Source organism: Spea bombifrons, chromosome 1 (assembly GCF_027358695.1).
Source record: "Spea bombifrons isolate aSpeBom1 chromosome 1, aSpeBom1.2.pri, whole genome shotgun sequence".
In the NCBI taxonomy this organism is placed as follows: Eukaryota; Metazoa; Chordata; class Amphibia; order Anura; family Pelobatidae; genus Spea; species Spea bombifrons.
The window spans coordinates 36,349,118-36,493,296 of record NC_071087.1 but is presented as its reverse complement, the minus strand read 5'-3'; the positions used below and the strand labels follow the sequence as shown (position 1 = coordinate 36,493,296).

Sequence of the window (144,179 nt, the reverse complement as noted above, 5' to 3'; positions counted from 1 at the left end):
TGGCGACAGGGCAACAATGACACCTGTTGGCCATTTCAGATAATTCACAAATGATTTCATATTCGTGGCAGCTTAAACGTGGGAACTGTAACAAAACCGGGGTTATCATGCAGTCAGAATAAAGAGGGTTATATATAAAAGCAAAAGAGTGCAGTTGATAAGTCATATGTAAGGGATGGGGCTCATAATCTGTGGGGTGGGAATAAATGGAAGGTTCATAAAGTAACTCACTTTGTTTATTTACCCACCCACTAAATGAGTGCATGAAGTTAGGGAACACAGCATATTTTGATTCTTGATATTTTTGTGCCACTGGCATCTCTTTTGGTGCCAAGGGAAAGCCCTAAAAGCAGCTGCCCTAGTACGATTTGCATTGCTGACTTCATCTTCATCTTGACTGAAGTTATTTTAAATATGGGATTTAGTAAATAGCCAAGATGTCCTATTAATATTGATTCTGTATTTATGGCTTCTTGTGTATTTTTGAAAACAGTAGTTAGGGTCACCTTTCCAGGAGCCACCCAAAAAATACATGAACATTGACCAAAAGGGACGAAATAACTAGATTCCTAATTAATTCTTAACTTCAGAAATAGCAACTGGAGACTATTCCGTGACAAAGTTAGAAAAGATGCAATATAGTTGTGGAACGTTCTGAAGCTGTAATTTGTTCTCTCCAGCTGATACCTCTACTCTGTGTCGGAAATAAACACAATACTCACTTTTCACTAGCATGTTATATATTGTAAGCCTCCATATGGTATCCCCATTCACTCTAGGACTCTCATAAACAGGAAATTGTCTGCAGGTGTTTTTACCATTTACAAGCCAGATGTTTCCCTTTTTCTCCCTGATTGATCAAAGCGTTGGCAGAGTAAGCGGTTTTCCTGGATACTGGAATTCGGCTTCTTGCTTTGTGACACAGAACTTGCTCTTGGTAGTTTTTGTCTAAGTGGCCCTGAGGCCCTCAACCCCAGCTTGAGACCTTGACTCACCATCTAAGCAACCCAAAGTACATTTAAAACAATTCATGCAATTAGTTTATGAACCATTTGTAGCATATACCTGTACAATTCTTTAAAATCATTTTTTTGTGATTCCCTTCCTTTAGAAATGCTCCTTCAGATATCACTCCATTTAAACACATTCAGTCTAGTCTTTCTACCAGGACATAGCCAGTTAAAATGAGAAAAATGACAAAAAAAAACTTTCAAGCTTTTAAGACTATACCTGTATTTGGTTGCTACAGTGTTGATTTTATTGCTGAATGTCTTATCTTGAAGGATAATGTTTTGAGTTAAAATGTGTCTTCTATTTTATAATAATGTAGCCCATGGGAAAGCAGATTTTCTATTTTCTCTTACATGTATGATTCTTGAGCATGATTTTCATATGTATATCATATTTTCACTGCACTCTTTTTTTTCCATTTTAGCTGTTCGATTATTCAATCCAGAAATTTTTTTTTTTGTAGAAAACAAGGTATTGCCACCTAAACTGCCAGTAGGTGGCGCTCCTACCTTATAACATCCCTTAATAACTTTTATTACATACAGTGCCTTCCAAAAAAAAATATCAATGCTACTTGAAATCTATTAGGGGAAATTTGCTTTATGTTGGTTAATTTGTATTCAGAAAAAACAAAAATCGGTAATATGTTGCTTGCACGCATTCAAAGTATTTTTTTTCCCAAACTAGTGGGATCAGAAGTTCTCTGTGCCTGTCAGACCTCTCATTATTAGGAAAGGTAAGCAAACCCTACTGTTTCTCCATTTTAGCCAGAACTGGGACACAGTGTCCTGGGTGATTCATTTTGGAGAACTTGAGAAATAGTTGATCTATCTCATAGCCATATTTAAGATGGGAGAAAAAGAAAAGGCTGAAAGTCAACCTCATACAGAGAAAATGTTGCCCAGTGTTTGCATCGCATGAGTTGTGACGTACATCATGTGACGATGTGATGTGATATTTAAGTTACATCGTATGTGCTGTTTCAGACTTGAGTGGGATGATATCAGTGAATGGGAACTGGTGGTTTCACAAGTATCTTTGTTCCCAAGGAAGTAAGCATGAAAAGTGAGATTTCTATGGTAACCGATTCCTTTTTAGCCCAGTTGATAATCAATTAACTTACTTACAGCAATGCATTTTCCCTGAGTTTGTTTACATTGCACAACAGTGCTAATTCAACTATTTATTATTATTGTAATAATAATAATCATTAATAATCATTAAATATTAATATTAAATGTTGTGCCACTACTCAGCTATCCATCTTTCTCCACATACAAATCCCCAACAAATCCGTTTTAATGTCAGGTTGTAATGCAACAAAAAAGGAAAAATGCCAATTGGGGTGAATACTTTTGCAAGGCACTGTACTTCCTTGAGCCAATTTTACTGACATTATACCGTGATCAGCCCTTTAGGCCAAAAAATATTTGGTACCTACAGCGCACTGTTGAAAATGGCATTTGGCAACCTTGGATAGTAATTTTCTGTTCATTTTGAAACAGACAGCTTTCTGTGCGTTTGCTTTGCGGTGAGCAGAAACAAAAGTCAGGGTCAGACTTTAAGTAAAGTTGGTATATATTTGTCCTAACAGGTATTACCGTAAGTCCAGAACTACAGCTGAAAAGCCAATCAAGGTGAAAATTCTTCATACTCTCACTCGGGGTTGCCTGGTACCCTCAAGTAAAACAGTTCATACTGCAAATATTATTTACAAAGATATTTTTGATATGTAAGGGTTATCATCCCATCCTCTGTGTCTGTGGTACTGCAGGCTTTATTATCTAGTGCTTTTTAAATCGATCTTTGAAGATTAGCTTAGTTCTTCCTACATACATCAAGCCACAGGAGTATTTAATTAAGTAAACTACATACGTGGTTTGACATGTGATATATTCCTTTACTTGAATTAATTCCTAGTAAGAGGATGTTTAAAAGAATATCCCACAATTATAACATCTAAAGCAGCCTGATAACCTCCCCCCTATCTCCCGTCTGATCCCCATCAACCCCAGGTATTATTTATGCCGTAAAACCTCATTTTTGCACTACCTGGATCTCTTTGCATTACCTTACTGTTCTAATGTGTTGCGTCTCTATGATACGTTACAGACTAATGTATAAATGATTGTTGGTGCTTAGAAATGTATCCGATTTTAAGTCTAAGGAGTACTGTTTTTTCAATATTGAGTATTTGCCTGTATATACGTGGTGAAGCTGTTGGTGCTTGCACTACATTGCAGCACGCTTTGTATATGAAATAGGTGTTCCGTCTATGAATCAACTCAATTGAGTCTACTTTAGGTTGTAAGATATTAGGTCTTTTGTGGTAACGGGGATATCTACCTTGCCCCTATGAAAGCAAAGATGGGTACTTGCTGACAATATTTGCCTAAAATGGGATGATTTAGTAACAAGATGCATTGCTGTATAGTTTATTTAGTAGCAAATTCCAATCCATTTTCTTAGATTAGATTTCTTACTAATTAGAAATGGAATGGTCATCATATCTCCTTGTTATACTGTACAGTGATCTGCTGTATCCAATAGTCCTACTTATATAACCCTGTTTTTAAGCTGTTTAGACTACAGGGGTTATGTATAGAAAGTGATTATGGTGCAAAGTTTGAAAAGCAGTTTTATCACCCTAGTTACCAATGGAATGATCCAGTCAGCAGAGGATTTTCAATTGATTGCTCTGGTGACAACATCCCTGTTACAGCATTGTGCTACAATAACTTTTTAATACATAAGCGCCTTCGAGATCTCCATGCCACTCACTTCTCCACAAGACTATCACTACAATCAAGTCATACTCATCTAAGCAGTCTCTCACCTTCTCTCTCATTCTTCTGTAACCCACCGATTGGATTGTAAGCGCACTCTCATTTCCTTCTGTACCACTATTAACACTACTAACTTAATGTGTTAATGTTCAAATTTGTATATTGTCATATCCCATGTTATTGTAAATTACATTATTGCATTAGTGCTACAAAATCTGTCGGTGCAATATAAATACAGTGTAATAAGCTCCAATATGCCTTCCATATGTGTTTCTGGGTAGAGCTCTTCATCATTTGAATTTCCCATTTCCATAAATATGTGTACAATGAATTTAAACATATTAAAATAAACCGTTTATATAACTGTATTGTCAGACAGCCAAGACTGAAACATAAACATTTTGAAACTTATACTCAGAGGGCCCTGGATGCTGGATACTAATGAATGAAAATAAATGCTTGCCAAATCTCACCAGAGGTGAACTACAGGTATCTATTAAATAATTTCTACCTGAATCATTATTAAGCCTGGAATGTTCAAGAAAATGAACTCAAAGAAGGCGTAGCTGATTTTTTTTATAGTTTGGTTTCTGTGAGATTAATTTTTTTAGCAGAATTGTCATATTATATCCCTACAGCTAATGGCCTAGCACAAAATATTGGGACTCTCCTGCAAACTGTTGAGGTTGAATGGGTCTCTTCTTCATGGCTTTACCCTGCAATATGTAAAATAGCTGACTTTCAGATATCCCATACAATTATGAAGAATTATGTTTTATTTATACATTCTCCAGCACAACCCTCTCCCCAAACTATATACAATGTGTACCAATTTGACATGTGCAAATGGGCCACAAAATATTTGGACGCATTTTTGGGGTTCGTTCTTGGCCCATTTGTTTTTGGGCAGCGAATTACATTCCCTGCCCATTCCCTGGTGGCTGCATGTGGAAGGAAATTACACAATAAAACATTGAGCATCTTGGTAATTGGAACTCCACCACCACCAGAGCCCTGCCCTGTCCAAAATGATGCTGTACCAAGGTGGAGAAAACAAGAGCTTCCATCTACGCCCAGAAAAAAGACTGTAAACACTTTGGTTAGTCAAGGTGCATAGCCTTGCTGTTCGTGGTGTAAGTGGTTGTTAACAGAGCCGGCCTTAGGTGTTCTGGCGCCCTGTGCGGACTACTCCTCTGGCGCCCCCCCCATCCCAAAAAACCCCGCTTACCAATCCACACGCACACACTAATCCACACGCACACACTAATCCACACATATATACCAATCCACACATATATACCAATCCACACGTATACCAATCCACACGTATACCAATCCACACATATATACCAATCCACACATATATACCAATCCACACATATATACCAATCCACACATATATACCAATCCACACACATACACTAATCCACACATATACCAATCCACACATGTACCAATCCACACATGTACCAATCCACACATGTACCAATCCACACATATACACTAATCCACACATATATACCAATCCACATTTACCAATCCACACGTATACCAATCCACACGTATACCAATCCACACGTATACCAATCCACACACATATACTAATCCACACATATATACCAATCCACTCTCACTGAATGCTTTCCTACCTTTCCTCTTTTCTCCATACAGCTCCTTTTCCTTCTCTTCGCTCCTCTTCTTCAGTTCTTCTGTCTTCTTCCGGGTCAGAGGGCACGGACAGAGGTGGGCGCGGCTTCAGTGTTGTGCGCCGGGATCTGACAGCAAACCCCGGCGCACAGCAGCAGTTGCCGCCCGGATCACAAGGGAGCGGTATCGGAGGTCTTTAACAGACCTCCGGCTCCCTTGAGTGATTTTAAGCCGGGTTCAAGGGAGATCCTTGAACCGGCTTAAAATCACTCAAGGGAGCCGGAGGTCTGTTAAAGACCTCCGATACCGCTCCCTTGCGAGCCTGCTCTTCCAGCGGCGGACATTACTGTCCGTCTCTGGAGGGGTGCGGACCGCCCCCCCCCCGCTAGGTACGCTGCTGACGGCAGCGGTACGCTACGGTGGCCTCGGACCGCGCGGCGGCGGCGCCCCCTGGAGTGTGGCGCCCTGTGCGGTCGCACAGGTCGCACACCCCAAAGGCCGGCCCTGGTTGTTAAATAGGACTATGTCTCTCTTTTCAATGTCAGTCAAGCATATTTTGCCTACTGCACATCTGGATATGAGCACATTTGTGACAGAAATACTGCCTGACTCTCACAATAACTGTTAACTACAGCATTGAATGTTCAGGATACAGGAGATTCCCTTAACAATGTCCTCTTAACAAGGAATCCTGTGATTAATTGCTGGAAGTGAACCCAGTCCATTTAAAAATAAAATCACAGATTTACATGCAAGTATATTAAAAAGTGCTGTAAATTTGCATTTCAAGCCCCTTTACATTCACAGACAATTATATAGATTTTTTTTTGCAGCTATACTGAAGCCGAGACACTGCAAATCACTTTTTCTGTATTTTAATATGCAAGACATGTTTAGGATAGATATGACATGACCCAGTCATTTATGTCTCAGACATTTAGAAGAGACACAGACCTGGTCACATAAACTTGATAAGATAAACATGGCAGACTGTGCTGACTGCATAATATTAAAATAGGCTAAGTTAAAACAGGTGGTAATATGGTCTTTTTTTCTAGCAGGACATTACACATAATCTGGATTCTTATAACACTCCACTTATACCGGTGCAAAGATTATGCCCATTACCCAGCCCCAATGCTAAAAGGGAGGCTGCAGGGGCAATAACTTCTAACACTGGGAAAAAAAAGAAACACTAGATATTCAGTGATGTGTATTATTATCATTCTCAGTATTATTTGTATTCTAAAATAATTTGAGGCCTTGATGTAGTGGGTGCATTTAAATGCTTTGGGCAACGTACAGTGGGGGCAATATTCCCTCTAAACTGTGCCCATGTACGTCCGCACAGCATTTTTCTGAGCAGAGCACACTGGGGCCACTGGTTGGGGAGATCATGGATCTCTCCATAACCAGAAGAAATATTGGGGGCAGTCTTATCAGACAGACTTCATACTTCACTGGTCTCTTGCAATGCTGCCAGCAAATAATGCTAATATATGAAGTCATATCCTGGTATTCAGCCTCAGTTGTTGGCAGCATCAGAAGGGGAGATGCAGCCTCCAAAATGAATAAGAACTAAATGCTGACTAAATTAAGAGATTAGAGGAGATTAGGAGAAATAGGAGAGATAAAAGTGAAAGTGAGAGATATAGAAAAAGGGGATCAACGTGAGAGATAAAATGAAAGGAGGGGTGTTAGAAGGTTAGGAATATGGGAAAAGGGTGAGGTACAGAAAAAGATGAGGAGAATAATAATAGAAATGATGGTAAGATAAAAAGAACAAAGAGAGATACAAAGAAAGGTAAAGCAATATCCTATTAAAATTTTACTAGAATGCAATGTGTACATGCTAAAAGAAACAGTATACAAATATACTTCCAATGCATTTTAAAATAAATAAATAATGATGATGTAGGTAGGTGGAAAAACCAAAATCAAAACAAAACAATTTAGAAGATTGAGTTCACCCCTTAATGACAAAGCCCGTACATGTGTGGGCTCAAAATCCATTGTTTCCAATGGGTTTAGGGACCGCCCATTGTCCTTAAGGGGTTAAGGATGAGGTAATTGGTTTTTGGCCCCTTTTCCCCCCTTCTTCTCAGTTAGTGTTAGCTCCAATATTGCCTTTCATTCAGTGAGTAAAAGAGGTATTTTTCTTAGAAAAGCCACTTGATGTTATTGGCAGATATGTATTTACCTTACTCACTGTCCTAGAGCAGTGCACCCATCTACCCCCTTCTTAGTGCAAATGGGCCAGTTGTGGAGACCACGCAATGTGTGATCAGTCAGTGTGTATGCCTGTATGCAGTAGCCACGATAGACTGAGCTATTATGGGGCTGTAAACAGCAATCAGAGGGCTCCCAATATGCTATACAAGAGAAACCGCCACTGTACAGGGGAATCATACTGCCAATGTCACTAATGCCAATTGAGATCTCTGGGTTCATAAAAGACCCCAAAAGGGGTCCTGTAACTTTTTGTGGTTAGGGCAGTAAATACATTAAATATCTCACTACAAAACTCACAATATAAATCTAATTATACTTGGGCACAAGAACGTGCAGTTATGAACAGGAACATGGAACACTTTATTCTTCTCTGATTCAATAAAACATAGTGGATTGAATAAAAAGTATTCTAAAAATTATAAGACCTACTGATTACCAGTAATTATAATATGTAAAAAAGATTGATCTTCTGCTAGGACATCCTAATTCCTAGGTTTTTATCAGCAAAAAAACTAACAAACAAGAAATGGACTTTCTGCAATTATACAAAACTTCATACATTTGGTCATGTTGTTTAATATGAAGTAGTGATTTCAAACTGATCATATAGTCACGGTATCCATTGGGATTACCACATCAGACTCTTTATCAAATATTTTTACTGGCCAGCACATATAAAATTCTTCCCTACGGTATGTGGGATCTGTAAACTCACAGATGGGAATCATCAATTTTACATTCTACATAGCGCAGAGAGGCCCTGATGTTGTCACCCTGCTCTCCATCTTTTCATGCAGTCCCTATAGATCAATGAACACCAAGGCATGCATGGGAGGTGACGTGCTCCATTAACGCCAGGGTCTGGTGTTCATGGCTTTGAGTCAACAGAGAAAAAATCCATTGTTTTAGGTATTCGTATGTTACTAATTAACAATCAATGCTGGGATGATCTGTATTTTACACCACAGACTTTGTGTCATTTTAAATGTATTTTAGTTTTTATTATTATTATTTAGTGCCAAACTGCTGTAAAACATCTGGAGAAAACTATAAAATACTAAATGTAACATTTTAGTGCAATTGTTCTCTAATTAATGCAATGGGTCTATTTTCTCATAAAGCAATAATGGAGAGGTTTGCATAGCTTAGGTATCCAGATGGCTTCTTTAACCTGGGTCACTTAGCATAACTGCATTATGCAGGTCAGCACGGATTTTATTGCAATCCTGCAGTATAGATCTATTGTATAATAGGGGTTTTATGTACGGTTCAGTCAAAATGCACATGCTGCACTCTAATCGGTCCTTGTCCTGTCCAGCGTTGTAATTCCAATGAGAGAGCCCACTCATGTGCTCCCTGGCCCCTCCTGCTGCCCCTCTTGTCCTCCCACACCCTTCCTACCCCCTTTGCTCTAACTCAACACCTCCCAATCACCTGACCTTCCTCTTCTTGCTTCCTTTGCTCTGAACACTCCCTTTTTTTTACACTACCCGTCCTAAGCTGATAGGGTTGAATGATAGGGTTGAATGTAATGAGCGCCATTACATTCAAAGTAGATTTAAAAACCAAGTGATCGCCTTACTGCATCAAGGCTTGTGTGGCCTTCAGAAACTCCAAGTGGGACTCCTGCAGTCTGTATGCTGTAGCTCCAATGACAGAGCTGTTATGGGGCTGCAAAAAGCAATGAGAGGCCTCCCCTTATGATTCCCATTTTTGTATAAGGTAACCCACTACTGTACAGGGGAACCATACTGGCAATGTCACCAATGCCAATAGAGATCTCTGGGTTCATAAAAGACCCCAAAGGGAATGTCTAGATATCTGAGAGTTATAAGCGTAAAAAGCCTTCCACTATACAGTGGAACCTTATTGGTGACATCACCTGGGGCACGACAGAGCCCCCTATGGCAACTGTGAACAATGAGGCCATAAAATACATCAAAGGGATATCTAGATAGTGTGCTGTGCTCTCTGATATACAGCAGTGTAAAAAAAACTGAAATACTCTACTAGGGAGCCTTAGGATTGCTGTACAGTGGGACAATACAGGTGACACCAAGTCTTGGTGACATCAGAGGTGTTCCCCTGTACCAGCTAAGATCCCTGGTGTCAGACAGCGTGCACTGCACTAGTGTACAAAAAGTAAAAGAAAAAGTGCTACTGCATAATGTGTTTAGTGGGTGGTATGAAGGGGCCAATAAAAGAGGGAAGTGAGAGATAAAAAAAAAGGGAGTGGGTGAGACAGAACAAAGAGAGGGACAGAGAAGAGAAGGAGAAGAAAATAAGGAAGATAGTGATAGAGAAGAGAGAGAGGGAAGGAAAGAGTAAAAACATTACTGTAATAATAAAAACAACAAAACAAATACTTACAAGGACCATCACGTTAAAAGGAATATTCATAAAAAAATGACATGGTTGTTCTTATACAGTCAAAGTCGGGAAGCATACTAGATCTATTTTATCACATGGCGTGCTGTTTGTGCATGATTACCTTTTAACCCCTTCCTCTTCCTGGCAAAAAGGAGATATACTTGACATGTCAGATTGCAGATTTTAAGTAGAAACCACATCACATTCTAATTGTGTATATATATATATATATATATTTATATATATGTATGTAGTTGATCCCCCCCTTTTGCAGCTGTAACAGCTTGCACTCTTCTGGGAAAGCTTTCCGCAAGATTTTTGAGTGTTTCTGTTGGAATTTTCGCTCAGTAGAGTGTTTGTGAGGTCAGGCGCGGATGTTGGACAAGAAGGCCTGGTTGGCAATCTCTGTTCCAGTTCATCCCAAAGATATTCGATGGGGTCTTTGCGGGCCAGTAAAGTTCTTCCAAACCAAACTCATCCAGCCACGTCTGTATAGACCTTGTTTTGGGCAGGTAACATTTTCCTGGCACCCTCAAACCCTGACTTGCCCATCAAACTTCCAAACAGAAGCATGAATCAATGAATCATCACTCCACAGAACATGTTTCCACTGCTCCAGAGTCCAGTGGCAGTGTGTTTTACACCACTTGGTATTGTACTTGGTGATGTGAGGCTTGCATACAGCTGCTTGGTCATGGAAACCCATTCCATGAAGCTCCTGCTGTACAGTTTGTGTGCTGATATTAATGCCAGTAGAACCTTGGAACTTATGGAATAAGCAGAGCATTGGCAACTTCTATGCACCATGAGGCCCCACTCTGTGACTTTATGTGGTTTTCCTCTTCATGGTTACCTGTGACAATGGGTCTGATAGAAACACCAGAATTCAATAATTAAGAGGGATGTCCCAATACTTTTGTCCATTTAGTGTATGTTAAGTTTCTGATCATGAACTGCTTTGCTTGGAATACAAATATAAAATATATCAAATGTTTTGTTTTCTATTAATTGTTGCCAGAAACCAGACTGTCTGCTTTTTTTCATTTCACTTTTCATTGCCATCAAAGTTCTTGTTCCAGTGTTATGATTTGTTTCAGAAACACCATTTTCCTTGAATCAGTTTTCAGTATCCTACCCTGTCTGCTTATTTCACATTGTAGTTATGATTTGAATTATTATTTTCTGTGCCTATATAGTATGAATAACAGTCCTGAATTATCTGTATCTTAGTGAATATTTGTGGTATTGCTTATCATCTTCCTCAGTTACCATATACCAAGCTTGGGATGGGCGTTATGTTGCACCAGGCATTCAGCCAGAAAAAAATACTCTTTTGAACAAAGTTAAAGGTTATTCTGTTCACACGGTTTTCATTTCTTTCATTTGTAGTGCATGCTTTTTTTGTAAAGGAGCAAATAATAAAAAATAGACAGAAATAGTAAGTTAGGATTGCAAACTAAAGATCCTTCTTACAGGACACATAAGGAAATAGAAAGGGCTTGATTGCTGGTCTATGCCAGGCAAGCCAGTGGTATTTAAGTTGATAGGTCTGTCAGGCGTACATTGTTACAATGAACGGGTATTTTAAGGGGTACATGAGTGGGACTTATCTTTCTCTACGGTTGTTTGCAGAAGCTCCATGCCTCTAACCCCCCCCATCTGTGTTTAATTTCCTTGTTCATATGTGTTGACATCCACATGGCTATACACCTAAGCAGTCATCATAGTGTTTATCTGATCGACTTTTTATTATGTACAATATATCGCAAGGAAGAATGTAGGACTCGGCAAGTAGTTGCCTCTGTTTGTTGTCCCTCATTGTGGATCGCATATAGACTCAAACGTCAGCAACTAGTAATGTGTGTTTAGGTGTGTGTGTGTATATATATATATATATATATATATATATATATATATATATATATATATATAATATATATATATAAAAATATAAATATACCACTAAGTCTGTCAGGCAGTCCATTTTCCCCCCTAACAATGAGCAGGGAGCGTACCAAACAGTTGTTTTTAACTTTAGGTTCTACTTTTACTAAGGAATTCCTTAGATTCCTTGCCCTCTTTTACCCTATTCTTGTTTTTTCCTTGAAGATGTGTCCAATGGGTGATCAAGTTGCAAAATGTGAGTTTTGTAGAATAATACTGTGAATATACTTTGAGAAAAACTGAAAAAGTATTGACAAATGGAATTCTATTGTTACTTCTTATACTCGTGATACTTATACGGGTTTCCCCACGTAATTTGTTGTGCTAGCTCTGAATCTGATAGCATATGCAGATATTTTATAAGGGGGAAAACTGTTCATTTTGAATATTTTATGTATAGAAGTCCAAATAAAGTTTGAATGTAAGTGGTGTATATAGCATGACTTATTTTGTGTTTTCTCTAAGCACATTTTAAGATATTATTTACAGAAAACTGAAAAACATTAAAAAATAAAATTTGCACAATTGTTGGCTGAATAAAAAACATCTTTTTTTTACTGCAGTGAAAAATCTTTTGAAGTAAAACTTGGGCTGTTCTGCAAGTGATTATCTTTGTTAGTGTGAGGATATGCCATGATGGAAAGTGATGAATTGTCTGTCTAAATCATACAGTGTTGGCCTCCTGTTACTGAAATGCCACACTCTCAAATGCTAGTTTTAAGATAAGCGCAGCAATGTTTAGCCCCATTGGCCAAAGATTTCTATATCAGAAAAAACATGACTGCCATTTGACACTTTGGGTGTTCTGTCAACTCACACTGCCTAGACAGGCATTATTTGGCATTATTCACAGACTGAATGTTATGGCCAAACATGAACTGAAATTGTCTGAGTTCAGAAGTTTACAGCTCTCAAAAGAAGAAGAAAAAAATCTTTAACAATCCCAAGGTAAATAAAGAACTGTTTTGTTAGGAAAAGGGACATAAAGATATAAGTCTAGGCATAGCTTGGCCATCCAAAGACGTAGACCAATATTTTACAAGTGTTATTTTAAAGCCTCCAGTGGTTTAAATCCATGTGAAAGAGTTTAAGCAAAGTTCAACAGAGATAATTTACCAGTGTGGCTTACAGACCTGGGGTGTTTAGAATTTAATGTGATTAAGAACAGATAATGTAAATGCCTGTGTGTACTGTATTTATGTATGTATGTGTATATATCCAAATTTTTTACTATTTTTGCTTGTCACATTTAAAAGTTTCATCCAACAAATTTAATATAAGGTAAAGATAACATGAGTAAACAGAATTCAGCTTTTAAATGATAATTTCATTTATTTAATCAAAACGGATATCCCCAATGTGAAAAAGTAATTGCCCCCTAAACCTAATAACTGGTTGTACTACCCTTGTCGGCAACAAGGTTTGTTATAACTGGCAATGAGTCTTTTACATATCTGTGGAGACATTTTGGCCCGCTCTTCTTGACAGAACTGTTCTAATTCAGACAGATTGGAGGCCTTTGGAACATGAACTGCTTTTTTAAGGTCATGCCACAGCATCTAAATTGGATTCAAGTCAGGACTTTGACTAAGCCACTGCAACACATTCATTGTGTTTCTTTTGAGCTATTAAGAGGTTGACTTGCTTGTGTGCTTCAGATCAGAAATCATGGTTCCATCAATTACGGCAAGTTGGCCAGGTCCTGATGCAGCAAAGACCATCACACTACCACCACTGTATTTGACTGTTTGTTATTGTAAATTGATGTTCTCATTGTGGAATGGTGTGGTAGCTTTACCCCATATGTAGCAGGTCCCAGGTCTTCCAAAATGTTTCACTTTTTACTCATCAAGATGTTTTTTGTGAGACAAACTTTTGTGGGGTTTTTTTTGATTAGCAGTGGTTTATGCCTTGAAACTTCCCCATGGTTGCCATTTTTTTGCACGGTTCTTTTGTGACCTCTTGGATAAGTCATTGATGCGCTCTTGGAGGAATTTTGGTAGGCTGACCATTCCTGGGAAGGTTCACCTCTGTTCCAAGTTTTTTTCATTTGTAGGTAATGGCTCTCACTGTGGTCCTCTGGAGTCCCAGAGCCTTATAACTGGCTTTGCGACCCTTTCCAGACTGATAGATATTGATAGCTTTGTTTCTCATCTGTTCTTAAATTTATTTAGATGGCTGCATTATGTGCTGCTTTTTGAGACCTTTTAGCTTACTCCACTTTGCAAGACAGGTTCTATTTAATTTATGTTTACATTTGCCAGGGCTGGCATTAATCATGCCTGGGTAGGGTAAGAATTTTTTTCCTTATATACATGAAATCATCACTGAAAAACTGCATTTTATCTTTACATGAGTTATCTTTGCCTAATATTAAAATTAGTTTAATGATATGAAACATTTAAGTGTGACACATATTTAAAGATAGACGTCCTTTAGAGTACATGGTACAGAAGTACATTACAGATTATGCTCGGGTTTAGTGTTTTTATTGTCTAACACTTAAAGCAGCAGAATAAAAACGTTAAACTGCCGAAATAGCTCAGTTGAGAGAGTGTTAGAGTTATTTTGGCATTTCATTGTTTTTATTCTGCTGCTTAAAGTGCTCTCTGAGGTTGGGGTCTCTATTTCCCAACTTAACAGAGGTGCGTGGCCCAGAAAGCTGGTAAGCAACATTTTTTAATAAAAGGTATAAGAACCTTAAGATTTATATAATTTATAGATGAGAAGTAGACCCTAATCCCCAGAATGTTAAGGTCTTTATAATTTCAATGACACCATTCCATCCAGTCCATGTACGTTCTGTAATAGTTCTTTCCATGTATGATAAAATATGTTTGGTTTATTCCTGTTACATATTATATATATACATAATGGATTTTAGAATGATCAAATGGAAATTATGAAATACCATGGCTAAAAAACTATTATGATAAAGTTTGTTATTTTTTAAGTCACTAACAGCGTATGTGAACGTGAACAAAGGCTTCAATCAGATGGATGACTATTTACCTAATTACATCACAATTATAAGTTCTCCACAGTTTAGATCATAAGGTAATAACCAGGGCAGCTAAGCTCACTTGCATTGAAATCACATAAAAGGATTGGTTTCTATGTGTCTTTCAAAATAACATTACATCACATTAAATGAAGTGAAGTGTATTTTTTGAGACATACAAAGCATAACATTGTTCTGTTACTAAAAGCCTAATAGACATAGTTACACCACTTCTGCCTAGTGTGGTAATAGAATGGAACACCAGCTGCACAAATTCAGTCCAATGCAGTGGCAAACTCACATGCAAGCCAGAAGAAAAATAGCCACGGTGCAAGATAATGTTTCATATATTACATGGCCCTTCTGTTATATATGTAACTCTAAATAAGTCAACTGTGCAAAAAAGTTTTAAAATTCTGTTGTCATATTTCTCTTCTAAGGTGAGTGAGAACCAGCAAGTTACATCTCTACCAGGGAAGACATATTTACAATTATACCAGTGAATCCCCCAGGATGTCTCACCTATAGCAATGAGAGGCCATGAACGGACACACCTGGGTCAAAAGGCGAAGAGTGAATAAATAGCTGCTCAAAAGTCCAGTGACAGCTCTGACACCCAGAGGCACTGGACCAAACATGATTTCAGAATACTTAGTTATAAGCAAGACTGGCAAATATTTTAACCCCTTAAGGACCAGGCTGTTTTTTTATTTTTTCTACCATTGGGACCAAGACTGTTTTAACACTTTTGGTGTGCTTGTGTTTAGCTGTGTTTTTCTTCTCTCCCATTTACTGTACCCACACAAATTATATACTGTTTTTTCAACAAGAAGGGTTTTCTTCAGATACCATTTTGATCATATCATCTACAAAAGCTAATGAAAAAACATGCTAAATAGATTATTCTATTTGTCCTGAGTTTAGAAATACCTAATGTTTATTTTCCCTTTCTTTTGCAAGTTATAGGGCAATAAGTACAAGTAGTGTTTTGCTATTTCAAAACCATTTTTTCCAAATCTGGCCATTCTGCCCCCATGTGCAATTTGGGACAACTTTGATGACAACCAATGCAATTTACACCTTCAAACCATATATTTTTGAAAACTAGAGACCCCCAGGTATTTCAAATGCTGGTATTTTAACCCTTTCCATGCACACATTGTTTGGGAGGTTAAATGCCACAGTTGGGAAGCGTGCATTTTTCAATTTGGAACTTTAACATCTGGCCCTTTTGCCCCAAGTCCTATTTGGGACATCTTTGAAGCCAGCTAAATCAATTTACCCCATCAATTCATATTTCCCAGGGGATATTCAATGGTGGTACTTTAATTCTTTACATGCACTAATTCTACCACCAGCCTTTGTCAAAACATTATACTTTAGATATGAATTTACAGCCCTTGGTATGTGTAACTGTCAAATAACCTAAAAAAAGGACCTTTGTAAAACCATGATCATATTGTTAAACATTGTGCTGCAGACAGTGCATAAATATAGCATTGGCTAAGATGTCTAAAAAGTGCCCTACAATGCAAAATAGAATTTGTAAGTAGCCCTTACTACTTTATGGAAATGCTAATTAAACATGTTTAACACTTACTTAACATTTAGTATAGGACATTTGGAAGAGGTAATTTAGAATGAGAAAAAAATATAGACTTTTTATAGACTAAAAAGGCTCATTTAAAAAAGAAACAACGGTTTGTGCTAATATATGCCAAATCACTCTATAAAGAAATGGCACATTGTTAAGCAGTACAAATGCATGCAATTAAAAAATCTATACTTGTTTCTAACAGTCTTTTCTTGGAAAACACAAAACATTTTAATCTATTCAGTGTTATATTAAAGGTGACAATATTGTCATTTGGAAAGAGGAGCATGAGAATTTTTGTCCTTTTACCAAGAAAAAGTTGCACAATAGCTGTGGAATTCATTTTATGGCTAAGATTTGAGAAGATGAAGACTGGTAGAAATGTCTGCAGTTAATCCTTTTTTCAGCCTCCATCTCTACAATTTAATATAGATTAGCCACTTTTCTGCAACCCTACTTATTCACTACACGAAATAAACCTCTGTGGTTAAGTATTCAGAAGAACTGAATGTATCAAAACTACCTATAGGTTGTACTTTTGTCAGTTTTGTTTAGGATATATTTAGCTCAATACGCTGCTGTTACAGAGGCCCCTGCATTGCGCGTGTTTGTGTGTAAGTATGTTAATGTGTGTTTAAGCAAACATGTTAGTATTGGTGTAAGCGTGTTAATTTATGTGTGTGTGTACCTATGGTATTCTGTGTGTAAGTATGTTGGTAAATATTGGTTACTAGGAGGGTGGTGCAAGAGCCCAGGGAGAAACATTACTCTATAGCAGTTGGGGGCTCCTTGACAGCTGGGGACCTGAGATAAATGCCCCATTTGACTCATTGTTAATCTGTCCTTGCTGCATACTATGGCAAGGCCTGACCTAGAGCAGGGCTCTATGCAGGCCAGTCACAAAGTTGGAAGCATAGCATTGTACAAAATGTCTTGGTATACTCCAGACTATTTCAAATGCAATCAATGATGTTGAGCTTCTATGTAGTGAGGAGAGTTTTAAGAACTCTTCCACATTATCAATTCGTTATAAAGTGACTCCTCTGCCCCACTTGTAGGATAAGTCCAATGTGGTTTGCCCTTGATAATGGACAATGATATCAGGGAGCTAATGTAACTCTCTACTGAAAACAAGTTCAAATTAATGTCTGTAATTGCAGACAACCCCCCCCCCCAGTCAGACTATGTGTAGGTGAACACAAGTTCACCTATAAGGGGGTCAAGATGCTCCGATAGCCAGACATTTTAAGGGTGCAAGCCACTTGGTAAACCAATTACAGTTCCAAATGATTGACCATGCTCAGCCTCACCAGATGTGATGGTGGTGGTGATAGGGAAGGTACCCTGAAACAAAAGTAGTCTCCTTGGATATACAGACTAGACACTATACATCCCAGTGGCCTGAATGATAATTATGAATTTTTATTTGAACCACTTGGGTGGGGAACACTCTCTCCTGGTGATACTAGGACAGTGGATGTGCCCCTTACCCACACGTACCACCTTCCTTCTTTCCTTTTTGCAGAGTATCATGAGCACTTCCACTATTTATTTGACGCATTCAATTGGCTTCTACTACTTACGCCGTGTTGGGTTCTTTTCCCACATATCAAATGTTTTACTCTCCTGCAAACTCCCTCTTTAATGAAAAGACCTCAATGCCATCAAGAGTATCTGACTCATCAGCTAACCCGAATGTTAGTAAGGCATGCTACACTCAATATGGATCTTTTTTTTATTTTTATTTTTTTACAAGGAAAGCTAAGCCTAATACTTCTGACATTCAGATTAATTCACAGGTGTGCCCCTGTCTTAAAGATTGCTGATTGATTTCTTTATATTATAGTTTCATACATGGTGGCCTAGTTGGCAGAAGATTATAGTGGATCTCTGCAGCTTTTCTTCTTGGCAAATCCTAATGAAAATTATGCTGGCACAAGATCACAGTAAGGTAATAAGAGAATCTGCAAATTATTTGCATGTTGTTTTTGGCAATATCTGAATTGTATGGTATGGTTTGATTTACTCAGTCCAATAATACATTTGAGGGACATCAAAATAAAATCCTGTCCAATGCAATAAATAACAGAAAATAATCTCATTTCATGATCCTTGTTTCCTATCTCTTGGTATAATATATAGCCCAGCTAGTGTGATGGAAACATTTTAATTATCTTTTTCTACATCCCAATAAAGGAATAAAAGGTAAAGTATTACAGGACAGACTGGTAAGAGGCAATGTTTTTTCTCCCTACTGTGTCTAAAATAACCTCAACTGAGAATATGGAAAATAGTGACAGGCTGGTGACGCTGGTTGGTGGATATGCACATCCTGGTGGATCAAATTGTTTGAATTGTCTTGAGAAAGATAAGTGAAGATATGTTTAGATGAACATATTTTATTTTTTACATTGCCGTGTGTGTGTCATGTTTCCTATCTGTTTGTATACACGCACGAAAACAAAGATGCAGCGTGAAAGACGTAGTTGAGGTTCGAACACAGACACATACAAAAAAAGACGCCTTCTTTCTATTTAGAAAAAATACAAAACAGAACTTGAGTGAAGAAACAACACATTGTGTACTTAAAGGAATGTATACAATACCCATCACCCATTTTGAATACATCAAACGTAATCTCACCCTTAGATTTATGCCAATTTAAACAACAATAACAGCAGTTCAGAACTTCCTGTAGTTATTCATCATTGGCTGCAGCACACCTTGGAGGAATTCAAGCAAACTCCACTATGTAGAAATGCTTCAGGTCAGTGACAGTATACACTGTTCATTTCAAGTCCTGACACAACATGTTAACTTGGTTTAGGTCTGGACTTTGCCATTCCATAACTTTAATCATCTTGTTCTTTATCCATTCTGATGTAGGCCTTAATGTGTTAGTTCCAGCTGCCTGAGGTGCCCTATAGTCAGAGGTGTTGCCACTCATTGAGGTTTTACCAAAGCAGTCCCCAACAAAGAGTAAAGTCCCACATCCAGGTTTCAACTCTATATTTACCAGAAAATTATAGACCAGAAAGTGGAGGGCCCCTTAAAGATGCTGTGCCATTGTGGGGGTTGCATCTGTTTGGTGTAGTCCTTCATAGTGTAAATCAGCAAGTTGGGGAGATCTCCCTTGTAACCAGCCCACAGTTACATTTATACAATTATGGAAACTACTTATAGATTCAGTATGTTAATACATTTATGACTTTATGGTTACCTAATTCTCTAATTACCATGGGGCAAGCTGAGGCAGAGGACATGGCTAAAGTAATTTTCTCCTTTTTCCCATGTCCTATTTTTTACAGTTCCGGAAAACATAAACATTATTATTATTTATTGCTTTATAGAGTGCTATCGTTCTGCAGCGCTGTACAGTGGGTAAACATGACATAAGTAGTATATATAACAATTCCACTTAAGGAAATCCACACTACATCTCCATTGTTTATTGCACACTAAAATAATTCATATATATATATATATATATATATATATATATATATATATATATATATATATATATATATATATATATATATATATATATATATATATACACATATATATATATATATATATATATATATATATATATATATACCGTATTTGCTCGATTATAAGACGACCCTGATTATAAGACGACCCCCCAAAATCTGAATATTAACTTAGGAAAAAAAGAAAAAGCCTGAATATAAGACGACCCTAAAGGAAAAAAGTTTTACCAGTAAATGTTAATTCATGTAAACTATTTTTTTTAATAAAAGCTATGATTGAGAAAAATATTTTTTTTTTATTTTTATTTCTTGTATTTTCCAACCTGTCCCCCAGTTACGCACATCTGCCCCCAGGCTTGCCACACCAATATGGCACTGTGGCCCATGATATGCCTTTTAACCCTCTATATGCCACTGTGCCCCATGGTATGCCTTTTGACCCCCTATGTGCCACTCTGCCTCCAGAAATGCCTTATACCCCTATATCCCATTCTGGCATTTAGGGGGTTAAAATGCATATTATGGGGCAGAGTGGCATATAGGGAGGTATAAGGCATTCCAGGAGGCAGAGTGGCATTAAGGGAGTTAAAAGGCATTATATAGAGCACTCTGCCTCCAGAAATGCCTTATACCCCTATATGCCACTCTGGCATTTAGGGGGTTAAAAGGCATATTATGGGGCAGAGTGGCATATAGGGAGGTATAAGGCATTTCAGGAGGCAGAGTGCACTATTAAATGCCCCCTTAACGCCACTCTGCCTCCTGAAATGCCTTATACCTCCCTATATGCCACTCTGCCCCATAATATGCCTTTTAACCCCCTAAGTGCCAGAGTGGCATATAGGGGTGTAAGGCATTCCAGAAATGCCACACACACACACACACACACACTTACTTACCGGTGCTTCCAATTTCCTGCTGTATTGCCGGGGCAGCGGGTTGACGTCTCATTCCGCGGCAGCCGGAAGGAGGTGGAGTTGGCAGCGGGGGTTTGTATGCGTCCGTCGCAAATACCTTCCCCGGCTGTCAGAGATCAGGAACTCTGGAACTCTGATCTCTGACAGTCGGGGAAGGTATTTGCGACGGACGCATACAAACCCCCGCTGCCAACTTCACCTCCGGAAGCACCGGTAAGTGTGTGGTGGGGGGGGGGGGCGACGACAGGAGGATCCAGGTCCCCTGCAGCGGTGCGGGGGATCTGGATCTTAGTCTCCTAATCAGACCTCTATTTGAGGTCTGATTAGAAGACGACCCCGATTATAAGACGAGGGGTATTTTTCAGAGCATTTGCTCTGAAAAAAACCTCGTCTTATAATCGAGCAAATACGGTATATATATATATATCAAATAGTGATAAAAATAATAGTGATCAGGCGCTAAATATTTATATAATTAAATAATTATTATAAGAAAATTATGTAAATATATATAGGTGAATATATATAATGCTGCAAATACTAATAGGATAACCCCAAAATACCTATAATAGTAAATAAAATATAATAAAGTGTTGCGCCTGTAATTATGAAAGTGACAGTGAATTACTTATTACATCAATATAATGTGCAATATAAATAAACGAAAAATAATACTTATATTGATTTTCCAGTCTCCATTCGTTGTGTCAAAATATGTATCAATATATGGAAACAAAAAAGAAACAAAAAATCATAGTGCTTTCTGCAAATATATGTGAATCAAGTGTATCCTCTATATGGTGTTTCACTCACATGGAGATGAGCAATGAGTTTGCTCTGACTTGTATAACAAAGGAGTTTCAGCTCCGTTCCCGCCGAACAAGTTGTTTCAGGATGCCCTCTCCGAATCACTTCTTCGAGTATTATGCCGTCCACACAGCAGGAATACGGGTCAAATCAGTACGAGAAATAGAAAGGCAGGGAGGTGAGGTATAAATGTATATTTAATATTAAAAAAGTGCAGCATACTTACATTTAAAAAAACAATCTGTAGCGCGTCTGAGTCTCTCCGTTCCTTTTCAAGGCGAACGACTTTCAGATGTAGCGCGATGACGCAATCCAACACGCGTTCTCACAGTATTATTATTCCGCATTGTTATCTATGGCCTATTGTAAAATTGCTGATTGTTGTTGATTGGTTTAGGTAGCCTTTATTAGGATGGGTGAGGAGAAGGTCAATAACTTATAGGTGAAAGTTGATTTGATAATACTGGGTATGCAATTTTAACTTACATGAAGTGAACTTTTAAACTAAAGATCTCTGATAATATTACAATGATTGACAAGCCAAAAGCACAAGCTATAGGTAGGTTTAATAAATTATTTTTTCCTAAAAGCTGTTGACAGTTCGCCTTAAACATTTGATGGAGTCTACGGTGGCTTTAGTGGAATTTGATACTCATATCAGTGCACCAGCCTGATATATTTTATATATTATATGGCATTATCTGGTCCTTTGAACGCAAAGATATGTCAGTTTAGGTTGTTTGCCTAAGGCTTTAGTGCAACTCTGGGATTTCGGTGTAACCTAGATATGCACAGTAAAAGGAAGTGTCTTCATTCATTCAATGTTTAGTTAGAAACCTAAAACTACCCTCAGAGGTATTCCAAGCCCATTTTACAACTCACAATAATCAGCTCCTACAGCTTAGCTTTCTAATCATACTAAGAGGTTCAAGTATTCTGGGACAGAAAGGCTATGATGTGTGTAAGAATACTAGCATTCCACAGTCTAGTGTGTCAACAGATGTGTATACTTTTTTTCCTTTTACAAATTTACTTAAACATCAGTGTGCTTTATTTTCTTTTAGACTACAAAAGGTAGGTGAGATTACAGCCTAAGGACGTATTCCTATTCTAACCCACTTTCTAAACTAATTTTGTTTGTAAACACATCACGAAAGGGAGGCATCTCATCATCTCTAGCCAAGTCCTCTATAGGATGCTATTACACCTCCCTGCAACAGCCGAAACTAGAATTTATGTCTTTAATTTAAAAATGTATGCCTTCCCTTTAAATAAATAGCTTCCATTAAAGTAAAATTAAGTTGCACCTAAAATGAAAATAAAATGTTAGCATAACATTAATAGTAAGGGTCAATACATACAGATATTTAACTTTAGACCATCCAAAAAGTAACAAGAGCTAAGGTAACGTAATCAATTATATCCATTCTCACAAGGATACATCTGCTCAGTCATTAGTTATATCCACTAAAGGGGGTTTGCAAAGGAGCCTTCACTATACATTAAACATTTTTTGCTGCAGCTAGATGGCTGGCCCTATATAATTCATAGCTAAGTCAGCGACATTTCCAACTCTCCTTACCCAATGAACTGTGCATTATACAGGGCCAGATCAGCCATTTTTGCTGGAGACAATTGCCAGTGATGTCTCTTCATAATAAATAGTAAAGTGCAGGAGTTGAAACTGTAACTCTCCCGCTAACTCTTCTTTTAGTGAACAGACCCTGATGCCTGTAATGTAGCTCATAAACTGCTTGCTTTGTACCTTGAAGTAACATATGGCACCCACTTACAATCTATGGGTCTCTTATGACAGGAGTTAAGGGGGAAGACCTAGACAGACTTACCCATGGAACAATATGAGCATTGAATAGAAAAGATGGTCTTTTTATTCCCCAAACTTATTTAGTGATCAGTTCGTGCATGATATATTTTGTCAGGATGCAATAAATGACTAGTAACATGAGCAAAATAATGTGCTTTCTACTTAGCCTGTCTCCAGGGTAAATCAGCTCAGACATGGTCTTTGACCTTTCTGTTTGAAAGGTATGCTGGCTGCAGGTGAGTGATAGAAACAAAAACAAATTGGCCATTTACTAAAATCTTGTTTCATCTGATTTGAGAGAATTGTTAATCCTACTTATTGAATATGCTATCCTCTTTATAATAGGATTGTATGTGAGAAGGTGATTGGTTTATTTTTGTTTAAGATTCATAGTGCTTCAGTCTATTATGGCAGCTTTTGCATTATTTTATTCTTATTGTGTGGATTACATATGTATTCATATTATTATTTTAGGTATCAGTGATAAAGTATGCAATATTTAATGGATATGTGTGATTACTGTATTTAACGGATTGAGGTTATCACATTAAATGTATGAATAAGTGGACAGATAAGAGTTACACTGAACAGTGGACACTGTGGGAACTGCAATACCATCTTCCCTTGCAGGTAGCCCACCTAACATATTATCCTACACACTCTAATCCTCCCTATGACCCCCTACTTGTTTTACTCTTCTTCTGTTCACCCCTACTCCTTAAACACATTTCATCTCCATTTCCTCTTAACAACCAACCCACACTTTACAACTCTCTTTCCCTTCTGCCATCACCCCACCTCAACTCATATGCCCTTCTCTTCTTTCTTTAAACAGTTCCCACCACTAATCAGTCTTGGGTGAAGACAGTACATCCTCTCAAATCTAATGGTCCTCTCCCCTGCTGCACCTTTTAATGTCTGCCATCAATTCCCTTCATCTCCTTCTTGTTCTTTGAAGTACATTCTGTTCATTTCTTCTCCCCAATTGCCATACATGTTGCTGTGATCTATCGCTCTCCTGGTCCTACATCCCAATTCTTTGATCACTTTGCCACATAGCTCTCTCCCTTTCTTTCCTCCAGCATCCCTACACTAATCATGAGGGACTTCAATATACCTATTGATGGTCCTTCCTCACTTGATACTTCAAAACTTCTATCACTCTCCCCCTCTCTTGGTCTCTTACAATGGACCACCTACCCCATGCATTGTTATGGCCATCAACCTGACCTAGTGTTCTCCCACCTTTTGTTCAATATCTAATTTCTCCTACTCTCCCTTCTCTCTCGGACCACAGCCTGTTAAGATTCAACCTTGCCATACATCCCACATCTCCTTTACCTAAAAAAAAAACAACCCACAAACCTATTGAAACCTCTGTGGCCTTAATACTCTACAGCTTACTAACACACTTCTGCCACTTCTCTCAAGCATTTCTACCTCCTCCTGTGCTGATGTTGCCACAGCTCAATATAACCATACACTAGCTTCAGCCCTAGATATGGTTGCTCCTGTAACTGTGTGCTACACCCACACCATCCACCTCAGCCATGGCATTCCTTACAAACTCATTATCTGCCAAATATTCAGCACCTGTTTTAAAAACAAAATTGACACTGTCAAGCATATAGTCCCCCGCTCTTCGCAACAAGCCACCCTCAACTGCTTCAATCCAGTCACCTCTATTGAAGTTTTTGAGGTCCTCTCATCATTCCACCTCACCACCTGCCCTCTTAACCCAATACCTCACATCTACTACCATTCTTTTCTGATGTCCTTACCCCCATCCTATATATATCTTTAATCTCCCTCTCTTCTCTGTTTAGGCAGCGCTTAATACAATACATATATTGAAGGGGTATGACAAGACGAGAATTGACAGACTAAGACAAACCGATACATTAGGTGGAGAGAGCCCTGCTCGCAAGCTTACAATCTATATAAATAAATGTACTGAATAAAGTATACCGACTACACATAAATCTTAGCATTAACCAGAAGAAGCAGACTGATTTTCGAGAGTTATGTCAGATTCCTTTTATTGATAACCTAGTTCATTTTACAGACAACCTGGTGGCTTTTAAGGAAAACCAGGCAATACATGTATTGGAAGTACATCAATATCTTTCCCATAACCCAGATAGACCTCTTCAGCATGAACTCTCGTATTTTTATAGGTCTTTAGTGAGCAAGCTAGGGACTTATGTGACCTGGTACCTTTTATTTTAGAAAAACAGCCCTGAGGCCCAGTGGTAGTAAAGATTAGGAAGCAATTTAATTTTAGTTTTTAAAGTTTCCATACTTTTATGAAATCTTCGGTGACCTTTTTTAAAAAAAAAAAAAAAAAAAAATTATTGAAGCCTGTTGGTAATGTGATGGGTGCTGCTCATTTTAATCCCCGTGCCTTGTATTGATGCTTCTTTGGGTTCTATTGACCATTGGTTGTTTCTTTGCGCTTATTGTTTCCCTGACACATTTTCATTAATCTTAAGTACTCTTGAGCTTTTGAAGGCCATCCCAAGCCTTTAGCTCCTCTGTGGAATGTATCTACATTATCTTCATTCTCAGAAACCATAGGGATAACACAAGCTGTTTTGTCTTGTAGTGGTAAGTATGTATACTATATATTGTATTACAGCCTTTTGCTGCTAGATGTTCTTAAGGACTAAAAGGTCAATCCAATAGGTTTGCAAAGTGGTTTCCCTTTGTGTGTATTCACAAATACATGCCCCACTTGATTTGTTAGCACTTTGTCACAATACATTTCTTAGAAGATTAGTTTTGTCTGTTTATAACATTGCATTTGATGAATTCTCTCAGCTAGTATTTAGCTTTATTCATTTAGTAGACTAGCAAATATAAACATTTATTTCCTGTGGAATAACCCTCAGACTAACGATGACTAATGACTGTTCAAATGGGCAGTGTGTTTTATGATACATAATTATCATTGTCAACATTATAAATTACAGTAAACTTGTAATGGTACATGTCTGCTAGTCATATTTCAATACCTTTTCAGAAAAACCAATTACATTTAGGTTGTTATTAAAAAAAGTTACCATTGATTGATGTTACGCCTGGTCAAATATTAGGGGTCTATACCTACCAACTTTCAGTGTTCCAGCACAACACAACTTTGCCATATATACTATGCCTTGTTTACATTATTTGAGGTTGTAGGAACATCACGCCAAGATATACCATGTAATGCCCCATCTCCACCCCTTTACTACATCAGAAATTTAAAAATTTTGGCCAGCATTGGCCTGCCCTGCTAGGAAGAAAAGAAGCCATATCTAACATGTAGTCAGTCTGGGCCAGAATATGTTGCTGCCGATACTGTTAAATGTCCAAAGCCTGTCACAAATGAGTTCTATACAGACGACTGTAATGACCCACAGCGCTCAATTATGGAATTTCAGGAGTCACTGTGCAAGAGAAAATTTGGACAGGACCTGGTGCAGGGCGACTGCACTCACCGGGTGTTGAGCACCTAGGGTTGTGCAGCCACATACCAGCGCCCTGACATAGCAGCCGATGTAGTCCAGAACAAAACAAAGTGATATCCTGCAGGCACCCTGGAGCAGGCATGAGACATAGCAATAGAATCATGTGCAGGATGCTGCAGGCTGGGAGTATGGAAGCTAAGCAGAGTAACAGCTGAAACATAGCGAGCAAGGGGGAAGAGCAAGAGGGCAGGTAGCGAGGCAAGGAACACAGGGGATGGAGTAAGTAGCCGAGATCCTCAGACGCTTTTCCTTTAAGCAAGGATAGGAAATCTTAATGGGGAGAGGAGAGAGGAACCGAGATCCTCAGATGATTATGGGAAAGGAGGGCAAAGGTTCATAAGACAAACATGAATACACGAACTAGCCTAGGACTATGTAATAAAAATTGGAGATTCTGTCACATCATATGGCCATTGTATGCTTAGCCCACCACTACGCCAAAGTACTCCAATATTTGGTGGGTCCTAGCACTAAACCCTGCCTACTGAATAACTAAAACTGAACATTGAATCCATATACAGAACAGAGAAGGACATACCTTTAGACTGCAGACTGAGACAAACGTAACAAACGGGTGGGGCACACTTTATAAAGGAAACAAGAGCTGAAGCAAAGAACAGAACTGGATTCAAGGAATCAGAAGCACAGAACAGAGCACAAGGAAACTCAGGGACGGATTGTAATGAAAAAGGGAAAACCAGAGATATGCAGCTCCGCAGCCTACATGACAAAGCCTTTCCAGAAGTATTATTTGATCAAGTAAAATTTAGCCCTGTTATAATAATTCTTGACAGAAACATTTAAATGGCATATGATACAAAGGCAGATATTGATAGTGTTGCCATAGATACTAGAAAAAAGGCTCATTCAAGGTGTTTGTGTTGGATGTGTGGGATTGAGCCTTCAAGGATAATAATAAAATGATAGACCTGTTAAGCTTTATTTGTATATTATAAGGTGCAATTATAGTTTGGCAATGTGACAGATCAGAGGACATTCCAGACCAGGGCTGTACCTTTTACATAGGTGTATCAGGAGGCTGCCTAATTCACTAAGCTTTTGTGGTTCCACCACCTCCTCCATTATGTTAGCAAGCAAATGCATGAGGAAAATGATACCACAGATCTGAATCACCTATGGCACTAAGAGCCCTAGGGCTAGTGCTATTCCAAAAGGCACACTTACCTAACGCTATGAGGTGCTGAAAAAGTGGGTGTAGGGCAACTATGCATGTCTATGTATATACCTGTATGTACTGTGCATGCATCATCAAACAGTGGTTTAATGGTAATATACCCTGCATTTTGATTACAATTGTATTTATCCATGGTTGAGATATAACAACATAGTAATGCTGTCTGGAGAAGCTGATCCATCCTTTAAACTAAGCAAAAGGTTAGGTCATCTTTTCAGTCTTTAAAAATCACTCCTCTTACAACCCCGGTTATATAACCCCCAGTTTCTGTGCCTTGATTAAACAACAAACAATATAATACACTTACTCTTGTTATTTACAAAAGGCACAGTACCATGCCGCAGCCCTTATTGTTTCCCAGTATTCTCGAGACTACAGCAGTTTGTCAACACCTGGGATTGGCTGCTTCGTCTGGGATTCCAGAACAAAAGTTACTAGTTTTCTTTGTCTGTAGCCGCCTGTCAGCAGCACTAGTGTCACAGTCTCACGTTGTAAATACAATGCATGCTGACCTGTCTTACTGCCTATCTCAACTAACGTGCACGCAATTTAGTGTTCACACGCACTTCCTGTCTTAAAGTCTATCTCAGCAGACTTTCTCTCCATCTTTTTTATCCAGTAAAATATGCTTTGCAGTGATTAGTATTTAGAGTATGACACGCTCAAGTTGATGGACAAACCAATATATACACAGCCAGCCACATGACCCAGTCCTGTTGAATGTGTCCAAAGGGCCTTACTGTAATGCTGCTCAAAAATGGTTCCCTTGTTCTGTATATTTTATTATGTTAGGTTTAGATTCTCTACGTTTCATGTACTAAGGTTTTGAAACATTTTTTTATTTATTGGCGCAGTGCAAGCCTCTGATGACTTACATGTTTGTAACATGCCATATAATGGGAGAAATGGCAGTAGAGACATAACTGTTTTCCTGATACAAACTGTAACCACAATTATACTAGGTACAACCCAATGTAATGTTATAAGATACTTTTAATTTTCACATTGGCCAGCAATGAAAACACCAAATAGCCTGGCTAGCTAACTGGAAATTAGCCTACGATTACACCAGGGATGTTTAGACAGGTTTTGGACAGTATTTTATTCCCAGTCAAACATTCTTCCACAAATCCATAATTTGTTGTGGTTTATAAAATCACAGAAAATCCATGCATTTTATTTGACTGAAAAATTTCCATGTAGATTATTAATTTTTTCCCTTGCCATTCCAGGTGGCACATGAGAAGAAGGCTCCGCCTACCAGGTAGGGCAGGAAACACTACAAAAAAAGGAAACCTCCCCCTTCCTCCCCAGTGTTGTTTCCTGCCCTACTCAGGTAGCGGTTAGGCTTTAGCTTACCTTCCCTCTTCTTTTTTGTTTTCTTGGAGCCCCGGGGGGGCGTCCTTCTCTCCGATCCCCGATAGTGATCCCGGTGGATCCAGGGCGATGCGGCAGCCTCGGAGGCTGTAACTCCGCGGTCCTCGCGGTTACTCGAGGCTCAGTCCTCGGTATATGCTGCCCACAGCCCAGGGGGCTCACTGGGAGGTGCATCCTCAGCGTGAGGGGAGGCAGGAGAGCGCTCCGGAGGCGCTGCGAGCGGGACTTTATAGCCGGCTGTGCCGGTTTCACGGCACCCGTTGTTCATTATTTTCCTCTCTGCATTACTCCCGGCTGCGTCCGGGGTCACGAGAGGTCAATGGACGGGGAATTTCCGGATGTGACGTTTTCCGGGCCTGGGCGCCTAAATGCCTCTATAAAAACGCCAGAATGGGTAAGATCTTTCCTTGCTCTCGTTCCTGTGCTGTATTATTGCATTTTCTACTCCTTTTTTGTGCCTGCCTGTGCCTAAGGATTGTATATTGCCTTTTTCAAGTAGGTGTTTCCCTCCTGGGTTTTAAGGAGATTTCCATGGCCTATTTCCATTGCTTTCTGTGGTCTCATTTTTGTGTTTTTTCTCCTCAGTCATGTCAGATAAAAATCCAGACATCCCTCCTGAGGCCTCCCCACATAGGAAGTCTGTGGGTAAAACGAAACACAAAGCCTGCTCTTCCTGTAAAAAGACCCTACACGACCCTACGGCCAAAATGTGCAGCTCCTGCTCTCGGCCTAAAGAAGTTTCCGCAACGGAATTTACCTCCTGGTTGAAAGGGGAACTTCAGTCTACCTTTGACTGTTTTCGGGTCGAAGAAACAGGGAAGCTCATATCTGCAGTCAGGTCTACTTTGAATCTACAGGATGACATACCAGTCTCAAAACCGGATCCTTTTCAGGGTCACTCTAGGAAACCGCAGACCTTTCCAGTTCACGATTCACTTTCAGCAATAATCACGGAGCAGTGGAGATATCCTGACCGGAGATTCTTCACGTCTTCCAGAATCAAAAAGCTGTTCCCTTTTGATGGTAAGAACTCTGATGCCTGGGAAGTTCCGAAAGTGGACACCGCAGTAGCCAAGGCTACGAAGAAAACAGCCATTCCGATGGAGGACGCGTCTCATTTCAAAGACCCCATGGACCGGCGGGCCGAGAATGCCGCCAAGAGGGCTTTTGAAGCAGCAGCGGCGAACTTTCGTCCAACCATTGCAATAGCGTCAACTTCTAGAGCCATTAAGATCTGGCTTCAACAAGCGGTGGAAGGACCTGGCAGCTATTCCAGGGACTGAGCAGGTCGCAAGAAACCTGTCCGACACCTGCTAAGCAATTGACTTCATCTCCGATGCCTCCATTGAATCTGTCCGTGCATCTGCTAAAGCTACGGCACTTTCAGCGGTTTCTAGACGAGCGCTCTGGCTTAAGTCGTGGTCTGCAGATAATGCCTCAAAAACACAAGCTGTGCAGCATTCCGTTCCAGGGGAATCACCTCTTCGGCAGCGACCTCGACACGATTTTAGAATCCACCACGGGCGACAAGCACTGGTTACCTCAGAGGAAAGGACCACCTCGTTTCAGGTCTAATTATTATAGAGCTCCAAGAGACAGGGAGTTCTACAGGCCCTCTACCTCCAATCAAGACTACCAGTCCTTTCGGGGTAAACCCTACGCAAGAGGTAGATTCCAGAGAGGAAGAGGCAGAGGCAGGGACGGTAAATCAGGAAGGTTCTGACGCCAGCAGGCTTCAAGTAGGGGGCAGGTTAACCGGTTTCTTTCATGCCTGGGAAGAGATCACCTCAGACCCCTGGGTCCTTCGCATCATCAATCAAGGCTATGCACTGGAGTTTACTCACCTACCTGCCCAGAAATTCCTGCTGTCCATGCCCCCCGCAGATCCTTGGAAAAGAGCGGGATTTTTCTCCACACTCAACAACTTAATTCACGAGCGGGCTCTAGTCCCGGTGCCTCATCTAGAAATAGGAGAGGGAACCTATTCCCACGTCTTTGTCGTACCAAAACCATCCGGGAAATTCAGGTTAATAATCAACCTACAGTTGGTAAATGCCTGTATAAAATACAACAGGTTTCGGATGGAATCTCTGAAGTCCGCCACGGAGATTATTTCATCGGGGGACTTCATGGTCACTATAGACCTGCGGGATGCCTATCTACATGTCCTCATCAGGGAAGACCACCAAAGATTCCTCCGCCTGGCCGTTACACTGCCTCAAGGTGTTCGTCATCTTCAGTTTCGGGCCCTTCCGTTTGGAATTGCTTCAGCACCACGGATCTTCACGAAACTCATGTCAGTGGTCGTGGCCTTCCTGAGACAAAGAGGCATCAAAGTGGTCCCATACCTGGACGATTGGCTCCTAATTGCAGCCTCGGCATCATTGCTCCAATCACATCTAGAGTTTTCCCTCAAGACTCTCCACAACCTGGGATGGTTGGTGAACTCTCTAAAGTCAAAGTTACTTCCAAACAGACGTCGGACCTTTCTGGGAATGATCCTCGATTCCGAAGTACAGAAGACGTTTCTCCCGCAGGACAAAATCCTAAGATTACGGGAATTCACACACGCGGTCCTACAGAGCAAATCAGTGTCCCTCAGATCCGTCATGTCTTTGCTCGGTCTAATGACCTCCTCCATCTCGGCGGTTCCCTGGGCACTGGCTCACGCAAGACCTCTTCAACAGTTTTTACTGGATCACTGGGATCGCTCCGGGACGTCCCTATGCAAGAAGGTCCGGCTTTCTCCCTTCGTTCGGGAGTCACTCCGTTGGTGGCTGTCAGCCAAGAAGCTTTCACAGGGACTCCCTTGGCAGACGAGAGATTGGGTGGTAATCTCCACCGACGCCAGTTTGACAGGCTGGGGTGCTGTCATGGGAAGCCATATTACCCAGGGAACCTGGTCTCCTCAAGAATCAAGCCTGCACATCAATCTTCTAGAACTGCTGGCGGTCTGGAGGGCTCTAAGGTTCTGGTCTCCAATCCTGCGGCACAAGTCCATCAGGATCCTTTCGGACAACGTCACCGTGGTGGCCTACCTTTCCAAGCAGGGTGGCACCAGAAGCAGACGCCTGCAGACCCTGACGGCTCAGATCTGCCGATGGGCGGAGTTCAGTCTCTGTACTCTCTCCGCGGTCCATATCAAGGGTTCACTGAATCAGGAGGCGGATTACCTCAGCAGGAACTCAGTACCTCCGGGAGAATGGTCCTTAAACAAAAGGGTCTTCACCTTCATCACAAAGAAATGGAGCACTCCCCAGATAGACCTGATGGCCACGCATCTGAACACTCAGGTAAAGGAGTTTTTCTCTCTTTCACCAGTCGGCCGTCCCCGAGGCCTGGAAGCACTCTCGCAGACCTGGGATTTCGATCTCGCATACGTTTTTCCTCCGCTTCCCCTTATCTCCAAAACCCTCAAAAAGTCATCCTGGTTGTTCCTTTCTGGCCTCGAAGAATTTGGTTCTCGGACCTTACCACCTTGTCCATAGACAAACCCATGCTTCTTTCCTCAGGTCAACGATCTTCTCGTTCAAGGTCCTGTTCTCCACCCAGATCCCTCCCGATTCAACCTCTCCGCATGGCTTCTGAAAGGGAGATCCTGACCTCTAAAGGATTAGCTGCACCAGTGGTGAGCACCATTCTCTCCAGCCGCAAAAATTCTACGACCGCCAAGTACCAGAAGGTTTGGGAAACATTCATCGCCTGGTGCAATGTGCACGAAGTATCCTCTCCATCTATCTGTGAGGTGCTGCGTTTTTTTCAAGATGGCTTTGATAAAGGATTCCAACCTGCTACTATCAAGGTCCAGATCTCAGCTCTCAGCAACTTCTTGGACTTCAATCTGGCTTCCCATCCTTGGATCTCCAGATTTTCTAAGGGAATGTGTAGACTTCGCCCTAGGCTCCGTCCGTCGGTCCCGCCCTGGGACCTTAACCTGGTGTTGCATCAGCTCACCACGTCTCCCTTCGAGCCTCTAGAGGATACCTCTCTAAAGCTGCTCACCTACAAGGTTGTCCTCCTAGTAGCCCTCACTTCTGCTAGGAGGGTGAGCGAGCTCCAGGCTCTCTCCAGAGTAGAACCTTTTCTCAGGATTCTGCCGGACTGCATTATCCTTCGTTTGCCACCGGAGTTTCTCCCTAAAGTAGTCTCTCCTTTCCATTCGGATCAGGAGATCGTCCTGCCTACTCTCTGTCCGGATCCCAAGAATCCCAAAGAACTGGAACTCCACTCGCTAGACCTGCGGAGATGTCTCCTGTCCTATCTCTCACGTACGTCTGCCTGGAAGAAATCCGATTCTCTCTTTCTGTCCTTTGCGGGGACCCGCAAGGGCAGGTCAGTATCCAGGGCTTCCGTGAGCCGCTGGCTCAAAGACGCAATCGCTTTATGTTACGTCTCCGCGGGAAGAGTACCTCCCTCCGGCCTGAAGGCTCACTCGACCAGATCCGTCTCGACTTCCTGGGCTGAACTCTCCGGGGTGTCTCCGTCTCTTATTTGTAAGGCAGCGACCTGGAGGTCGATTCATACGTTCGTAAGGCACTACAGGCTGAATCTTCACCTCTCAGACGAGTCTCAATTTGGTCGGCGTGTCCTACAGACTGGAATCCTTCCCCCCCTATCTTGCTAATTCTTCTCATGTGCCACCTGGAATGGCAAGGGAAAGAAAGAATTCTTACCTGGGAATTCCTTTTCCTTGTCCATTTCCAAGGTGGCACACTTTTTCTCCCACCCATTAAATTTTCTTTGTTTGGCTTTTATTTGTCTGAGTCTTTCTTTTTAACCACACTGGGGAGGAAGGGGGAGGTCTCCTTTTTTTGTAGTGTTTCCTGCCCTACCTGGTAGGCGGAGCCTTCTTCTCATGTGCCACCTTGGAAATGGACAAGGAAAAGGAATTCCCAGGTAAGAATTCTTTCTATCTTTTATGTATTAAGCCCCAACACATTACAAAGCACTGTACAATTTAAATGGGGCAGCTAACACATACATGACAAATATACATTAATACATACAGATACATCATAAATTGAGAACCCTGCCTGTGAGCTTATCATCTATTATTATTATTATTATTTATTGTTGTATATAGCACCATCAAATTCCATAGCGCTGTGCAATGGGTGGACAGGACATAACAAGTAGTATGTAACATAACAATTTGACTCACAGAGACAACAGGTGAGGAGGGCCCTGCTCAGATGAGTTTACAATCTAGAGGATCTAGGCAGCAGTGTTCCCTCTAAGCTGTGCGCTTGTGCGCGCGCACATATCTTTTTTAGAGAGCGCACACGTCCAAAAATTGTGCGCAGAACAGTTTTTTCCAAAAACAGAAAAAATAATAATTTTTTTGAAACTTTATGCGGCGCGGATATTGTGCGCACAAAATTTTTGCTCTGTGAAAATTTTTGCACAAGAGAAATTTTCTGCGCACGCCACCTAAGAAAAATTAGATGGAACATTGCTAGGCAGGTATTTATTTCACAGCATATCCAACTACATGAGGGATTATGGGTTTTAAAACACTTGGAGCTTGTATGTGGTGCAGTTTTAGCTCAGAGAAATTGGCATTTTCAAGGTCTTTCTTACGCTACATCCATCAAAACACAGCCGCCACGTAGGGTTCAGAGCTTATCTAACCGGAATCATCCTGTGAGGCTACGTGCTCCAAAAAGGAGAAGGCTTCACCTGGTCTGAGCACCCTCTGCACTTCCTTCAGCACTTTTGGCGTGTTTGGCACTGAACATACCAACAGACAACCACATCCATAGAGTTTTCCTGGCATAGTTCCTGGCAGGGATGGTGGATTTATAGATGTGAATATACCTAAAGTTTTAATCCTCCAGTTATATTCTAAAAGTGAACCCACAAGATTGTTTTATACATTCATCATAGAGAGGTTTCTCATAAAATAAAAAAATGCAGGCAACGATAGATTTACCTAGTGATGAATACTTCTCTTATATACTATTGGTGCTTTAGTCACTAAATCTGTGAACCCCGTTATTTGAGCCATAAAACATAATATCAACATCAAACATCAACATCTACTAGAATTCAAGACTATCAATGGACATGTAATTAACTAATCATTTTTTCAATTAACTTATTTCCTCCTGCGTACATTCCATCATACATTATAATTACCCACAACCCTTTATTTCTTCATTGTTTAACAGTTTTAATATACCATAGCAGCTTTGTATCTGTGTGGAGGAGTAGAAAAATGTGTATGGTCTTGGCGTCTATGTTTAAATCTATGATGTTAGCATATATATGTAAATGTGTGGTGTTAGCATATAGTATTGGTGTGTGTGGACGTATGTTGTGTCAGCAAACTGTGATAGCGATAACTAGGGTTAATGATCCTAGGAGAATGGTAGAGAGTGTATGCATAAGTTTATTGTACTACAGTGAGTTTTGTATTAGTGAATCATGTGTGAGCAGGTTTGCATGTTTACATGTGTGTGTGTGTGTCAGCGTATGGTGTCAGGAGTGAGCCTAGGGTTAGTGGCCTTTGGGAGAAAGTGTGTATGTATGTGTAAGTGTATGGTATTTGAGTAAGTGTGTGTGTTAGTGTAAGTTGTTAGAGTTTGTGTGTGTCTTTTATGAGGAGGGGGCACTAAAGAAATACTGCATCCAAGTGCCAGTAACCATAGGCTCACTCCTGTCTCCTACATATTTATATAAAACAAATAGCCAAAAAGCAGGAGGTAGCATGACCTTTTTTCCTCACAATGCAGGATTCATAGCCACAAAGAACAGTCTAAAAGGTAAGTAGGCATAAAATGGATTGTATATATCCAAACAGACATTACATCCTTAAATACATGCATATATATCACACCTGTCACTCCTGTAACATACCTACACATACATACCTATACATAAACGTAATTGTTTGTAAGACAAGTTTAGTCACATAACAAACTGGGTTGATTCAGTGACCTGGAATTTGCAACAAAGGTCTTAAAAAACCAGTGTGATTATATATTCCGATCAGTGGATTCAAGCTGGTTAGTATTGAAAACAGCACACAGTCTTGACATATAACTTTATAAGTATTGAGTTGGCAGACATCCCAGAATAAGTCTGGTAATTTAGCCAACTACTGTAATCAGCATTTGTTTGTCAAGACAGCTTCCAACATTGTTTTGTATCTTTAATTTAACCTCATCGATGTTTAAGTGGTTTTGCTAGTCTCGCGGTGCATGCAGTGGATTGATTAAGTGATAAGGTTGTTTCTGGCTTCAATTTTAACAGAGAACCTTTATTGTTGTGCATGTATGTGGATGTTCTGCAGGGGTCCTGCCTCTTAACTGTGCATTGCTTGCACTCCAGGAAAAGCAGGAACCCAGCGTAGTCACATAAATTTACGTCACATCACATGATCCTGCTCCGTTCCTGCTTCCCCTGGGGGGCACAAGAGAAGTTGCTCCCACAGAGTGCAAGCAACACAGTGTGAAACGGCGGCCCCTGCAGTCTGCGATCGGCACAGAGAGATCAGCAGTTCAGAGTTCAGGTAAGGGGGTGGGAGAAAGTGTATGAAGGAGTATGTGTGATTGAGGGAATGAATGAGTATCTGAGACTGAGGGAATGAATGTTTGTGAATGAGGGAATGAATGTGTGTGATAGCATGGATGTGAAAGTGCGGGAGAAGCATGGCACAGGGAGGCTGCAACCAATTAGTCAGATGTACATCCTCCATACTGCAGGGCAGCATTTTGGGCTGGTGACATCAATACACAAGCGGGGTAACTGGGGCCATTACATAAATCAATACTGTTCTGTTCTGCTGTGTGTTTTGGTGTGGCAGAGCCTGTCCTGTAGTGTGTGTTTGGGTATCAGTGCGGGGGAGCCTGTCCTGGTGTGTGTGCATGGGAGTCGGTGTGGCAGAGCCTGTTCTGGTGTGTGTGCATGGGTGTCGGTGTGGCAGAGCCTGTTCTGGTGTGTGCTTGGGTGACTGTGTGGCAGAGCCTGTGCTGAGGGTGGGTTTGGGTGTCAGTATGGCAGAGCCTGCGCTGGTGTGCGTTTCGGTGTCAGTGTAAATGATTTATAGTTATTTGGATGGCAAATAGTGTGATTCAGGTATGTATGATGGGTGTGTGGGGGTACTAAAGCTCAACCTCAAGATAAAATATATGGGGCTGGTGTCCAAATGTTTCCAGGGCTGCTTTTTCATTTCCAGTCTGGCCCTGGGTGTATTTTTTGGGTGCCAGTGTATGGTGTTAGACTAAGTATGTGTTTGCATAGTGATAGTGTTTATGAGCCAGGAAAGTGGTTTGCAGAAAGCAGAGCATTGTGCATTGAAGAAGCTGTACAAAGGAGGGGGCAATTATTTCCTGTGCCTGGGTGTGATGCACCCTATGTACCTGGCTCAGTAGTCCTTGCTTAAGAAATAATTGTTCCGCGCCCTACTCTATATAGATTCTTCACTGCTCGATCATGCTAGGCTTTAAAAATATCTGTTGAACATGTCTTGGTACCAAAGAGGTCTCTGTGAAAATACTGTGTGTTTGGAAGGGAACCTTACTACACAATAGCATTTTGTTCAGGAAACTATGTTTGTGACTGATGTTTTATTTGTGTGTGGTAGACTTTCTCGTTTGTGTTCCTTATTACAGAAAAAGCTCTCCTGCAGAGGTTAAAGGCTCCAGAATGTTGTGAATGTTAAAGCTAAACAGCAACGTTGAAAAAATAAATACATTAAAAAAAAAAACAACAGAAAAAGGGGAACCGTGCAAAGATGTGTCTCATGGCTTGATTTGCAGTGAGTTTTACGACAAGAGAAAGTAAATTATAGCCTTTTATGGTGATGCTCAAGAAATGAATAGTACTACTCTTACAAACACATTTACTACAAAAAATATAGCCTCTGTAGAAACAAAAGTTCTGCTAAGTTCACAGATGACATTGATTTAATCATTAAAAGAATATGAGAGAATATGAGAAGACAGAATATGCACATACATATTTATAATGGCACGTGAATATTTGTCAGCACCTTACTTTATCACAAGCGATGTTTTTACCCAACTCAACTCAGATGAAAAATTCTGTGTTTGAATTCAACTTATATAACAGTGTTAAACATTGATATTTTTCAAAAACAATTCATACTCTGAATTCATCCTAAATATATATTTTAGTTAATGGACTGCTTAAAGGACACCCTCATTGGGCACCTTGACTTTTTGTTCGATATCAAGATCTGTTTTCTTAGGTTTTCTTTCTTTACGGAGAACGATTCGTGGTATTCCTTAAAAGATCTTCATCAAGAGTTGTGTTACTATAGTATAACAATTGGTATAACAATCTTTACCCCAGCATACTGATAGTTTGCTGTGATTTATATCAAATATATATAAAAAAAACTACCAGTTTGGTTAACAAAGCATCCTTAAACGTATCTTTTATAAAGTTATGGGACTAAGAGGACTCAAATGGTACAGCAGGAGTTATAGTAGCCAACTGTATATATCAACTGCATAACACTGTCATCAACCATCATTATGCATTTATATTACTTCAAAATCCATGTAAATTTCATGTTGGGAAAACATTGCTTCTCTGTCTTGATCTGAAGGAGAATGACCATTTAATCTACATTCTCAAGTGGGGTCATACAGATTTTCCAACTACTATAAGATGAGTTTTTAACCAAAGCCTATTTGATAGGGATAGCATGACAACGGAAACAGATGCTTTACTACCATGTTTAAATGATTGAAGACCAGGAAGGGAAGATTACTCTGGTCCTTATTTTAATAGCATTTTGTGTATGCATGAAGCCGATAGATAGATAGAAATGTGTCTATAGAGTCTATAAGCTTTTCACATATCAATTATTTGTGTTATTTTTGATATAGGGTGAAAAATATTTTTATAAAGGTCAAAGAAAAAAGAAAAAAAAATATTAGCACAATACTAATATGTACTAAAAGTTTTTGTTCAATTAGTGGTATGGGTAAAACAAGGAATTTTAGGTCACTATTCACTGGGGTTTATTCACCAATAGGGGAATTTTCAGGAAACTCCCTCATCTCCTCTGTCTCATAACCCTAAAAAACTCTTTAGCACTTTCAATTCCCTTCTTCGACGTATCCCTACTACCCCTTCCACTAATCTTAATGCCTCTGACTTTGCCACACATTTCAATAATAAAATCGATACTATCAGATATGACATATCTGTACAGTCACTACCCTGCCCTCACCCTCCCTCTGACTATGCGCCCTTCTACCCACTGACCTCTTCTCGCTTCACTACATTACATCAATTATCTGCTGTCACTGAAGAGGAGGTACGTTCTCTTCTTCTTTCCTCTTGTCCAACCACATGCCCCCTTGACCCGATCCCTTCCCATCTCGCCCTGTCTCTTTCGTCTACTCCTGTCCCTACTCTAGCTCATATCTTCAACTTCTCCCTCACTACTGGATCTGTCCCATCCTCCTTCAAGCATGCTACCATTACTTCAATCTTGGAAAAGCCCTCCCTTGACCCAACTGATCTGTCCAATTACCGTCCCATCTCTCTACTTCCTCTCGCCTCTAAGCTTCTTGAAAAAATTGTTTATACACAATTTTCTTGATTCCAACTCCCTACTTGACCCTCTTCAATCTGGTTTTCGCCCGCAACACTCTACTGAGACCCCCCTTGCTAAATTACTTACTAACTGCCAAATCCAAGGGCCGCTATTCCATGCTAATCCTACTGGACCTTTCTGCTGCTTTTGACACTGTGGACCACCCTCTTCTCCTTCAAACTCTTCAAGCTCTTGGTCTCCGTGACACTGCTCTCTCCTGGTTCACTTCCTACCTCTCTGATCGTACCTCCAGCGTCTCTGTCCCCAGTAACTCTTCCCCTCCCCTCTCAGTGGGGGTACCCCAAGGCTCAGTTCTAGGACCCCTTCTGTTCTCTCTCTACACCTGCTCACTTGGCAAACTAATCTCATCATTTGGCTTTCAATACCACCTGTATGCTGATAACATCCTGATCTATCTATCCTCTCCTGATCGCTCTCCTTCTGTCTTAGATCGTGTAACTAACTGTCTCGCCTCCATCTCTACCTGGATGTCTGCACGTTTCCTGTCATGCCCCATCCAGGCTGCAGAGCTGCATATCTCTGGTTTTCCCTTTTTTGCTACAATCTGTTCCTGGATTTCCTTGTGCCCTGTTCTGTGCTTCTGATTCCTTGATTCCAGTTCTGCTCTTTGCTTCAGCTCCTGTTTCCTTTATAAGGTGTGCTCCACCCTTTTGTTATGTTTGTCTCAGTCTGCAGTCTAAAGGTATGTCCTTCTCTGTTCTGTGTATATATTCAATGTTCAGTTTCAGCTTTAGTTAATTCAGTAGGCAGGGTTTAGTGCTAGGACCCACCGAATATTGGAGTACTTTGGCGTAGTGGTGGGCTAAGCATACTATGGTCATATGATGTGACGGAATCTCCAATTGTTAGCATAGTCCTAAGCTAGTTCCTGTATTCATGTTTGTCTATCTCTTATGTGCCTTTGTCCTCTATTCCTTGAATCATCTGAGGATCTTGTTTCCTCTCCCCATGTCCCAGTTAAGATTTCCTATCCTTGCTTAGGAGAGGCGTCTGAGGATCTCGGCTCCTTACTCCATCCCCTGTGTTCCTTGCTTGGTCTCCCTGTCCCTTGCTTGCTCTGTCCCCCTTGCTCACTCTGTCCCCCTTGCTCGCTCTGTCCCCCTTGCTCACTATGTTTCAGCCGTTACTCTGCTTAGCTTCCATACTCCCAGCTTGCAGCATCCTGCACATGATTCTAGTGCTATGTCTCATGCTTGCTCCAGGGTGCCAGTAGGATCTAACTTTGTTTTGTTCTGGACAACATCCGCTGCTATGTCAGGGCGCTGGTATGTGACTGCACAACCCTAGGTGCTCATCACCCGGGTGAGTGCAGTCGCCCTGCACCAGGTCCTGTGGCTTTGCTTCTGCATCCTGAACTCCTGAACACAATCTTTCGGTGCTCTGGGTCATTACAGTCGACTGTATGGACCCAGTTCAAAACCGAACTTCTCATCTTCCCTCCCTCCAATGCTAAGATTCCCCCATCAGTTTCCCTCAATGTTAATGGTGCTATCATCTCCCCGTCTCCTCATGCCCACTGTCTTGGTGTCACCCTTGACTCTGACCTTTTGTTCACCCCCCACATTGCCCGCATCTGTCCCTTCCTAACACAGCATGCCACTGAGGCTCTCGTCCATGTCCTTATTATCTCCCACCTTGATTATTGTTAACTCTTAACTGTCTCACCCCTCGACAAGCCACCATGAATGCTGCTGGCAGACTTATCTTCCTCTCCTATCGCTTCACTAACACCTCTCCTCTCTGTCAGTCTCTTCACTGGCTGCCTGTATGCTTCAGGATTAATTTCAAAACCTGACTCTTACTTTCAAAGCCCTACACAGCGGTTCCCCTACCTACATCTCCTCACTCATCTCTAAATACACTCCTAACCCGTCTCTCCGCTCATCCAATGATCTCCTTCTATCCTCTCCTCTAATTCCTAGCTCTCATGCGCGCCTACAAGATTTCTCAAGGGCTGCCCCTATCCTCTGGAATGGTCTGGAATGGAATTTTTATATCAGAAATATTTTATACATTTAAACTGTTAATATCAATTAATATGCTTATAACACACTTTAAAAAAGTAAAAAAAATAAAATAAAAAATAATGCAGGCTACTGAGATCTGACAACATAAAAAAATCTGGATTACAAAGCAATCGCACCAGGCCTGGATGGATCATCTGGCACACCAGGTAAATGACCATTGGGCCAGTGACCTATAGCGCAATATATACTTTCATGATCTACTGCTCCATTGCAGATTGGGTCCTGAAATATTTTGTGTTAGAAATCTGATGGATTGATAACCACCCACTTAGTGCTTCCAAATGCTTTATTGTTAAACTCGTTTTGATTGTCTCTTTTGTTCTTTAGCTTTATATCCTACAGCTTTATAGGATTACACAAGAGAGCCTTTAAATGAGAAATCAACTGTATGTGCAACTTGTGTAAAATCACGAGTGCTCCTCTTTGAACTATCTTTACCAGTGGCGTCGCTACAGGGGGGCAAGGGGGGGCAATTGCCCCCCCTAGGTTATTCCTTGCCCCCCCTGTTGCCCCCCCGCCGAATTTGTAACCCCTTGACTGCTAACGACGGCATGGTGCCGTCGCTAGCAGTCCCAGTCAGGTGCTAACGACGGCACCATGCCGTCACTAGCACTATCTTACCTTGATGGAGGTCTGTGGACCTCCATCACCACCTACCCCGGCGATCTGGCCCTCAAACTGAAGGGCATCACCGGAGCCACCCGATCTGCCCGGTGACGTCTCGCGCAATGACGCGATGACGTCACCGCGCAACTTTATTAACAACTGACAATTGTCAGTTAAAGAGGTATGGGGGCATGCTGCTTAGATGCCTGTATCTCAGGCATCTAAGCAGCTACATACCCCCAACATATACCATTGGAAAGGTAATCGCCTTGTAAAAAATAGCTTGTAAAAAAATAATAAAAAATATTAAGTTAAAAAAATAAAAATGTAAAAAAAAATGATTTGGGGGTCTCTAAAGGCAGATAAAAAAGATCAAAATTGCCTAGAGACCCCCAAATTAAATTATTTAAACAAAGTAGTTTAACTTTAAAAAAAAAAAAAAAAGTTTAAGTATTCTAGCTAAATGATCACTGTGGTAGCCAATGTTACCACAGCGATCATATAGCTATAAAAAGTCACATTCCCTTTTTAAAAATGGCCGATACTAATTTTTAATCCCATGATCCCTTTGATCATGGGGTTAAATTTAGCCAACGGTAGAGGGAGGCAATTTTTGAAATCCTGATGAACTGCAAATATTATTAAAATCAGCCATTTAGCCTGTGCGGTACGTGAGTAACCATATCATCCCTGGAGCGCCTTGCATTTTTACTGCAAAACTTATTTTTGCTGTAAAAGTGATTTTTTTTCTCCCTTTACCATCATTTCTTTGGGATTGTAAGGGGAAAGAATGGTGTGTGCTTCTGTGAGTGAATGTATGGAAAGTATGGTGTGTGTGCTTCTGCGAGTGAATGGAGATATGAAAGGCGTGTGAATGATCAGTAATTAGGGTTGAAGCCTTGACGTGGCATTACTGCTCACGTAGGAAGTTAAATTATGGCACAAAAAGTACACATTTGCAAGAACTACACCCCTTGGCGCATCAAATGAGGGGCTGCATGTGTTTCTAGTACAAACCTGGAGTGCGCAAGACACAAATGAACATGTCGCTATGGATAGCAAAAACATATTTTCTAGCCAAAGCGACATATTCCATCATTATTTGTGCACTCAACTTTTGTCCTAGAAATACATGTAACCCCTCATTTGAAGCTCCAAGGGGTGTAGTTTCTTAAAATGGATGAATTGTCTGAATGAGGGAGAGCATGAGTTAATATGTGGATGAATTGTCTGAATGAGGAAGAGCATGCATTAATATGTGGATGATTTGTCTGAATGAGGGAGAGCATGAGTTTGTGCGTATCATAGATGTATAATTGTGGAAGGGCAAAGATGGCACTAGCAGGATGTTTGAGCCTTGGGGACCAAGATGGCACAGGCAGGGTGTATATGGGACAAAGATGGCAAATCGTATGTGTGTTATCTGGGTGTGCAACCTGTGATCTATGCCTGTAATTTAGGGGGTTTTAAATATACCTTTAATGCCGTGTTTTTATGTGAATTCCAATTGATCTTTACCTGCAAAGCTGGGTTTCTGTGTTATTCTGTAGATCCAAATCTGCTATGCTATGTTTCCATACATTATGTATGTGTACCTGCAAATACAGGGTTAATATGTCTTATTCAGTTGATTAATACCTGCAATGCTGTTTCCATGTATTGATTTGATCTATACCTGCGATGCTACGTTTCATATATTATTATTGTATACCTGCAAATACAGGATTTGTATGTCTGATTCTGTTTATTTGATATATACCTTCAGTGCTGAGATCACAAGTGAATTTCAATTGATCTCTACATGCAAAGCTGGGTTTGTGTGTGAATGTGTTGATCTATACCTGCTATCGGCAGCAGGGTCTAATATTTATATATATATCGGCAGCAGGGACTAATATTAATATATATATCGGCAACTGGGGCTAGTATTAATATATTTGGGCAGCAGGGGCTAATATATATATATATATCAGCAGCAGGATCTAATATTAGGCCCTGAAATCATTTAGTGCAAAAGTTAAGGTATTGTGTTGTTTAAAGGATTTCAAGGATCAGTCGTACTAAGTTGTGGCTTTAGGCTTCCCATGTTGAATGATCAAGTATTGTATTGTCCAATAACAAAAGTATCATTCCATAGCACATTACTTTTGGCAATATATATATATATATATATATATATATATGTGTGTGTGTGTGTTTTCAGTGGTATGATTTAATGGAAATTATTAATGCCCCCCCCAGTTTGACTGTGGTATCTTGTGTGCCCCCCCTATATATTGTTTCTAGAGTCGCCACTGATCTTTACATATGTAAATATCATCAGTGTTCTCAGTAAAATGTTGCCTTATCATAAAAGATAAATTCATCTTACACATCTTATCATTATATTTAGTCACACCAATCATGTTACTGGCTCAAATTAAACTTAAGGTATTTTACTACGGTTAATAGTTGGAAAATGCACCTGGCATTATTTAGAATGAAACGTAAAATGGTTAAGCATAGTGAGATCAGTCCTTCAAAGTAACCTGTGATCTCAAACCATATGTTAAATGTTAAGATGGCCCTTTAAACCATGTGTATTGCTGGAAAAGAACATATACCGTATTGGCTCGAATATAGGCCGCACTTTTTTCCCCCACTTTAAGTTTTTAAAGTGGGGGTGCGGCCTATATTCGGGGTCTAGCGCCCGACGCCCGGGACATGCAGTCCCGGGCGCCGGGCAGGCAGCGGGGTTAAGATACAGATCCCCCGCAGCGGTGCAGGGGACCTGCATCCTTCTCCCCGATACGCTCAGACAGCCTCCCCTGCCAGCACTTCCCACGGGGGGGGGTGCCGGCACGGGAGGTTATCTAAGCGTTTTACCTCTGCCCACCCCCGACTTACCGGAGCAGACTCCCGGGTGTCTTGCGGGGCCGGCGGGAGACATTTACGCAATACGCAAATGCAACTTCCGGTAACGGTACCGGAAGTTGCATACGCGTATTGCGTAGATGTCCCTCGCCGGCCCTGAAGACACCCGGGAGTCTGCTCCGGTAAGTCGAGGAGGGGGGGCAGAGGAGGACAGCGGCAGCGTATCGCGGGGAGGGAGGACAGCGGCAGCGTATCGCGGGGAGGGAGGGCAGCGGATCTCGGGGAGGGAGGGCAGCGGATCTCGGGGAGGGAGGGCAGCGGATCTCGGGGAGGGAAGGCAGCGGATCTCGGGGAGGGAGGGCAGCGGATCTCGGGGAGGGAGCGCAGCGGATCGCGGGGAGGGAGGACAGCGGCAGCGTATCGCGGGGAGGGAGGACAGTGGCAGCGGATCGCGGGGAGGGAGGACAGCGGCAGCGTATCGCGGGGAGGGAGGACAGTGGCAGCGTATCTCGGGGAGGGAGGACAGTGGCAGCGTATCTCGGGGGGGAGGACAGTGGCAGCATATCTCGGGGGGGGGAGACAGAGTGGCAGCATGTTTTTTTTGGTGCTTTTTTAAAGAAAAAAAACTTTTTCTTTAAAAAAGCACCAAACTTTTAGGGTGCGGCCTATATACGGGGGCGGCCTATATCCGAGCCAATACGGTACATCTAAGTGATATATATTTAAATGATTTCTACAACTCATATGTTTGTTATATGAATAATTATCTAGGTGGAATTGTAATACCAAAACATGTATACTTACAGAGAATTCTGCATAAATAAATTAAAAAAAAATGATGGATGCAGAATTAACTACATAACTACATACTGTAGTGTAATGTGGAAGAACTTGACTGGCCCACACAGAGCACTGACCTCAACCTCATCAAACACCTTTGGGATGAACTGGAATGGAAAATGCGAGCCAGGCCTTCTCATCCAACATCAGTGCCTGACCTCACACCCCGGGGCTCTACATCATTTGCCTGCACATAGTGATGAGTGACACCACAGGATGGAAAATAGAAGATGATTGAAGGTGATAGAAGATAAGAAAAGTAAGAGATGGGGTGTAAGGGCTGTGTATATGTGCGTGTGGGTGTCTGTGTGTGTGTGTAAGGGCAATGTTTGTGTAAGAGCAGTGTAGGTATTTGTGTGTAAGTTTGTGTGTGTATATGTGTGTGTAAAAGCAGGGGAGTGTGAGGGCAGTGTATGTGTATACACGTGTGTGTGGACAGGCTTGAGTAAGGGCATGTGTGTGTTTATGGGCACATGTGTGTAAAGGCAGTGCATGTGTATATATATATATGTTTCTAAGCTGGTGTGTGTAAGAGCAGTGTAAGTATTTGTATGTTTGCGAGCTGGTGTGTGTGTATATGTGTGTAAAGGCAGTATATGTGTATATGCATGTTTATGGGCAGTCATGTGAAAGGGCAGTGTATGCGTAAATGCTTATTAATGGGCAGGTGTGTGTGTAAGGGCAGTGTATGTGTATATGTGTGTAAGGGCAGTATATGTGTATATACATGTTAATGGGCATGTGTATGCTTATGTGTATTTATGGGCAGGTGTGTGTGAAGGCAGTGTGTAAGGGCAGTGTAAATAAAATAACCCCTGTAAAAAAAATAGCTGGGGGGCACAATTTTCCATTCTAGCAAAAGGAGCTAGCTACGGCACTGCCTTTGTGACCACAGTGTACCCGTCTTCTGAAGGCTACTTGAATGCACCATGTCACAAGGCTCATATCATCTCAAACTGGTTTCTTGGACATGACAATGAGTTCACTGTACTCCAATGGCCTCCACAGTCACCAGATCTCAATCCAATAGAGCACCTTTGGGATGTGGTGGAACAGGAGATTCCTCAAAATCTCCTCAAATCTGCAGCATCTGTGTGATGCCATCATGTCTATATGGACCAAATCTCTGAGGAATGTTTCCAGCACCTTGTAGAAAGTATGACACAAAGAGTGAAGGCAGCTCTTACGGCAAAATGGGGTCCAACCTGGTACTAGCAAGGTATACCAGTGAGTGTATATGTATTTGAAGACCTACTCTATCTCTATGTTGTCACATTTATAACAGTTCTAATAAATTATTTTGAAGGACTCTTACTTATAGGTTAGACAATATCTCAGGAAAGGACATTTTCAATAAACGTATTGATCATTTCTAATTCAGGATCTAAAAGAAAAAAGTCCTCCAAATAACACACCTAACTGTGCAACATGTTAATGATACATAATACCTAAAATTTAAATATTGTTTGCATAAAGTTTGCATAAAGGCCAACTAGATCATTTTGTATTCCTTAACTTTAATCTAATGGAAGTCAAGACTGCTAAAAGAAACACTTCATACTACTCTACAGGCTCTTTTCCTAAGAACGAGAAAGGAAGTGGTTTGCCAGATGTTTCTAATTATTTTTTAAGTCTCCTCGACTGGTGCTTATTTTCTGTTGACCTTCTGGACTTCTCCCATATACTCTGAAAGGGGAGAACTAACCCATAACAGAGCCCCCTAAAGCTCTCAAATAGGGATCTTGTTTCAACACAGGAATGTCATGCTGTTTTAACTGGCTTCCCTTGTTTATCACTTCTGTGTTGTTACTGATTTATCATGTTTGAGATTCATTATTGTCTTACTTGTTAAATTTCATCAAAATGCTAAGAGGCGATTTTAAAGCTTTAATAAATTCTCTCTCTTTTAGCGCTATAAACTAAAAGATATATTTTCTATAAGTGTACTATTAAAAAATGTAATTTATTTTACTGTTAAAATGAACATGTGAACCACACAGTGGAGGTTGTTTAGAGCAAATGTTACATGAGGGTCTTTTCTAATAGCAAACGGTCTTGCCTTTGTCTCTAACTAGATGTCTGCATGTTTCTTAAAACCTAATCTTTCTAATACTCCTTATCTTGCTTCCCTCCAATGCTAAAATTCCCTCATCAGTCTCTCTTGGTGCAATCATCTCCCCGCTCTCATCTCCCCGCTCCCCTCACGCTTGCTGTTTTGGTGTCACCCTTGACTCTAACTGCTCACCCCCCCACACACACACATTCAGTCTGCCTTAAAAAAAACTGTAGTCTCCAGCTTAAAAACATTGTCCGCCTATGTCCATTCCTAACACAAGATGCCACTAAGGCCCTCATTATCTCCTGCCTTGACTATTCTAACTTTACCTTAGCAAGTCTCCCTCATACCCGTCTCACTCACTCACAATCCACAATGAACGCTGCTTCTAGATTTATCTTCCTCTCCCATCATTTTACTAACACCTCTCCTCGTTGTCAGTCTCTTCACTGGCTGCCTGTGCGCTTCACGATTTGTCTCAAAAGCCTGACTCTTACTTTCAAAGCCCTTCATGGCGCTTCCCCTATTTACATCTCCTCACTCATCTCTAAATACACTCCTAACCGGTCTCTCCGCTCTTCCAATGATCTCTTCCAAGACTTCTGAAGGGCTGCCCCTATCCTCTGAAATTCCCTCCATTGGCCTATTATTTATTAATCCTATTATTTTTAAGGATACCTACAAATTTGTGCGTGAGCACCCTTCCCTCGTATTCCTTAGCTTGAGCCGGTTCCTCCTTACCTGTTGTTTCTGTAAATTAAATTGTTTACAATGTTGTTTTACAATGTTATATATATTACTTGTTATGTCCTGTTTACCTATAGTGCATCACTGCAGAATATTATAGTGCTATATAAAACAATAAATTATAGTAATAAAGGTTAACTATAAATTATGATAATTTACTATGGCAACAATTAAATAGTGTGAAAAGGACATAGTAACTGGGTAAAATGTGCCTAAGACAGAATGAGAAGGGCACGGTGGGGCCTACAAAAAGACTTGACCAAGGCTGCTTACATTATTAGTTTTTTCCTCAATAGCAAATGTCCTTTTTTACTTTATATTATTATGTAAAGAATTTCAGCAGTAGAGCAAATAAACTTTCATAAGAGATAAACACATATATGCTGAAAAGATATTAAAAACAAAATAATTGTCCCCTTATAATAACTTTTGCCAAGACCTCATAGACTCGAAAAAGTCTATTTGAAATGAATTGCCAATACATCCTAAATATTTTAATGTATACCAAGCTCTGCAGAAACTGCTGTAATATACCACAAAATCAGTATTGTATCTGATTTTATCAGCTATCCTTTTGCTTGCTGCAAACATGATCGCTTGCTGCAAACATCCAAGTAGAACTTTACTTGATCAAAGCTATCTTGAGTTGAAAAACACATGCAATTGTATCAGTTGTATACATCTATTAACTCTCAGCACTATTATTTTTGAAACCCTTTCAATGACATACCTGGTAAGAAGTGGTCCCATCTGGCAGCTAAGTTGCTGTGACCGGAACAGTCGCCTACAGTAGATCCCCTGTTCCCCTGCTCTTCGGTGCATGTGATCACAGCTACAGCCAACTACACACACACAGATACATTTAAATGTTTCTCTGTTCTCTGGCCTTCTCCTTCTAACTGGGATCGTGAGCTGGAGAGTGAAAGAGAACAGTAAGAAACAATGTTGTAAGGGGTTTAAAATGTATATTATTTTTTATTTTTACCTGACCCTAAGGAGTTAATTTTTCACACAAGGACAAGTTAACGAATATAGTGAATATATATGACAAAAAGTATGAAGACACCCCTTCTAATTATTGAGTTTAGGTGTTTGAGCCACACCCATTGCTAACATGTAAGTGCTATTATTGCAAATGTGGAAGCATCTAGGAGTAACATCAGCTCAGCCATGAAGAGGTAAACCTTGCACAGCCACAGAGCGGACCTACAGAGTGCTGAAGTGTGTAACATGTAAAAATTGCTTGTCCTTTGTAGCATCACTCACTACAGAGTTTCAAACTGCCTCTTGAAGCAACATCAGCACAAGCCATGTGCATTATTGGGAGCTTTATGAAAAGGGTTTCTATGGCTGAGCAGCTACACACAAGCCAAAGATCACTTTGCTCAATGCCAAGCGTCAGTTTGAATGGCATAAAGCACACAACCACTGGACAGCAGTGCAGTGGAAACATGCTCTCCAGAATAATTAATCATGGTTTACTATCTAGATGTCTGATGGATGGATGAATCTGGGTTTGGTGGATGCCAGGAGAACGCGCGCTATCTACTGGAAAGTGTAGTGCTTTCTGTAACCTTTGATGGAGGAGGGAAAATGGTCTGGGGTTATTTTTCAGGTTTAGGCTAGGACTCTCAGTTTCAGTGAAGGGTAATGTTAATGCTTCAGCATACAAATATATTTTAGACTATTATATGCTTCCAACTTTGTGGTACCCGTTTGGGAAAGGCCCTTTCCTGTTCCAGTATGACTGTGCTCCTGTGTACACAGCAAGGCCCATAAAGACATAGTGGGCAAGCATAAGCATCTAATAATATAAGACGATGGTTATTTTTCAGAGCATTTGCTCTGAAATAAACCTCGTCTTATAATCGAGCAAATACGGTACTTCAAAAATACTTTATTTCCTGGACCCGTTAATCTATTAGGTGTAGAGAGCACTAGTTCATTTTTACCTGATTGTCCCCCTTTAAGGATAAGGATGATGGATAGTGGTTATCATCCTTCAAAATATGTATTCCTATATGAAAGTTATTTCCAAAATGTCTAAATTAATATTTATCAATAAATTATGTCCCAATACAAAAAGAATACTTTTTCTAAAAATGCATATATTACTTACACAGTGACATGGCATCAACAGTAACCCACCACCATTTGGATAGCCTTATGACTTCTGAAAAAGCTTGTAGAATACAAGTGCTTAGTTAATTAATAACATTGGAAATTCCTAGGTTTGTGCCTCTGATTATATCAGTTTCTAAAGGAACTAAATCCCTTTGCTACTAGCGATAAAATTACACAATTTAGTAAGATTAATGATTTATACAGTAAACAGCTATTACCTTTGGTTTACACATTAATGTCAACAGCTTTGGGTAATAGATGAAACTTCTAAATGTCCTATACATTTGGTAAAAAAATATTTACACTTAAAATTTACATTTATGGGAAATTCTTTTATAGGTCTCTCTTAAAATGTTGTGTGTTCTCTTTTGTGATTAAGTAAATAATCTTTAGCTTGTAACTGTTTAACACTTTTTTTTCATGTGTTTTTAGGTATTTTTCCCCAGTTTCCTGCTAAATTTCATGTGGCTCTACAGTCACGCACATCTCGACATTGCAAGCACAGTAAAAACAACAATTCTTTGAGTTAGTTTACAGTGTTTTGCATGAGCAACAACACGCACATTTCTCTATAAAGAACCATAATGGTATTAAAAAAATATATAGTCATGCCACGTAGGAACATGCTTTGGGAGAGTAATGTTTAGCCCACAAAAAAGGTGTTTTATAGCTCATTTCATAGTGCGATTAACTATTTGCAGTATTAATAGGTACCACTTAAAATGAAGACATTGATCATTCCAAGTATCCTGTGTTCCCTGGGTGTCCTTCTCCTTTCCCTCACCCCCTCCAGCTCCCTTCTGATCCTCCCAGCCCCTTTCTGCCCCCCAATACTCTGACCTGGAGTCTACAACTCCCGTCTGATCGTCCCAGCACCATACTATACCCTCTGCTCTGACCTACCCCTACTTGCCACCACTGCTCTGACCCACAGCCAGGCTGCTTCTCTATGCCATCTTCTACTTCTTCTGACCTACCCACTCTTGCTCACCTCTACCCCTTCCAGCCCCCCTCAGGTATAACCAGTCCCCTCCATCTTCTCTTTAATCTTCCCTGCCCTTTCCTTCTCCTTTGCGGATGGCAGCAATGCTTCAGAGTGTGAGCTGCAATGGAGACAAACCTCTGCATGAAGTAAAGGGGGGGATTATGAGAAAAGCTGCACTCATGACGAGAGAGTGAGAAGGTGTGTGTAAAATGTTTGTGTATGATGTTGGAGAATGTGTGTCTGTGCTAGTATATTGTGTAAGAGCAAGTTTATATGTGTATATGTGCGTGTGTTTTAGTTATGGGGGGGGCGAAAAAAACTGCACGCACGCAACACTTACCCTAGGCTCACCCCTGGTGAGGGTGGATATGAAGAAGTGAGAGTATGTGAGTAAAGATCAAGTGAAGTGATAGAAGGAGAGGGTATATAAGACAAGGAGAGGGTATATAAGACAAGGTGAGGTGAAGCATAGGAGAAGTGAGTTGAGGATGGTAGTTGAGGAAAGTGTTGAACAGACAATAGGAGAGGTAAAGTGAGCATTATAAGTCAGTTAAGGTGGGGAGAGAAAGATAGCAAAATAGAGGGGGAAAAATAGAGAATGAGGGGAGGGTAGGAGAGCGATGGAAGGGAGGAGAGAAGGGAAGGGACAGAGAGTGATTGTGTGTGTGTGTGTGTGTGTGTGTGTGAGAGAGAGTGTGTGTGTGTGAGAGAGAGTGTGTGTGTGTGTATGTGGAGAGAAAGGGAGAAAGATTTTGCTATGTAATTTCTGCAAAATCTAATCTAATACTCTAATAAATAGACAGACAGATATAGCAAAAAGCCATTTTGTTGCTTAGATTAAAAATAGCATTGTACATATAAAGGTATGGGACTAAAGTATTGGGACACCTGACCACTGCACCAACAGGGACCTTTATGATATCACATTCTAAATACCTAGACATTAATATGTAGTTTGTCTGAACAAATGTAGAATTGGCAAAAAGGTCCAGTTTTTGAGTACAGTATCTTAGGTCAAGAATGGGTCGTTATTACTAAAGGTTCTCTGTTGTAATGTCATTGAAATTTGGGAGAAAAATAATGGATGTGGGCATGGTTTGGTAGAGGGGCAGCAATGTCTTGGGCTGGCCCTGTATGTATGTACAAAAACATATATATGATACATTTAAGGGCTTTTAAGAAAATTATTTACTCTTCCTTACTTTTTTTATTTGGTTTGGAATATATGGACAGCTAAAGGGTTAATGGAGTGTCCTATTTTTAAATTGTTCCATATATTATGTCAGATACTTCTTTAGAATTATGGCTCTGTATCTTCCTATAAAGATAGTAGACTGTAAAATATTTTTTATGAACGTTTTCATGGTAGGTTTCTTACAGGAAATTAAACCCTTGTAGAAACTTTATATATACATATATGGTAATAAAAACTACATATGCTTGTATTGTTGTACTGAAAACAACCAGGATTCAATTAGAAAAGGGGCCCTGCTTTGTCTTCATGGTTTATATTGTTTTATGTTTTGCGGGATATGGAAATAATTAAACAGCAAAACAAGACACAATTAAATAAAAATGGGAATTTCCAAAACTAAAACAATGGAACAATTAGATCTTATTTTATTATAGTTTTTACAATTATTTTCAAAAGAAAGAAAAGTAACACTTTATAAGTGTTATAGTTCAAAAGAATAGTTAGAAAACCAGTCATAAAAGACTGTCATAAAAGACACAAAGTTGTGTTTGCAGAAATCCAGGGGTAAATAGCTTAGGGTAGCTTTATTGGGGAAAATAGAATGTATTAATTGAATGAACATTGTGTGTATATTTTCCAATTGCACCCTTGCAGTGTCCAATATACAAAATACTTTTCCTTAGGGCATTAACCGTTCAATAGTTACAACGGAACTCTGGACCTTCTCTATTATGACAGTAATTCTAAAAGAGGCCATTCTCTTCAACCAACATTGTCTGCAAATGGAGCAGAACAGCAACTGGTGGTGAACGTGGTCCCTCTGATGGAAATGAACAAGAAGGAGCATTTGTCCCATGCCATGTCATTACTTATTAATCAAGATTGCTTTAGTTGTTGATGGCTTGGCTTGGCTTGGCTGGGCTTGTTGGCACTATATAAATTAAAAATAATAATAATATGGTGCACCGATAGTTTCAACACATATATACTGGTAGCAATGAGAACGTATAAATCCATATTAGATATAAAACTGTATAATTCCTTTATGTCCAGTCAAACTAAGTGGTGTCAAGATGCAGCTTGCACCTGCCAAATACTAGGGATCTGGGGGTCTCCAACATAAAATATTACCTAGAGCACCATTTTCCTGTCCACCAGATATCTTCTAAGCTCGTTTGAGCAGGGCCCTCCTCACCTGTTGTCTCTGCTAGTCAATTTGTTATGTTACATGCTACTTGTTATGTCCTGTCTACCCATTGTACAGCGCTACGGAATTTGATGGTGCTATATACAACAATAAATAATAATACTGACAGTGCTGACATGGAAGTACAGTATACAGTGTGCAGACTGGGCCTAACAAATATCAGGCAGAAACCGAGACATGTTACAGATGTGCTGCCATATGAGCAGATTAAGCATTTACTTGGTATGAGGGGTCCTTACAAGATGAACAAGAGAGACCAATAGAAGCATGATTCATCTTAAAGTTATATCACTCCAATGTATTTTAAAACCAATTATTGATCATTAATATTGTGTTCCTTAGTTCCTGTGTTCCATGATTACTATCTGTTTTATTGTGCTAACAATAGGACCCCATAAATATATTCTCTAAGGCAGCCAAACGCTTAGAGCTCCCATGCAAAGGCAGGTACGTAATGATAGAAAAATGTGACAGGGATAATGGTTTCCAACCCAAAGTTCTCACAGATTTCTTTAGTAAGTTTATTGTGGGTTAACCTCTTAAGGACAACGGGTTGTCCTTAATGACAATGCATTGTGAGCCCGTACATGTACATTTGTCGTGAAGGGGTTAAACACGTTTTTGTAGCATCTAGGGAATTATATATTTCAATTAATTAGTTATAAAATTATGTGAAAGGTACTGGTAATACAATGTAATTCAAATACCGTTATACTTGAATTGAAAATGTACTTTATAGAAATTTCCAGCAGAAGTTTCAGTTTTTCAGGTTATTGTCATATATCTAGATTGTAGATAAATTGATTAAGTATATGAGCCACAGCTAAGATATTGGTAATTGCCTAATTTCCATATCATTATGTAATAGTCCTAGCTGACCTACTGAACAAGGAAGTTTTAAGCTTAAGGGCTTCTTTTTCCAATAGCATACCCACACACACCAGGGGTACTAAATTCAGAACTGACAGAGTACATATGGTACAAGCAAAATCTTCTGCCACAGATAAGGGTGAAGGAGTCAATTAAGGTAAAACAACTAGTAATAAGTAGTAGGTACAGGGAGCACGGAGCCATTTACAGAGGTGGAAACATGGCAGCATTAGTGTGTATGTGTAAATGTGTGTATGTCTATGAATGTTACTGTGAATGTGTAAGTGTGTGTTAGCGTAAGTATGTGTGTGTTAGCATGAGTGTGTGTGTATGTGTTTGTAAATGTGAGAGTGTGTGTAACTATGTGTGGCAGAGCTTATGCTAGTTACTGTAGGGGATGTAAGGGAACACTTGGTTTTACCAGCCCTGGGCCAGAAAGTTCCAGCCTTTCTCTGCTTGTAACTTTTTGTCTTTCATATAAATGAATTGGTTGAAGCTCCCCCTAGTTTCCTATGACCGGCTTACTGTAAAGCCCCGCTGATGACGAGTGACCCTTTGTACTTGTGTTTTTGCCAATTGTCATAGGCCTCTATACAGATGGGCACTAAGGCAAAGGATGCTAAGCTGGCGAGAGAGTGTAAAATCAGTGATGGAGATAATAAAGAACTTAGGCAAAAGGGAGACACAAAAGGACCAATGAGAAGAAAGGAAAAAGAGATGACAAACAGATAACAGCTGTTTTCAATATGTTAAAATGTTTAATAATTTGATCTAAATCTGGTATTAGCTGGTTAGTAACCCACATGACATCTGAAAACTGAGCTGCCAATGCATTATTTAACTGGATTGTCAAAGTTAATATTAAGGTAACCCGAAAACTTCTTGTACGTAAGATGCCAAAGAAAAACTAGTGTAGTGTTCTGTTATATTATCCTACCATCTGGAAACATTTTGGAACCCTTACTAGGGGGTTCTCTAGTAAGCGATACTGGATGGCTCCAGTGATTAGAAGATATATTTATTTTCACTGGGCGTATAGTGGTAATGTAAGTTACTTCTGTAAATGAATAAAATTGTTTCAAGAACACATACAGCACTCTGTATGAAACATTACCCATGATTTTTTTTTCTTTAAGGGCTAGCGTGCACATTTGGAAAGGTTCTAATTAAGACCTTGGCTGGAAGAAACATTTGTGAGAAACATTACAAAATGTGCATTCACACGCCACCTTTGTTAAAGAGAAAGGCCTATTTCTTTGCATGTTAGATGTTAGGAAAGTGTTTGATCATTTTAAATCAATAGAAATTCATCACATTAAAAAAGGATAATTAGCAAAGTGAATATGTCTAATAAACTGTATTTCAAAGCATTTTGCACCCTTTATCTGATGTACTGATTTATACTACAAAAGTAAACTAAAATAGAACAATACTATGCATTAGGGAGCTTAGCGACATGGGTCCTGAGTCATTGACTCATCCAAACGTTAATTGGATATAACAAACTTGAACAATACATAGTTAGATATTCAGTGAACTGTCTAAACTCAGGTAAGCATAACTTCAAATGCAAGTGCTAAAAAAAGTCTACATACAGATCAATTGAAACAGTCTCACATGAGTCACTCTATGCATTGAGCTAAATTCTTGCACTGTTGATACTTCATGGTCATATTTTGTAGGCAGAAAAACATAAGTCTAGAAGTGTGTAGGTCTAAACTAATTTTACCCAATGTAAAAAAAACACGTTTATGAAGAATCTAAATACACAAATGAACCCTTTTGGAGTCAGATGAAATGTAATATGTGCCAACTTTGCAGTCCAGAATAGTGTACAGAATACAGAATAGTGTACTATATGTTAGGACTGGATTTAATTTTCATTCAAAATTAAATAAGTTCCAGCATAGCAAGAATTACTTTTAAAAACTTTTTTGTTTACTTCCAACATTGCAAGGGTAATTTTGAGACCGTTTTTTTCAAACAACTTTTTTTTTCACTCCTCTCTCACTTGATTATTGGGAACTTGCAATAATGTATTTCACCAATTATGAAAAAAAATTTGTCAGAGTTCTGTCAATCCTTATTGGTGAAAACAAGTTGCAGACATGTCCTAGAAATCAATTACGGAAAATAAAAACAAAATATTTACAAAACAGATGTAACAACAATAATGCTGAGGATGTGTAAGGTTTAAAATATGTATATATAAAAGTTATATTTCATTTTCTATTTTCATCAAGGGGATATTTATGGCAAGTTTAGCTTTATTAACTAATTGTTTAAGTTGATCTTAATTGCTTGCCTGGAGGTTTGCATAGACAAGGAGACATTTAACTTTAAGATAGTATTCATTACAAGGAGACTGAGTTATGTTCACTAAGCGTGTATGCAAGATTGCAGTTAGTGCTTGTTACTTGACTATGCACCCCGAAGTTGATTCACTTACTACTGAGTAAGATTTGTGCATTTTTCCCACTAGACTGGATTTTAGGCGGCTCATTAAATTGAGCTGGTTGTTTTTAGAACAGATAAATCATGTGCTAATTGTCAAACAACATCGCAACAATTTGCTTAATAGGCAATAACTTCAAAGGAAGACATCATATTTAAAAGTACCTTTACCTATTGGATTAATCATACAACCATAGCCCAGATATTAGTAACTGCCAAAATTATAATTCATTTTAGTCATTATTATTAGTCATAGCTGTCTGACCAAATGAGCAAGGGGGTCTTAATTCCAAGGCCATCGAGTCAAATCTGATAGCATAGGTGGATACACAAGTGCACTAACTGAAGTCCAGAAATGGCAGAATACAAGACTTGTAAATTCAGGGAAAAAAAGAGAAGGCTCCAAATTTTCTTCATTGTCTCCACTTCTTGCTCAGCTATACTTCTTAGTCTACTTTGATTCTTGGCATTCTCTGTTTTTCTTTTAGGGGGGGTTCTTCTTCTCGCTACTCACTGCTGCTACCAGCTTTCAACTGCATTATCCTGGCTTCTTCTGAGCGGTTCCAGGAGATTGATGTAGAAATCTGATTCAGACTCTGACCAGATAGCCTTTATCACCTTGCTCCCTGAGAAAGCTCCCCACCCTGAAATGATGGACATGCTAGACAAAGATTTCAAAATTAGATGGAGGATGAAGGGTCAAATGGGTCCAGACATCATTATCCCAATGATTGAGTGAAACATAATGTCCCAATGAAAGACCCTTCCCTAAGCATTTGTTGAGAAAGAACTTGAGGCTTCTGCAATAGAGGGGGACTCTGTGGAAGCCCGGCTGTAATGCAATCAACCGTCCTATAGATCTTGTCAATCTCCGAAGAGGAATCTGGGAAAGCATTAGCAGCTTTGAGATCTCCTTTTGGAACGAGGACCATTTTTTCTGGAGCAATCCCTAATGTGAGAGCTGCGAACCCCAAGAAAGGGATCAACTGAGAAGGTGTAGGAATAGAGTTTATGACAAACCCAGAGTATGGAATAGTGGCAGAACAAATGCATGTCTGTTAGGAGAGTTTCCCAGGACAGGCTGGCCACTAGGATATTATGTAAGTAAATTATGCAACATAACCATTTTAGGCAGAGGTCAGCAGCCACTGCCTTCATAATTCTGGAAAAGGAATATGTAACTTTGGAAAGGCCAAATACTATAAGATGCGGCCCTTCCAGCATAATCTTAGTAACCTCAAATGGGTGACTGAAATGAGACCCTGATGATTGGTGCGCCCCTTTCTCTGAGAGGTATGTCTCAGTAGTGGAGTTCCCTGTCCTGGGTACAAAAGGGGTTTTACTTTCTTTCTAAGTTTATACCTATGAGGACAGACGAAGAAGAGGTATTCCTGGCAGGAAACCCCTCTTACTTTTTTGTTGGAAGCACTATATTTTCATTCTCTAATGGAGATTAGGAAAATCTAACATTTTGTGCAGGCCTGGACTTGGACAAAAAATAGGCCCGGGCATTTAAGACTGAGCAGCCCATTTTTATTTATTTATTGTTAGAGCCCACCCTTCATGTACCATATTTGCATTTCCCCAAATCACTTAAACATTCATGATAGACACAAACACTTACTCATTCACAGAAATCATTAACACATATTCATTAATGCAGTCTCACAAATCATTTAAGCAATTCATCCACACATGAATTCATACATTCTCATACGCATTCACACAATTCATCCACACATTTATTCATTCATTCTCGTAAAACATCGGGGGGGGGGGTTTTGTTGATTTTTTTTTACTTTATTTAACATCCTCCATGTTAAATAAAGTTAAAAAAAATGTTATTTAACATGGAGGATGTTAAATAAAGTAAAACAAAAAAAAACCCTGATGTTTTAATTTAAGCCTTGTGCAGCCGCACACCCCTAAGGCCGGCCCTGGTTGGGGCTGCCCGGCCTCCTAGAGTGGCGGACCCGGTCACAGTTGCTGCGGGCTTAAGGGGCAGGTGCCCCTTATGCCCTGCGTTAATGCGGCCGTAGAGGCTGCATAGGCCCAGTCAGTCCGGTCCTGACTGGGCCTATTTTAAAATAGGGGCCTGGAGCTGCAGCTCCATCAGCCCCTCCGTCAATCCGGCTCTGGGCGGCCCGGCCCACCAGGCAAATGCCCGGTGTGCACGATGGCCAGTCCGGGCCTGATTTTGTGACTCTCTGCTGAGAAAATCTGGTAGGAGAGGTGGTGTGCCCATGGACAAATGTTTTTCTGTAGTGGTCTTTAGGGGGATAGCCATGTCCAACTAACTGTTGCTAGGTGGCAAGTATCCCAAACAACAAAAATATATGGTACAAGCACAATTTGATGTCAGCAGAAAAGGGTTGCAACAGTGAAACGAGGTAAAACATTTTTTTTCTTTAAAAGAAAGTAGTTGGTTAACACGTCAATCTTCCTATTATACCTTCATTACTGTAGAGCCCCTAGGATGACATGTGATTTTGCCAATTGCCATATGTTTCTACAGTCGAGGGATAAGGTGGCATATAAATGTTTAAAAAAAGAAGGCCGACACAAATAAACTATTATTATGAAATGTAATTCTCCCTTTCAAGTTTTAGTCAAACTCACTGTGGAGACATTGTCAATTAATCCATATCAAATAGCCATTTCCCTGAGACAGACTTGAGGAATTTCATAATACTATAATAATATACACAAAATACTTGAAAAGTGATATTAAACAAGATCATTTTCTTAATAAGCTTTAAAGTGAATAAATGTACTTGAGAAAACAAAGGTCATTAAAAACATTTGCTGTGGTAGCGGAATTAGCTACATATAAGATAATGTTATTTCTATAAACAGTAGTTTTATTGGCTTTTCATTGTATGTGAAACAAAGCATCCTTTTCAGGCATAAAAAATGATCAAAAGAAAAGTTAAGGATGGTCGTGTTTTATAAGAAAAACATTTTCCAACTTTTAAATAAACATGAAAGAGTGATTATATGTTGCTTCCTTCCCAAGTCTTTACCTATTGACATGCCGATAAGGATTGAACTGTTCTGCACAAACCTGCTGACAAACACATTAGGATCTGGTCATTACTGTGTGATTTTTTTATTTATTTATTTTTTTTGTGTGTGTGACACTATACTTATTAGATTCATGTGTGATTATACAACTAGGCAGAAGTTAGCTAATCAGAAACGCAGAAATCACGCCAGTTGCATTCTGGTCTTATGGCTACAGCAGATCTTATATCAGTACTGTCATGAAACAGAGAAACTTGACTGAAGATAAGACTATTTTGTACGTATAACTTCATATACTGCATAATGATCAAATAGCTGCTTAGCAACTGTAGATGATAAAATTGTAATAAATAAGACAATGTCGTTTACCAGAGTATTGTTGAGAGCTGGATATGTAAACCACAGTGTCCTGTACTGAAGGTTCCCCAAAAAATAAGTATTCTAGGAAAGGGCTTGGTAAAATAACCGTTTTACTGTTAGATGAGGTTAATAAGCCACAAAATGATCAAATGTATCCTTTCAATACTGTTACAATCATTAAATTACTTGCTTAGTTTGAAGTGAAATATCTTTTGTTCCAGCTGAAACGTTCTCATAATAAATCTGTGGTTAAATGGGTCCTCTGAGCTCTTCCTATATTGTCCTTAAATATGTTTGTTTCAAACAAAAATATCTTTCTTTGCCACTATAAACAATTCTAATTTGGGCAGCCTGTATTTGAAACCTTCCATGCTCTTCTGCGTTTCATCTCTCTGACATTGCATTTTTGTATTGCCTGGTTCAAGGTTAAATGTTTCCAAGTACATAAAAGTTATATTTATATGGAATGCCCCTTTTTGCATGTTATTATTTCACTAAACTTAGCTTTGTTTGGGAAAACAGAAATATATTCTAGCGTTCACCTTCTCATCCCCTAGGAAAACCGTACAGTGCTGATGGTTACTGCTCACACTTGTGGTCTTTCCTGACAGTAGCGTATCTATATGAGCTGAGCGGTGAAGCTGCCCTGGGCACACAAAAAGGGGGGAGTGGGCGTGTTTTACCGAGATATCAGCAGATTTCCCAATAGGACAGGGACGGTCTTCAGGGTCACACCAAGGCAGGCGCAAAATTTTATTCTCCACTGTTTCCTGGTGTTAGTAGTATGTCAGACCTGCAGAGACTGTGGTCAAGAGCCTCACGTGCTCCTACCTAAGGACAAAGGTGTCCCATAAGTAAGAGCCACTACCCTGGCTATAAGCTATGATCCCTCGGTATATTCATTAGAGAAAGCTTTTCCACAAGTGTACTTTCTGCTAAGTTGACAAAGACCCCTCCAATTATTTAGACAACAGCTGCTTTCTAGTATTTGTTTAAAAAAATATTGTTTTGATTTGAATGCCAAATGAAATATAGAGGGGGTCTCTATGTTTCATTTGGCATTCAAATCAAGCCATATTTTGAATCAGTGAAACACTCACTACTAACCTTAAATCTAAATCTTATTATATTAACCCTATTGGTATAACTTTTGTCCTAATACTCTGATCATCAAATTCTTTATGCTCTGGCCCTCATCAAGTAGAACCTTTACAGCTTACTTTCAACAGCTGGGCCATCATTAGTTTCCCCTAGAGGCTATTTTGTCTGGAGTTTTCGTCATCTACATCCAGGTGCCTCGACCCCCGCATATGCTTTGTTGTCTTTTGCAACCACTCCGATGTTACCATCGTCTTCGTAGTGCCAATACACGAGGTAAATGAGGATCCTAAAGTACTTATTAAACTGTTACCTAAATGTTCTATTATTACCGGTAATAACACTTCTGTGTCTTTTAATATTTTTTATGGAAGAACAACGTACCCCTGTCATATGTGTAATTTAGAAACAGTTTGTATTTATGCTAAAAAGAAAATATCTTGTAATCCTGCACTAACCTAAAATGAGCAGCGTGACACGCTCCTATATCTTTTATTATCCATACGCCTTTCAGACCTTTTGCTAACTATGAGGCCTATTCAGAAATGGAGAGTTGGCAGGAGAACTGTGAACTTTCACTGAAGAAAGAGCTTGGCCCCAACTCAGCTTTTCTTGCACGAGAAACTCGACAGCCTTTTAAAATAAAAAGAGAAGTGCAAACCTCAAACTTCTGCAAACTTCTCACGACTCTCCTTTATAACCCCTATATGTAGCGACATAGAGAACTGCATGCTCATGTGGAGGAAATGTTTATTTTATCATCAAATCAAAAGGAAGGGAGAGCAATGGACGTGTGTTAGTAATTACTCTTTTTCTATGTTATCAACATATTAGTCTGACTTTTACCTTTAATGTCTGGTAATACCAAGTTGATGACAGACCTGCTTCACCTGTGAAATTAGGGAAGCCAACATAACCCTAAATCCAGCAGTAGCTTATTCCTGAAAACCATCGTTGCTGGCAATAATTTAGGTTCCTTTTGCGTTGTGTTGAGATCATTCCATGTACAGATGTACTCATGTCTCTCACCAGAAGTCTCACGGCTCCAGTTTTCTGTTGTTTGCTTTGGAGACAGGTCAAACACATATTTGCACATGTGTTCTGTAGTACTGTAAAGTTGACAGATGCATGCCTATCTGAGGTACTCAGTCTTACAGTGCCACGGTGGCTTATCACTAAATGTAGTGTGATGAGCAGCAACATCTCAATACATTTCACAGTGGATGGTAAAAAAAAAAAATCATTGCATTTTAATAGCCACGGCTTTGTTATTTATGTGCTGCAGTGACAGCATTCATTTTGAGGCCATTATGCTCTGTTCCTTTGTTCCCAATTGTGATATGCACTATGGGACCTTGTGTTCATGCTTACGTGTTCTGTTCCTGTACATAGGTGCACGAAAATATTATAGAACTTTATGATGACTCTTAGGGGAAGATCTCAGGAAGCTACAGCCACTTCCCTAAATGAATGTCCCTTTTACATTATAATTATCAATACCAACAGAATCCCACCTCTAATCATGTTAGCTTTGACAGGCCTGTGGAGAAGTCTTCAGATGGTGATAGAAGACAAAAACAAGTCATTACAGACAGTAGCATACCTAAGGGGGGACAGGGGTGCGGTCCGACCCAGGTGCCACTCATCAGGGGGATGCCACCTACCGGGATACCGAAGGGCCGCCTAATGTGGGCCCGCAGCTTATTGCTGTGAAACTATGCAAGGAAACTGCTTCCCCTGGGTGGGAACAAGAGAGTTTGCTCGCACAGTATGCGGGTGCCACAGTATGCTTGGCCGGTCTCGGGACCAATGAAATCTGCAGGTGAGGTAAGGGGCAGCAGGAAGGTGAATGAATGAGTGAATGTTGTGTGTTTAAGGGCAGAAATGGCACAGGCAGGCTGTTAAGAGGTGGCACAGGCAGACTACTTAAGGGGCAGGGGTGGTAGAGGCATGCGGCTTCAGGGACAGATGTGGCAGAGGAAGGCTACTTCAGGGGCAGAGGCCTACCACGTCAATGTTTGGCTGATGGAGGTTATGCTATACTACTGTCAATGTCTAGTAATTGAGGTTACGCTGTACCACCATCAATATCTGGCTCAGTATATAGTGATAGACGTTATGCTGTACCATATCTGTTCAGTGAATGTTATTCATTTAAATTATTTATTTATATATTATTATATATATTATTATATACCGTATTGGCTCGAATAAAGGCCGCACTTTTTCCCCCCACTTTAAGTCTTTAAAGTCTAAGTGCATATTTATAAGTCTTTTTAGATTTCTCGATTTTTCCAGTTGACATAAAGTTTACAAATTTGTGAAATATTCTTGCCAACATTACTTTTTTTGTGGGTGTCTCTACATATAGGATCCGTTCCAGGGTTCAAATACTCTAGGTTCGCCCCTGTATCTACTTTTACTCTTGATAACACTGTATGCATTTAAATGTTGATAACAATCAAGTCATAGTTTTCAATTTCAGTTATCATCTGAAATTCCCCTATCTTACCTATCATCTGGCGTTTGCAAGCATACAATTAATGCCACTGCCCTGTTCCATTTGTGATTTAATTTTGAAGTGGTTTATAGGCTTCTCTCTCTATCCGTACTAATCAAGCACCCAATCCACCCACCTGAGCACTAAATATTTGTCCCAACTCTACAATTGATGAGTTTCTCTTGGGCCTGCTTGAGTTGAGACTGTTCTCCTTAACCATTAACACCAAGAATAACAGTAAAACATTTCTTGAAACTTCACTTGGGTTCCATCTATGTTTTCTCTGTAGCCTACAAGTGGATTACATTATCCGGCAAACATTGTATAATGGTTTTAAGCAGCTCTTAGGTAAAACTGTAAAACAAGGCGTTCTCAGGGGATGCTCCTTGTAGTCTCATACAACGCTCGGTTGCAAGCAAGTTCTAAAAGTGTATCAGGTCAGATTTTTCCCACAAGAAATTATGGTTTCTTGAAGATATTTCTCATGCTGGTTCTCTTCTCACTAACATCTTTGCCAGCATGAGTAATTATGTGATCATAAGTTTAAACATTAGATACAAGTAAACGAGGACACTGGGTTGTGGACACCAACGTCCTGGTTAGTGAACACACATTATCACCTCTGTTATGGTAACCACAATTAAACAAAGCCCATAATAACTATGTCAAGCATTATTGCATTGGCATCTTTATTACCAGTCTTCCACAATGTTAATTATTTAAACAGATATTTATATTTAAGTAATTTACAAAGCTTCCTTTAAGGAATATCTGTCGGTAACATAATTAATTACAAACAGATTTGTTTGCCCTAAAACAACATTTCCCTCCCTGTCAGTGTTGAATGCAAATTCACATATCTTTCCTTGCACTTGCAGTCACGTTAAAAAAAACTCTGCCCTTTTATATTTAGATAATTTGGGCAAAACAAGTAAACATAATATTTAGCATACCCGAACATGTTCTTTTCCTACCCAAATGTGTTTGTTAGAACCTAGGAACTGAGTTATGATATTTTTTATAACATGGTTTTTAGACATGCATGCAAAAAAACCCCAGAATGCAGCAGGAGCACATGGAACATAGGGGGTCACTGTCCCCGGAAAAATCGAAATATTTTAATAAAATATTTTGAAAAGCACTCAGATCTAAAACTACTTTGCCACTTAAGTTTTCCCGGACTATTGATAAGGACCCTAGCAAGGAGACATATGATCTGAAGGCCAGTCCAATTTAGCTCAACCCCAGCTGTGTTGATGCCCCTTCATGTCAGGTTTGTCCATTTCTGATGCTACCCACTATATATGTTAATGTAATGATGGAGTAAGATAGCATTCAACCTGGAAATTAGAAAACTACTTGCATGATATCAAACATTTAAAAGGCAGCAATAAACCCTTCTCTGTCCAATCATTTTTATGGGCAGCTTGTGAACAACAAGCTCCAGAGTGTAAAACAATTGAATGTTTTGGCTCATGCCTTATGCATTATTTGAATAGACAGGCTTCATATACACAATTATTGGTGTATCTTGGTTAGTGATTCTATCACCCATAATCTCACTTATACAAGTATAATAAATGTAATCATTTAGTTTACTTTTACATTCACTTTTCAGTATTTGTTTACATCATAGTGCAAGTAAAATATAAAATATTTTTTTCTATTTACTTGAGAGAGAGAGAGAAAAGAAAAACTTCTCTGTTTCTCTTCAAAGAAAATTATATTACTTTACTTGACTAAGATCAGAAAAAAGTGTTTTTTGGCTGCAGTAATGAGCTTGTATCCAGAATAAACACAGAGCAACAACATCATATATTTATCTTTACCCTGTTACATTAACACAAGAAATATGGCTAAATATGTTACTAGCCTGAGTAGCAATGATAAAATCCAATGGTATTATAGTTTGTGTGACAATCATATTACAAAAAAAATATAACAACCAAAATAATCTGTATAGTTAAAAAATAAACCCATATAAGAAATACAACCCATCCTTAAATAATATTTAAGGAACTAGATTTTATCATAAGAGTATGAAAGGCTAGATGTAAATTCACAGGCATGGACCTCAACTCCTGTTGTGGCTGCATATGTTAATGTATATTTGTTATGTATTTGTTAACCACCCCATTTAAATTGTACAGGTCTGCATAATATGTTGGCGCTTAATAAATAATAGATAATAATAATATTCTTCAATAAGGATCAGTGGTAAATCAAATCATTAAAAGGTTCCCAATTTTAAGGTCCTCCTTTTGGTACCTTAGTTCCTCATTTACATGCATGTTATAACATCTGAAGGGTGTAGTTAGATGTATTACTGAGATCTCTGTGTCTAATGGCATGGATCTCTCTTCCTAGATTCAGGGCTTCAATGTAGCAGTGACCAAGGAGTTGGCAATTTAATGTCTTACAACATATATCTTAAATCATTGCAGAACATAGCATAGATATAAAGTCATCAGAAGCATTGGCTATCTGTGCCAGCAGGTGTAGGGGTTTTTAGAGATTAATGTTTTATTTCAAGCTGTTGTTACCTCTTAGTTGTCCCTCTATAGAAAAGACTGTCCTTCTTTGGCACCTAAGATCCCTCCGTTCATCATTGTCCCCTTGACGTCTTCTTTTCTAGTTCAGAATGTTTGGTGGTTCTGAGTGCATTATAGTCCTAAACGTCATAATAAACTACAAATGAATATCTAAAAAGATAGTATACATTAACCTATGCATAGAACATGCGTTCTTTTTATTCAGGATACCTTTGTTATTTATATAAATAAAGAAATATTGTTTAAAAAAACTACCACTTAGCCATACTTCTCACCACAGCCCTCAAAAATGACCAACTTTGGCCATTGTTAATATTGGTAGGTACGTTTTCATAAAAGTCTATATCTATGTTTCTCCGTCCCAGTGGTACCCAAGGGGTTAGGAATACAAAAAAGTAGAATCCTTTAATACAATGATGGGGTTGTATTTACATTCTGTAGTCTAAATATGTTCCAAATTATTACATACCGATGAGGTATAAAGGATGATATTAGTAGGCTACACTAACAGCGGCTTGATAATGAGGGTAATGCAGATTGAAAAAATAGCTTATTTAAACTGACAATGCATTCAACTTGATTTACTAAAGACATGCTAGAAAGCCTCATGAAATATAGCTGTGTACATAATGCTTCCTTAATAAGTGATTTGGTATTCTAAGAGCATTTTAGTGGTGCAGTCCATCCCCACTAAGCTATTGTAATGATGTATATAATGTGTAGTCTATATATGGCTTAGGGATTTATTATACAAACCCCACAAGTATAGTTATTTATGACAACGTGAAAGTAAAGGTATTGAGATTTGCTCGGTTCTCTGGAACAACAATCTATTACTTCAATGTATTTTCAATTTACAGACTCAGCATTGAGGAAATTACTAAAAATAAAAAATAATGGAAATAAAGTGGCTGTTTATGTGTCATGCTGTAGTTCCATTTGAGAAGCTTTAGTATATTACTGGGAATAAAATATGTATCACGAAGCGAAAGAACATTTTATAACTATAATTTTTATAAGCTTATTTGCAATCCTAAATAGCCTGGCCACATGACCAAAATTGTAAAAAAAACAAATAAAAAAAAAACAAAATGTTTTTATGTTGACTCGTTTAATCCTGCTGACAACTTATTTAAACACACATGATGTTTTACAGATCAACTATATCTGGCCAATATCTGTAGGTTCTGCGTCTGCACAATTAGGACAGCGCAAACAGGTTGATGGCTCAAACATGGCACCGATGGATTTGGTTTTGGGAGGCAGTGCAATGGGAGAGCACGTAAGCACACATCCAGCATCTGCGTACCGGCCTGTGCAGGATCAGATATCAGGGAATTATTAATATTAGCGGCAGCATCTGGATATGTACTTCGGCAACTTTTCACACTAAGGAACTGTACACGTTTCACTCGTACAGGGTCAATGTAGCATACTTACAAAAATGTTTTGTTTATTAACATCCTTGGTTGAAGGAGCCTTCCACAGAATATGCTAAGATACTTCCTGTTTATAAACGCTGAGAAAACCAATTAAATTTGAATATCATGTCTTGCGCTCTTATAATTAATTATCAAAACAATTTAAAAAAAAATGACTTTTAAAGCAATCAAAATACCACAGCTCTGTAAATTTAAGGAAGCAATGTCTATCTGAAACGCACAGAGACAAATGCAGTGAAAGTAAACTTGCACATAATATGAGTAAAGTAAATTTGCACAAAATATGAGTAAAGTAAATTTGCACAAAATATGAGCAAAGGCTTCCTATGCTTTCATTGCCGTGTACCTAAAAGTGCATTATTAATAACAATGATGCTATGATCTATAACTTTTTTTCATGTGTTTCCTGCATGGCAAATATTAAGGTTTATTTACATAACCAGAAAAAAAAATGAAAGACCCATTTAAAAATAAAAAGTAAAAGAAAGAAAAGTTAATGATTTCAAGGCTTAAGCTGAACAATCAACCAGAGCGCTGGCATGATAAGAAGAAACTCATTCAGTGTAACCAAAACACATATTAATCAAGTCAAGATATACACTTAGACAAGCAATTAATGACCTTCCATTAAATGAGCATTATTTTGCATTGAAAAAGTAAATAATTTTCAAATCTCGTCCCCTTTCGCCAAGTACATGATAAAGTGGCATGTCCAGACAAGTTAGAATAGTTATGTTTCATTAGTGACCGATTGCGTTCATGGTCTTCATCAAGAAGGAGCTGAGACATCTGTTCCGTTATCTCCCAGCTGAACAGAAAAAAATGCAGCAACAAAATTGTACATTAAATAGTTAACAAATAATTCTTATTTCATTATTTCAGTATAACAGTAAAATCATTTATATGATAGGAAATGTGTAGCTGCATATAAGTTTTTTTTAAAAAAAATAAAGAGCTTTTGGGTATAAATGTTTCTATGTCTAGACATATTTGGGGTTACTTACGAACTCATGTGCTGCCATGTGATGTATTCTCTGGCAAATTGCATTCATGCTTGTGTGTTTTTCCATTGTTTTTTTGCTTAAATGGCAATAGGGAGAGGTGGGTGAATCATTATACACTCAGAACTAACTTAGTTCAGCTCATCAGGAGTGGAGGAGAACGAGTTGGACTGGGAGCTAAAGTATCTCCTGTCCTTCTATCCTTGGATTCACATGTCCACCTCAGCTTGTTTATAGGCTTCAAAAACGAGTCCAGGGTCTTGCTTAGCCATGCTTTGACTTATGCTCTGTCATAGCTAGATTATGATAAATATTTACTCAAAACCATTTTAAGCTGAACTGTTTCATCAGAAGCAATTGGATTACTTATGAAGGACATGTCTTGTATATGTGGTAACAATAGAACAAACACCACAATAAATGTTTTCTGCAATTCCACTTAAATAATGAAATATTTAATATATGTTAGTTGATTATAATATCAGTTTATTGTATATAGTATATACATATATATATATATATATATATATAATAAAAGGCATTGAAAATGTAGTGCCATTATAGTGCTACTATCTGTGCTTGCAGTTCCAACATCCATATCTTCCCTCTCTATGTAAATATAGAGTAAAGGGTAGGCAATGTCAGTCAAAGCTGTCACAGGTCTGACAACTGATGTATACAGTTAAGAGCACACACTTACAAGAACACAGTCACCAGCTCTTAATGGACCTTTCCTTTGAGCTTAGGGAGGAAGACAATAAAAACATGAAATGCAATGTAGGCAATAGGCATTAGGAAGAAATGTATATTTAGTAGAAGTGTTTTTATGGTTATATGTTTACCTTATGTATAATTAATACATGTATGATGGAACTATTTTTAATATCGATAGCGTATCAGATTACATGACATGCATATGAACTTCTGAGAATGAAAATTCCAAGTATATGTAGATACTAGTATCCCATGTTAACTCTACTAAGTGCTAGAGATGGCAAAAATGGTACTCAAGTAGTGTGATTCAAAAATCATTTCTCAATATATTTGTTCTGCTTATTTAAAAACATCCCAGGATTTTTAGCTACTTATTATTATCTTTTATTTATTTAGCGCCAACAATTTACGCGGTTACTTCCGTAGGTTCTTCGCAGCAGCGTCTGTATTGGATTTCCAGTAATCTTATACTTAAAAATATAAAAATATAGGTTTTCAGGCACTACTTAAAAAAAGAGACTTGGTCTAGAGGAAATGAAGAGAGGGCAATTTGAAGTCAGACTTTGAACGATCCTAAAATGATTAGGTAAAGTAAAAGACCCACATGGGCATATCCTATGCTAGTGATCCCATATGGTTCTCAGAAGGAAGCTTCTTTACTTGAAACTTTTCATATAACCACCACGTGAGAAACCAACAACCTTGTGAAATCCGAGCAATTCACAAAACATCAAGGGAAAGGTCTGAAAATATAGAGTTATGTCAGCCTGTTTGACAATGTAAAGAAAATCTGTGAGTTTCACCTTTCTTTTGTGGAGAAGACGGCAACCATGTGTTAAAAGACTGGGAACAAAATCAGAAGGGACTGAGTTTGTAAAAGCTGATTCACAATGATTGTACACAGAGAAGACAGCTGATATACCACATAAAAGGAATCTCAAACTTTCCTGAATGGAAAATTCATTCCCAAGTTCAAGAAAAGCAACCCATTAAACAAAACATAAGTGTTTAACATTTAATTAAAAAACCTATCAAAGGAAAGATGGATATAACACTGCTTATTCACTTCTTCTGATATGGATATCAGCATACCTGGGAACTCTCCGGGTTTGACCAGGAGATTGTCGGGTGAGCACTGCTTCTGTGGTTCTCCGAGTCAAGACCCGAATCCTCCAGGTCACGGGGGTCTTGACACGCCCTGCTCCCCGCCCATTTTCCTTAAAATAGGGGTGTTTCCCGCTACCGTCAGCGGGAACTCCCCCGACATCAGCGGGACCGCCCAACGACGTCAATGTGCAGTCCGGGTAGCCGGAGCTGAGAAGTTCCCAGGTTTGGATATCAGTACTTAAAGACTCTGCGCGTCCCAATGTAGGAGAGAAAGAGAGAAAGCACCTCTTAAAGATTATCGCTTTGTTTAATAGCTCAAAGTATGTGCTAAATATGAGTGTATCAAAGAGCTCCACAGCAAATGAACTGACAATAATGTTCAGAAAACTGGATCAAATGCGAATAAAAATTAGTCTGTGTAAGAAAATGAAAACCATCTCCAGAAATCAATAAGGTTAAAGATGTAGTCGTTTTTATTCCTCGTTTAAAGTACTTGCAAGCCAGTGTGGGAATCAAAGCAGCCGATTAACTCAGTTTGCTGTTGGTTACAGCAGCATGTTCAAATTAAAGATTTACAACCCTCTGTCACACATATTTAGCAATATAAATTCAATAAGATTCTTGTTTGGACAAGTGTTAAAAATCTGTTCCAGAACAGGGAATAACAGGAATTTCTCCACTGCATGCAATATATAATAAATGACTGTATGAGTTTCCACGATTTCCACAGTGCCTTGTACGATCTGAAAAACATTTTTTGTGCTAATTTACAGTCTGGTTTTTCGATTAAATTATTTTAAAAAGTGAATAAATCAGAAGTGTAAATAAATCACTGCCTCTATTTAAATACATTTCCCAAAAACACACTTGTGGATTATGAAATCCTGAAATCTAACAATAAAGCAATACTGGTGTCCAAGTATTTACCGTTAAAATCAATCAAGTTTCTGCTAACACTTTGTCCTTGATTATCTACAAGTATGCCATTGTTATTACAGCCATATCCAGATAACTGTTTTTTGTATGACTTAAATTTGGCTTAGTATTATTATATATTGATCTTTATGCCGCCATAATATTCTGCGATGCTGTACAATGGGTAAACTGGACATAGCAAGTAGTAGGTAACATTACGATATGGACTTACAGAAACAAAAGCTAAGGCGGTCCCTGCTCAAACGAGTTTACAATCTAAAAGAATAAAAAGTTACTGAAGAAGGTTACTTAAGTGCACAATCAAGGAGCACCATGTGATAATCTATTCATAAATGGCAAGAGTAGGATTTGTTATGGCTCAGTTCTAGATTTGTCATACCTTTGTAATGTATGTACTGTAAGTGCTGAGTGCATTGTTGGTGCTATTTAAATAAATAATACTAATGATCATAATCAAGGATTGCTAAAATCTACAAGTCCTATAAATACACAGCATCCACATGTCCCAGTACCTTCCTTTCCCATCTCAGAAACGGTTCTCTGACTTGTTATTGCTCTGTCTGTTTATTTTAGTTTCTTCCCACTCTCTAGATCCCCTGCAGTATCTCACAGTAAAATATACATTTAGCGTTCTTTCTTCCATTGAAAACATTCATTGTTCTTTCAAAAATGTATTGTAAAATATAAATTGTTCTTCCAAATAAAATAATATGTCTGCATACCGATTCACTCTGTGCAATAAGACATGAGAGGGAATAATGCAGAGACTGTTTGGAATTTGCACCAAATGACCTGCATGCAGATTAAAGAGACAGTAAAAAGCTTCACCAGAGAACCATGTTTTAAAAAGCCAAATCTGTGATAGAACTGCAGATGTATTTCCGTAATCCTTCTAGCAGCTAAAAGGCCATTTGGCGAATGTGGTCTCTGGAGTGAAGGGGGGCAGGTAGGCATGCCACAACTTCACACAAGTTGATTAGGTCACAAACATTTGGCATTTAGGGTTTCACGAAAAAAATACGGCTTACGATAGCCAGCAGAGTTTAAAACAGTAGACATACCCTAGATTACATGATTAACACTGGTATTGCTGGAAGATCAACATCTAGATACTGCTCTGAGGTGTTAAGGACCTTGTTCATAAACTTACCTTCTAGCCTTATGGCACGTCCGGCAAGAATGTTGGGTTTATGAGGGCCCTGCACATGAGAGCTAACAATCTGAAAGGAATTATATGGGTAATTCAGACAAAAGGGGTACATTTTAATTAAATCAAGGACTGACACATTTGGTATACTGTATGGGATTACCGAAAGCCACATGCGAGCTTTAACATATCCACAGTCTAGCCAAATACCAATAATAGCATTGAAAAAAAGAATAGTAATTTGCAATCAAATATAGTGACCAAATCCCTACTTACCACATCAAATCCAATACCATTAGCATGTTATTATCATTGATTTCACACACAGGATAAAGGACGCAATTCTATGTAATATCAATGGAATGGGTTCATACGCCTGAGTGTATGGTGAAGAGGTAAACACTTAGCATTACAGAAACAAATGGTTCTTCAGTATGTTTGTATATAACATATGTTCTGTCATCAATAAGGAGAAGTTGTAAGCACTTCTAATCAGGTCTCCGGTCAGTACATTACAAATGTAGGCTTCACACGTGATATCTGCATAATGACTTGCAGACTTCCTGTAAAAGCTAAACATATGGCAAATTATTTTACTAGCGATTTATAGAATAACACTTTCAAGACAAGAAGAAATAAATGCACATTTTTGCAGCACATACTGTTGACGGATTAGGATATGTTCTTAATTTATTGTGCTGTCTTTTTTGATTCTATGTATATTTTTGCTTTGACCATTTTAAATATGGTAAAATGTAACAGTACACCTGACAAGCCACAGTCAGCTACATCCAGAGAAACTCAGTGAGTTCATAAGAAAGACATATAAATAATGAGTGTTTTTAGAATAATTGTATTCTTTCTGAAGGCTATAGTACATGTATACCTGGAAACTTCCCAGGACAGGGCTCTCCCTCTTCTCTGGAGGAGCTTTGTGAAGGGGCAAGGCTAGCTGTGGATGAAGTTGGGCTAGCTTCAAACAGCTTTAAGTGGATGGGGAGTAGGAAAGGAATGAGAGAGTGGACACAGCTAAATGCCTCTCTCCTTCCTGGAGAAAGAGGAAAGTATGAGAGTTCCCAGGTACGAGTATATATTATAGTTATAACCCAGAGTGAATTAATTTGATTATAGTACAAACCGCCCTTCATACCCCAAAAAAAACCACCACCAGTTACTTTTCAAGGTCAAGTTGCCAATTGTCAAGAATAGCTATTTTTATATGCAATCATTGAAAAAATATGTTTGTCATGTGTTCTAATAGCTCCTCTCATCTTGTCCATCCTCCCCATCCACCCCATAGCTATCCATGCATCACATCCCCCAGTGCCATCTTTCTGTATGTTAAGAGCGAGGCCAGTTCTTTGCTTGTCAACCAAGGGCCCAACATTTTTTCATTTCTAGTCAAAGTATGTGGTATGGAATGTTGAATGTAACTCTGTGTGGTTCACACAATGGGAGACCCCCTTATCATCTTCTCCATCTCCTGCCAGTCTTTAACTGGGAAATTAAGGTGCAATTCACGTTCCCATGCTTCCATGTGGGATCATTTTCTTTGAAGTAGATGGTTTAAAATGCTACAATAACATTTAGAAATCGAGCACTAAAACATAACATTACCAATGCATGTTGTGAGACCAGTGTTGATAAAGTTAGCTGTGACGAAGAGTACAAGAGTAAAGGATCTGTAACTACCTATATAATTCCTTATGTGGTAGGTCATAAGTTTGGTGTAGGTTCTCAAAAGAGCAAATGGTATTTCCCTCTATCAAGTCTCCCACCCTTAGGATGCCATGCTTCTGCCAATTCAGTAGACATACCAGGTATCATCATCTCTAGTATAGTGATAGTGGAAGGCTACCCTGTCTCATACTTTTATAGCAAATGTAATTGTTAGGAGCAAATTATACAGTCATGGTATTTCTGGCTTTTTAAGACACAGGAGTTGGTCCATTAAGTACAACATTCTCCTGTACGTAAAAGAGGAAGGGCACATGTTAGTTAGTAATATATATTATATATTATAATATATATATATATATATATTTATTTTAAATAAATATTAGATGTTTCATATTTAATCTGGCATGTGCATGGTATTTTTGTTACATGTATCTATATGACCTTTTTGAAACCCTGGAAGGCCTTTTGCATCTTGATTTTTACCTTTTGACTCCTATAGATGTGCATGGCCTATTTATATGTAAACATTTTAAGTCTACAAATGTGCCCTGGATAGAGCCCAGCATCTGTGTGGTAGGATGAGTTTCTTGACAGATTTTGCCAGCATCCACCCTCTGCAGGGTCGTGTATCTAGAGGTTCACAATCCCTGCCTGATGTTTTTATTAAAAAAATGTGTTGTTCTATTCATTATTATCTTTCTATGAACGCAAGAAGGGTTTTATATACTATGCAAATAAGTAATCAAGGATTATTTTAGCATCATTCCACCATCCCATTTGGCAAATGTTCCCAAATGTTTCTAGTTAATTTAACATTTTGTGCTCAATGTTATGACAAAATAATTTATTTCTGACAAGTAATAACAGCCCAAGCTAACTCAGCTAACGACATTTTCCCAAGTAACCATAATTTGCTATATAAATCAGAATATGCTACTGCAATAGGCTACTGTCCAGGAAACTAAACATTATCAGTCACATTATAAAGTAATCAAGAATAATTTGTAATCTGGATATAATTTCACTTTTAGTGCACATAAACCATTTTTTAGGTTTAGTTATTGTAAATCTATCTTGGATCCTTACTGTTGTTTCATTTTAAATATAGGTTTAACAAAGATAAACATTTGGGAGAGTGCCTTTTCTTGGTACTTAAGCAATGTCAAAATAACTCATTAATCACGGAAAAGATATTGCAACCCTAAATAAATCTCTAAGTCAATTGTCATTTTAAACTTCAGTCTTAAGATAAACAGGGCTTCTTGTGCGTCATTGCCTTCAGGTTTCATGCTGATATGAGGTTTTTTTTAATTTGTGTTTTAGATTACTAAATAAAATCCAAAGGAAAATTAACAGGAAGTATGTTTCTCATTTTTTCTGCATTTTATTCTCTGTTTTTCAACACAAATTTATATGAATATAAAGTTTCCTCGTTGAAGGGACACATATTGGTTAATGTTCCTGGGTAAACAAAAGAATACTTTTGCCGTATCCATCAGCTTTTTCTTTATCTCTGGTGAACTGGTAGGTGCGTAATATATTGGGCCTGTCCGTTGTGCTAATTTCTTCAATTAGTGAAAGGAACGCAAAGGCTGTGGTAGACGCGAATAATATCATCCCAACAGATCCTATACAAAGATTACCCTTAGGTTCCGTGTCTAGTAGGTGTTGCTACATAGAAACGGTAGAGTATACTGTGTAATATCTACCACTGTGTGTATTCAAGCACAAGTCTTCAAGCAGCTGACAATTCCTCGGTGTGTTTTGTGGTTTGGCACAAATTTATTCATTTTTTCAGTTAACGTTTATATACAGTTTAGAAAACAAGATGTGGCCATGATGCGCAAATAATATGGTATTCTTCAAGTCCTGCCTATCCATACTATGATACACAAAAGTTGGTTGAGGTTTTAAGGGGTTAAAATGAAAAAAAATTATCTGTAAAATTGCTTTTTTTAAACCGTATAAAGATATAAACCTAAAATTTGATGTCTGATAAGAACCACTCGGCCTATCTACTCTGCCTTTTTTCCTGATGTAAAGACTTAGACCTTAAGCAGTCCTTGGTCCTGTCTTGGATTCAGGATAGCTTTGGAAGTGTTTGTCATGACAGTAAAATCAAGGATAGCTAATAGACTCAGAAGCAAAATTCCAGTATTAGGTCAGTATAGGTAAATTAGGCAAAAACATTAATAAACTTCAATAGGGCTGAACCAGGCAGTGCATGTGTTGTTTGAGTTTAGTGGTGCTTTTGCAATATGGCTGTAGAGAGGTTTATATATCATATCAGTTATTATGTTTCTTCATAGGAAGTCATGGAGCCCTCATTAAATTTTATATTTAGCACCAATAAATGTTATTTTACTTGTTTAATTCATTGGCAACCTATAATTTTAGTTAACTATCATTACTATCACTTCTTGCTAGCACCTTTACTATTTTAGTGGTCCTTTTACAGATTTCTGGGGATGGGTATTCCTATGACTTTGTCCACCTCCTTTTTTATTCTACCATCATTTCTGGCTATGCTACCATTAGGTTGTATCGAAGGGACAGGCAAAGCTCTTTTTTATTTTAAGTTTGCATTCACTACCATCTGCTTCGTATTAAGGCAGTATTTTCAATCATCATCACTTTACCTTTGATAATAATAGTTGAAGCAATGGGGATTGCAAATTCAAGGAAAATCATAATCTTAGCCTTTTGTGTTATTACCATATTATTCCCAGGAAAATGGGAAAACATGTGCTCCTGTTTATTTTATTTTTTTTTAACTCATTTAAAACAAATGGACCAAACACAAAAATCTATTTTCTTAGTTTATGTAGAAGCCAGGGCTGAGTAGCAACAATTTTTCTGGACAACACTTAGATCGGTGTAGTAGAATCCTTGACCCGGACACCAGGGTCCAAATACAAACAGATTGACCATCACTGGTAAAAGATTATAAGAATTTAATGATACCCTTACAAAAACCTTGGATATGCGCTTCCCAAAGTATAGGGGGAGGGGAATGGAGAGGGAGAGGAGTTGAAGGAGAGAATATATATATGTGTGTAAGTGTATGGAGTTAGCTTGTGTGTGTGTAAGAGTATGGTATTAGCGTGTGTGCTGCTGTATGGTTTAATTATGTGTGCATGTGAGCATTTAGTGTTAACATTTGTGTGTATTTTATTGTTCCAAGTTAGAGTGTGAGTGTTAATGTATGGTGTTAACTTGGAGGTGTGCATCAGCTTTATAATATTTGCATGTGTGTTTGAGAGTGTATGGTGTTGGCGTGTGTGTTTGTGACTGGATTGTGATAGAGTGTAAGGGATGCGCCTAAGGTTAATGTTGTGGTGGAGAGGAAAATCAAGGCAAGGAGAGTGTATATGTGTATGTATGAGTACGTGTATAGTGTTAGAGTGAATGTTTGTTATTGTATGGTGTTAGTTACAGAGGGGCACCCATACACCCAGGCACCACTAACCCTAGGCTTCACCTTGTCCACTGATGCAAATTTAGCCTGAATAGCAAAGCATTTGTATTGAAAACATTCCTGTTAATAAACTTATTTGACATGTATTAATGAACACCTACACCTAGTAGTAATGTAATAAGAATTTTAAGTTCCACAATATGGACAGGTTTATTCCAGAGATACAACAGTTGAAATAAGCAAAGATTTTCTTTTCAGCAGACTGGAATGTATTTGCAATTGGAAATGACATTATACTACTTAAGCCTCTGGTCAAGCACCAAATGTGATTAGAGAATAGATTTACAGTTTGTCAGCAAACTGCTAAAAGCCACCATGGATCCTACGTACATTAGTGATTTTAAAGATATTTAAATTGCTTGATGGCTTTTGCCTCATTTAATTGTGTTTCCATTTTGGAGTAGAACAAAATACATTCTTTGAAACATAATGCAAAGTATGAAAGTTTCCAATACGTCTAAAACAAAAGGTAAAAGCAGATAAAACATCAATATTTTGGCAGATTTAAACCACCTGGCTCATTATCTGTCTTTATTTATGCCTTAATTATTTCATTTCATACTCAGGGCAGCCTTATGACTGTCCTAATACTTAATGTCTCTGTAGCATTCAGACCCTTTTGGTTATTCCTTGCGTTCACCAACTGGACCATTCAATTTTATTGAAAAACACATTTATTTATATTTTATTGAAACCTGTAGACTTTATTTATGTTAAAAGAAACAGTTACAAATGTGATCAGCATTGCATTCAGAAAACAATTTCCTTAGTTGCTTGTAGTTATCACGGATGGGACACCTTAAAGTGCCAATACATACTTTGTACATGGTTGGCGATCATAGGCCAGTTTGGCCAATCATGTATCAGACGCATGGTTGGCACCAAAAAGGTTAAATCAGTGACATGTCAGATTACTTACTGAACTACTGAAGAAAAAGAGGGGCCTGCTCTTGCTAGCGGGTAAATGTAGATTCAGATGTGCTAATTGCCAAGTGATATGTGTATAGCAAATTGGAGGAAAGCATGAAAGCCAGGGATGAATGTCTAGAACACTAGATAGTCTAAGATCTGTTTACTGCGATGAATAAACATTTGCTACAGTACTAATTTGCTAATATGTAACAGCTGTCTTCCCTTAAAATAAACTAAGAAGCAATATTGTGAGGAAGACAACCACCCAGTAAAACGTAACTTTTCATCAGTAATATTAAAAGTGAAAATGTATCCCCAGAAGACGCTACATAATGATTAGTGACTAGTAGAAAGAAAGTAAAACTAGCGGTGCCAATTCCTTATATATCGAAGAAGCAACAAAAGTGTCAAATGCAACAGCTGCTCTCCTATAGATGCCATGCCCACCCTGCTTAAAAGGGTAGTGTAAACAGTCTATATGTAGTTAGCATTCTAGATCACATATCAATCTATATAATAAATAGCAAAAGTGTGGGTGGGAGAAATCCTGCGTTGTACGTACCCTACATACTTATACATGACTTGCATTTCGTTGACTGCTGTCAACTTCATTGGAGGAAACTGGAAACGTGTTGATGACAAGCGTAAAAAAGCCATATCTCTCTTATATATCTCTCATTCACTCACAGTTATTGATCAGTATCTATAAAATGGTTATCCCCAAGATTACAGAAAATACTAATTACCAATGTACCCAATTTACCTAACTTAAATCTAAGTCGTTTCAATACACGTTTTCAATTGTACTTCAATTGTGAACTTTCTGCCTATTATGAATCTATACCTTGTCACTGTTCCCAACAGAATCTTCTCGTCACTGGTGTTTCCACTGTTGTCTGGTATTATCAGAACATCAATACTTCAATTAAAAATTTTACAAAATCTCCAGAGATACCTCTTTTTATACACATTAATGTCTGTGAGCACATAAACAAAGCAACACAAACTTTATTTGGTACACCATGCTAATGTAAAACCCTCTATAATAGAGTCTTTGTAATGATAACAGAGTTGCATAAATAAATTCAACCAAGATCTCATGTTGCAATAGTTAATAGTCCTGAAAATATAAGAGGAGAAAGATGAAATTAAACATCCAGTAGAATAATAGTCACATAATGTTTATATAGTAATCCCAATTTAAACCATCATTCTTTCACAAAATGTAAGAGGGGAATGGGAAATATGAACCCTACAGTAACACTATATAGTTTATATAGTTTAGAGTGTTACTTTTATGTTATTGACAATGGCTACCATTGTTTAACAGTATGGAGGTGATCTTAAGGTCTAAAAACACTAGTTCTGTGGGATCTAAAAGTGAAGTAAATGGAAAACCATTACATACCAAGACTATATCACCTATGTATCATCACTACTTTAGCAAAAAGTATAAATTATGGGCCAGAATAAATGTAATCATCTTTATAATGTACTGTTGGCCTGTGACACCTGTAGCGTATTTTTTCAAAAAGTGTTTAGTGTATCAGGCCCACTATATAATGTATATGTTACTGTGCAAGGACACTACATTGAGGCTGGCCAAATGGACTGTTGATGAAGCCTATTGTCAGCTGGCTTCATGACTGCATCTTCCAGCATGGCCAGATCTTTATCTGTATGTCTGTATCTGTCTGTATCCATATCGGATATGTATTCAGTTCCTAAAATATTCAATTATAATTTACAGACAGGCTTGATTTGAGCTCCTTTAGATCTTTAGTTCTCAGCTGAATGAACGAGTCAATGAAGGGATACCTCAGAGTTCATCTATTGTTAGGGGTACTGTCTCAGTTTTATTGCTGAGCAGCCAATTTTAAGTTACTTGGTTTTACACATTTATGTTTCCATGTTTTTTTTCCTGCAAAGACACAAAGAAACTGATTAATGCGTTTCATGTTTCCGGTCTACTCGCACTGAGAATTGCTTGTTTATATACTGTAAAGTGTAACACTTGTTTCTGAGTAAATGGACCAGAAGACATAATTTATTGACCTTCATTATGTCAAGTATCATATCCCCCGATAAATATAAAATTGCATCAAGATGTTTTCCGGAGCTGGAATCTATATCAGATGTTCCGTCACGCGGTCTCTCATAAGCCAACTCTGTTCAAAGATGGTTCTTACGCATAATCATTTTATGGATAATACAGACATTACCCAATTTTTTCCCAAAATAAAAGGGACAATTGCAACACAATTGGTGCGTCCTGAGATATACAGATGCCAATTTGGTGTCTACCATATTAAAGAAAAAAACATGCCAAGTGTAGATCATCAGAGGAAAAACTAGAAATGGCCAAGGAACATGCCTTCATATTTAGTAAAATGTACACTAATACAATACAGCATGTTTAGTCGTAATCTGTTTTTTAAATAGAAGTAAACTTTCAACATGTTTTATTACTATTATCACATTAAAAATAAGTCAAATATGTTGTTATCTTTATATGAAACTGTTCTAGATATTGCATAATATTTTTTTTCAGACAACTGCATGTTGTCATTTATTTGTGTTCTAGCTCTATAATTTTACCCCGATCTACAAACACCCTGACTCCATATCATCTGTGGTAAACAATAGAACGGCTTATAGTTAACGGCTCGGCTGGGCACTCTGGAAGAGCAAAGGAGTTACAGACTCAATTAGCATTGCCATAAAGAACCAGCTCAGTGTGGCTGTTGAGCAGAATCACTCAAAGTATCAAATGGTTGAGACAATTGCAGTCTCCAGGTCTGCCGATAAAGAATGTTTATCGGAACAAAAGGAGGTTTTTGTCAATGCTAACCTACATTAATGAATACAATACCGTATTTTATGCACAAGGATAAATATTTTTCCATAAAATTCCCTTTTAAGGACGTGAGGAGGTCAGTTTATTTGAATATTTTTAAATTTTAACTTTGAGGTGACATTGACTGACCTTTGTGTGCTAGCTTAATCAGACTTTAAAGCGACGCTTCAGACATCATATAAACTTTAATGCATATGACAGCTGTGTGGTCCCTTTAAATTCCCGTCTTGTCTGTTTTACAAATGCATGGGGGATTCTGCAGAACCACCCTATATTCATTTACCCTTTTCCCCATCCACCAACTAAATGCCGCGCAGGAGATGCCGTCTCTGGGAATGCACGTGCGCAGCAAGAATACCCATCGTTTCAAGCATGCAGGCAGTGGTAAGAATAGATGGGGCATGGAGGATGAGGGCTGCTTTTGTTTTGGAAGCATGTATATTAAAGTATTTACATATACAGTATTGATGGGAGCTCTAGGTATCTCTAGGTTATAGAGAAGCAGTGAAGTTCACACTTTGTATTAATGGGATTAGTCACCAATTGCCTATACACAGGGCTGGTGCAAGGTTTTTGCCACCCTAGGCAAAACATAATTTTGCCGCCCCTGGCTCCACCCCCACAAGCCCCTCCTCTTTTACCACACCCACTTATACCCCACTCCTCTCCATAGTGACTGCGAGCCGCGGCCGCGCTTCTAATGAATGAGCGTGTCCGGCAGTTTGCTGCTGCCGGCGCCCCCCCCAAGTAGGAGCCCTAGGTGGGCGCCTACTTTGCCTATAGGCCCTGCCTATACAGCACATCTGCAGTTTATAAATGTACATTGGTGCATTGTATCTGTTCGTGTTAATATCTTGTTAAACAGCACCAGGATATTTCTGGTTCTCATCATGCTACATAATAACATATCTATGAAGGGAAAAAGTTCCACATCTTGTTAAATTTCTCAGAAATCTGTAGAAGAGACATGCGTTTCTTTTGCTCCATTAAAATCAATGGTACCGCAATTTAATCCTACCCATGACAGTATAAAGCTTTGATAGCTTCCTTTGAAGTGCAGCATATTATGTCGGAAGGAGATGAAGCCAATGTAGTGATAAATTAGCGAGTATATTTACAGCTTGGGAACAAAGGGATCTTATTGTTTATTAAATACAGGTGGAGCTGTATTTTGAAATCTGTAATTACTGTAAATGTGTGTACAGGTGTTTAAAGGTATTTTATTCATGTGTCATACTGCAAATAATACCTATAGATTAGCTGCAGATTTATAGCTCGTCAGTAGCTTTAGAGCGTTATACTTGGCTCAATGAATTTACAAAGCTTTAGGAAAAATATTAATAGGAAACCAGTTAATATATCTAGAGTTGTATAGTGCTGCAGAATATGATAGCGCTATATAAATCAATAATTTATGATGATAAAATAATAGGGTTAATATGTTAATTTTTACTGTACATACTTCCAACTCTTTTGATGAAATAAAAAACACAAAGCAAGATCGGTGGGTTATGTTTTTTCAACTATAATGCTAGGACAAGCTGGAAAATAATTGCTTGAACTCACTTTTCTATTAAATATCTTCCAGATTTTCCTACATAGTTTGGGTAGACTAACATGTACGCCGAAAAGGTTTCCAGTGCTTAGGACATGGAAATCTTTCAATGTCTTTGTCCCATATGACAGCGTTTCAAACCAGAAAGATCTGCTTTGAGTTCTTTCTAATGCCACATAGGGGCTCCTTTTCACATAGAAGGAGACAGCCTGTTCCACATGATGGAGGCATCGAGGCAGGCGATTTTTAAATGTATATGACTCACGGTTCTTCCATGCCAGTTAAGGATGGGCAGATACATTGAACTTCCTCACCTTAGTATGAAATGTTGCCTTCAAAAGAAAAGTTGGGTAAACACTTGTAAAACAGCTCTTACTCTGCAGAAATCCTCACCATCATACATAACAGCGAATTGGGCAGGTATTCAGTTATTAAAGTATTAGGGGAATGTAAGAACAAAATCTGAGCACTTGCAGTACAGTTGTTAAAAACTAATGCAGGGACAACATGGGAATTCATGTCAGAGCCGTGACTCCCATAAGTCATTGGGTACAGCTCAGGAGGTCCAAGGTAAGAGGAGTGCTTAGGCTTCCCAGCATCAGCGCCCCAAAGTGGATGTGATGTCAGCACAAAGTGGGACCTTTGATCTTCAATCTTTTTCCAACTCACAACAAAATATTTTGATGTCAGATATTGGTAACAAAAGTTAATCACTGTGTCTGAGGTAGTGAACATGCTTGTCTCTTTTTCACACGGAACTGTTCTTTTTGTTTAAAAATATGGCCTACCAATGTTTGATCCTATTTTCATTGTACAGGGTTTTGCAAAATATTGGTGTTACTAAGTCTAGTGGGTGATAATTAGTACCACTTGTAATATTAATTATAATAAATTGACACTAACACTAGTGCTTGCTCAGCAGGAAAATGTTTATTTCGGTTGCGGATCTTATTTAGTGCTGCCCTGCATGGTGTACGTGGTTACTAGAAGCATCACTTGCTCACCCTAACATAAATTGGACCTATAAACCTTTTGCTAATTAGTTTCCTACTGAAGGGGTTAAATTGGACAGGTAAATAAATCCTTGTTCTCAATAACAACTATTCAAAGAGGATGGATGTCCACTCATATTACTTGTTGTGATCTGCAGCTCTGTTGATTGTTTTACCTGTTATGGAGTGACTTTGTGTAACCGGTCAACCCCATGTGCCTTGACCAAAAGAAAGTAGCATAGACTAAAAATGAATTTGTCATTTTAGGGACTTGGGATTGAGTACCGGTAGAGTTTCCTAATGAAAATCTAGGTGAAGAAAAAGGTCATTGCCTTTACAAAACAGTATTGTGTTTCCACATTCTTTTTGAGATTAGCAGAGCATTAGTCAAGTACACAAAACCATGGTCTGCTGTTAAACACAATAGAAATGTTTCTTTCAAATCTTCCATTTCCAAAAGCACCAAAGCTTTCATTTCCTGGAGCATCATGTATGGAGGGGCTGAATTAAGAAATTGAAATAATAATAATACTATTTTAAAGGGAACATGCACTAATACCTGAGAGATTGACATTATTGTAATACCACTCCTCATGTGTGCAAATTAGAACTAATACTGTCTACTGTTCTGCTTCTAACATATTAAATATGCAGCAATCAATGAAACACCGTGTATGCTTAACAAATCCTTGACTGACTCGGACTCACTCAATAATAGCTCACTAATTGATTTCTTGTGTGTACCTCGTGCAATGTGCATTCTCCTCTATTATAGCTTTGACAATATTGGCATCTAATGTTTTTGTAGCAAAATTAGAATGGTTGCCTGTTAATATTTAATGTGCTATGTACTTGACTGGTTAGCATTATAGATTCTTCACCTATGGTTAGCTGAACGGGTAAAGTATGTCAACAGGCTGTATGGGGTGCAGTTTGCGCCAGGCCCCAAGGCAAATGAACTTTCAGCGTTTCAGCCCTGCACCCCATTATCCCTATTACCACCCCCTCTCCTGCTCCATTAAAGTGAGCTGTGAATATGAGCACTGTATATAACGTTAGGTCAAACGTGTCAAACTGTTCTAGAAAAGGCGATTAACGGCAGCCCCTTTGCTCGCATTATTAGAGGCCAGTTGATCTTCAAGCAACTGCCCTCCCTAGTGTGCTGCAGCTCTCCATGGGCCAGTTGGGGAGATCAGAGAAACTGTTCTGTGATGGTGCTCTGCACAAAGAAGAACGGCAGAGCACAAGAAGGAACAGCTCTGTCATTGTAGATCTGGAGGCTGTCCTGCACCAGGCCTAGTGCAGTTATGCTCATACATACATCATTGTAAAAGGATTACGATAATCCCCATTTTCTTCTCTTGGACCTTGAGCATTGCATCATCATAAAGATGGAGAAGTAAAAACACTATGAGCTTTTAGAGAACATTACGAATGTAACAACGACACTCTGTATATTGGCATAATAAATTTTCCATTTATCAATTGCCTTATCAAACTTGCAGTTTAAAATATATGCAGAATGCAATATACCATAAAATGTCAAATATACCGTATTTGCTCGATTATAAGACGAGGTTTTTTTCAGAGCAAATGCTCTGAAAAATACCCCTCGTCTTCTAATCGGGGTCGTCTTCTAATCAGACCTCAAATAGAGGTCTGATTAGGAGACTAAGATCCAGATCCCCCGCACCGCTGCAGGGGACCTGGATCCTCCTGTCTCACCCCCCCCCCCTGTCTGCGTCCGTCGCATAGACCTTCCCCGACTGTCAGAGTCGGGGAAAGTATACGCGACGGACGCATACAAACCCCCGCTGCTAGCCACACCTCCTTCCGGCTGCAGCAGAAGGCGACGTCAACCCGCTGCCCCGGCTGGAAGCACCGGTAAGAGAGGGGGGAGAGCGGGGGAAGGGGGGTGAGAGAGAGAGGGGGGGAGAGAGAGAGGGGGTGAGAGAGAGAGAGAGGAGAGAGAGAGAGAGAGAGAGTGTGTTAGTTAAATGGGGTTATAGGGTGTGTGTGTGTTAAATGGGGGCATAGGGCATTTCTGGAGTGGCGTTAAGGGGGCATTTAATAGAGCACTCTGCCTCCTGAAATGCCTTATACCTCCCTATATGCCACTCTGCCCCATAATATGCCTTTTAACCCCCTAAATGGCAGAGTGGCATATAGGGGTATAAGGCATTTCTGGAGGCAGAGTGCTCTATACAATGCCTTTTAACTCCCTTAATGCCACTCTGCCTCCTGAAATGCCTTATACCTCCCTATGTGCCACTCTGCCCCATAATATGCATTTTAACCCCCTAAATGCCAGAATGGGATATAGGGGTATAAGGCATTTCTGGAGGCAGAGTGGCACATAGGGGGTCAAAAGGCATACCATGGGGCACAGTGGCATATAGAGGGTTAAGAGGCATATCATGGGCCACAGTGCCATATTGGAGTGGCAAGCCTGGGGGCAGATGTGCGTAACTGGGGGACAGTTTGGAAAATACAAGAAATAAAAACAAAAGAAATCTTTTTCTCAATCATAGCTTTTATTAAAAAAAATAGTTTACATGAATTAACATTTACTGGTAAAACTTTTTTCCTTTGGGGTCGTCTTATATTCAGGCTTTTTCTTTTTTTCCTAAGTTAATATTCAGATTTTGGGGGGTCGTCTTATAATCAGGGTCGTCTTATAATCGAGCAAATACGGTAATATGCACAACTTTCCCCTTTTTTCAAGAGTAGCAGACCGGCCACTGGGCCACAAAGAATGAGACTCCTTCTGAGCCTGCAAGTAAGTAAGCAGGGAGGGGGTCTAAAATGTAGATGAGTGTGTACATGTATATGTGAGTATATGTAACTGTTTATATATATATATATATATATATATATATATACGTATTACGCAAAAAAAAAATGCTCAACTAAGCAAGCGTTTAAACCAACTGAGGAGCCAGGTTAAAATCTGATACACACATATTGTATCTATTGGTTTGTAACATTATATCACCAAAGCAATCACTGAAGAACTCACGATAGAATTCACTGTGAGGCTAGGTTTCCACTTGGGTTTTTGTCCGGCGTTTTTTTCTTGATGAAAAACGCCAGGAAAACTGCCAAGAAAACTGCCGCTGCATTTACCTGCGTTTTGGCGTTTTTTCTGCAGTTTTTTCTGGCGTTTTAGCCTTTCTGTGGAAATTGCTTTTTTTGACCTTAGGCAGTTTTTCCAGCCTTTACAAGTTAGAAGTTTCACCCAGCTAAAAGGGATTAGGATAAATGGCAAGGATCTGCCCTCTCCTGATGTCATTTACTTGGTAGACCCTTTTGTCTCTTTTCTGTGGTTTGTAAGGCATGCTTTATTTCGAATGTCTGCTCCTCTGGGAAGATTGGCCCCAAATGATGGTGCAAATTGTTTGCTGTTGCTTTTGGCACGCAGGATCCGGTCGCGTATGTTTGTTTGTAATGGCATGTTTGTTCCAAATGGTGTAAAATTCAATATGAACCAGTCCAGGACTTTGTTTTGTGTGAAACTGTTTGTTTTCAGCCTATTTCTCGTAGGACACACAGATACTGGGTCCATCCTCTGCATTGTAACTGTGGAAAAAACGCCATAAAAAACGCCAAGGCAATAAACCCACATGGCTTTTTCATGGCGTTTTTTCTCTCCCATAGACTTCTATTGGAGAAAAAAAGCCAAGATTTCTTGCAAAAAACGCCAGAGTGTCAACATGCTGCAGTTTTGAAAAACTGCCACAGAGCCCAAAAAAGCAGAAAAACGCCAAAGAGGACTGAAAAAACGCCAAACAGAAAAACGCCAAGTGGAAATGGCATTTTGCGATTTCCTATTGAATTACAGCTAACATCTGGCTGCATGCGTTTTTCACAAAAAAACGCCAGGTGGCGCTATTGGCGTTTTTATAGGCGTTTTTAGCTAAAAAAACCCATGTGGAAACCTAGCCTGACAGCTTCATAACCACTTGTCAAAATAGATGAAAAAACACCAGCTGGAACTCGCACAGAAAAGATCTTTCTCCAAAACACCAACTGGTTTTGGCAAAAGAGATATTTTCAAGATGAGCACCGTGGAGAATTTACAGTATTCAGAAGAATATTTGGGAAAATGAAATTTTAAAAAAGTTAAATATTTACTGATTCTGAAAATGCATCTTTTAACCTCTTAAAGTCTAAAACTGATTTTACAGTTAGGTGCAAAAAGCATTATTAGCACTTTTCCCTTTCCCCACTGCCTTTCATTTTAGTTAATACTGTAAAGTTTTCTTTTTTTTTTTCAAGACAATTAAGGATTTCTTTTGACACATTAGCTTATATTAACATTTAGTATGGGGAATACAAGAAAGTGGGAAAATTATAAAAATGTATTTCTTAGAGTTTCATCTATAATAAGTAGTAGAATTTTCCCTGATTTTAGAAACATGTCATTTGCGTTTTTTGGACTAATATGCCATTTCAAAAAAATAGGTATTTGTCAAACTAGTCCCACCTATGATTTATTTGCATAAGGAAGGTGATTCAGAGAGAAATTGGATAAAGGCATATCAGAGAGCAGGTTGTTTGTACGTATGCCAGAATCTTATTGATTCATCAAATACTTTTCCTTTGTTGAAGACAAGTTTGACTTAGCTTTTGCAAGGCTCAACGAGCTAAGCATGGAGTTTGCTCTGCCCAGACTTGGCATGGGTTGCCCACCTGCAACTTTGCTGCATCACATCCAGCATAATGCATACTTAATACCACGGAACAATCTCACAGAATGGACCATGCAACTGCCTACTCAGCCCTTATTGCGAGAAAATCATTGGATTCATCTTGCATAATGTATAGCGTCAACTCAGGGTTTGGTGAATACACCCCCCTGACCCATACTTATCTCTCAGGTTTGTCTGGAGGTGAAGTGAAGGCAGTATGGTATATGTTGGACTGGTTTCTATTACTTTAGTTACTGGTTTATCGCAAAATTCTCCCCTTAACTGCAATTGGCGATGGTATACTTTTCCAAGTAATAAAATCGATGCCAGAATCTTGTGATTAAAGTGCATTAAAATATATAATAATAATGTTTTATAAAATACAGACATGAATACGCTTCTTACATTCCATGTTAAGACTAAGGAAACCATGTTGGATACTGTGAAATATTTTTTTTTTCATTAGGCCTCTTTAGAATGACATTCTCTTTGGTTTTTCAAAACATAACACTTAAAATGTTGACTTTCGGGAACATACGAAGCTTTGTTTAATACAGTCTTCTACTATTGCGGGGCATCATACACTATTACACTTAATTAAAAGAACTCTGTTCAAGACCAAAAAGGATAGATTTAAACAGAGATAAAGAGTTGCAAATGTTAAAAAAAACTGGCGAAAGGCAATGATATTCTAAGGAGATATATTTTCAGTAACAGAAAGGCTCAATTGTAAAATTTTCACTGTAAAACTGTGTTTTAATGCGAACCATACTTGTATTTTTTTTTTTTTTTTTTACCTTTACCCTTTCTTTAAAGTATGATCCAGAATCATCAGATGTTTTATTTACACGTTAAAAATGTCACCATCTGACTAACACATGTAACCTTTCTCTGGAGTTGTTATTAGTCGAGGCCTCTTGCACAGTCTTTTCAAATAATGATAAAGCCTTTTTTCAGGCAATTACTGGAAGTTAAGCTACTGGCAATGATTAAATATATAAGAACCCAAAAATCAAATGTTGCTACATAAAAGACCTACTGCTACAATCTGAACGGTGTGTTCTAGATCAGGAACATATAGGCTGAATGAGCAGACGTATTTGGCTGAACACAATTTTATAACGGATCATGCATGCTGTGTGCAACCACATTAAACATTACAGATGGAGCTGGGTACACCGCAGGAAGGACATGGAGTTAATGGAGTATATTCACTAATGACAGAGCTGTTGGTGAGTAGTGGTGAGATAAAATATCATGATGGAGTCTTTCTTGCAAAAGAAGTTTGCCAGGGTTCTCTCTCTCTATAGCGCTTAGGTATGGTTAAATACATTTTGGCAACTTTAAGTAATAACGTTAAATGTAATAATATTTTGGTTGGTTGTTATAATTAAACGTAGGGCTGGGCAGGTTGGCATGAGTTTGAGCCCAATGCTTGTCTCTGCTGGAATTCAAGCTGGAGCTGAGACAGCTAGAACATCTCATTTCCTTCACTTATTGTCCATACGGGCACTTTGTGACATTGGCTTGTCCACAGACCAGCAAGACAACTCGCCCAACCGTTCATTAAGCTTACCTACAGTTTAGATCATTTGTGCCGACAAATAAATTATATTATCATTTAATAGCAACCTTTTCACATGGAAATATCGAATTTACCAATTCCTTATGATGTTATTGCAAGATTCCTAAGGTTTAGATATAGTTCTAGGTTTTCAGGAGTCCGTAAAAAATATTTTAGGGAGCATATGTATTTCACAAGGGATTGAAGAAAATTGCATGCTCCAGGCAGTAATAAAGAGGTAAGTTATGATTTCCAGGGGAACACAGGGTTCTGCTGAGTCATGTGTCTGGGTATGTGAGTGTGAGTGACTGGTTGCTTGCTTTTTGAGTGTCTGTGTGTGTGTGTGTGTGTGTGTGTGTGTGTGTGTAAGTGTGAGTGCTCCTCTTAATATCAGGCTCTGGATTGCCCACTGGTTAAAGCTTTTGTTCATTCTCTGGTGGTGGGGTAAAGCATTGGTTTACATTCCTATATGGAAGCACCACCTATGCATCTTAAATAGCATCCAATCCCACTTATAGACACAGTGGTCACAATATAATTGATTTGAGCCATTATGACCACTAGGCAGTGGGCATATTTGGGGCTAATGTACATTCCACAGTGCTACACAACCTGAATGTACTACCCGGTAAAGGTGAAGTTGCTGCTCAGACTCTGATTAAAGGTGTTGTTCCACTTAAGCATGATTACCGAATACTTTAACTATTGTTTTTTTTTTTTTTTTAAATCACTTACCTTAGGGAGAAGCTGCAGCTCCGCACCTCCCCTATGGTCCGAGGATTGAAGTGAATAAATTGAATTGGTGGGTCTCATTAAGGGCTGCAACAACTAATTGATAAAATCGATAATAATCGATAATGAAAATCGTTGCCAACGAATTTCAATATCGATTAGTTGAATCGATTTTATCAAATATAAGATGAGGGTTTTTTCAGAGCGTTTCATAATCTGACCTCAAATAAAGGTTGGATAATAACTCTAAGATCCAGATCCCCCGCAGCGCTGCAGGGGACCCGGATCCTCCTCTCTGACAGCCAGCAGGCGTCAGTGCGATGCATGCAGACATCCTTCGCTACTTCGCAGTGTGGCAAGCCTGGGCTCAGATGTGCATAACTGGGGGGCAGTTTGGGAAATAAAAACAAGAAAAGCATTTTTCTCAGTTTTTTTTATTCTGCTGTTTGTTTTTAACATCCAGTTTGTTCATTAAATTATTTTACATAATTGAAAAATGTACATTTATTTTTTTATCAGAGTAATCGATTAATCGGCCATCTAAACGATCATGAAAATAATCGTTAGTTACAGCCCTAGTCTCATTAGACCCTCCCATGATGTTTGCCGGGCATTCGCTGTAGCTCACAGAATGTGTCCCCTGCGCGGTAAATAGATAGCGGTGGAGAAAGGGGCAAATATGCATTTGCAAAGGAAACAAGAAAAAGAATTGGTGCAATTCATACTGGTTTTGTGCATTGCTGGGGAGATAAGAATTGCTAAAACTATTGAAAATAACAAATAATATAGGGGAAAAAACAGCAGCCATAGTTTATTTTAATGCATGTATGGATATAGACCACTTTTTATCTTAAAAAACACTTTCTATTCCTTATAGACATAATAATGTAGCTTCTTTTACACGGGAAATTATTGTGTTTCTATTACTCAAAGAGGGTGACGTGTGTTCATCTCTTTATAGTTTATCCTCACATCTGGAACCGTCTTTTCTTCTACCTGTATAACTCTAATAAAAATATATACAAAAAAGAAACACATTGATCTGTTAAATCCAACATCAAACATCTTTACCTCTTATCTTACCCTTCTGTCCATAAATCCTACCAATTTAAACCTTCTCTTTTTAAATAGAATCCAGGTCAAGAACTCTCTTAACTAGAGACAACATGCAATAGGGGCTTTAGCCGCAGTCAGGAAATGGTTAAGAAAGTCGGATCTCTCTTTGCCTTAAAGGCAGAGACTTTTTGATGTATGTGCTTGAGGTTGGCAGGGGATCAGCATGTGCTGGGGTTTTTTTTCTCTCCGCTTTCCTCTTTGTTGTAAGCAGGAGGAGGAGATTATTCATCCCACCCTGCAAGCCAGAGGTCTGTGACAGGATAGATCAGATGAAACTGTGATCTTAGCCTTAGTAAATTCAGTGCTGGTGGAAGTGCTGTTGAATGTTCAAGGAAACTTGCTGGATGTATTAGTTCCCATGCTTGCGGATTCAGAGTGGGAACTCTACAGACCTGGATTTCAGAGAAGCCACAGCAAGCCCCTGTCTACAATACGCGGTATTTAAAAACATCACTTTTATTATTATTATTTATTGATTTATATAGCACCACCATATTCCGCAACGCTGTACAATGGGTAAACAAGACATAACAAGTAGTGCATAATACCACCATTTGGAGTTACAGAAACAAAAGGTAAGCACAGCCTTCTATGATGCTTTTAACATTCTAAACAGCAAGATGCAATTTATATCTTCTGCCAGCAAAGAATAAGTTAAATATTTTACAAGGCGTATATACGTTTAATCCAAGTTATGATGTCTTGTGGGGTGTAAACTATGGAAGTGAATAATTATGTCTGAATTATCACGGTAATGTAATTTGGGTTGAAAAGAAGACAACCCTGGAGAAGGCAGGACAATTACCCAAGTTTAATTTTTGCTGAACTGTGGTACTTGAAACAAACAACTAATCTCATAATTACTCTAATTAAATAATGGCATTGAAATATTTCTCTCTTTTAGAGGCTGTGTCTTGTTTGGGATATAATATATTGGTTGCATTAGATGCCTGTGTTTCCACATAGAACAAAGTGAATACATGTGCTTAGTGGTTAGGAAAGATAAATTAGCATCAAAAGCAAGAACAATTTCATATACATATCTCTCTCTCTGAAACTGAGAGGGATATAGATAGAGAGAGAGGGATATAGATAGAGATATAGATATATATAAATTTTATTTTTTAAAGAATGAACCACATACTATGATTTTAAATGTTTAAAATATATGATAAAAATACACCTTTCATAGGGATAGAACCAATTTTGGGATAAAAAAAAACTTTGTTAGCATACATTTGAACTTCTCAGAGGGTATGCAATGTAGTGTCCAGATCCCTGTGGCAGAAAGGGTTAAACTGTTAGGGAATACTTGAGCTTTGTAACGCAACAGAAAAGGAATTCAACCAACCATGGCACATAAGATCGCAACCCTGCAGAGTCCTTGACTGAGAATGTTGGGAGTTGTCAACTCAAAAACGTAAACTTGCTTGTCCTTACTCCATTCAGTTCGAAAGCGTTTTGAGGACAGAGTGTAATGGTGTTTAACTCAAGAAGAAGAGATTTGGTTTCTCTTAACTTAACCCTGTTGCTAATTGATGATATAACAATGCTGTCTACAGAGACTGAGCCATGAAGCATTAGAGCAGCGCCTTGTAGTTATGGTCGCCTTGCCTTGTAGTTATGGTCGCCTTGCCTTGTGCGGTGTATGTTAATATTTGGGTATGGGTTATTCACCCCTTAGGGATTGTCTGGGATCTTACACTATGTGGCTGGGTTTAATAGTGCTCTGTTTTCTCATACTAGCGCACTCTGGAATCCTGCTTATAAATAGCCTCCGAGATACATTTCAGCCTGAAGTGAACGTGTTTCCCAGAGTCAATATCCAAATATTTAGTTTGTGCTGTATAACAATCCTTCAGGAGAGGGCAAAGGAGAGTGTCCGGAAAGTAATAAAAAAAAATGCCTATGCTTGCTTGAAAATTGGGAATAATACAGATTTCTTAAACCATGCCACTCTGCAAAAGCTTGTACACTTCATTTCTGCAGAGTAATAATAAGAGTATGTATCAATATCCATAATGTCCTATGGGATTCATATCATTATAAATATCCCAACCTCATCATGACTTTTATGCAGCCAATGAGCAACCTGTCCATAGGCCTCACACTTGCTTGACAATACGCACCCAGAAAATCCAATTAAATCTAATTAAGGTGAACGTCTGGCTGCTTCACACAAAATATGCATCATTCTGGGGCATATATTATTTATTATTAACTTTAAGGGGGTCCAAAATGCTTATAGCGTATAAATGTGATCTTTGTGATTTTATGCCATGTGGAAAAGACTCTTGATGATTTATATGCTTTATTAAGTTATTGTCTCATGAGTGCTTTTTTTTGTTGATCTGCTGCATCAAGACGCAAGGTTTACATCCGGCCGTGCAGAATAAATGATTTGGCTTTGCTAGGGGAATACATTTTCGTCTGTCTGTACTTATCTATACTCAACAGAAGATATGCTACATATTACTTATTTTATAATATGTAATATTACAGATTATAAAATATAAACTGTATTGATACACGGGAACATTTTCTCTCTCTTAATTCAGTAATAATAAACAGGAAAGTATTTGGGCAGAAGTGTGTAATATTTGTATCATTTTAGCAGATGCTTTTTACTATTGTTCACGAGACCATAATCAGTCCTCGGTTTGGTCCTCGATTCAGGATATCTTAGTATCTATCCCAAGCATCTTTAAATTCCCTCACTGTGTTAACCTCTAACCACTTCATCTGGGAAGCTGTTCTCCTCATACAAGAGCCTTTAAAGTAAATTAAGTGAGATATTATGCACTTCAGTAAATAGATCGCATATGATGAGAACTGAACCCCTTGCATGTACAAGTGTTCCTTGCTTTCAATATTTATGAATTGTTGGAGCTTTGAAGCTTTGAGATACTGAAAGGCTTGATTGTATGTCTTGTGTTAGACTTGTCTTTGAATAGAACATCCACTTTCCAAACGGGATATCTTTCAGAAAACCAGAGATAATATATCTGAAAGTGAGTCCTTGTGTAATCTCTCCGGTTAGAGGTGTTGAAAATGTATTGCAGGGTTATTCTTGAGCAGCCTGGACTGGTAAAGTGCAGATAATGGAACCAAAGACTAAACTGGTCTTGATTATTTCTTTTATTTTTTTTTGCTCTTAGTGGAGCAATAATCAATCTTTCAGACAATCCCCACCACATTTGTTCTCTATTTGTAGCTTTAGGTTTCTTATCTGTTTGAGACAAGCTCACACTGCTCAGCTTTCATACCCATTTTTTTTTTACCAAATCATTTGGTGCTATATAGTTAAAATGCATTGTAAATGTACATCTGAAATTTTGTTTATCGTAGCTTAAGACACCGGATATTAGATATTTGGTAAAAGTGCTGAATTCACAACATCCTCCTAATGAATGCAAGCCAGCAGCCTAGTGGATTCTGATTAACTCTTATAGTGCGGGATAGTTTTCTCACCAAGGCAGCTACAGTATCCATTTCCTAAGCCATGCAATTGTAAACCATAACCAAAGTCACTCTTTCTGTTGACAAGCTGATACAAAAATGACAATAAACAAAATGACAGAAAAGAATGAAAACAAATTGAAAACAAGTGTCTTTTTTGAATCTTACATAGTACAGGAAAAGCGCTTATATGCAACATATATATTTACATTTTGTTTTTCTTGCAGGTAACCGGTTTATTTTAGAAGAACGGTAACATTTCAAAAGTTCCAAGATGGGGACTGCCATTCTGAGGCTCACAGTGATGTTTGTACTAATTGGCCTTGCTATCAGCAACACTGTTGGGGAATACCTCCAAAACCAGACTGATGTCAATAATGAATTCACAACGATGAACAAGAGTTATCCTATGCCTCCGAGAAGGTCAAACAGATCAGATCTGTGCCCAGAAAGGACCAAGATCAGTCATGTTTTCAAATACATTAACACGGTGTTATCTTGTGCTATTTTCATCGTTGGAATGGTCGGGAATGCAACTCTGCTTAGGATAATTTATAAGAACAAGTGCATGAGGAATGGACCTAATGCTCTGATAGCAAGTCTGGCTTTGGGGGACCTTATCTACATTGTCATTGACATCCCGATAGTTGTGTTTAAGGTAAGAAACAAAAAAGCATTTTCTTTCTTTTTTTGCTGGTTCTTTATCAATGAGTTTTGTGTTTCTGTCTGATAGAAGCATCGAGAGAAATATTCCACTTAGTGCTCTCTCTAATACAACCTTCATCCTCATAAAAATGACTGGTGCTTTGTTCTCAAAGTATTACTAAAACAGACATAAAAATTCATACAATGGTCCTGAAAAGGTAAATTATTTTTTATTTGGCTGTAAAGGTGCTTATTCAAATTCAAAAATATCCGAATCATGAACAGAACATAGTAATTACAGATACTAACTAAAAAATGTAATACTAACTAAATGTAATAAAGAGTGTATGTGTCATATAAATCTACTTTTTTGTGTACATCACTTGGACCAGCCATTCTGGCTTCCTGCTTCCTGTTTCCATGATTACCCCCCCCCCCATTGGCTAATTGAGTGACACTCCAGTTGGCTATCTCTGAAGCTACAAAAGAGATAGATCCAGGTGGGAACAGGTTGATCCATTAGGATTATTCACATTAGCCATGACAGCTAGATTAAAATGGCAAATCCACCCAGGGGTCATGTATGACAACTTCTTTGTCCTGCCACACATTAACATCCTCAGTGAATACAACTTTTACAATTTATTTTATTGTCGATCTTTAATGTCATTGTCAACCCCCAAAAATATGGAGCACACATACTTCATGTAATAAATGTAACGCTGTATGTTAAGTGCGGGCTGTGTTTATGGATGGTTTTTAAGGGTGTATCAACATATCTCCTTTTTGATTGGATGGATGGCAACATTTTTTTATTTTTGTTTTATGTATAACGCCCCTTTCCCAGAAAGTTGTCTCATTTTATAAATAAAAGTCAATGGTTTAAAGTTCATTTCATTAGTTATTTCGGGATATTGTTCTCCACAGTTGAACCATGGCCCTGTGAGATCCAACGGATAGTAGATCACTGAGAAATGTCATTTCATTTTTTATTTAATTGTTGTAGATGGGACAAACACATCAAACATTATCCTAAAGCGTACATCAAAGAGCACATCAAAGATAATGGTGACATTTATAGGGCTATAGCTTAAAATAAAAAATATGAGGTCTGCCCTGAATTAATGCTGCCATAAATAAATTCTTTTGTAGTATTAACCATCCCATGTTCTAACTTTAGGTAAACAATGCATTGTAAGCAGTACTGGGGGGTTTTCACTGATTTTCAATATACCATTGAGATCCAAATTTTCTGAAATTTGATAAGATGAGAATTACAATCTGTCTTTATTGTGAAGGTAACTCAGCATTTACTTCTGAGCGGTTAGTTTGCCTTAACTGTTCGACAGCCCCAGGGAACAGTTTCAGAGATTAACCTTCTCCTAGAAAATGATGATGAAAAGGTTGGCTTTAATATGCCTTTAACGTATGCTCTGTTTGCCAGAGAAGCCTATGAAGTTTAAAAGGATACTGTAATTAGCTGGGTACGCGCTTCAGAAGCATGAGACAAAATGATGGGTTACTATTATTTAACAGTCCAGTTGTTACAATCATTGCAGATATGAACTTCTAATTAAACCCGTTATAGCCTTGTTTTAATATATATATATATATATATATATATATGGGAGATATTTGAGAGTTGATTTACTTAATAGGCTGCAGTGCTCAATGATGTTTAGGCGAAAAAGCACAGCTAAAGAAACCCCTTAGATGACAAGGGTAATATAGATGTCCGAATGTCAGTACATATTCTGGATAGGTATTGTAGTTGGTTTAGTGCTATGCAGTTTTGTGGCACACAAAGGATTACATAGAAGATAAGACAGACTTAATGATTTGAATCTGATTTGAAGTGTCCAGAATGTGAATGCCGAATCTCCGGAATAAAACACTGTGTTCTTTTGTAAATTGTATTCTTCTTAAAAGAATAATATCACGATGTTCAGTTGCGGCATGATTTAGATTATAAAAATTCAATCCCATCTGTGTGTATTACAAAACATGCCTTAATATGACCGGTCACACAGGTCACATCTGCATTAGGTTAAACATCACCTCTAAAACATATGGAGAGCATTTTCACCGGCTATCAGCTGTAACGGCAAATACTGGTTTAGTCCCCTTCCCTCTGTGTTTTTTCCATTTAAAACATTGGGCATTTAATCAATTTCCTACCCAACTGATTTAATACAAAGTTAAATGAATATCCCCCCCCCCCGGCCTGCATCTACATGTTTGTAAATAATGTTTGGACACTTTCTTACAAAATCAGAAACGAGCATTACAAACATTTCTGCAACTTATTCAGTCCCTTGTATAAAACTGAATTAAATGAATATATTCACTATTCAAAGTTGTTGCTCCAATTCATGATGAAGTTTTCGACCTCAAAAGATTTTAAAAACCCCAGATTTGACCACATTCTGCATTATTCCCTGCATTTCAGAGCTACTTTTTTGGTCATAATTATAGAAGAAAAACTGAACAACAGGCCAGGGAACGAGGAGGCTCTTCTGTCCCGTTCAGCAATTCTCTGAGCATAACTGCTGCCCTTTAATCAATGCTCTCCTAGTCGATGATGGCTGGGCCTTACCCTTAGGGGGTAAATAGAGCCCTAGACATTCCTTGTCCACTTCCCCTTGGAACAATTCTTTGGATATCCATGATTAAGTAGTTTGAAAACAGAAAAAAAACATCCAGCTATGTTAGGGAGAGATAAAATGGTATGAAGGAACGGTGCAGCGGTGAGCAATGATACAAGACGTGTAAACTCAGCATACATAAACTGCATGATTATAAAGCGTAGAAGTAGAAAGGATCAGCACCTTAGCCTAAAGTGGTGGAATATTTTGTAGGGTATCATCTGTTAATGAGAACATTCGAAAGGGTTCTGCTGGGCTGTGGACACCTTACTCTTTGGCTATTATAGTGCATTTAGCGTGTGAGCACAGAATTCTGGATTTTAACTTTCCTTATTTTCAACCGTTCCAACCACAGTTCCATGTTTTTAAAACTGAGTTTGCGTCCCTGAACACTGTTTGAGTGAGATCCAAGCAGCATTGAGTACACAGTATTATCCGTTCGAGTCTCTGCTTTCAGTAGTAAACAATCCTAATTTGGAGAACATGTTCTCAAGGCTAAAATATTCTGTAGCCTTTTTTCGCTTCTGAACCCTTTCCAGATCCATAAAGTCGCTCTGGCAAACTAAAATAAAATAGCATATGTAAAAAAAGCTATTTTTTGATAAATCTTGTACCCCCTCCATATATCGAGTTAATTGTATATTTGTACTTACAATTCCTTCTTCATTGACATTTCCCTCATTCTCGACATAATCTCTCTTTCCTGTTCACCCCATGAGAAATCCAACTACATGTTTATTTGAATTCATTCTTTAAATAACGTGGCTGTTTTTCTGGGAATTATTATTTATTTGTGGTTGTTCTGTGGAATGCCTCTTATAAATAATTGCTGAATGTGATACCTGTAGTGTGTGTGTGAAACTCTATGAGACGAAAACAGCAAATTAGCAGAGAAAAATAATTTGAAAACATATATTCCATATACAGAGGTAGCATTGTATAGAGAAGACCACAGCACACAGTCTCTTCAGTTGATGATATGACTGTAAGGCTTTGAAGGCAAGCAGTAATGAATGCATCATACCCGGCACTCCAATGTCCTATTCAACTAAAGTTTATCTTTGTGACCTATCCCTATGTCTTGTGTGCCTTTCATCTATGAGAGCCTGCATTGTTCAAGGCAGAAGAAATGAATATTGCAAGTAGCTTTGAGAGAATGGCTTTCCTTCCCAAGTGCCTACTTACATGTCCCTCAGGTTACATAGACCATGCCTCGCTGCGGTAAGGAGATGAATGGGTTGGGAGGAATGCAGTTTTATACACATCTATTGACATATGAAGCTCAGTGATGGATAATACACTTAAGTCATTTAAATAGTATACAAATAATATGAATAATTAAATTTAAGAAGTATTTTAATCCAACTAAAAAATTTTTTATATGTGTCATGCATTGAAAATATCTGACTTTATTAAACTACAGACTATCAAGGCGGATGAAATGCAGTAAACTAATATCTAAAACTCTCATAACCTTATACATTGCCCTGGTATGTTTTAAACCCATAGTTGTTTTTACCGTTAATTCAGATGGAAGCAGCTACAACCCTCCAAGAATAACAGTACTTTACATCATCCCACTTTACTGGCTCTCTAACTGCTAAGCAACAGTACAAATGCATAGCTGATCTTATTATTATTATTACTATTACTACTGTTTTGAAATAGATTATATATATATATATATATATATATAGTTGGTACCTTGTTAGACATAGGAACGAAGAGATGGGTAAAATGAAGTTACCTTTTTTGGCTGAGTAGATTTAGAGCGCAAGCTTTCGAGACCTCTCAGGTCTCTTTCTCAGACATATTATACATAATTTAAAGAGATCTCGAAAGCTTGCACTCTAAATCTACTCTGTGAGCCAATAAAGATATCAACTTGACTCTACTTGACTCCTGAGATGTCACAGTAATAATTGGTGGTGATTTGGAGGTATTCTTGTGGCCTTGAACAGATTACAAGCTAGATTCCATAAAATGTATATTAGTGTAAATTTAATTAGAAAGTATACATATTCAAAGCGAGACAATCTAGCATGTAGACAATGCTATACTGTACTTTCATACTATGTTTAGTGAATAACGTCTTCTAATTTCTATCATATTGAATATTTCAGTTTTTTAAAACATGATTTTTTTATTGTAGCTTCGAAGCCATGCATTTTAAAAGTTAGCATAAACGTTACAAAATAACAAACTAGTCATGAGCAAGAACATTTCTGTTAGTATTTGTTCACCAAACCATTATTTGTGGTAAGATGAAAACCGTTACCTCTCCACGTTAACAATGCATTACTAAGGGCCATCTTAACCAGATGCCTTTCGCTAGAAGGGCTGAATGAGACCTGCGTGGTTCACAAGATCAGACCTTGCAAGCCCCCTATGCTCACATTTTCCTAGAAGCCTTGATTCCTAGAAAGCAAAGGACTTTGCTCAACCCCTTTGATATTCAGAAAGCTAAAGTTGTCACAGCTGCTGCTTTCATCATATTGATTGCACGTTCATCAGATAGTAGCGATTTACTTATGAGCTGACATGTATAACACAGAATAAAGGGGAAGCCTCCAAAGATTGCTAATGTGCAACACCCATAAATCGCATGGCAGGGTACATGGGGTTGAACTCCAAATGGCCTCGATGGCCGTAGAATTTAGAGACTCTGAAGACACAAAACATATGCTGGCTGCCACAGATTGGCATGTGAGTAAGTATATGTATATATATATATATCATAGTATATTGCACTACCCTTATTGCTAACGATAAAGCTATCTAAGAAATTTCAACTGTTTTTATGGAAGGAGGAAAAACTCACAGATAAAACTGTGTTGTTTGGAGTACCTGCACCAAAAATATTTTTTGTTGAGACTGTCTATGAATACATTTCCTATAACTGCATATAAATGAATGTCATTTTGGCTCCAAATACTCTTCCTTAGTTATAATCACCATGTTCTTCATGGAATTAGCATAATGGCTTAAAGGGGAACTTTAGCCTTCACTGCCTTTAGCCAAATCATTATAATGTATTTATCAAATTCCCAAAAGCTTGTCCTTTGGTGGATGACACGTTATTTGATTTAGAGATATTTAGTTTAAAATAAAGGGACTGTTTTACAACTAGGAAGCAGAGGTCTGTAGCAAAATACAAACATCAAATCATAATAATTTTTGAAATCTAACATCTACATTTATTATTAAACTATTTGACCATACTATGGGTTACATTAAAAGTAAACAGGATAATTAAAGCGTTTAATGAGACTGTCCTTTTAAATCCAAGACATCCCTGAAACTGATATCTGTCTGCTATAAAGCAGGTAGGGTATGTGTACTGCGCAGCTGGGAAGGAATAACAGCCATGCAAAGACCCTGAGACCAGTAGTCCTTGTTCCCATTGCGTGTGTGCACAATACACAAAATGAAAGGGTAATGCAATCTTTGTTAATAGTTTCCTTTTAACTGGGACACGAAGTCAAACAGTTTCCTATGTTTCTAAGCTGTTCCTCTGTTCCAAGCAACAGTTATTTGTATTGGGCTGTTTTTGATCATGACTGAGAGATGTTTTAGATAAATTAATGTGTTTTAGGCTGTCTGCTGTTCTTTCATATTCTTTAATCATTTTACAGACTCAGGATATTATGACTTTAAACTTCCGCTCTAAACCTCTTTACATCAAGACCACTACACAAAGATGGAAGGGCTTGTTCTATCACAGTTTAGCAATGTGCATATTGGTTCCATTAGACAACAGCAAAATAGTCTCTCCCTCCTTAAAAGTTGTTCTCAGAAAATATTTTCAAATACACTCCTAAGGTTATAAGTAGAACTGCTGTAAAACATTTAAAAAACCCCATAAAACACAAAATGAAGCCTTCTGGTAATGGTCCAAAACCTGCAAATCAGAGCCGCTCAGGTGCTGGTAATTCTATGAATTGTTTTCTAATGCTGTGTTCAGCTACAAACTGTTAAATTCAACAGCGTAGGTGGAAGAGCCTTTAGGTCACTTGAAGTGTTACTCTAGCAGCAAATGAGTAAGAACTGGAATCCTGAGTTTCACTCCTGTGTCTCACTTACAGTTAGAAAGGAGGGTTCTCTGGAAAGTAGCACACATGAGAGGTAACGTTCTTAGGTATTTTAATGATGAGCTGACATCATGAGGGTAATTTATGATCCCTGCTAGATCCCTATGTCCATACCTGGGAACTTCTGGGCTCCGGCTACCTGGAGCCTTCCCTTGCGGGACGCGGCCAGCACTGCCCACTGATGTCAGTGAGCGGTCCCGTGACATCGGTGGGAGTTCCCCCTGACGTCGGTGGGAGTTCTCCCTGACATCGGTGTGAGGTCTCCCTGACGTCAGTGGGAGTTCCCGCTGATGGCAGTAGGAAACACCCTCATTTAACGGGAAAGTGGGTGGGGAGTGGAGCATGTCAAGACCCTGCTCCCACGACCCGAAGAGTTCCCAGGTATGCCTATGTCACAAGTGTACACCAGTGTGAGCCAAAGGCCCTTCTAGAAGCTGGGTCCCATGCAAGCATGCATCTCTCTGCCTAATGTATCGGTTTGTCTTAGTCAGGCAATTCTCGTCTTGTCATACCCTTTGAATATATGTATTGTAAGAAGCGATGCATAAATTTATCTAAATAAAAGCTAATAATAATAATACAGCTTTTCTACATTTGTCCCCCGGATGGCAGCCTCAGGGTTTGCTGTTGTGTTAGTATTACTAGCTAGTTAGTTACTAATAGTTGTATCGCCAACAACCAGCATTCTACCTTTTGAAGTGTTTAAAGTATATTTTGACCTGGACCTAAGTATGTACCAGTGTATCACATAGTAATAGTTGTAGCTTCCCTCATTTCTTTATTTTTCAGTATCCTCATTTGAATATTCCCAGAATCGAAACAGATTTAGAAAGGAGTTTTGCAGTATGTCGGACTTCTTTGCATATGCTACTTGTGTCCAAACATCCTTAAGTGAACCCTGCTTGCTTAAATACTATTAATCTCTCTTAAGAATTGCAACACTCTTTGGCCCGATGTCCAACAACTGTAACTCTTTGTAACAGAATTGCATTTTTAGTCATTAAGTGTCCCCAGGAGTATGTCCAGAAAGTCCTGTGTATACAAGCTATTGCTAGAGGTTCATTCTCATCTCCTACACATGGTCTATATTCAACGGTGATTTAAACTGCATTATGTACCTCTATTCTTTTTGCAACATAAGCTATTTACCCACCTAAGGTAGGAAAAGCTCGGTTTTCATTTTAATTGCAAACCTCACTGACGATTGTGTAAATAATGCATTTAGATTTAGATTACACACAGTCATGTTGCCTTCTTATATCAGGAAAATTCAATGGATTGCTAAAATTCAGCAGTCAATATTAGTACTTTAGAAGTGGAATTTGGATTCTTATAATTCAGAAAAGATTTTGTTTTCTGGATTAGTATGAAATTCTACATTCTTGTCTTGTTGAGCCACTTGGATTGCTTCTCGTATGAGACTTAACATAATCAGGTGCTTATCTGTAAGAGAGCCTGTTTTTATTTTCCAAAAAATGACATCATCTACCTCATAGGCAAGCTCTATATATACACTTTCATGTAAGAATAATTATGCTTTAGGTGGAACTGTCCCTTTAATTATTTTTTATTATCTTTGGCAAATTACTGAATACAGCTGTCAAAAAGGGTGCGAGAAGTATGTACATTTATAGTTCTCGTAAAGGCATCATAAATTATAAAATACAATTGTGGCGTAATTCTAGCTCAGAATACAGTACCACACCGCAACTTCCTATGACATCATATCAATGTCCATTGTGTTTGTAAGTAACGTATATATGTAATAATAGTACATTTTATGTCCAAAGTTCTTAATTGTATTAAATCAAAGCAAATATTACAACACTACCACCTATGATAAGTCTGCCGTCCTTAGAACCCCAGGATTTGTTTTCATTATTTGCCCATGGTTTACAAAAAAAAACAAGATAAAATAGCTAAGCATTGTACAGAAATACAAACGAATTACCTTTCCAAAAAAAAACAAGTTGTTTATCAAATGCTGCTGTGTATTCTATATAAAAGTTTAGAATAACTGAACTACGTTGTCTAAGAAAATACTTTTTCCCCAGAAAACTGTGGCACATGGTTTCATTACTTACAGTGGAATGTAGAAAGTAGTATTTGTATAATATACCAGTCAGTGGGGACTTGTTGATAAAGTCATTGGTACAGGCCATAGGTTAGGGCATAGAGTTAAAGAGGTTAAAAGGTTGATGGGAGAATTTTTTTTCAGCTTCCTTCTCACCCCCAATAGAGGATCTGAATGAAATAAACTATGCTGAAGAATAGCTAAAATAAATAAATAATAGACATTTGGGCAAAGAAAAAAAAACCGACCCCAAAAAAGTTACAATAATTATGAAGAAATAACACTAGGTCTAAGAAAGCAAGAGTACCAAAATTTCACTATAGCATTTGTACATTATAGACCTAGCCAGCCACACTAAATGCTAAGTCTATGAATTCAATATTTTGACATAAAAATTGTATTATGAAAAATAGTTGTTTGTGTAACTGTTTGCTAAAGAAAAACTTTCTTCTAAATATCTCTGATAACGTGCTCAGTGTCACAAGAGGAGTAATAAATAATGAAATAATAAAAGTAACATAATAATACAGCTGATGTGAGTAAGTTTCTTAGCTGTAGTGACCTGTACACTGTTACTGGTCTAAACTAATAATTTTGAGGTTACTGGTAGAAAGAACCTCTCAAAATGTAAAAATATATTTATTTTATTTATTCTTAATTATTTCTTTGTGTTACTCCGAATTAAAATTCTGAATTGCTTTTGTTTTCCTGCTTCACCAACCATCGACTGATTACTATACCCAGGGTAGGCTACTTAGAACCGGGGGTAGTGGCTTCATGAGGGAGCCAGGCAAGCCACTCTTGGAGGCAGGCTAGGTGGGTATAGGTTGGAGCTACCAACTCATAGGACAGGGCTAGACCCAGTTAGCTTTAAATGAGGGAGAATAGGAAATTGAGTATGGAGTATGCATGGCACCTCACCCCTGCCTGGAGAAAAAGGAGACTAACCAAGAGACCGTGGAAAGCAGCACTTCACCTGGAGATTCTGGTTCAAACCCAGAGGGATTTGTCCCGAGCAATGTCATAAAGACCTACTATATGTATGTGCTATAACTCATTCCAGAACCATGACATTTTAGGCTTAATGTTGCTGTTGTATATAATTAACATGTCTATAGACAATTCTGCTTTTATTCCCATATTTACCATAATTCTAAGATCTTGGACAAAAAATAAACACTACACGGCATTAAAATCTTAATACCAACCACAAACTGAAAATAACTTCCTGACCACAAATACCACAGGCATTTTAAATGCGGAAGAAATGCGAACTTCGCAATCAATGTAAACGGATGATCCGTATTTGTAGCATGGCATTTGATTTTGGCTATATTGCCACGTTTAATCCTTATAACAGATACCTAATACATTAAATTGCACACAGTTAATCACCACCAAATATTGGACTGTACTTGCAGTAAAGTGGGACGTAGTTGCTATAAATCCAGGGAAATAATTGTTTGCCTGCGTCCATTACATCATTGAACTACAGCAGCAGGTTAGTAAAATCATCAAGGATATGGATACTAAAGGGCCCACTGTAACATGCTGAATTGGCTCTTAGGAGGAAGAATGTGTGCATAATAAATCACAGAATGACCTTGAAAATGCATTAGGTACATTCCACGCCATTTGTTTCTCCATTACATAGTTGCATTACTTCCTGATGACATTAGCTCTTATGACTACCTTCAAACATAATTTAGCCTTAGTATTGTATATCTAAATGAAAATTGTATTGACTTGTGTATATGTAACGATTAACAAATATGTAATATATATGTCACACAGAATTTGGAAAGCAATGGTTCATTTGTTATTATTATTTTTAAGTAGTATAAGTTGAGCAGCACTGTCCTTTACAATATGCCCTTTACATATATTTCACATTATTCCAATAATGTATGTGATTCCATGTTTCATACAAAAGCGTGGCATCAAACTTATGCTCTGTGTATAATATATATATATTTTTCTTCTATAGCTCCTTGCTCAACGGTGGCCTTTTGATCAATATCCACTGGGTGAATTCCTATGCAAACTTGTTCCTTTCATTCAGAAGGCCTCAGTTGGAATCACTGTCCTCAATTTGTGTGCCTTGAGTGTGGACAGGTATGATTTTAATATTTTTTTTATCACTCACATTAAAGTTTTTAGCATAGTAATTGCATTTGTTTATACCTATAGCATATGTTCTTGTTTTTCAGTAAATAAAATGGCAAAATGTGCCAAAACTAGCATATTACTTGCTGCCCCAGATATTTCTTCCATCTTTACAAAGATTACCTCTAGTGGTACTGCTCTACTAGTAAAGAGGTGCAGTAACTTAAAGTGGGAGAATATATTAAAAGAGAGAATTTAAAGGAAAACAATAGCCAATGTATAGATTTTGTAATCTATATACACGTTTACTGTACTAAAGCATAACATTTGGGATACAAAGGCAACAGAATGTCAACCATATGTAATAAGCAACAATTTGAAATTAAACATTTACATACTGTACATGTTAAGTGTCATTTTGAAACAAGGGGCCGAAAATGCCAACGTTTTCCACATCCTCATTATTTACCTCTTTTTGTTGAGCTAAAATTAAGATCAGACTTGACATAGTTCCTTAGGTGTTGCCGATCAAGAAACTCACGGAGAGGTAGATAATCTGGAGTCAATCAGTAGATCTAGTTGGAAAACCTTTTTTTACGCACAGTTTATAGTTTAACGTGGATTGCACACATAGCTATTATTTCTACCATTTATGGTTCTGAAGTAACACATTTTCTCTTGTTTTATGAATTATAAGAGAACTTGCTCCTCCCTTACGATTTCATCCCACAGATATCTGGATGATTCCCATTAAATTCATATCACATGTCTTTTTTCCTCCAGATGTGTCAGGATAATAAGATGTCATAGTGTGTTTTCCTTTATTGCGTATTCTGGAGAGGATTCAAAATGAGTTTTATGAAATAACGATAGAACATGTTTTAACCAGAACACATCCGACCATCTGTTAACACTCAGACAACAACTTCTAACATGAATTTCAAGAGCACATAAACACGAACAAGGATGATCTGGCAGTGAGACATGCATAATGGCATTGAGAAAGGATTACCTGGTGCCATGGTATTGCCTAATCCCTTTTCCTTACATATTTCATTTTTTAACATGCTAACTTTACACATACAATAATTAGAAGTACTATAACAGGATCTCACAAACATAAAATTGCAGCCTGTATAAATGTTCCATAATGTAGGCTACCTTAATATTATACATTTTGTGTAATAAGAGTTGTAGATTTTTTTTACATACACATTTCTGATTATAATAATATCCCACACAAAAAAAAATCCAGTAGATATAGTTTGTCTAAGAAATTAGAATAGGTTTGGACACTTATAAAGTGAATAAAAAGAATAAAAATATGAAATAGTTTCAGAAACTAAATTTTAACTGATTTTGACTGATCTTGTTTAAAGAGTAAAAATCAAATCAGACCAGGGAGGGAAACATCTGAGGAAACATATGTGACTTTTCTCTGCTGCTCATATGAACATCTGGTTGTAAAATGCGTATTCCGTTAATGGATACATTTTTTTAAAGAGTAGCGAGAAAATATACGCGCAGCTCCTCACTAATAATTGTTAGCTTTCTGTTTAACTGGATTGAGAAAGTTACTGGTGGTGTAATAGATCAAGAGTCTAGGCATTTCTGGGCATTTTCTACATTCCCAGTTTCCATAGGCACAAACAATACAGATTATGTGGGTGATGCCTGACATATGGGCAAAACAAAACAGTATAGGGGCAAAAAATCCACAGCTTGTTTTTAGCAATGTCCACGTCTTACATTGAGCTACAAATATAAACGGCACTCAAGGCGGGATGAAATTTAGCCACGGACATTGTGGGATATTACATTTGAATGCTTTACTTCCCAAAGGTATGTACAGGTCAAAAGAAAGCAGGGGATCTGAAAAATAGAGATATGTGTCTCAATCAAACCATTTGATCACTCCATGCAAACTAGTCATGTGGCTATTTTTAAGTAATGAAGTTTGTGCTGGTCCACAAGAGAGCAAAACCATTAAAAAAACAAGAATTTAAAATGGGCACCAATAATTATGTAATTCTTCAGATTTAGCTAATAATGCATCATTCTGTTGTAGGAAAGCATCATCTGCATGTAAGCAGTTAGTCTGAACCCTACATAAGTCTTTGCTCCTTGGAATTTTATTTTTCTTTTATCAAATTAATGATTCTTAGAGCCGCTTCCCATCCTCTTAAGTCAGTTTGGATCCGCTGCTCATAGTTGGTTCCGATCTGTGAACAATCAGTAACGACTGTTAAGTTAGAGCTTAGTAACTTAGTAACAGAGCATTTACTCAGACTGGAATCTCATATATTTTTCAAGCTTGGTAGTTCAGATTAATGTGTGCTACTACAGTATTTGGGTGCTTTCAGCAGCTAGAGGTTAATATGCTGTTCAGTTACTATACCATAGAAACACAGATTTTGATGGCCATAAAAAGCCATACAGCCCAGTCTACCCATTTTTTTTTTACCTACCATAAAAACAAAAATATTTTTATATTATCTAACCTACCACCCCTCAAGATTGTAAGCTTGCGAGCCGGGCTCTCTCCACCTAATGTATCGGTTTGTCTTAGTCTGTCAGTTCTCGTCATACCCCTTGAACATATGTATTGTATTAAGCGCTGCGTAAATTGTTGGCGCTATATAAATAACAGATAATAATAATAACACAAACCTTATTATACACCTTCCAAGTAATAGATGTCTGGCACCTGGACTGGTAGGTGCCAAAGGCGGTGTGTCAACCTCAACCTCAACCTCAACCACTTCTGCAGGTCCTTCTGTTCATTCATTAATATAGCAGTCTATGATCCAATTGGCCCTTCTAGCCCTCCCTTCCTGAATCAGTATTTTCTTTTATAGCTTTATGCACACAGCATGCTTTCCTGAATTCTTTTTCTGTGCCTGCATATGTTTTCTAATTTTCACCTCGCACCGATCCGTATAGTAAAAGAAAGAACCATACGCAAGAGCTGCTTTAGACTGTAAATAATCACTAAATTAGTCTAGTTATTCGCCTTTTAAACCGCTATATTTATGAAAAGGAAAACATAAAAATGAAAGTAGCCACAACAAGCTATCACTTGTAATATTCCGCTCTTAAATTGCTACATTGAAATGATTTGCTATTGCTACAAAAGGCAATAATACATTTGGTTTTAGGAAAGCTAGGATACAGCTGACAAGTTTGTTTCAGATGATACACTGCAGGTTTCCAGACTTGAACTTGGTCCGTCTGAGTAGAGGCTTTTCAGCTCCAGTGAGTTTATAAACAGGGATGGCTGTAATAAGAATTTGACTCATGTCCACAGAAAGACTGGGAGTAATACTTAATTGGGAAATGCTGCTCTTCAGCTCAAGTCTGACGGGTAGACTATAACCTCATAGCAACTAAGAGAAACTCTCCCGTAAACAAGTCACATTCCTCTCTTTTCGCTGGCAAACTCTCTCTAAAAGCAGCAAGGCAAATGGGAAAACTCTTTGTATTTAATAAAACATAGGAAATGTGTCTGGATATACCGGTAGTTGTAAAGCCCAAACCTGCCCTTTCGTTCCGCTAACATGTGCTCTCATCCTGGTGCAGAAGACTAATCCATGGAATGGTTCTTCTAAATGGACTAGTTGATACTTCTTACCAGAGTTGGGTCCATATTGTGATATCTTCATCCGAAACTCTATTTCTTTTAGGCTAGACGATGGTTAAGATGAATGGCAAGCTATTTTTATTTGTTCTTGTCTCAGTTGAGAGAAACAAGCATGTTAATGTCCACTGCCAGCTAAACCGATAGATTTCATTCATATGACCAAATTCTGGAAAATAAATATAGTAATCTGTCAGTGAAGCTGTTTGTCCGTGGTAAATACATTACTTGTTTAAAAGCCTTGTCGGTTCAGAACATCTAAGGAATAATAATTGCGTTTTACATGCATAGTGTCAACTGCCTGAAAGTAGATACTATAAAGAATCCGAACCCAACAACATGTCTTTCAGCACTACATTAGCCAGACTGGATTTTTGGAAGGAAGTATGTGGTTTTCAAACATTTGCACAAAATTGACAGCCACATTCACAAGCTATTTGTAACAAACACAACAAAAATTCCAAACATGAATGTTCTGCATCTACTCAACTCACAGCATTATTATCTTTATAATTTATATAGTGCAGACAATTTACACAGCACTTCTTACAGTACTTACATTCAAAGGGAATGACAAAACTAGAATTTTCCAACTAAAACAATCCGATATATTAGGTAAAGCTTGCACTCTAGAGGGCATCTTTCTTTTCTTAAAGGGGTACTCCAACCAAAGTGTATTACATCAATTGTATCTTTCATATATTTTTTAGACAGTTGAATTTGTCATCTGTGTGCTCTATACCTCTTATTTAGTACAATCCTCTAAAGATTGACTCCTTATCATGCAACTATGTGGCATACACACAATACAAAGGAACCTCTGAGTTATGATAGTCTAGAGGAATGGACTTTATTGCCATAGAGAATCAGCTCAGTGACAAGTATGAGTAGGGAAAGTCACTCAGAACATTTCACAACAACCTACAATGGTGACCTACAGAACTATACATAAAAGACGTTATTGGGGACAAAAAGGACCTAAACCCACTATGTTTCAATGCCAAACTATATTTATTTTTCTACAAGTCTCTGCCCTTGCTAATGTCCTCTGCTACTAAGAAGCATACCATCCTGTTTGCTAAATTCTCTTCCATTGTTTCACTCCTGAAGATGGAAAAAGTGCCCTATACATTTAGGAAAACAAATAATTGTATAACAAAAAAAGTTGTATTTATGTGAATATCTATAATTTGGCCATTTCTCTTTTACAGGTACAGAGCAGTAGCATCCTGGAGCAGGGTGCAAGGTAATGGAATCCCTCTTATCACCGCCATCGAGATTATATCAATTTGGGTTCTATCCTTTGTCCTGGCAGTCCCTGAAGCGGTTGGGTTTGTTATGATACCTTTCGAGTACCGCGGTGAGCAGTTTCGGACATGTATGTTCAATGCTACAACTCCTTTTATGGTGGTATGTATCATTTATTACAGCCTACACTTTTATTGTGCTGTGCATTGATTAATATTTACGGAAATGTATATAGAAATTAAATAACTAATGTTAAACTGTAGGTAATATCACATCAATTTGAAACACTTCAACCTCTATCTTTTGTTATTATGTACGCTTATCAAATCAATAAAAAATATGAATCAAATATATAATATAATAGTTTTTCCCATACAATAAAACTAAACAATACAGGATGGTGAGCATTCCCAGAACAGAAATGCATTTAATCCTCATAATGTTCTCTTTATAAGAAAAATAAGATGAAAGGTTGTTAGCCTTCTGAACATTTACAGTTGTTTCTTTTCCTAAGCCCACAAAGAATAAGACAATTAAAAATTGACTTTCAAGTCCAATTTATTGGCAGCGATTTAGAACAAAGCATAATTAGAAAGTTGAAAGGATGGTTTTAAACTTTGACAGTGCTGACATAATTCACCTTGTGGTTCACTGTTGGCCTGATGAAGGCTAAATCACCTTTGCTTGATTGCAAAAATAGTGAAAAAGGGTAGGTGTTAAACAAAAAAAACATGGTCTGTATAATAAATGTCAGCTTTCAACCAAGTGCACGCTGCAATTAAGAAAAAAAAAACAGTACGCATATTAGTTGGAAAGTATATTATCTCAATATTCTTTTAAACAATGAAGTCATATGCCAAAGCACTCCTTACAGTTAAATACTTTACTTCTGTACTTTTAGTGTGGCAGAAAAAAACACTTCTACAAAATGTCCCCATTTTTGGCATGCAGACTATGTCAGTCTCATATTACATGGGGACTTATGCTCTTGTCTACTATAGCTTTGTTGCATGTGGTAGCCATTCTTAGCCTCTGATTCTAGCTACCGTGAGCTAGAATGTCCATCATATCCATCCAGATATTGAATAATGATGACTAACATGGCTCACTCTACATTTCTAACACACCTAGGAACAAAGATGACCCCATACACATTAAATAATAATAAATACTACCGTGTTTCCCCGATAGTAAGACACCCCCGATTGTAAGACGTATCGGGAGTTTAAGAGGGGTCAGCTAATATAAGCCGTACCCCGAAAGTAAGACATATGTCTTACTTTCGGGGAAACACGGGGGATTTGCCTCCAGTGACGTGCGGTACAAAGAGTGGGGCTGGGGGTGCGGGCCGCACCCTGGGGGGGGGTGCCAGGCCAGTGCCCTCCCCCTCCGACTGAAAAGACGGCGCCGTTTTGATCAGTCTGCCGACAGGTGTCACTGGCTCTGTGTCCTCCCGGAAAAAGGTCAGTGCTGGTCATACAGAGAGAGACCAAGGAGGGGGAGGGGGGTGTGAAGAGATTCTCTGCAGCTCTTATTGTAACCGCAAGATGCAGCTGAGGAGGACTACAAGTCCCAACATACCGGGCTGTGTGGGCTTACAGTTCTCCTCTGCTGGAGCAGCAATAATGTTTTCCGTGGTCCATCAGGACCATGGACAACATACAAAACACGCTGTGTGGGATACTGTATGGGGCTGTAACCTTATGGGAGACTGTGATACGGAACCACAAGCAGTGCTTATACCATATGTTTTATATTTTAGCCCCTAGACATGAGCGCTTCCGGTTCGACAATTTTTTCCCAATATAAGACATACCCCGAAAGTAAGACATAGTGGGGCTTTTAGGGATAAAAAGAAAGTAAGACACTGTCTTACTTTCGGGGAAACACGGTAATAATTACTTTATGGGAGGATATTGGCAAAACAAGCATGGTATAGACAGAGATCAGTTGAAGTTAGCTATACAACTGATATATATATATATATATATATATATATATATATATCAAGCCATACATTCTCATTTCACTCCTAAAGTGCCATTAAAAATACTGAGCTGTAAGCATATACTAATGAAGTCCTTTAGTAAAAGTATATAGCAACGTGTACGTACACAGTTATATAGAATTAGAGTTTTTCCCATAATTTGTGGTTAAACATTTTGTCTAGTAGACTTATCTCCAAACATGCTTCATAATCATATTCACAGATTTAAAATAAAAATGCTACAAAATGGTTTGTTTGTAAGCTTCTCAAAAATGCTAAAATGCTGTTCATCTTTTGAAATTAAAATATAAATAAAATATTAAAGAAGCAAATTTAAATAACAATAAGATTCCCCACATATACACAAAATACACCATATGCTATATAAAACTTTTTTTTCCCAGCATGGGATCCAAATATATGACTTGGTTTAGTTTTCTACATTTTGCAATGTTTACGGGAATCATTTATTTCATGATGTTAAAAAAGGTTCTCATTACTTGGTTGTTGTTTTTTTCTCATTACTTGTTATAGCATAAGGCAATGTACGTAGCGCTCAGTGTGTCCAACACAGACCTAAAACAAACCCTATAACGCAACTTTCTTAGAATGATTCATTCACTTCTCATGCTAAACGATGGGAAGATTAAATATCTTTAAACAACCAACAGTGATAGAATAAGCCAGCTGACCATCTTTACTGGAGCTCAGGTACAGACTGCCAAGAAAATGGTATTTATCTCTCAGACATCTTTGTGCTAAACCTTGGACAGATCGTAAGGAATATCATAGTGCAAAGGGAAATTTCATTTAAATACGCTCTTCCTGTTGTAAACTGTTTCCATCTGGACCTGCGGGGCAAACAAAAGCACTTTTCTTTCCCTTCGGTCGAATGCTGATGTAAGATGAGAGGCACACAGTGTTTGTTGCCCATATTTAATCAGTCACAGGCTCTCTGCACAGACACATTTGTTTAAGTTATGGAGTATGCGTGGGTCTACAAAGTATGTTAGCCTTTTACCAATATCTGTCCCAATTGTTTTCTTTATTTGCTGAACTACAACTTGATGCGTGGCCAGACGCTGGCTAGTGGTTTTGGTTCAAACGGGGCCACTTGTTTGTAAATTAGTCATAATTCAATAATAAATGAAGTTTCGTAAATGGTAAGCGTTTGAAAGCCAGGCTGTTGAAAGTACCAAGGCACCGGTTTCCAGGACCATCTTGAGTCGTACTGTATAATACTGCTGAAGTTACAATGCATTGTTTGTTTCCCCGAGATTTCTTCCCTTTTATGCCTGTAGGGGATTTTTAAGAGGTTCCCTGGGGACCTGAATCACTATGTGTAAAGAGCATACTAAGAAGCTTACATGACAGGCCTCTTTAACTTAATTAAGCATGTGTGATCTTTTGACCTCTTTTCTTGCTTGGAGGACAAGTCTAGCCTAATTCAGCACACTTATATCTTCTATGAAGAATTAGTGCTCCTTACCTACAATTTAACTAATATTCAATCTTTAAGAGAAGGGGTACTTTTTTCTTGTTTGATACTTGTTCTGAGAGCTAATGCTCGCTGATTTAGGGCATTTTGATCTTGCTGACACATTTAGCTAGCAGATGTACCGACAATGAGATGATATTTTTTATTTTCTAACCTACCACCTATGGCATGTTTGGTATATACAGATATAGTATATGTATGCTCATCTAAAAGAGAAATATGCCATCCCACACACCAGTAAATGGCACTTCTTGTTTGGTTAGAGCCAGGTTTGCAGTATATGTGTGTGATCGGATAGTCATAGTCTTAGGTTACGCCATTTGTTTCTATGCAGTACCTAGAAATATGGTATAGAGGTAAATTAAAATCCATGGTCCTTACATAAACCAATTTAACAACTAATACATGTTTTCTGTTCTGAGGAATACTCAGGAAATGAATATAAAAATGCATTTTTTTTTCTCCTTCTAGTTTTACAAAAATGCGAAAGATTGGTGGCTGTTCGGCTTTTATTTCTGTGTGCCATTGGCATGCACAGGCGTGTTTTACACACTGATGACTTGTGAAATGCTTCATCAGAGGAAAGGAAGCCTTCGGATAGCCCTCAGTGAACACCTGAAACAGGTAACTATGGACGTGGCTTATTATGACAATGAAAGTTCCAAGTTAAAGAAGAAATAAAGGTTTTTAAACCAGGATCTCTATGACCTAGTAGAACTAGCTTACTCTTATGGACCATGGTCCAGACAATGCATATGTTTCACACTGAAACTGTTAATTTAAGCCAAAGTTTGTGTTCAGCGATCGCTGGATTCCCTAAGGAGAGGTTTACAAACACTTATAAAATAACGAGACAGGGATGTTGTACAAAGCAGACATCGCACAGGCATCTTTTGCCAAAGCATTGAAAGAAAATCAAATAAAAGTCTAATGTGATTAAGATGCACTTGAGAAATCCTAATGAATATTACAAATACGCTTTAATGGAGCAATACAAAGTGCCAAAAGGTGCTTCATAGAAATATAAGTCAAACCTTAGCACAATGAAGAGGGCCTACAGAGGGTCTAATGCTTCCTTGCTGCATTTACATTCTACTCTGTGCAAAATAAGACCTTGGGGATCATTGGTGGTCTGCAGACTACTTTAACTTACAATGGGATTTTATGTATATAGAGAATTTATGGAGCAGATACTCAATGGTGCAATGAACATTCTGTATGAGACATATAGGACAACTGACACATAATTGTAGAAGAGAACAAAAATTGACATGTGTTATGTCTGTTTAGTATTTAATATCTCTATCTGATATCTTCGCACAGCGCCGTGAAGTAGCAAAGACTGTTTTCTGCCTGGTCGTGATATTTGCCCTTTGCTGGTTCCCTCTGCACTTGAGTCGGATAATTAAGAAAACTGTTTACAACGAGCTGGATGTTGGGAGGTGTGAACTGCTCAGGTAAATTGCATGCATATCTAAAGTACATTATATATTTATTTAGACAAATAATCAGCAACATGCTGAATGCAAATGAGTGAACATGTGTCTGCACAGAAACTATATATTCAAATTGTAATACTGTAGCTTAAAAGGTGAATATTCAAAAAATAATTTTTCAATTCAGGAGTTATACAAAACTGTTATACATGCTTATAACACATGTTTTTTTGTTTAATGTTTAGTTTTCTGTTGGTGATGGATTTCATCAGTATCAACCTGGCAGCATTAAACTCCTGTATAAATCCAATAGCGCTCTATTTTGTCAGCAAGAAATTCAAAAACTGTTTCCAGGTAAGAAAATCATTTTTCAGTATCAGTAAAATATGCTTGACTGTAATAACTTAACAAATGTTCTGGCATAATGCCTCTAATAGCGCTCAAGAAATATCTATTTAAGGAAGAGAATCAAAGTACAGTATCTGTGTTGCTCTTTGAAAAGCTTGCTTCTGCTTCCACAGAATATACAATAAGTGAAGGGACACAGTACGGGATAATAGCAAATCCGGGTTTGTTTTTCAAACTTGAACTATAAACATCTATTAATTATGTGATAGAATAATATATAATAAATAAATAAGGATTATTTTTTATGTTGCAAATTGTGCAAACTCCTACCACACATTTAGTTTATTCTGACTATAAGGATTCAAAGTCATTTTAACAAAACATTCCTGTTTGTACAAACATGAACTAATTTAATTCCACTTATTTTTGAATAAGCTGCCCCTTTGTGTGAATTACTTTGCCCTCCAGACCAAATTAAGATTGTAAATTAAGATTGTAATAATCCTCGACATCAATTGCGGCCAGTGACCCCTGTCACATTCTTGAGTCTTGTGAACTTTGGCCAACCCATTGTCTGATTACAGATAAGGGGAATGTGGCTGGCAGGTAAATTAACTTTTGTCATATGTGACCATTAATAAATAATTAAGGTTTAATGACGTCTCCATTAAAAATATGTAAACGATCATACTTGGAAAAAGTAAGCCATTAAATATATTTGTATACTCTAATTAATATATACATATAAGTAAAAAATGTTTAAGAAATGGAAGCTATATATAAATGAAAATATTGGTTTTCAGTACCATTTATGTTACTTATCAGGAGATTCTGAGAACATTTTACATTAATAAAATTTACCTCAGAGGGGTTAGTGGATTAGAGGGATCCAGCAGAAGTCGTAGAAGTTAATACCATGAATGGGATAGACATACTATGAAACCATGTTTATGAGAATTATTGTACAGTATCTTAATCCAGTCTATTTTCTAATGTTAACAAATCTCGTTGTACATTCTATTGCCATTGATACCTGTTAAAACACTCATTAATTTTAATTTCAGTCGTGCCTCTGCTGCTGTTGCCAGTCCAAACCCCACATAAACACAGCTCCGATGAATGTAACAAGCATCCAATGGAAGAACCATGACCAAAATTACTATATCGCTGACAGAAGCATCCACAAGGACAGCCTCAACTAGCCGCGCCCTTGAACTGTTACAACGTGCTGAACCATTATGACCTAAAATCAATATTGACTACTTCCTACACAACATCCATTAAGGGTTCCCTTCGGATAAAGGAAGGAACTGGCTGTAATGGTTGTTTTACCTGCATTCCAATTCAGAGAGATGTCCTGGCTGGATTTGCTGATTACCAGAACTCCAAAATCTTTCTTTATTGGCTGTAATACAGCCTTTAACTTTGAATACAACTGGACCAGTAATGTTCTAGGAGTCTTTGGAACAGCATCTCATCACCAATTTAATTTTCTGTTTCTGAGCTCAATAATGTTTTGACATATAACACATCCAGGGCTCACTCGCGCCAGATTGTCAGAATGTCTTTGAAAGCATCCCGCAGGCCCTGCTAATAAGCCAGTTGTGTAGGGCTTAAAAAATACATCAGTATTTGTAATTATAATATAAAACGATGGTTACTTTGTATAGAAATGTTTTTATTTAACACTTTATCTTTTAAAATTATATTTTTGGAATCATAACGGAACGTGATATTGTATTATTGCATGTGTTGTGCTAACATTTTCCAGTGCAGATAAAATGTTAGACATACAATGTGCATTTCATAGCACTTCGTTATTGTACGCATTACTTTAAATGGATAAACGCATGCTTACAAGGCCCAATAAAGTATTAATGCACAAGAGGATGTCACTTAGAGACAAATCATTCGCAATGCCACATATAAAATCAAATTGGACATTTTAAACCAAGTATCAGAAATAATGCATTCACTGATATGTGAAATTCACAAAATGTGTGTTTTTCTTATTTATCTTAGAGGCACATAAGTAATCACAGTAGAAAGATCTCTGCTTTCAGTGCAGTAAACAACAAATCCAGTTCAAAGTGGAAAAATTCTAACCATATGGTATTCGGTAACTTTGCCTGTAAGGTTGTCTCCAATGCATAAACACATTCTCAGTATTGAATTATACATGTTTACAGAGGTTGGTACATAGAAACATGCAGTAGGCTGGGGGGTTTTGTACTATTAAAATTAGTGAGATTAACTACATACCTCTTTAAAGGAGCCAGTTGCTCTAAGAATATATAATAACTCTGCTAGCTTTTTCTTTCATAAGCAAAGGAATAAGAATAAATATTATTAACAAAGTATTATCAACGTAAATGTGCAACATTGCTCTGTACATAATCAAATTAAGTTTGATCAAGAGTGCCTCGTGATCTGTTGCAAACTTAAAAAAGAGACTGTTTAATTATGTGTAAAGTATATACATAAATATAATTTTGTAATATACTCTTTTGCCATTTTAAATGTATATAATTATGTATATATCCATTTTTATTAGTTTTATTATTTAACATACTTTCCATATAATCACTAGAGTATGTTCCATAATACTTTGGGGCATGTATATGTAGAAACCCAATCTATTTATTAGAACTGTCTGAGCCATTTCCCCTGCATTACCATCCATCCACCACAAATGGTATGTAAATAACACACCATAAGCCCTTGAGTCAATGGGATATTACAGAATACTAAAGTAGGGGCACTATATTTGTACTTTCTATCAATTATATGTACTTGTATTACTTTTTCTTGGACATGCTGTTATAATGCCAAATATATATTTATATAGATTCTATTCTGAATCTAGGTCAAGACCAAGGACCGGTTAAGGTTTGAGTCTTTACATCAGGAGAAATGGGCAGACTAGATGGTCCGAGTGGCTCACGTCTTCCATAAAGTTCTATGTTTTCTGTATCAACACAAAATGGATGTCTGTCCTCCATTGCTTGATTTGGGGGCTCACTGGTTAGTTGTACATCAGTTGTGTTTGATCGCCATGTACCCAAGTCATAAACAATGAAAACACCTAGCAGCTGCCATTTTGGTTCACTGCCAGTTATAGAACAAAGTACAGAAGAAAGGAAGGAAGGAATAGTGTTACTTCACTTAGAAAGCTTTGCAGTAATAGACTCTATGTATTAAAGCAAAGCTTGAAGCCTGTTTTTGATCACACGGTCTTGAAATCTGAGATTTGTTGGAGACCCCATAAGTATTAACAATGGCCCTGCTCATGAAGAATGTTCTTTTCGTTTCCAATGAATTAACATATACAAAAACAAAGAGTGGATTTTCTACATGTCCAATTTGAAAAATTATTGTGTATATTTCCATGAACTTGTGGTATTTTATGGCATATTTTTCTCCAATAAAAAAACAGGACTATGTCCTTTGGTATGTTGGGTTTTTTATTTTGTTTGCTACACTGATGAGGTTGTTTAGAAAAATAAAACCTTGGAATCTGTTTTGCATTAAATAGTCATGTTCAGTCTATTTAGTAACGTGTGTTCCACTGTTCCCCATATACTACTTATGATTAGAATGAAATTAACTCAGGACAGCAAGACAAAAAATATGCATTCTTTGTGATTTAGGATCCCCATTTATTATAAGCATTATACACGGATGTAATATGACTTTTATCTGGATATTAGATCAAAAAACAAAACTATAATCATTTTCAAGACAACATTTGTCTTTGCCTTTTTGTTCATACTTTTTTTCATTCATACATCAATGCTACAGGTAGGGCCTGATAATGTGCTAAATGTTGGTAAGTTTAATTGACCTGCTTTAAAATAGTTTTACAGATCTCTGGTGGGACCTCACCTAGAGGATTGTGTACATTTCTGGAGATACCAGCTCCATAATGATATTGACTAAGTTCCTACTTTGGATTGCCTTCAGATGATCTTACAGGAGTTTATTTAAGATTCAGGTGTTCTATTGAAGTAAACATCCCACTTTAGTGGTACACGCTGTACAACTGAATATCCGCTTGTTCAACATTAGCCAGTCTAATCAGACAACAGTTATTTAAGCTGAAAAACTTCCAATTGTTGAAAATAATTAACTCGACTTAGCCAGAACACTAATCTCCACATACTCCTATCAAACAGTACAAAACTGGAAACAATAATATTCAGCGTGTTCTTGAATTTGGAATGAGTCACTAATCAAAGACAAATCCCAGATTTGGGAGTTGGAGGGGGATTTAACTGATATTGCCAAATATGCATATATGTATGTATAGCCCCAAAACTCTGGTTTTCTGGACTGACCATGTCCTAAACAGTTGTCAACACGCCTTCATATTTCAGTCTGCAGAGAGTTCATACAGATGGTAGTGCAGTATTCATCATAAAGCTGTGACTCACATACTAACTGGAATACTATAGAGACCAAGCTTCCACAGGGACCAAACATAGAAATAACAATGCAATAGAAATAGGAATGCAGCGAGATTGATGCCTAGAGATGTTCAAGCAATCGTGTCAAATTATCCTAAACAATATTTCATCTCAGTTGCAGAGAACAATATCCACTCATCTAAACTTTCAACTCTATCCAACCAGAGAGGGGACACGGTCCGTGGCTCTTAGGCATGGGACCTCCATTTCCAACACGTCACAATGGATTCAATTACACACAAAGTAACTCAATTTTAAAATGAAATCTTTGCAGTTCCACTACACTTCTCATTCACATATTTTAAGTAGGGTTTTCTTCCGTAACTATAAGTAGAGCTTAATTTTTGTTAATTACCATGCGTAGAAAAAAACAGTGGCCTATAGCTGTTTCTTCTTCCGTGTATGCCAATACTAAATGTTCCAAAAACGCTGGCACAAGTCCAACCAGCTGTGCAAAAAAAAAAAAAACACTACTGATTATTTGAAACTGTGCCCAGTTATCCAATCAGACATCAGGAAGTGAAACACTTTTAAATACAACTCCGGGCAATCAATCTTGAATTTTTTTTTGTTTTTTTTTAAATGCCTGCAGTTTAACAAAAATAAGTAACTTTGACCTGTTACAACTTAAATTAGTTTATGGACAGAGTTATCCTTTACATAGATTTATTTTTACAGCTTAATATAATTGATGAAAAATTAAGTCTGGGCCCCTTAGTTCCAGTGGGAAATGTTAATTCTTCAGAATGTAAATATATTTTAGACAATTGTATTGTTTTTACTTTGTGACACCAGTTTGTGTTTTTTCTCAACCAGCATCAGAGCCTGACAAATTTCCACAGATGCACTCCAAATCTTGTACTTGTAAGGCTATTTCCAATGCTACTTAAGTGACAAAAGTGTTAAATTGATAGGTGGAACTAGACCTTTAATTAGGTATAGTTAACTCACTCACAAAGATTTTACTCACACAGTACATATCTAGGCAATTTAATTAAAGAGATACCTAAATTCTCTTATAGAAATCTTAATGTTAAAAATGCAGATAATACATATTTAATATGTAGTATAAAAAATTGTTTATACATAGTAGGAACTGAAGTTGTTGTGGGAATAGTACATCTGTGCAGTATTTCCCAGACTAATGTCCTGCTTCTCATTTACAGATGGGTGAATCATACACCCAAGGCCAGAGATTACTTTAGAGTCACAGAATCTATTTTGTTTGGCAAGGGAATTATTAAAGAATTTTTTCTCTAATTGACAAATTTATTGAAATTTATCATGTTATGATGCTCAGAAAAAAAATTCCCAGTTGCTAAACATTTATGCTGACAGTTTTGGATTAATTAATGACTTAAAGGTCAATATATGATGAAGCATTTGGTCAGTGGAGATAAAATGTGAAAGAAATGTATAAAATTGCAGTGATTAAAGTATTGTGTACACTTACACCATATAAAGGGCTGACTGGTGAGCAGGCTGGTCTGTTTAGGGGGTTAAGGACCAACTATAACTTTTAATTCTTATAAAGCTTCTATACAGCTCCTATTGGTGAATGCTTAATGGAGAGGACTGGGTAGTGTGCAGATCTGGGAACTTCTTAGGGTAGGTTACCCAGACCTCTCTCTTCTGGGGAAGTAGCCTTGTGTATGTACCGTTAGTTGGAGGAACTGGACAGAGGAAAGTGGGTGGGAAATGGGAATACCACTATGTGTGTCTAGCCCAGGGGCATTGCTAGGTCTACAAAAGATCTGGGGCTAGAGCCTATAGCAGATTTGATATTAGTGGAGTAAAGGAGCTAAATCTTTGGCGGCCATATGCGTATCTCTCACACTCATACTCTCGCTCACTCTCTCTAACACACACTCTAAATGTTCCCCTACCATCTCTGCCAACCACTTTCGCATCTTCATCTTCAATCAGCACAGATCTCTTCTATAGCTACGGTTGAGGCCACACATATTTTCCGACGGTTGGCCTCAATACCGGCAGGGGCAAGGTGGGCTACCGACGGCAGCTCACGTTGCTGCGGGCCGGATGAAAACTTGTTGTGGTCCGGATGTGGCCCATGGACCATTGTTTGGAGACCCCTGCTTTAGCCCCAGAGACTCCAGATTCAGTCCTATGGTATTGAGATTCATGACTTCACCCCCATTACAGCCCCTAGCGACTACATGGCCTCCGCCCAAAGCCACTCTACCACCTCCACCGAAAGCAACTCCCCCTGTTCCCCGGTATGCACATAACCGATAACTGGAAATTGCAGGGGGCGTATTCAGCAAAAGACATACCATCTTAAAACTCATCCACACTCCATGTCTGTCAGCACTGGCCACATAAAGTGAGAACAAATTTAGTAAACAATAAAGACATTCGCTGAATGATTTGTGAGTCACTTGAAAATGCATCTGCATTCATCCAAGAGTTGGCTGGTGAGGTAGCTTTGTAGGGATATATAAAGCATTTTGCTCTTTTTATTTATTTTTTAGATTTTACAGAAACTCTGAGACCTGAGGCACAAAAACATTGTTTTTGTATAAATGGTACTTTCTGAAATTAAAGTTTAAAAGTAAGAAATAATTATTTTGTTTTTTGTTCTTAAGTTATTTCTCTCAACTTTAGCAGAAGCCATTAGTAGAAAGCACAAAGGCCTCCTCTAGTCAGGAAGTGGCAGTTTGGAAAGTTTATTGGCTTTACCAAAAACATTTCCATCCTGCTTTCATAATAGAATCTTGTGCAAATTGTTATGGTGAAACCCACTTTACAAACAGTGGTATTTGCCAGTCAGCAGAAACATGTGTTGCTATGGTGACACTTCAAACATATGTCTCCAATAAATACAAGATTAAATCATTACAAATATCTATGTAAGGGCTCCCTTGTGTGTCTATCTCTAGCTTTTTGGACATCCCCAAACCACAAGCATTAATATGGAGTTACTCTCCCTCACTTTGCAGCTTTAATACCCTTAAGTTTTCTGGGAAGATCTTTCACAACATTTTGAAGTGTGCAGTGGGAATTTGTGCCCATTTAGCCAAAAGAGCATTTGTTAAATGATGCTGGATGAGAAGGCCTGGCTCGTAATTTGCATTCCAATTCATTCCAAAGACGCTCAATGGGGTTAAGTTGGAAGAATACAATTGTCTAAAATGCCTCGGAATGCTGTAGAATTAACATTACCCTTCACAGGAACTAAGAGGCTTAGCCTAAACCTGAAAAATAACCCCAGACCATTATCCCTCCTCCACCAAACTTTACAGTAGACACAATGCATTGCAGTAGGTAGAGTTCTCCTGGCATTCACCAAACCCAGATTCGTCCATCAGACTTCCAGAAAGTGAGGTGTGATTCATTACTCCAGAGAACACATTTCCACTGCTCCAGAGTCCACTATGCTTTACACCATCCTTACTCATGCTTGACGTTGCACATAGTAATACCTGGGAACTTCTGGGCTCCGGCTACGCAGAGCCTACCCTTGCGGGATGCAGCCAGGACTGCCAACTGACGGTCCCGCTGACCTTGGGGGCGTTCCTGCTGACATCACGGGAAACACCCCCATTTAAAGGGGAAATGGTCAGGGAGTGGGGCATGTCAAGACCCCGCTCTCATGACCCGGAGGATTCGCGGTTTAGGTACGATAGTAATCTTCAGCTCACGTACAGCTGCTCGAACATGGAGACCCATTTCATGAACCTCCCTACGTATAGTAAGTGTGGTGATGTTGCTTCCACAAGCAGTTTGGAACTCTGTAGTGAGTGATGATTTTGAGGCATGCTGGCACAAGTCTCCATACCATGCAGTAACCAGCAGAGACAAAATGCCAGGATATGACATCATATCAGAGCATTCAGCAGCCAAAAACACTTACATTATTACATTATTAGTAGTACTAGTAGTACATCCATTATATTTCTTCCAAAAGTCTAAGTTACAAAAATGTCTGGATAAAAGACAGTCTAGAACCAACATCCCCAGAAGCGCAGATATGCATTGTATACCACTCAGGAGTTTGTGCAAAATTAATGACAATTTATGTAATATGTACTCATTCTGTGTTCTGCCTATTTTGATCTTTCATTAGCATAGTCAAACTATTTAACGCATGTCTCCTTACCTACATATGTACTAAAGTAAAATTAAATCCAAGTATTAAAATACCAGCATATACCAAAATAAAACATTGGCCCTCAAAGTGAATTGTATACATTGCTAAAGGACAGTAGTACGTGCAGAATTCACATACTTTTAAAATTAATTAAGAAAAATCTCCTAATAAAATACTCACCAACACACCTGTTGGGCGTTAACAGAACAGGCAGCCCAAAGGAAGAGACAAATTGCCAAATCCTATTCCATAGAATTAAACATTAAAGAAAATTAGCATAACATCGTTATATCATTATAGCTTTTCAAAATTCTTTCATTCACAACAGATCAACAAAAAGCAAAATTAGTTTTAAATAATAGTCTTGGAGATCACAGAAGGAATTAAATGTAACTAAAGTAACAGTGTGTAAAACAGTACCTATGTAATTAACATTACATGATAGGCACTTCTTTCAATTTACCTATATAAAGCAATCAATGAGTGTTTTATTTTTCTTTCTGTATTTACCTGCTCAATGAAAATAAATAGCATGATCCCAATGAGTTTATGGCTTTGACTGCAGAGGAGGACCAGCTCCATTCAGCCCAGGGGCAAGCAGAGGAGCCTGCAGTTCAATGCCGTCTCCACTATTATCCACTTGTAACGGGTTGACATTGTAGAGCGGGTCGTGCATAAGAGGAACGGCCTTCTAGCAGAAGTGGTAAAGGCTAATACAGTGAATACAGGCCTTAATATAACAGGGTTATAGATGGACTCAATGATCCTTATCGGCTGCCAAATTCTATGTCTTCTCTAAATACATGTATGCGCTTGTCCAGGTGTGTCCAGTACCAGATGTCACGGCAGCAAAAACAAACAAGCAAAAAACTTGTGACCCCTTCCTTAATTTGATCAAAGTAAAGAGTTTATGTTTAATTACTTTATCTGTTTGTAATTTTGGGACAGAGGACAGGCAGTGTCAGTGTGTTAAATCAAATTTACTAAAGGTTACAATTCTCAATACAGCCTTTTATCTGCTTCCAAATTTGGTAAGAAGAATTTGACAAAGCTTTGTGTGTTTTCATAACTTTAATCAGTAACAAATGGTAATTGTGTATTGTTCCAGTGTTTCATAATATCCCATCAGTCACATTTATGGTTGCATCTAAACAGTTCCTGTCTCAAGAACGTATCTAATTAATCCAGACTCTCTCTCTCTCTCTCATTGTCTTTAAGGCATAACTGTATGTATTAAACAATTGGCAAATGCATCATATTACATTTTATTTTGTTATGAACAAATATGTTTTCAATCTAATAGTGATCATAGCGGCGTTTATGTATGAAATGGGGTTTTCCGTGTACGATGTAGTTATATTACCATATATTTTATGGAATAGTTAATGATTGAAAAGTGATCAGTTATTCATGAATAGTATATATGTCAATTTCATAATGCTACTGGTTATGGTGATACCACTTTTTACATTTTGCACCACAATCACTTATTAAACATAACTCCTATTGTTGCAGAAAATAGTTAGGATAAGGACTCTGTGTACATCAAATGTGATACCATGCCATGCTAAGCAAGACATACTCTTCTAGTTTTCACAAAGTGACACCTTTTAAAATTGTGTTTCATTGCCAGAACAATAGACATTTATCTACAAACACAAAATATGTATATACAAGAATGTTGCATGATTTTGTACATCCTTCTCGATCGTCAATCATCTTTGTAGCTCAGAATAAAGAGAAGGAAATGTTATATCTACATAGCATATTTAAAAATGTACAAATGTATGCATTGATAAGCAGGACTTATAAGCAGATTTTTTAGAACTCCTGCCCAGAGGTTAGACTGATCATTTTGACAGATCTGTTAGCTATATGTCTGGAACCCCCACTACTTTTGCTTGTACCTTGTAACATATTCACAAGGTAATACATTCTCATACACCCCACTTCTGGGCAACCTTGTACTAAACTCTCCAGAGTCCAAGGCTGCAAAAGACCCTGATGGGCTTATTCCCTTAAGATAGGCTTGGAGGGACACAGTGAAATAATATTTGATAAAAAAAATATTTTATCTCAGGGTTGTTCTCAGGCCAGCTAGAACCGTATGAGCCAAAACAGCTAGATGTGATGATTTGTCATGGTGATGCTCTGGCATGATTCCATTGCCTTCACTACTAAATCCCTTGATGATAACTTAGGAAGACATTGACATTATTAGTTCTGATGTTTTAAAAGGTGAAAAAGTAATCATTATTATTACCAGTGCAATGTTAGAAAAAAAATGTAACAAATACTGTTTGTAATTGCTCGTTATACTTTCTCCTAAATCTACACATCTAAAACACAGTATGTGTGATACACTTTTGATACACATTGATGATGTGCACATTAAATGTCCTGAATTAGTGTCTATACGAGTGCTAGAAGGAATGCCCTTATAGCCAAAGCTACTTAAGAAGCGAGGGAAGCAGCAAGGTGTTTTGTTATCATGGTTATCTAAGCTGGACATTAATTGGCTAAATGCACAATATAGTGATGGCGTGTCATCACAATGATGAACCAGTGCTCAGAAAAAGAAGCACATGTCTGATCTGCAGTGTCTGAGATGAAACTTAGGTAACATCTCCTGTTCCCTAACAGTTCCCCCACATGGAAACTCAACATGTTGTATTATGACATCATAACCTTGCAGACTGACAGCAAGTTCACATACAAGACCATAAGGCAATTTAGATGTAGGGTATTATAGTGCAGCTTGGCCAGCTGTAAATCTGCACCTTCTCTCTCTTTAGCCCCTGCAACAGATGTTTTAAAGCCATTGCATAAAAAATAAGTACATTGCCCAATGTCGAACATGCTTTTTGTATTACTTCAGCTTACAAGAATAAACCATTTTCGTACAAAAAAGTATTGGTTATACTTGGCCCACATGATTTATAACCAGCTGAAATAGAGACGGGAGTCATAGAGGGGAAGTCTAAAGTGTTTCATAACAATTCTTACACTTGGAGCTCAGCTGGTTTTTGTACATATCAAATATAGCATGGCTTCAGAAATTGGGGGTTAGGGCTCAAGATTGGATTGTTTGGCTTACACGGTGCTTCTTGGCCTGACAAATACTGGGTTCGCTCAATTTAATGTTTTGACTCTTTGTCTGTTTTTTTATATCCTTTATCCACAAACAGCCAAATCATCTTGTCAATGTATTCATAACAACTGAGAATTATTATGTGTAAAACAAACAATATACTTAAAATAGGAACACTGTATTTGGGACTAATAAAACAAAGAACAATAGATGATGACGTGAAACTACCAATAACCATTACATTTTTCTAGTGCGGTCTAACAAACAGAAAACCATGAGGAAAACCATGCAGATAGGCCAATCCCTGACACAGGTAAGCAGCCTACAGGAGAGCTGGAAACCCTGACAGTGTTAGAGTGTGTGTTAGTGCTAGTCTGTGTGTTTGTTACAGGGAGGGGGAGCGAGGGGCTAAGAGGCCACTCAGCTTTACCTTCCTCCAGCCAGTAGGCGGCAGCTCTCCCCTCTTTGTGACCTAAATGAATGGTTTATTTAAAACCTACTCATGTTTAAAAAACTTAGTTTTTGTGTCACTTTCAGTTATTATAGTTGTAATGTTTATTTCCATATGTGTAGGGATTATAGTAATCACCCCAAATAAATAATATTCCACAGCATTGTAAACAGTGTTAAAATCTACCTGCTGAGCATTTGTCAGGGTTTTTTTGGCACAATGTGTTTCACCTACTTCCCTGATACCACAATCCTTGGAATCTTGGAAAGTTGATTCAGCAGTGCCCATGTCATGTCAGGCACATCAATTTTCCTCAACGTGTTAATGATTACACATTTCCTATGCAATTTACTGCATTTATCACTTTATCCATTCTAATACAGGACACATTATTCATTCCCTGCATAAGACAGTTTAAATATTATTGTCAATATAGGAGACTATGATAGTCCTTGCAGTTCATACATTTTTATTTAGTACTGTACACTTGTTTCTGTTTTTTTTCTTGGTTACTTAGAGATTGTAGATTTGGTGCAATCTTATTGTTCATGGTGCAGCTAACGCAGGAGCTCACCATAGTTCTTTTTTAACACATTGCCCTTTAATCAAGTCAGCTGCTGTTTGTGCCTACCTTTGACCCATTCTGGACCATCTGCCTTCTCCTATGTACTGATTGCGCTTAATACCTTTCTGTTTCAGCCATGCAGCTCTGCTGTTATAACTAAGATCAGACAGCCACTCTAAGCTTAGGGGCTCAACTACCTGGGTAACAAGTGGCTACCTCTGGCAGAAGACCTTGCTGACCCATATAAAAAGATCTACTGTGATGTAGATAAAGATTTTCTTCTAATTTTAGGTTCTGATCCCAAAGTTTCCAAACTACTTGGAAAATAGGAACCAAGAATCCCAGCCCCTCCACTTGCATACATTCTCACTAACTTATGTTCCATAAAAACATCTCAAGCTTTTTTATTGCTTGCTTTTGTGGTGGAATAAAATGCACAGACCACTTTTGCAAATACTTGTGAGCTGGGTTCCTTGTATTTCTAGAATTTATTTAGGTTTATGATAGGCTGCAAATATGTATAACACATGACAACAACCAACTCCTGGGCTCAACAGGTTTTTCTAAGTGGCCTCCAAGGCTACATCTAAAGTACATGTTAACAAAACAAATGATGATGCAATCCCAGGAAATAACTTTTTAAAGTATTTTCATTTATTTAAAACGTGTTTTTTTTTATCCTAACATTGGTTCTCGTCCACTTCTTTATTTAATATGAAATAGTCTAGACTTTTTTTTTTTTTTTAAGTTCATCATACCCTTAAGGCAAGTAATAATCTGTCCTAATCACTTGTTATTTGAGGGCACTGAAAATTATCCAGTGATCTTATATACCATGTAAATCCCTTAAATAACATTATGAAGTGTTTCTGGAAACATTCACTCTTTCATATGTTGTCCTAACAGAGTAAAAGGCTTGATACATATCACTGAATGATCCTAAAACATCATTTCTTGCCACTGCAAGCCATCTGAGGTAGAACAGATGCCTTTAATGCAAAGGCACTATCCAAATAAAAAGGACCTCCTACAGTTACATTGAATTGGGTGCCACTAATTTCTTTGACTTTTCTTTAAAGTAGCAGTCAACAAAAGTATTTGTTTCACGGAAAAATGAAGCAAATCTTAGTTTGCAGTAATCATTGACCTGCATACCTCACTAGTTCTACTAGGCCTCCTGGAGGTTACCGCAAGCAAGGTTTGTCCTATAGAAATGCACATGCAGCGTATGATGACATGCAGTATGTGCTCCTCAGATTTTGAGAAGCCCAAAAAGGCCTGATATGAAACCATAAAATTTAAAGAGCAAAAAAGCAATCCTGCTAGCAACATACAGTACCTTGGTAAAAAGAAACCACAAGGCATGAAGAAAAATTAATGCAGGTTGACAAATTTGGTTTGGATCTAGGAGCCAGCCAAAAAAATGTAATAGTCCTTGCAGTTCATCCATTTTTATTTAGTACTGAACACTTTTTTCTGTTTTTTTTTCTTAGTTATTAGAGATTGTAGATTTGGTGCAATCCTATTGTTCATGTTGCAGCTAACACAGGAGCTCACATTGCCCTTTAATCAACCCAGCTGCTGTGTATGCTTACCTATGACCCATTCTAGACCATCTGCCCTCTACTGACCCCAGCTTGCCTGACCAAGCTCAATAGCTTTCTGTTCCAGCCATGCAACTCTGCTGTTATAACTAAGATCAGACTCTAAGCTTTGGGGCTCAACTACCTGGGAAACAAGTGGCTACTTCTGGCAGAAGACCCAGCTGCTGGGCTCCAAACCCACTTAACATCAGTATCATTACACATGTCAAAGTATATTGTTTTATACCATTTATTTGTCTTCTTTTATGTTCAGTTAGGATGAGCCACAAGGGGAAAAGTGTAGTATTTTGAACTGGCACAAATTCCCCCAAGAAACCCTATGCATGTGAGGTATATCTGTAATCTGGAGATGCAGCTGAACAAATTTGGCTAGATTTCTCTGCCATAACACATAACCTGTGCAAAAAATCCTATGCAACACAGAATATATAAAATATATACTTTAATGGAAACATGTTGTCCTGGGGCACTGCTAACCTGCTTCATGTGCAGAGATTATAGTAATTATTCCTAATAAATAATATTCCACAGCACTGTAAACAGCGTTAAAATCTACCTGCTGAGCATTTGTCAGGGGGTTGTGTCGGCATAATGTGTTTCACCTAGTTCCCTGACACCACAATCCTTGGAATCTTAAGTTGATCCGGCAGTGCCAATTTGCACCTGGACAAACAACTTCAGCTAATATCAAGCAAGGGCAGAAATGTTAAACATTCTGTAGCTACGTAAAAGGGTTAAATCCTAGTCTGCAAGTCGGACACGAGTACATATGGACAACATTTACCACTGAAGATGCCAGGTCCACAAGATTTTGGCTGAAGCCATCCTACAGGTTTGTATAAGAAACATTTAAAGTGTTTGCACAAATTGTGCCCTGTAATGTCCAGAACCCCCCCCCAAAAAAACCAAAAAAAAACATATACATGTGGGGTATGTATGTAATCTGGAGATGCATCTAAACAATTGCAGCTGGATTTCCTTGCCATAACACATACTTTTGCAAAAAAAAATGCAAAGGAACACAAAATTGTTGGTGGAAATTATCGCTACGGCTACTTTAGCAGTGATTGGTGGCCAAACAGCAGCATGCCAAGTGTCCTGAATTTTCTAACAAAAAGTTATCTGCTTTACAGAAATATGTACTTTTATGGGGATATTTTGTATTAGGGGGCACTAAACAGTCCCAAGAGCGACATAGGGCCGGTAAAGCAAAATGAGAAAATGTCATGCTTGGAAATGTTAACAGGCATGCTCCTACGTGTGCCCTGTCCAGAAAAAAAACAAAAAAAACCTATGCATGTGGAGTATTTCTGTAATCTGGAGATGCGGCTAAACATTTTTACTATATAAAAAATACTTTTCTATGGCTAACTTTGGCCAAATAGCTGCATAAAAACATGCCTAGAAGCTCCTACTGACATACCTTGGGTTGTCTGCTTTACAAAAATAAATACTTTTATAGTGGTATTATGGTTTCTTTGTTCAAAATTAGAATTGCATACCTAGCATACTAAATGTAAAAATTCAACCGTTTTGAATGTATCATAATGTACACCTTATAATATGTGCCCTATAACTGCTGAGACATTTTATATCAAGACACCTGAGTTGTTACATTTTAAGGATATTTTCTGTCAATTTAACTAATTTTATGAGGATTAAGAGGAGAAAATATTTGAAAATGTGCTTACCCCCCTATTTTTCTCTAGTTTTTACTAAATTGCGCATACTAAATGTTTGGCTAATTATGTAACTATGTACATACTGTATGGTACATAAGGAAGCTCTATCTCTCCTTGAAAAAGCAATAAATAGATTAAATAGGTATACTATTCACAGGAAATATGAATATTGTTTGAACTGATACATAGCAAAAATGGCAAAATTGCTCCGGCCCCCCAAAAAAAACCACTTGTAAAGAGGTTAAAATGCATTGTGGTTCATAGGACTCTGGGTTGTAGGTTTATTTAATGTTTAGTCTTTAAAAATTATCTTCAGTTTGTTTTGTGGGAAAGGATCATTTTTTGGCAGCACACCAGCCTAATAAAGTGTTGCAATGGATATGCCAGAAGAACACATAATACTTAAGGGATTCTATCTAAACATTAATTGGTTTTATGGCTCCCACCATCTCTTTACATTATTTTAAGCAACTGGACAGTGCAAATAAATATTAATTTACAACATAACATTTAATTTGTGGGAAAAACATATATATAATTAATATATCAAATGTGCTATATATATGACAGAGGTACCTAGGACTGTGTCTGATTTGTTTTCTAAAGTTTACTCAAAATGTCTTCCTATTTGTATTCCTATCATGTTTTATGCATGTCTTAAGGGTCCACTTACATCATGTCTAAGAAGATATATGTTTTAATGGAAAAAGTGAATGTGGTGATACAATTAGCCACCAAACACCTTTATTTTCTTGTATATTTTCTTTTAGTACTGCATGAAGATCCTAAACAGAAGTTTATCCTTAGTTTGTAAGCAGAATATGGTATCTACTACTGCTTGTTTAAAAAGTTAAAAACCAGACAGAAAAGAAAATCTGACAGCATTAGTTGACAGAACACCCAGTTCCTGTACGGAACTGTAAGAAAAGTCTCTTTAATTGGGAGGAGTGTGCCTTAAAAGGTCATTTTTGTCCTCCATGTTAGAGTTGAGTCGGCTGAAAAGAAAGTAATATCAGTTCAGCCAGAGAGAATTTGCAAATGAAGCTAACATCCTTCCCTGCAAACTTGGTTGAGATCTGCCTCCTCTCTGGTTTATGCCATGTTGCGGCAAGCTCATCTTGCTCATCAAAAGTAGAAGTCATTCTAAGAAAAACATGCTCACTCCACACAAAGGGTGTGGAGTGAACATGTTTTTCTTAGAATGACTTCTACTTTTGCCAAGCTGTTTCCTGGACACTCAGTGAATGGCTACACTTGGTCAGGTGTGTGGTTTTACAAGAGACAACAACAGGAATGTTTGGCTTAATTCGAGAGAAATGAGAAGACAGAGAAAATAGAAAACAAAAGAGAAAGATGATAGGAGAAAAAAATAAGAGGGAGAAAGAATGAGAGAGAGATGAAAGTGAAGAGGAAAAATAGCAGAAGAGGGAAGGTTGGATAGAAGAGAGAAATTAGAATTAACCCCTTCGCGACCTTTGCCGGTTCAGGACCGTCATGACATGAAGGTCGCTAAATGACCTTTGACGGTCCTGAACCGTCATAAAATAAAATAAGCTTAGAAAGTGATCAACGATCACTTTCCTCGCTTAAACGGCGTTACTGTAATGCCTCGATGTCGAGGCATTCAGTAACGCCGAGATCGGCATCGGGGGCCATGTCTGGCCCCTCCCCGGGGCGTCAACAGCCGCCATACATTGTATGGCGGCGGACGCCCGTTTTAAAAGCGTGTCGCTGGAATGCCTCGATCAGGAGGCATCCAGCGACACCAAACACTTACCTTTGGATGGGCTGTGACCGCTCCGGAGAGCGGTCACAGCCGCAGCTGCCGGTGATCTTCGCCATCAAGCAAGATGGCGGCGGCCCGGGAAAATAAACAATAAAGATGATAGAGTTAGCTAGACGGTCTCCAGACCCTCTAGAGAACTCTGGCTCCACTTGCAGGTTGAATACAGGTACTGCATTCAACCATGCAAGTCAATGGAGCCCAGCTTTCTAATCACTATGTGATTAGTAAAATATTCAAAAAAAAAATAAAAAAAAATAAAAAATGGAAAAAAAATAAAAAAAAAAGTGCTAACATTTAAAAATAATTATGCACTGATGTCACTAGATGAACCATCCAGTACATTGCAAAATGTGTAAAAAAAAATATAAAAAAAAGTATTAAAAAAATAAAATAAAATAAAAAAATAAAGTTTATTATTTTGAGCAAGTGCTAAAATTTCTCAAAAATCTCAACAAAGAGTTAAAATAAAAGCACTTCAAATACCCAAGGGGTGTCTAATATATAAAAAAAATGGCTGATGAGGTAAATTGGAGTGGCCAAGCTCAAAGATAGGGCATAGGTACAGACTGACCAAAATGGAGAAAAAAAGCGCACTTCCCAAATGTGGCATTTTAAATCTCAAACAACCCGACAAACCCATGCATGTCGGGTATCACTGCACTCAGGAGATGTTCCTGAACACATATTGGGGGGTTGTTTGACAGTGACATATACCAGAACCTGTATATCTATAACTAAAGTACAATTTGTGTGGAAAAAAAATACTATTACAAAGTTTGACAAAGTGTAGTTCTATAATTGGTGCATGGAAAGGGTTAAAATAACAGCATTTGGAATACCCTGGGGTGTCTAGTTTTCAAAAATATATGGTTTGAATGGGTTAAATTGAGTTAACCCGCTTCAAAGATATTCCAAAGAGGAGATGGAGGCAGAATGACCAAATGACCACCTGGATTACGCATGCCCCAAAAGTAGCCTTTTACCAGCCAAACAATCTGACAAACCCATGCATGTGGGGTATCGCTGTACTCAGGAGATGTTCCTGAACACATATTGGGGGGTTGTTTGACAGTGACATATACCAGAACCTGTATATCTATAACTAAAGTACAATTTGTGTGAAAAAAAAATAAAAAAAAAATACTATTACAAAGTTTGACAAAGTGTAGTTCTATAATTGGTGCATGGAAAGGGTTAAAATAACAGCATTTGGAATACCCTGGGGTGTCTAGTTTTCAAAAATATATGGTTTGAGGGGGTTAAATTGAGTTAACTGGCTTCAAAGATCTTCCAAAGAGGAGATGGAGGCAGAATGACCAGATTTGTTAAAAAAGATTTGGAAATCATAAAACGCTGCTTGTACTTATTGGCCTATAACTTACAAAAAACAGCAAAAAAACATAAAAACATTGGGTATTTCTAAACTCAGGACAAGTAGTAGAATCTATTTAGCTAGTTTTTTTACTTGCTTTTTTAGGTGAGTAAAAGATTTTTCAAATAAAAGTCATAAAATGTGTTTTTTTTCAATTTTTCACCATGTTTTTTTTTATTTTTTTTATAGTAAATAAGATGATACGATCAAAATAATGGTATCCGAAGAAAGCCCATCTTGTCCTGAAAAAAACAATATATAACTTATGTGGGTACACTAAATGGGTGAGGAGAAAATTACAGCTGAACACAAGCACCACAAAAGTGTCAAAACAGCTGCGGTCCCACAGGGTACAAAACGAAAAATGAGCCCGGTCCTTAAGGGGTTAAAAGAAAAAAGAATAAAGGACAGGAGAGAAAGAGAGAAGATGAGAGAATAAAGAAAAAGAGAGCCAAAGGGGTAAAAGTGGGGGAGAAGTGATAGGCATGAGAGGAGACAGAAGAAAAGAAAGAAATTACTATTTAAGGTTTTATATAGCAACATCATATTTCACGGTAATATGCAATGGGTAAATAGGACATAACAATTAGTGCATACCATAACAATTTGTCTTATAAAAACAAGAGATAAGCAGGGCCTTCCTCAAATGAGCTTACAATCTAGAAATCAGAGAAGAGAACAAAGAGTAAGAAAACAAAGAAAAAAAGGAACGGAGGAAGGATAGAGATGAGAAAAAAAGAATGGAAGACAAGAGAAAGAAGAGAATAAGGAGAGCCTTTTAGCTAACCAAGAATGATGACATTTGGACCCCAGCAGCTGAACCAGAAAAATACACACTGTGCACAGTTTTAGTTTTACTATGTCAGTCACCTCTTCCTTCCAAAGTCTCCACACTGACAAGACCATGAGTCATCTCTACAAATCTCTAGCATCAATACTGAATATTGTCTCTGCTTCTACTTGTGCTCCAAGGATGTCCCTGTGCCCTGCTACGTATGGCAATCCACTGGCACCGGCGCTTTGCTCTGACTCATTACTACACACCAGACTGCGCGGGTGATGTCTCTGAAGTACTACAAGCGTTCCGGCATGTAGTAACGAGTCAAAGCAAAGCGTCGGTACTTTGCTCTGACACACTGAGTGCCGGACCACAGAGGAGGCAAAATGGAGGTGCGTGTTATACGCCGATAAATACGGTACATTCAGCATAGTGTATGCTGTGAGGTCTTCGGTTGGAGCCTTAATGGGTGATCCACTGGCTAAACTATGCCACTGTTCTTTCAACAGTCCACCTAATTTCCAATATGGGGGGTTTCATTTAGTTAGTGTTACCATAAAATGACAATAATGGCTCACAGATGCTTTAACAGGGAAGGCTAAGTTTCCTCTGGTTAGTCTTCCACAAGGGAATGAACACAATGTGAAATACGAAATGTGAAGTAAGATCAGTAGCAAGGAATACAAATGGATGGAAAAATAATGGTACATGCAGGATGAATTGACCAAGGGAAGACGAAAGTCTGTTACAAAAATTAGAAAGAATGTGTAGAATGTTTTCAGAGGAGAAAGGAAAGGAAATGTGTTGGGAGTGGCATTGATAGCATTTTCTGTTAATTTTCAGTTCTTATAACCACTTGTGTATATTTTGTTTGACATTCTGATGAAATTACTAAACTAAGATGTTTTAAAATGAAAGTAGATTGTAGTAACTGACAATTTTCTCATGCTCACTTGGTTCATTTGTAAATCACAATGTGTATGTTTGATCATTGTCATATTCTACAGTCGCACAAGAACAGAATGTATTTACATTGTACTGAAGCCAAAAAGCATTACTTGCAAAGAAGGTTGATTTGATCACCATCACTAGATATAACAAGTTTGTTATATGTTATTGTTATAAACCAGCCATTCCTTTTGGGTGTTCCAAAACAGCAAAATTATGTCAATCACATGAAGCTTGGGCTTCATTTAAGTTAGTAAAAAAAAAAACGGTTCACATTTTATTGATGTATTATAGTTTCCAAGGACTCTCTATGACTTGATAATTATTGTACTACCACATAATCTGGTGAATATGTTGTAAAACATCATTCCTATTATGGCCACCTGCCTTATACTGTGTAGTTCCCCCTTTTGCCACCAAAACAGCTCTGACCCATCGACACATGGACTCCACTAGACCTCTGAAGGTGTGCTGTGGTATCTGGCATCAGGATGCTAGCAGCAGATCTTTAAAGTCCTGTAAATTGCAAGGTTGGGGCCTCCACGGATGCATCCTGGTTCCATGTGTTCTCCAGGTAAGCGACTCGGCCATCCACTTGATGTAAAAGAGGCCACCTTCTTCCATTGCTCCGTTGTTACGCTTGCCCATTTTTCCTGCTTCTAACACATCAACTTTGAGGATGAAATGTTCACTTGCTCCCTAATATATCCCACCCACTGACAGGTGCCACGATAACAAGATTATCAGTGTATAAACTTTACCTGTCAGGGCTCATAGAGTTCTGGCTTATCAGTGTATAAACCTAGTTTAGGATAAACTGCATCATCACTTTTATTTATTCAAAAAAATCTTAACTAAATTGTAAATCTAAAGGCAACTTAATAAAACTCTTAAAAGCTGCTATCCCTTAGTAACTTTATGTAATAGATGTGGTTGTACACATATGTAGATTGCACACGCAGCCCATGTAGGTGACAATACACGCAACTCATCATTGTAAAAAAAACTAATTAGTCCAGTTTTTATATTTAAACATAAAATAGATGTATTTAAAAAAAAATGTCATTATCCCTGATGCCCACATAGTAGTTCTATTTACAGCATATCAGTCAGCTGATTCTTATCATAGATCGGCTGATTCTTATCATAGATCAGCTGATTCTTCCCTCCTGTTCGCTTTTATCTCTCCTCCTTCAGTTCTTCCCTCATGTTTGCTCCCTCATGTCCCGTTTGTTCCCTCATGTATCCCCATGCTGAAATGTTTGCCTATCTTCATTCAACAAGTCAGTATCTGGTTGTACTCAAACTAGGTACATATGCCAGCATAGGTTCCCTGGGCAGACTCTTTACTTGGTCAGCAAACATGTAGGGATTTATAAATAATGTGCGGCAATCTCATGTCTCCATCTTAAATGTATCCCTGACCATTTGTAACCTTTAAAAATAAGACATTTACTTTAAGACATAATTATCTCTCATAAGCTAGTTACATGAATATTTGTGTTGCTATTTGATTCAATATGTTCTCAAAAAAATATCCCAACATAACAGAATTGGGTGAAAGAGCCAAAGAAAGCAAAGATAATATTTTTGTTGGCTTAAGAGTACCATGTGTTCCGTGTTGTGAATTTATTCTCTTTTAGTCTGAAAAGTACATAACATTTTGGAATACCAAAATCCCCCAGGCCGAAATAAATTCCTCCCAATTAACTCTGGAAAACCAGAGACAAGTGCTTCATAGCCATCCCAACAGCTAGCTATGTGTCATTATCTAAGCATTAATTTAAATTTTTGAAAACATTTTTGGACTGTAATTAATTTTTAAAAAGTGTAAAGCATCGCATGGCAGTACATTTTTTAAAAAAAAATCTAGTCTACAACATTGTATTTTGATTTTTCAAAGCATGTCAAAGTCCATTTTTCATTTACACCTCCTCTGGAACTAGGCAGTTTAAAATGGAAGCATTCTTTCTGCACATGCACTGTAGCACTCCCTTTAAAGTCACTGGGAGCTGAGCTCCAATTAAAACAAGCAAGGTAGCAGCAGCCAATCACATGTATGCTAGGAAAACATCAGTGATCCCATAGCGGCCATGTAGTTGGCTGTTGCTTCGATTTACTAGAATGGGAGTACTAATGGGCAATGATGTATTTACCTTTGGGGTTGCCCAAATTTTTAATACATTAAAAAGGTGCACAGTGTCTTTAAGACATATGTGACATCATATCGAAGCGATGTGTATTAAACATGAGCTGGCACATAGCATAAATAGGCCAGTTGGGGAGATCAAATTGTAACCGGCCTAGTGTGCTTCCTGCATTCGGTGGAGGCATCAGGGGAGAAGTTAAATTAAACATATGTCTGGTTTTTAAGTTCGCTAACTAAAGAACGCTTGTATTTGCTTGTATATAGTAAGATGAACTGGATACCACTACATACAAGGAACGTTATGACTATAGTAGCGTTGTGTGCGTCTGTGTACAATGCTACTCGATGATTCCTGTGCAGGAGACTTCCTCGCACTGGAGGCAGTCCTTGTGAATCATTATTGACCATCCCAGAAGACTTTCTATATGTATGGAAACCTTGCACTTATGCTACATGTGAGGTACCATTCTTTTCATAAAGATACTTTTCTTTTCTTTTTTTTCTTTTTTTTTAACAAATACATGGGCCAAAGACCGTTTGTGGACTACAACTACGATCGCCCTCAGACTGGCCAATGATGAGTGCCTTTTGCAGTACACCCTGTAGATTTCAAAACCTGTACGATAACCTATGTACGTGGGATACTTTTGTAATCTGGAGATGCAGCTGAATACGCTTTGGTGATATTTGTGCATTTGGCTGGGAACGCTCAGGGCTTGACCCAGAGTTTCAGGGTTTTTGCCCTAATCAGGGTGAAGGGGTTGATTCTCAGGGTCACACATTAACCTGAAGGAACTGACTCCTATTCTGCACTGCTGTGAGACACCCAATTTCTGCTTTTGCTACCAGCAGGGCCGGCCCGACAATGGAGCCGAGTGGGGCAACCACTCCAGGCTTCGCCGCCCCAAGCCCTTTTTTTGTTTTTAAAGTGAAGTGGTTTTCGCTTACCAAGCTGTCAGTACCCGCTCGGCGCCCCTCTCTCTCTCTCCTCTGCGGCGAGTCTCCCTGTTCGGTCTCGGTGCCGCTTGTAATGCTGAGCGCCGGAAGATTTCCGGCGCTCAGCATTACAAGCCGGCACCGGGACCGAACAGGGAGACTCGCCGCAGGACTGCTGAAAGGTAAGTACAGGGGGGGGTGATAATGGGGGGGGGAGGGTAGATAATGAGGGGGGCGGCAGGGACGGAGGGAGAGGAAGGGTAGATAAGGGGGGGTGGCATTTTAAAATTCGCCCCAGGCAGCATTTTGCCTTGGGCCGGCCCTGGCTACCAGTATGTTATGGTTGATATCCTTGCTTGAATGCAGTGGCTCAATTAAGTGTATCTATAAATAATGACAACTCCAGGTTTCCATGAGAACCATTATTAGGGCCATTCGGTTAACATTTTTGGACACTCGCTACAGTGAATCTTCACGATGGGCTAGAAAAGCTATTAATACTGAGAGCACTTTATTTTTGTATAATTTTGAATTTTTTCAATACCTTATGTTATTTTGTATGCAAGTTGTGAGGATTGTAATTTGTCACATAAATTGCTCATGCTGAATTACATATCTTTATAAATCTTCTCTAGCATTATTAATGTCCTAATGTCAAAATAACCTTTGTTAAAATAAAGGGGGGGGCGCAATTTTCTGTACCTGCCTCAGGCGCAAAAGGAGCTAGCTACGGCTCTGATCTATGAGAAGACAAGCAGGTTTGCAAGTGTCTAGGCTTTAATGTGAAAGGTGCTTTTATGATTTATAAGATCCCCAATTTGGTCTTGCGCCATGCTTATTTTTTTCTTCTGCAAATAAATCAGTCATACTTTTACATGAAACAGAGATAGCTGATGGAACACCACATCTTGTTTGTGAAAGGATTAGGTGGTCTGCTTTACATATACACAAGTGTTCATCATAGTTATAAATAAAGCTGCACTTACTTTGAAACTCTAGGAGCAGAATGAAATACTTTGATGAGCAGGATCACATAAATCCTCAGTTACAGGCATTTACCATTCAAGGCTTTGCTATAAACGCAGAGCTTTGTTGTAAAGGTAAATTTGTTTCAATAAACTGAGTATATTAAATACAAACAAGGGAAATCTTCTTTGAAAGTGACAAGGTATGAATAAAGAATACACCGTCTCTTTAATCTATAATACATGTGTTTAACACGCTATAGTGTAAAAGCCTTATTGTTAGCTTTGATGTTTACTTCGTCAGTTCCTTCCTGTCCCATTGTATTCAGTGAAGCTTGGATGCTCTTAAAGAAGTATAATGTGTGAA

At 38.3% G+C, this 144,179-nt stretch overlaps 1 protein-coding gene and 1 long non-coding RNA gene across 2 annotated transcripts; one reads left to right on the top strand and one right to left on the bottom strand.

Annotated features, from left to right (window-relative positions):
* Window positions 1–40,450: 40,450 nt before the first annotated feature.
* On the bottom strand, window positions 40,451–40,750 carry LOC128491849 (uncharacterized). Its single transcript, XR_008354041.1, has 2 exons — window positions 40,564–40,750; window positions 40,451–40,520 (listed from the first exon to the last, which is right to left on the bottom strand). It is a non-coding gene; the product is annotated as an uncharacterized LOC128491849 (long non-coding RNA).
* Window positions 40,751–97,467: 56,717 nt separating this feature from the next.
* Window positions 97,468–120,708, top strand: EDNRA (endothelin receptor type A). Its single transcript, XM_053460721.1, has 7 exons — window positions 97,468–97,851; window positions 108,636–108,763; window positions 113,603–113,801; window positions 117,596–117,748; window positions 118,448–118,581; window positions 118,806–118,914; window positions 119,973–120,708. The coding sequence occupies exons 1-7, from the start codon at window positions 97,468–97,470 to the stop codon at window positions 120,108–120,110; spliced, it is 1,245 nt and encodes a 414-aa protein (XP_053316696.1). The 3' UTR covers window positions 120,111–120,708.
* Window positions 120,709–144,179: the final 23,471 nt, after the last annotated feature.

What these genes read in the sequence shown, in the direction of transcription:
- EDNRA (XM_053460721.1), top strand. Translation starts at nt 97,468, where the DNA reads ATGGGGACTGCCATTCTGAGGCTCACAGTGATGTTTGTACTAATTGGC. An exon ending in TCAGTGAACACCTGAAACAG is followed by an intron (nt 117,749 to 118,447) that starts GTAACTATGGAC and finishes ATCTTCGCACAG; the next exon opens with CGCCGTGAAGTAGCAAAGAC. An exon ending in GGGAGGTGTGAACTGCTCAG is followed by an intron (nt 118,582 to 118,805) that starts GTAAATTGCATG and finishes TTTAATGTTTAG; the next exon opens with TTTTCTGTTGGTGATGGATT.